Source organism: Bos indicus, chromosome 26, assembly GCF_029378745.1.
Source record: "Bos indicus isolate NIAB-ARS_2022 breed Sahiwal x Tharparkar chromosome 26, NIAB-ARS_B.indTharparkar_mat_pri_1.0, whole genome shotgun sequence".
NCBI lineage: Eukaryota > Metazoa > Chordata > Mammalia > Artiodactyla > Bovidae > Bos > Bos indicus.
Genome location: NC_091785.1, coordinates 43129597 through 43271210, shown reverse-complemented (window position 1 = coordinate 43271210; position 141614 = coordinate 43129597). Strand labels below are relative to the sequence as shown.

At 51.1% G+C, this 141614-nt stretch overlaps 1 protein-coding gene and 1 long non-coding RNA gene across 3 annotated transcripts; both read left to right on the top strand.

Annotated features, from left to right (window-relative positions):
- Nucleotides 1-15103: 15103 nt before the first annotated feature.
- LOC139179918 (uncharacterized) lies at nt 15104-17050 on the top strand. Its single transcript, XR_011564215.1, has 2 exons — nt 15104-16054; nt 16367-17050. It is a non-coding gene; the product is annotated as an uncharacterized lncRNA (long non-coding RNA).
- Nucleotides 17051-35380: 18330 nt separating this feature from the next.
- Nucleotides 35381-124594, top strand: CHST15 (carbohydrate sulfotransferase 15). Of its 2 annotated transcripts, none has more exons than XM_070781052.1 (8): nt 35381-35576; nt 79796-80842; nt 81449-81788; nt 83656-83802; nt 87050-87206; nt 104867-105023; nt 111476-111623; nt 113548-115954. In XM_070781052.1, exons 2-8 carry the CDS (start codon nt 80297-80299, stop codon nt 113736-113738), a joined length of 1686 nt encoding a protein of 561 aa, XP_070637153.1. In that variant the 5' UTR covers nt 35381-35576; nt 79796-80296; the 3' UTR covers nt 113739-115954. The 2 variants fall into 2 exon arrangements, with proteins under 2 accessions (XP_070637153.1, XP_070637154.1); XM_070781053.1 differs by lacking the exon at nt 35381-35576 and adding an exon at nt 36473-36686 and having other exon boundaries at nt 113548-124594.
- Nucleotides 124595-141614: the final 17020 nt, after the last annotated feature.

The window sequence follows — 141614 nt, the reverse complement described above, 5'->3', positions numbered from 1 at the left end:
TACCTACACCTTGTAAGGATGCGTTTCTAAGATGTAAAACTTGCTCATTTCTTCCAGATACGATTCGGTAAATATGATATTTTGAAAATAATAGAACTCTCCTCTGCTAAAACAAAGATAAAGGAAATCTTGTGTGGACACGCAGTGGGGTGGGCGAAGAGGGGTGGGATGAATTGGGAGGCTGGGATTGACATACTTACAGTGCTATGTGTAAAACAGATAGCTAGTGGGAAGTTGAGAGTCCCTTGGACAGCAGGGAGATCCAACTAGTCCATCCTAAAGAGATCAGTCCTGAATATTCATTGGAAGGACTGATGCTGAGCTGAAACTCCAATATTTTGGCCACCTGATGTGAAGAACTGACTCGTTGGAAAACACCCTGATGCTGGGAAAGATTGAAGATGGGAGGAGAAGGGGGCTGCAGAGGATGAGATGGTTGGATGGCATCACCGACTCAATGGGCATGAGTTTGAGCAAACTGCGGGAGTTGGTGATGGACAGGGAGGCTTGGCATGTTGCAGTCCATGGGACACGACTGAGAAATTGAACTGAACTGAACAATGGGAAGTTGCTGTACAGCACAGGGAGCTCAGCTCGGTGCTCTGAGATAACCTAGATGGGTTGGGGGGAGATCCAAGAGGGAGGGGATATATGTATACATACAGCTATTAATAATTCCCTTTGCTGTATAGCAGAAACTAACACAACATTGTTAAGCAACTATACCCCAGCTGCATTAAAAAAAAAAAAAAAAAAACGAATCTCCAACCACCATAAACAAAGAAAGTAATTGGCAATTTAGAATAGAAGCTAAGGAATTACAAATGTATAGGATCAAGCAGGTACCTTGACAAATACTCCAGTTATCAAGAGTCGCTGCTTAGTCAAAGCCGGTCTTTGTGCACAGTTTCTTTCAAGGGCTGCAGGAACCATCTGGGGCCACAGGGATGCTGGGATAAAAGCCTTTGTCAGTGCACCAATCCACTTGCATCCCTTGGGAGGAGGCATCTTCACTGCTTATCTTGTGGCGGGCGGGTCACTGTTCCTCTCCACCCTGGCTCTGGGGTGACCCCTGGGGCTCTCACCTCCCTGAGCTTGGCTGGTGAAGCAGCAGCTGAACAACAAATTCATAATAAGAGGCAGTTTTCCTGAAAAGTTACGGAAGAGAGCCTATGCCTTCCCTATTTCTTACTTTTTCTAAGTTTTTTCCTTGCAACCACTGTTAACTGATCTCTTTAGGAGGCTGGCAACCTGCCTTTTTTTTCTGCTTGCGTTTAGTCAGAGCTTTTGATTCCTTAAAGAGCTTTATAAAATAGGTTTTATGTGCAAGAGTCAAACATCAAAACTCCGTCCTTCTATGCAGAGTCAGGATTTACCTTCACACCCTCAAAGGGCTAGACATGCCTGTGTATCCATAGCTGATCACTTCCAAATCAGTTCTTATCTTTGACCTTCCCTGTCCTTCAGCTGGGTCTCCTGATCAGGAAGACACGGTTACTCCACAGCTCTGATGGGGAAACCAAGGCCCTGAGAATTTGGGGGTACATCTAGCCCTGCTCTCTCTTTTCCATACTCACTGCTCTGAGGTCAGACACCACCCTCTTATGCCACACTGGGAATCCACAGGGATCCTATAGCTGGCCTTAGCACGGTCAGCTTTATCTGTCTCAGTCTCTCTGTGGCCCAGGACAACCGAGGAGGGTGTTCGCAAGGCTGCTGACAGCACATGTGCCCTCCACAGCAGCAGAGAGAAGTCTGTGCTGTAACCAGCCTGGGGAGGCAGAAGGCAGAGGCTGGGTCTCAAGTTGCACCTGGAGCCTCAGTTGTCTGCACCAGCTACACATCGAGTAAAGGGCTCAGTAACTGGCACAAACTTACATGTAAGCAAATGCAAAAGAGAAATCTAAAAATGGAATGAGGTTCTTAAGGTTTCCCTGGCTGGTTGGGAGCAGAGCTGAGGGGAGAGGCCAGGTCCCCAGTTCCTCCCCCAGGACCCTTCCTGTCTCCTTGTGATGTGTCTTCAAATCCTGCCATCTTGCTTTTCTTTTCACAGAAGTTGTTGTTGTTCAGTCACCAAGTCACGTCCGACTGTTGGCAACCCCTTGGACTGCCGCACACCAGCTTCCCTGTCCTTCACCACCTCCCAGAATTTGCTCAAACTCGTGTCCATTGATTGGGTGATGCCATCCAACTGTCTCATTCTCTGTTGCGCCCTTTCATGGAAGAGTATTTGTCAAATATGTGCTTTCTTTATTTTGCTTTTAAAGCCCCGGGGGTAGGATCCAAATGCTTCTTTGCATTCATCAATTTACAATAGGGTATTAAAAAGTGATTGCAGGCAGACCTCTTTATATTGTGCTCCGCAGATATTGCTTTTTTTTTTTTTTTTTTTACAAATTGAAGGCTGTGGCAACCTTGGGTCAAGCAAGTCTATTGATGCCATTTTTCTAGCAGCATTTGCTCAGTTTGTGTCTCTTTGTCATATTTTTATAATTCTTGAAATATTTCAAATCCCCCACCAGCAAAAAGATGAGGATTTTCTGAAGGCTCAGATGATGGCTGGCAATCTTTAGCAATAAAGTATTTTTAAATTAAGATATGTATGTTGGGGGATTTTTTAGACATATGCTATTGCACACTTAATACCCTATAGTGTATTGCGAACATAACTTCTGTATGCAATAAGAAATCAAAAAAAATTTACACGACTTTCTTCTTTGTGGTATTTACTTTATCATGGTGGTCTGGAATCGAATGGGCAATGTCGAAATCTATCTATACTGCTGAGATGATGACGTTCCAGGGGAAGGGCCAAGGACCCACCTTAGAATTGTCTTTACCTGTGGCTGGGCCTAGGAAATGCCCAAGTTTGGGTTGAGGGAGTCTCTCCTCTCACAGAAAAGCTCCCCACTCGGCTACCTGGAAGGTAAATTATCCTGTAGCCAGACCCTCCCTGGGACCCCTGGACTTGGTCCCTGGGCCCTCGTGACTTCAACAGTCGTGGCAGGCCTGCAGTCCTACTGGCTGGGGGGTCACCAGTTTGCTCCCCACCTCCAACAACAGTCAGCTGCACTCCCTGCCTGGAGATCCAGCGCTGATACCTGCGGGTAATCATGGCTCTGTCATCTGTCTTCCCAGCCTGGCTCCATCCAGGTAATTCTTACTGGAACAATGCTTTTGTTCTTTCTTCTGAGATGACAAATGGTGGAATTAAACTGACTGATGGGGTGGGAAGTTTACAAATGTTGAAAATATGCAAAAATATTCCAGGAAGTTTAAATGGTGTCTCCTTTTCAAGACCAAGCCAGGGGAGTAGTGGCCATCAACATATGTACAGTGGATGAATGGAACCATCCGCCCCTTGAACCACGTGGGGCAGGAGAAAAGATCACACGGCTGGTGAATTTCAAATTCTCCATTTTAGCTTGTTCTTGCTGTAAGAAAAGGGCATGTGCCCATGTTAATGTTTCATATCTAGGAATTTCCAAGTTCCTGCCTGAGGCTAACTAGAAATATCAGTGACTCTGAAGAGATTTGGCAATGTAACAGCAGGAAAAAAAAAAAAAAAAAAAAGACTAGCTTCCGCCAGAGAGTCTGCAGGGAAGTCCCAAGATGCTGAGTGAAATGCCACCAATGATGTTATTTGAAAAGACGTTTTTCCTTATTTAATTTTTTAAGCTATTATATTTCCATCCATATGTTTTTCTTCCTTTGCTCCTGACTTCCAGGCTGCCCACTCTTCTCCTTATTTCCTAGTTTATGGGTTCGTTTCAGTCCTCCAGGGACTAAACAGCATAGAGGATTTTGGCTTGTGACCTGAAATCCAGGAAGCACAGGGAGGTTGGGAGAGGTGTGAAAGGGAAACCAGGAGGCCAAAGAAGGGAAAGAGAAGAGGGAGGGGTGCTCTCTCCCTGCCGGTCCCCAGTCCTCCTGATGCTGGTCCCCTGGGGTTTCTCCCTGCAGCTGTATCAGCCCCCCACCCCCAGACAGCATGGCAGCACTTGGGAGAGTGTTGCTGGCCTGCCTTGTAATGTGCTGGCTATGAGCCCTGGGTAACTGCTCACAGAGTCACACAGCCTCTCCCCGCCCTAAGGTGAAGGCGTGCTCTGCCCTCCTGGGCAGCGGGGGGCGTAGGGGGAGGGGTGGCCTCAGCTTCCCTGCTCAGCGCTCCAGGTTTTAGCCCCAGCCTGGAGCCTGCCTTGAGCTGCTGCCTTCTTGGCTGGAACCTGATCAATGTCTTGGCAACCCTTCGGTCTTCCCCACTGCCCCTGGCTAGCTTGGCCCCAGCCTGGGTTCCCACTTGCTGAGGCCAATCGGTCCCTTCTCAGCAGAGCTGTTTTCCCAAGTCCCTTAAATGTCCCTTTGACCCCAGTAGCCCAGTCTAGGATTCTGAGGTCCCTGGGCATCTCAAACACAATCTGTTGTAGGTGTGGAGTAAAGGGAGAGGGGTGGTGGGGGGCGGCTGTAAAGTCCTCTTTTGCTCCATCCTTCTACTTCAAGGGAAGAAGCTCCCCAGTGCCCCCAGCTTCCCCCCAGGATGTGAGGAGAGAGCAGACACCTCTCAAGAGTTCTGCAGAGAAGGGAGGAGCCCAGTGCATGGTGGGCTTGCTACCGACCTTGGCAGCTTTGGGGTGGGGGAATGGAACAGCATCAGAACTTGAGCCCAGGGCCTGCCACCCCTGTGTATGCATGTGACAGGTCCCTAACCTCTCTGGGCTCAGAGGGCACATCTGTAAACCGCAGGGGGCTGGCAACCTGCTTGTCAAGGCTGCTGGAAGGCCCCGATGGATGCTGCAGCCCTGGGTTAAGCTCCCAGACAGAGAGGACCAGCCCCACTTCCCCTCCAGGATCCTCAGAATCAGGCAGTCTAGTTACAAACAGGTCTCCCTTTGGAGAGCAAGGAAGATGGTTTAAAAGCAGAGAGCAGGGACCCAGAAATGTGGCCTGCCTGCCCCCCACCCCAACCCAAGAAAACAGAGGCAGGGCCCTTGAGTGCAGTCTGTTCCTCTATGATGGTTCTCTCCTTTACTCCGTGTTCCCCGGGCACAAAGGCGTCCCTGGGGTGCCCTGGGGTCCCCGGGCACAAAGGCCTGGACCCCAGTGGGATGCCCTTCTTTCTTTAGTGATGAAAGGCACAGATGAGAGCAGATGTAGCTCCTTCGAGGAAGCAGATATGAAAGGCCTGGGTGCTTCTGGAAACACCTCAGAAGCATTTGCAGCGGAAATCAAAGCTGCAGCAAAATTCATAATTGGAAACCCCTTTATTACATTAATTATCCCTCTTGGAGACCAGAGCAGGGCTTCCCAGGAAGCTTTTAACATCCTGCATTATGGCCGTGGGCGTCTCAGGGCTGCGTGCGGAGAGCATGGGCCTCGTCAATTATACATGGCCCCGCAGGCAGGCGGGGGGCATGCTCTGCTGGGAGCGGTGGGGCTGGACCACGATCTGCTCCGCTGGGAGAGCGAGCAGAATGTGGCTCATCTCCAGGCTGCCCTCCGGGCTGTGCCTCCTCTGTGGAGTGATGTGCAACTGAAGAGAAAAATCACTCCAGTGATGCAGGCTAACAGGGAAAATAATCGTTGGGAAATTTGTGCAAAATGGGACTTTTTCTTAAAGACTTTTTTTTTATGTGGACCATATTTAAAGTCTTCAATTTGTTACAATATCGTTTCTGTTTTATGTTCTGGTTTTTGGGGCATGAGGCATGTGAGATCTTAGCTCCCCATCCAGGGATTGAACCTGCACCCCTGCATTGGAAGGTTAAGTCTTAACCACTGGATCACCAAGTAGTTAGTTCAGTTGTTCAGTCGTGTCCTACTCTTTGCGACCCCATGGACTGCAGCATACCAGGCCTCCTTGTCCATCACCAACTCCCGCAGTTTACTCAAACTCATATCCATTGAGTTGGTGATGGCATCCAACCATCTCATTCTCTCTTGTCTCCTTCTCCTCCCACCTGCAATCTTTCCCAGCATCAGGGTCTTTTCAAATGAGTCAGTTCTTTGCATCAGGTAGCCAAAGTATTGGAGCTTCAGCTTCGGCATCTGTCCTTCCAATGAATATTCAGGACTGATCTCCATTAGGATGGACTGGTTAGATCTCCTTGCAGTCCAAGGGACTCTCAAGCTGCTGCTGCTAAGTCGCTTCAGTTGTGTCCGACTCTGTGCTACCCCATAGACGGCAGCCCACCAGGCTCCCCCGTCCCTGGGATTCTCCAGGCAAGAACACTGGAGTGGGTTGCCATTTCCTTCTCCAATGCATGAAAGTGAAAAGTGAAAGTGAAGTCGCTCAGTCATGTCTGACTCCTAGCGACCCCATGGACTGCAGCCCACCAGGCTCCTTCATCCATAGGATTTTCCAGGCAAGAGTACTCCAACAGCACAGTTCAAAGGCATCAATTCTTCAGCACTCAGCTTTCTTTATAGTCCAACTCTCACATCCATACATGACTACTAGAAAAACCATAGCTTTGACTAGATGGACCTTTTTGGCAAAATAATGTCTCTGCTTTTCAATATGCTGTCTAGGTTGGTCATAACTTTCCTTTCAAGGAGTAAGCATCTTTTAATTTCATGGCTGCAGTCACCATCTGCAGTGATTTTGGAGCCCCCCAAAATAAAGTCTCTCACTGTTTCCCCATCTATTTTCCATGAAGTGATGGGACCGGATACCATGATCTTAGTTTTCTGAAAGCTGAGTTTTAAGCCAACTTTTTCACTCTCCTCTTTCACTTTCATCAAGAGGCTCTTCAGTTCTTTGCTTTCTGCCATAAGGGTGGTGTCATCTGCATATCTGAGGTTATTGATATTTCTCCCAGGACCACCAGGGAAGTCCCCCAGATGGGGCTTGCTAACATGTGAAAGCGGAAGAGGAAGTGCCTGTTTCTCCCACGTGTGGGCCCCGCAGTTTGGATGTTTGGGAAGCTCATGCTGAAGAAGCCTAGGAGAGAGTCTAACCCACAAACTCAACTGACTGACGAGGATGCAGAGAAGGGCATGTGACTGAACCAGGGTCACACAACAGTGGGGGGAAGATGAAATGCGGTGAAACCCCTTGGGGGTGCCCAGAGCGGCTGCTTGGCAAACGTGGGGTGAGACCAGGGCCCCTTCTGGGTTTTGTGGCTTCACAGAGCTGGGAGCTGCTGCCCCCTCCCAGACAGACCTTTCATGGCAGCCAGGATCCCAGGGCTTGCCTCCTGCTTCCACCCCTCAGCTGTGGTGCTTAGGCTGGCCCTGTGGGGCCATTCTTCTCTGCCCTTGCTGGGGCCACTGGGGTCAGCGAGCCTAGGAGTGCCTCAAACTACTGCTGGTCAAATCCAGAGACACCAGAGCCCTGCCAGGTGAGGGGACAGGATGGTGGCTATAGCCAAACGGACAAGAGGACCACATGGCCTGGGAGGGCCGACAGCTTGTCAGGGCTGGGTGAGGAGATGCAGGGGGCAGGGTGGCTGGGAATCTCTCAGGGGTCCCACAGGGGCTGGGGGCCTTGAGGCAGATAGTCATTCCAGGGGTGGAGCAGTGTGGGGATGAGGTGGTGTTTGCCCAGGGAAGTGTCCTCTGTGGTCTGCTGAATTCACACCGTGCACACTGGAGAAGCCATTCAAAGCCTCAACATTATCTCTGCAGACGGCTGTGCTGCTGGATGGCTTCCTGGGATGAGGCTCTGGGGAAGGTGAGGGAGTTGGTCACTTACCTGAGAGAAAGCTCTGATAGCCTGTCCTGGCAGAGGAGAAAGAGTCCTGGGGCCAGGGTGCCCCAGATTTCTCTGTCAGGGCCCCAGGGAAGGCTGGTGAGCTTGTGACAGGGAGCGTGTGCCGCCTAGCAGAACAGTGGGGCAAGAACGTGCTTAGCTCCAAGGTGGGTGGCCGCTGGGACACCTGCAGCTCACCTCTGCTGAGGTGCCAGGTTCAAGGGCTCTGGCATACGAAGGCTCAAAGCCTTTAGAAAGGGAGCAAGATGGAAATTTCTAAAAATAGGAGCCCTGGAATATAGCAGCAGAGGGGCTTTGTGCTTGCTTGGATATGTTCTCTTGAGAGTGAGGGTTAGGGGACTCTTTGGCAACTTGTGGGGGGCAACTTTGGTCTCTCCCAGGACCACCAAGCTATAGCAGTGGGAAATGTAGGGGATGGGCTGGGTTCTGCCACTTGCCAGCTATTATGGACTGAAGGTTTGTGCCACCATCCCCGCCATGCTGAATTCCTATGCTGAAGTCTTATTCCCTAATGCAATATTTGGAGATAGGGCCTTTGGGAGGCACTTAGAGTCTGATGAGGGTGGGGCCCCCACAATGGGGTTAGTGCCCTTATAAGAAGGGACACCAGAGAGATGCTCGCTCTCTGTCATGTGAGGACGCAGAGAGAAGGTGGTCATCTGCAAGTCAGGAAGAGTTCTCACCAGAAGCCTAGCCTGTGAGCAGATGTTTGAGCCTGGCGGGTGTGGTATTTTGTTACAATAGCCTGAGCAGACAAACGCACAAGCCACATGGTGATCTCTGAACTGCTCTGAGTTGTAGAAAACATATTTTGGAGAGGAAGATACAGCATGTGTTTATGTTTGGGTCTGCTCAGAACACCACACCCTTTTCTCTGGGGGAATCTTCTCTCCAGTCATGGGGCTCTCAGGGTGTAGCTGAACAAATGCTGTTCTTATGAGAACTGATGGCATCTGAGAGCACTTGGCACAGTGTTGGCCATAGAGAAGGCATGGGGTGAACACCGTCTCTCCACTGTTCCCTCCCCGTCCACCACCACAAGGGATCTGGGGCCGGAGGCAGGGCTAGACCCTGTGCCCAGCGAGCACTGGGCAGATAAAACGTGGTGGAGGGGAAGAGCTTTGAAGTGCCTTCTGGGATTTGCATCCAGTTCACCCTCGCAGGCTGCCTCTGGGCCTTTGCCTGGCTCCTTATTCTTCACCAGAGGGGAGATGAGGAGGTCTCAGTCTTCTTCTGAGGCTCTGAGCCCCTGATGACTGGCATCCGGGGCACTGGCTGGCTGTGTGTGTGAGGATGGAGGCGGCATCCTCAGGGACCTCGGTGGAGGTCTGGGGTATGGGCACTGCCCAACTAGCTCCCTCTGGGGAAGAAGCTTTCTGTGAGGGCATGAAGCTCAGAGGCCAAAGGGAGACCAGGGCTCAGCAGCTAAGAGGCCACACAGCCAAACTCCAAGTGGGAATAGATTTAGCATCTGGCAAGAATACCATATTAAGAGGTAATTTTTCATCTGTTATAAATCCATTAGGAAATTAAAAATCTAGGCTGTGACTTTAAAATATGGAATGGGATTTTCTTCAGAGCCCCTGAAGGTAAGATTTTTTTTTCCCCTTAATAAATGCTGAAATCCAATGAATCTAAATCCCCTGGCCGAGGATAATGCTCCCAGAGGCGGCGGCCGCTCCGTAACCATTTGCTGACTTGGGGCCAGGACCATATTTTCAGAAATATTAACATAAACTCTGGCAGTTTGGCAGTCTTTGCCCTGGGCTGGACTTGGAGCGGTACTCACAAGTGTTAGGAGACAGTGACTAGTTGCCAGGACCCACCAGGCGCTGAGCTGGGGCCGTGGAGGCGGGAGGGGCCGACTTCCAGGTGGCTGAGGTCAGCTCAGACCCTGCAGCTCAGGGCTGGTTTTGGAGACAGGAGGGAAACAATGTGCAAAGGTGTGTGTCGACCAGGGCAAGTCAGAGTTCAACGGGGACTAGTTAGTCTTCAACTAGGGAAGTTACTGTCCAACCAGGTCAAGTTCTTGCAGAGTCAGGGAAATCAGTGTACAATTAGGTCGTCACTGTACAACCAGGTTAAGTTAGTTTTTGACAAGAGCTAGTTAGTATACTCCAAGGTCAAGCTAGTATATAACCAAGACTTCAGTGTACCATCAGAGAAAGTGAATGGACTGCATGGAAGTGTTTTTAATACTCCACCAATCTGGAAATCAGACTTGGAGGAAATCGGGGTCTAGAATCTGATGTCTGAGCTGGGAGTGCGGATGGGGGAGGCCTGCGGAGGAGGCTCTGGGTCTTCATGCCTATGGCTCATCCCTCACCTGGGCTTCCAGTAACACCCAGGTTGGAGCAGGAGTGAGTCTCCCAGCCGGAGCCGGCAGGTCGGACGGCAGCCAGAGGACCAGAGCAAGGACACCGCAGAGGTCCAAAGCCTGGGCCTGAGAGCCACAGACAGCCGCGGATGAAGCAGATCTCTCTGCTCACGTGATGATCTTAAATCACGACTGATGTCAGAATGCAAGAAGCACATAAAACTTTTATTGAGGTTTTTGACCAAAGTGGTTGAAATTTTAAAACTTCATGTCCTGAGGGTGAATCTTACTGACCTGGGATACTTGATTTAGTTTGGCGCACATCCTCCAGCCATGCTGGAAGAGTGTGAGAGAGTGTGTGTGTGTGTGTGTGTGTGTGTGTGTGTGTGTGTGTGTGTGTGTAGTATGTATGTATGTATGTAATTTGCGTGTACATGTCTGGTTTGTGTTTGGTGTTTGAGGGAGTGTAGCGTGCGTGTGTTTCTGTGTACTGAATAAGTGGAAAAGAGATGCCAGCAAGGGAGCTAGATACCCAGACAGTGCTCTAAAGAGAAGGGGAGCGTGGCTGGCTCAAGGTGGGCTAGGGCATTGGAGGTGGGAAACATACAGGCAAATGCACATACTGTTTTGACTGCAGATGAGGTAACACTTTTCTCAAAACATGTTTGTACAACTTGGTTGCAAGGTTTAAGCTGAGTCGTTTGGGTGTCACGTGACTTCTTACTGTAGCTGACTGGACCAGGATGATAGTGAACTAAGGCTACTGACTAATCAAATTATTTCCCCAAGGAAATGGAAAGACAGGGTCAGCCCTTGAGGGTCAGCCTTCCCTGCCCATCCCGTGTCCTGGCGCTTCACAGCTCTTGGCAACCAGTAGGGCTCCCCAGGTGGTATTAGTAGTAAAGAACCCACTGCCAATGCAGGGGATGTAAGAGACACAGTTTTGACCCCTGGGTCGGGAAGACCCCTGGAGGACATGGCAACCCACTCCAGTGTTCTTGCCTGGAGAATGCCATGGACAGATGAGCCTGGCGGGCTACCGTCCATAGGGCTGCAAAGAGTTGGACGTGACTGAGGTGCCTTAGCACGCACGCAGGCACCTGACATCTACTAACCGAAGGACTAGGCCAAGCAACCCAGAGGCTACTCAGTGTGTTGTGGCCATTAAAACTGCAAGGTCACAGGTACTCCGGCAGATGGCAAACGAGAAGAGAGAGACGTGGAGAGGAGCGAGACCATGGGGCTCAAGGAAGAGGGTCAGAGACAGAGATGGAGAGGAAAGAGATAGATGCATACAGAGACAGAGAGACTTTGAATTCCTGAATTCCGCAGCCCCTCAGCATAAACCTTTTCCAAGCTCTCTGTGCAGGTCCTGCTGTTAACCACGGCAATGGCAGGGCTAGGGATAGGGTTCAGGATCCCAGGACTTTCTCTCCTGATCAGCAGTTCTCGACTCTTGCATCTTTTTTCCAATCAGACCCCAGGCTCTGGACTTCCCTGGGGGTCCAGTGGCTAAGACTCTGACCTCCCCATGCAGGGGGCCAGGGTTCGATCCCCAGTCAAGGGACTAGATCCCATATGCCACAACTAAAGATCCCGTGTGTCGCAAGCTAAAACCTGGTGCAGACAAAATACCAAACAATACCCGAGTCTCCTCCAGGAGAGAAACGGAAACCAGCTTTCCCGAGAGAACATGCTGGAGTTCCTGAGTGTCTCGTGTCTTCTAACATCTTTCTAGCCTGGACTCTGTCTTCCCGTTCTGGCGGGGCCCCCTTTGCCTAGAGAACTCCCAGGCACCAGAAAGCACCCCAGGCTGCCACGACCTGGTTCCATCTGCATCCATGAATGGAGATCATTCCACAGGTAGTACACAAACACACATACACCGACACAGCCACACAAACCCACCCTCCCTGCCCCCCACCCCATTTCCTGTTTTGCTTCGCTGTCAAGCCTGCCTGCTCCTGAGCCACCTCCTCTTCACACCAGCAGCATCTTAAACACAAGGCTTCCGAACGATTGCGCACTTCTCCAGCAGAGTTCCAGTCCCCACTCATTTCCTCCTATTGTTCAAAGAGGATGCACTTGATGCTTGTGTGTGTGTGTGTGCGCACGCGCGTGCGTGTGTAACCATACGGCCTCGGTGTGTAGCCATAACCGAGGAAATGGCTGCAAAATGCTCTGTTGGTCAGGTTTATCAGTAAGGGGGAGATGGATGTGAATTCTAATTCCTGGGGCAGAAGCGAGGAGAGGAATCCCTCCTATAGGCTTGTCTTTTAGGTAATTTTGATGCACTGACCGCGTGTTTGCAGCATGCCCACCTCCCCAGCCCTTCACCAGCCACTGAGCAATGCTTGGGGAGTAAAAAAAAAAAAAGAAAAATAAGACCTGCATCCACGTCCTGGGGAAGCTGAAGATTGGCAGGTGGTGAGGGGTCTGCGGGAGCGGGGAAAGCAGCTGTCATCTGTGGAGCTCTCGCTGGGTTGTCTAGGACTGTGCCTACATAAGCTTTCTCTTCCCTGTCAGCCGGGAGGCAGCTTCCATTCTGTAGATGAGGAAGTCGAAGCTCAAAGAGGAAGTGACACAGCTATTAAGTGGGGAAGCCAAGATCTGGGCCCAGGTCTGCTGTGGCTGGGTCACCAGGCCAGGCTGCCTTTAGAAATAAACAAAACCAGCAAAAGAAATATTCGTAGGCCAGGAGCTGCATGTGCGCCTGCTGGTGGGCCTGTGGGTTTGCAGAAGGGGTCCGGGAGGAGCCAGTTGTGGAGGAGACAAGGCTCCCAGGCCAGGGAAGCCCTGCGGCAGACGGAGAAGTGGCTGGTCCCGTGCTCCAGAAGGGACCCTGGGTGCCCGAGCTGGCTACGATGCTCATCCCGACCAGGGCTCCGAGGAGACAGGCTCCATGCAGGCATCCGGGAGGCCGAGGAGGACCGGCCCTGCCCTGGGGACTGCGCTGCCGCTGGCACACGGCTTCTCCTCTCTCCCTGCCCCGCCTCCTCGCCCCCTCCCGCCCCCAGCTGCACCCGCCCCCTTCCCTTCAGGCAAAGTGGGTGGGGTGCCCTGTGAGGCTGCGTCCCTCTGTGTCTGGGACTAGCTGAGATGGGAATCTGTTTCCTCAGGAGCAGGAAATTGCTGATTTTACAATGCGGCATCGAGAAAGTCACCTTTCTCCATTTTGCAGGGCCCCGTCTTGATCATGCGCTCCCCTGGGGAAGGGAGATGGCTGTATGCTGCCCTTGGAGCAGCTGTACGCCAGGGTGGTCTCGCCCCACTGACGGGAAAGGATGAGGACAGAGGAGGACAGGACCCCCATCTTGAGCCGCAGCTCAGTCACCAGGAGGCAGGATGTCAACCCTCTCCGGGCACTGCACGCTGGTCCCTGCGTCTGAGGCCACCAGCCCGGCATCAAAGCCTGCCTGGTCCCGTGCAGCCTGGGGAGCTGTGCTTCAGCTCAGACTCTGAGATGAACCCTCAGTGTGCCCTGGACCAATTGCTCTGCTCCCTCCTCCTGACCTCGGTGTCTCTATCTGTTCAGCGGGGCTGGGGGACAAGACAGCAACCAAACATTACCCCTGACCTGGGATCAAGCCTACTCCCTTGGCGGAGAGCGCGCGGAGTCCTAACCACTGTCTGCCAGGGAATTCCCTACTAGATCAGATCAGTTCAGTCGCTCAGTAATGTCCAACTCTTTGCGACCCCATGAATCGCAGCACGCCAGGCCTCCCTGTCCATCACCAACTCCCGGAGTTCACTCAGACTCACGTCCATCGAGTCAGTGATGCCATCCAGCCATCTCATCCTCTGTCGTCCCCTTCTCCTCTTGCCCCCAATCCCTCCCAGCATCAGAGTCTTTTCCAATGAGTCAACTCTTCCCATGAGGTAGCCAAAGTACTGGAGTTTCAGCTTTAGCATCATTCCTTCCAAAGAAATCCCAGGGCTGATCTCCTTCAGAATGGACTGGTTGGATCTCCCTGCAGTCTAAGGGACTCTCAAGAGTCTTCTCCAACACCACAGTTCAAAAGCATCAATTCTTCGGCGCTCAGCCTTCTTCACAGTCCAACTCTCACATCCAAGGCCCAGCCCCAGGCCCTGAGATTCTGATGTAATTTGTTTGAATGACTCGATTATTCCTGCCTAAAAAATCTCTGCCAGCGAATCTGAAGTCACAAGCGAGCTGGATAACTGAGGCCTAGCTGAGTGCGGGGGTTCTCTTCTGGGTTTCCCCTGGGGGTCGGGGCTTGGCCTTAGGAAGGAGAAACAAGGTATTTGAAAGCCAGAACTGTTTTCACCTCAGATTCTCCTATTTATTTGTCCTTCAAATCAACGAATTTATAGGTAACTTTATTGAGATACCGGCTGAAGCTTTCATAAAATTACAGATGAGAGTAAGAGCAGTGAGAATTATGCTACCCCACACAGCAGCCCCTAGACACACGTGGTGATTTAAATGGTTAAAAATGAAATAAAATCAAAATTTCACTTCCTCAGTGTTCAATACCCCCGTGAGACCAGTGACAACGGGGGGTGGGGGGGGGGGGACGGCCCGGGTACAGGCCGCATCTCTCATCACAGAGAATTCTGCTGGATGGGCTGACCTAGCAGAGACTAGACCATAGTCGGGCCTTGCCATCCTACAGAGGGGGAAACTGAGGCCAGGGCCTGCTGCGGTGACGTGTCTTGCCGAGGGCCTCGGGGCCGAGTGAGGCTCAGGGCCTGGGATGCTAACATCCTGTCCCGTATCCTCCACTCGAGGAGGACTGAGGAAAGAGTTCAGACTTTGGAGACTGGAACTTTCCTGAGTCACAGGTTTTCTTTCTCACTATCTGCCTTTCCACCCCAGCCCCACCCTCTCCACCAACTCCCCGAAAATGCCATGCTGGTGTTGGGTCTCCTCTGCCAGTGCATGGCACACACCAGGTGCCCAGATAATTACTGTCTGCATAAAAGAAGATCAGGAAGGTGGCTGGAACCCTGCAGAGAGCAAAGAAGGGGCTGCAGGAGAAATCTTTTAAGAAGCAGGTTGGGGGCGGGCAGGATGATGGGGAAGGGCCGGGGCTGTTGGGGGAGGACCAGGCCAAGAGGGGGACAGCCGACCCCTCAGGAGGAAGGTGACCACAGGCTCCTAATGCCGCTGAAGGGCCAAAATAGGGACAAAGGGTAGGGGGATATCGGGGCACATGCAGTGGCCGGGAGCTGGTGGGGTCAAGGCTATTGGCTGCCTCCTTGCAGCCATGTTTGCTTGGACCTTGGTCAGCGCCTGGCTGCATCCTGTCTTCCAGGACCTTCTGTGTCCAGAGGACTTCCGAGTTCACAGATGCTGGCACAGGCCGGCTGCTGAAGGACCCTCATCCCCACCATGCCCGTTACTGGACGAGGTGCCTCCACTGCAGCCTCTTTCTCTGCAGGCCTGGGTCTGAGACAGGCGAGGGCGAGGCCTTGTTCCCAAGCCGGAGCCTCGCCAGTCAGTGCCCCCGGCTGATGTTACATCCCAGGGGTTCCTTCTGAAGCCGCCAGTGCAGAGCAGAGTGGAAAAATGGATCTTCCTCTTTCCCATCCCCCAGCTCTCAGTCCTGAAGCATCTTTACAGAAGAGTGTTGATTTTATCAAGCGTGGATGGGAACCAAGTCTGTTAACCGAAGGCAAGCCTGAACTGGGCTTTCAGGAACCAGAGGCCCCTCCATCCCGCTTCCCGAAGCCTCCACATCCTAGACTTCAGGCTGAAAGGAAATTCAAATGCAAGGTGTCTTTAGGATAACATCGAGCGGTTTTTAAAAAATGCTATTTCATTTTCTATTCTTTTTTCAAATTCTCTGTGGAACATATGACTAATAAGTTTTTTCTTTCTTTCTTTTTTTTTTTTAGCATTCAGGGGGCCGAGCTAAGGGCAATTAAAGCAGTCACTTAAAATACTCCACCCCAGTACTCTGAAAGTGATGTGCTAATGGTGATCAAATTAGCGATGGGAGCAGGGTTCCCACCAGAAGGAGAGAGAAAGGTGCAGCCTCTGCCTCGCTGTGCTCCAGTCTGTGAGCTGGGGTTCAAGGAACAATGTGGGCAGGAAGGTGCCCCTCCCTGCAACACGGCTGAGGTGTTGCAAAACATGCGGTATCTTTTACATCCCTAGGGTAGCTGGGGGAGAAGGAAATAGCAACCCACTCCAGTGTTCTTGCCTGGTGCATCCCAGGGACGGGGGAGCCTGGTGGGCTGCCGTCTCTGGGGTCGCACAGAGTCAGACACGACTGGAGCGACTTAGCAGCAGCAGCAGCAGCAGCAGCAGCAGGGTAGCTGGGAAGGGAGGCAGGATCGCTGTCTGAGAGGCACACCCTTTCCACCCCTAGGAAAATCACGGAGGTGCTCAGCGCATGGACTGGGGGACAGACCGCCACCCCATCGCCTGTCTCCGTGGACGGCCTTGCACCTGCTTCAAGCAGAGAATCGGAGCAACCCAGGAGGCTGTCCACAAGCTCCCCGCCCACCTGCCTGTTTGCTGTCACAGTCTTCATCTTCTCTCCTCGCACGCTGGACCGACCACCCACATCCAGCCCTTGGGTACCGGATCCCGTCTCATCTCCTGCTCTGAAGACTCTACTCTAGCAAGTTCCCATCCTCCTCGCCCACGTCAGGTCTTCCTTTCTCTATGGGTTCACCCCCATCCACATTCTTCCATGCTCTGCTTCTCTCTCCTCTTGTGACCCCACTTTCCCTCCACCTGCCACCCCCTTCTCCTCCTTCCTTTCGTAGCCTAGGTCCTGGAGAACACCGCCTACTCGCACTGTCTCTAACTTCTCTCTGCCAAACCCCTCCTTTTCCCCTCCCTGCCTTATTTTTTCTCCTTATACCTGTCTTGCTACAGAACCTTACTCGTTTCTCTGGTGCCGGCTTCCTCCCTGGAATTAATCTCCCTGAAGGTAGGGATTGGGTCTACTTTATTCATGGGTGACACCTGACCATCTAAAGCAGTGCTGGTCTAGAGCAGGGGCTAGATAAATATTTTTTAAAATAAATGAATGGAGGAATTCACAGATGACAAAGCATGTCCATGTACATTGGTGAGTTATCGCCATGGATTTTCATAAATCCCCTGAGGCTGGTCTCGGTCTGCCTCATTTTGCAGAAGAGGAGACAGAAACGTAAGGGTTGGCTAGCTATCCCCAGGATGTGGGGTCAGGACGGAGCTGAGTCCAGCTCAGGTCTCCAACACCTGGTTAAGTGCTCTCTGCTCTACCCCATGGGGTTTCCACAGTGGCTCAGTGGTAAAGAATCTACCTGCAGTGCACAGGAGTTGCAGGAGATGCAGGTTCGATCCCTGGGTTGGGAAGATCACCTAGAGGAGGGCATGGCAACTCACTCCAGGCAAGAGCCTGGAGAATCCCATGGACAGAGGAGCCTGGTGGGCTACAGCCCGTAGGGTTGCAAAGAATCGGACATGACTGAAGCAACTTAACACTCACACATGCGTGCTTTTCCCAACGGCTGCCTCTGGCAAAGGGCCCCCCTTCTGTGTCTCTAGGGCCCTGATGAGAGCCACAAGCTCTGCAGATGGAAGCCAAGCTGCAGAGGACCTGCATTAACCCCATTGCCTCCTGCCTCAGAGCTTCCCTCCCTTTGTCTAGGACTGACCTCCCACTGCCTCCCAAACCTCCTTAGTTAAGCAAAACATTGACTGCGTTATGCGTTCGTTAAGATATTACATTTGGGGGTGTAATTATTTCAAAGGCAATTAGGTACTCGATATTTCTTATTCTGGCTGCCAGGAGGAATTAATAGGAAACCTTTCAATCAGGAACAACTGCAAAATAATTTCTGGCCCCAAAGATAATCAATATTACCCAGCAGAACATTCTTCGAGCTTTAGGAGGCTATTCATTTCTGGTACTTTCAAAACCGGAGGGCAAAGTGTTATTTCCATCTTCATCAGAAGGCTCCTTCATGTAGAGTGTTTAAGAAGACACTGACATCTATATGGCTTTTTCTGACCATCCATCTCCACGTCACCCTCCAGAGTACAGGCATAAAACCCTCTGCGGCGGACGGTGAATGATGTTCACGTTATTAGGAACACGAGTTGCTGTCTTGCCCTGAGCCTTCCCACCAAACTTTCTAGGGTGTGTAATGGGATATGAGACTCTCAACCATCCGCCAGGTGGTATGTCCTAGAAGCCCCCCTGAGCCCATGGACCCGGCATCTTCCCAGAAGCGCCTCTGGAGGGGCCGGTGGCATCTTCCCTCCCCATGCTGCGATGCAGGCAATTCCAGGGCTGCCCTCTCTCTCAGTCTCCCTGCTGTCACAAGGGATGGTGTCCTGCCTGCTTGGCGAGGTCCCTGTCATTCTGTCCAGCTCAGGCCTGGCCTTCTCCAGGGTGGAGGGTCTATGCGTGTGGAGGAGGGGAGATGTGGAATAAAGGTTTATAGGTGGTTCTTGCTCTCTATTCCCCTGCTCCTTTTTCTGGATTCACTTCAAGTTCTGCTCTGAAGTCTGCAGGACTTCAGGTGGGAGGGAGGTCACCAACAGGGACGATCAATGGAATGGGAAGAGTTTTCCTACACTAACAGAAAAAGTGATCTCAGAGCACCATTCATGTGCAGTAGGGAAGGAAAACTATAGGGCAATCAAGTCAGAGGGAGAAAGGTAGAGAATGTTCTAGAACAAAGACATCTGTTGCATTGACTTCTTGGATAGGAGGATTCTGTTTCCACTGGAACCGATGTAATTTCTGCAGTTGTAGGCTTTCCCATCCATGAGCATGGGAAAGTCCTGTTCCTTGGATTCATCTATAGTCTGTAATGCTGGCCTCACAGGCTGAGGTCTTGAAGATGCTGTGGGAGATTTGAAAGATGATGGGAAAATGACCACATGGGGCCTTTTCTAGAAAGGAGAAGAGGGAACTATGAGCCTTAAAGGATTGAAGTCAGAGGTAAACCACCAGGCTGTCTCTGTGGCCAGCGGAGCATGACGATGCTGGAGATATCCAGGAAGCCTGGGTTCCACTGGAGCACTCCTGTTTCCCGGTGGTGATAATGTGGAATCAAGAGGGCCAACATGGAAAGCACCTTCCAGGCAATTGACTTAAGCTCAGCTCAAAGGTGTAAGAGTGAATATATGTGGGGTGCTGTGCTTAGTCGCTCAGTCATGTCCGACTCTTTGTGATCCCATGGACTGTAGCCCACCAGGCTCCTCTGTCCATGGGGATTCTCCAGGCCAGAATACTGAAGTGGGTTGCCATGCCCTCCTCCAGGGGATCTTCCCAACCCAGGGATCGAACCCAGGTCTCCGGCATTGCAGGCGGATTCTTTACCATCTGAGCTACCCATGGAAGAGAATAAAACTGTAGGTGGTTGAAGATGGGGAAAAGTTTACTTCTGATTAGAAGCCATAGAATCCCCTTCCTCCAGCCTTGCTCCTCCCCTTGTTCCCCCTCCCTCCACTCCCCCTTAATTCTCTGCCTTCAGTCCCCGCTGAAGAAGATCTAACACACACACACACACACACACACACACACACACACACACATATGAAGTTTGGGGAAACTGAGGCGCAGAGATGTGAAAGGGCAGCTCTGTGGCCACCCTGTCAAGAAATGGCAGAGTTGAGATGTTATCCCAGGCGTGTGTGATCGCACGTGCCTCCCAACCGAGACTCCTAGGAGAGATTGGGGGTGAACTCCGCGCAAACATCTGGTGAGTGCCTGAGCATCCTGTGGTCCACTTACCAAACACTGAATGAACACCAGGATCCAGCAGGTGACGGTCTCAGGCTACGTGACTCATGGGAGTAGCACATCATGCAAGATAAATATCCTAATCTGATCCCTTCTGCTCTCTGAAGACCATACACTGGCATTTCCTGGGCTTCTGACCTGAAATTTCTCCCACTGTTTACTGGTAAAGGGAATCAGGAGGTGACGGCAGGATTACATGGTTGTGTTTTCGATTGACAGTGCCCTCCAATGACCGTGGGTTGATAAGTCAGGCACAGAGCTGTCTCCGAGGGTGGAGAGGTGATGGGCACTGCCCCTCTGGTGGGCACCCTGTCACACTGGAGGTCTGATGTCCTTCTAGGCTGTAGCTTATTCCCAGTGGCGGGATGGGTGAACTCCCCTTGCCTGGTGATGGACCAGTGGCTCTCCTGCCCCTACCGGATGCCAATCTTTTCTGCTCTAAACTCCCAAAGACACCCTCTGGAAGATCTGGTCTTCTTTATGGCAGACTCATGCTTTTAGACCAGGCAGGGCTATCTGCCCATCTGTTAACACATCTGTCTACCCACCCACCCACCCATCCGTCCATCCACCACCACATTTTCCATCTGATCTCCATTGCCTCCAGGATAAGGCCCAGACTCTTGGTGCATCGATTTAGGATGATTTTGCTCTAAGGAATAAGAGGCCTTGATTCAAAGTGGTTTCGACTGTCACCCAGACATCTCATAACCGGAAGACCAGAGCAGGGCAGGCTCCAGATGGGGTGTCAAGGTTCTGACCTTGTTCTCACGATCTCATTGGTTCTGCAAGACGGCTTTGTCCTCCGGCTCAAGACCACACGGCCATGGCCGCTCTGGGCATCTACACGGTCCCGGGGAAGAAGAGAGACCCTCTCTTCTTCTGTCTCTCTTAATGGCCTTTCGTTATGGATTTTCTCATCTCCTGAAGAGGCCACAAACCAATCCGGAGAGTGAATTCACACTTGGTCTCAGACAAAAGGCCAAGAAGCGACTGGGGCAGGGAGGTAGTGAATTCAAACCCAACTGACTGTCTCAGTGGGTCTCAAATAAGGCCTAACTGGTGGAAAAAAATCAAACAATGACCTTCTGCTGGTCCCTGGAGGCCAAGAGACTGGGCAGCTGAGCAGAGTGGTTGCAAGGTGGCACGGCCCGCTGGGCAGCACTGAGTCTCTCTCTTGTCCTGGAGCCTGGCATCTCACAGCCAGCCGGGAAAACACAACATCCAGACTGTCTGCTCACCTGGCAACTCTCCTCCACGCCCCTTCCCGGAAGGGGTCTCCCCGAGGTCTTTCAAACAGTCTTCTCACTTGTTACCTTGGGTTCGGTTTTCTTTTTGCCCAGGAAGGAAGACAATCAGCATAATGGCTCTGTTGTGCTAAATGTGACACCAGAGACAAGCTCCTCTTGCTCCCTCCCCGCAGTGCTCATGGGCAGCGGGTCTCAGGGCCCAGCCCAGGGAGAGTCTTCTACCCGCCCCCCTGCCCCCTCCCACCCCAGAGCAGAGGCAACACGAGGCCGGGAGGTCACGTGACCTCTGATACCCAGAGGACCTGGGCTCACGCCACAGCCGCGCTTCTCGGGAGCTGGCTGAGTAGGGGTGACTGGCCACCATCTCTGGGCCTCAGTGTTCTCATCTAGGAAATGGGGGTAATAACTCCACAATTGAGAATCAAACAAGATAAGATGCTTAAAAAGTGCTCTGCACACAGCAGAGCGCTATGCAAATTTGGGGGCTATTCTAGAACTGGGGGGCCAAGGCCTCTGAATCTCAGTGTCAAGGTAGAAGCACATGACGAGGATCATGTCCATCCTGTTCCTTTCAGAGTTTCCTTTCAAAAACAAAACAAAACAAAACCCCAGGCTCCATCACACACACATGAGTCTCCTGCAAACTGAGTTGAGAGAAAATGTCTGGCGTGAGCTGCCCTGGAGAGAGGGCGTAATAGAGATTTTTCTGGGCAACACTCGCCACTTTGCCCCAGCACCCGGAGCAGCCCCACCTGCCCCTGAAAGGAGAGGAAAGGAAAGTGAAGTCGCTCAGTAGTGTCCGACTCTTTGAGACCCCATGGACTGTATTTTCCAAACAAGAGTACTGGAGTGGGTTACCATTTCCTTCTCCAGAGGATCTTCCCGACCCAGAGATCGAACCCAGGTCTCCCGCGTTGCAGGCAGACACTTTACTGTCTGAGCCACCAGGGAAGCTCCTGTCCCCTGAGGTCTCCTACAATAAAATGAAGGCCAGAAAGTCAGCATCATTTAGGGATTCAGTCGACAGACTTCACCGAGGATCCACTGTGTGCTGGGTGTGGGGATAGAGACGTGGATACGGAAGGGATCCAGCAGCGCTGGGGCACATCAGCTGTGGGCTTGGATGGACCACCCCTTGGAACCTGGGCAACTGAACAAGCCACATAACCTCTCAGAGCCTCAGTTTCCTGGTCTGAAAAATGGGAGGAAGAAACAGTATATACCTGATCATGAGGGTTGGATGAGATGGGGTATGTGTGTAAAGCATTCAGACAGTCAGCATGATGATAGCGACAGGGACCGCAAGGATGGTGATGACCAAGTTCCTTCCCTTCTAGACGGGTGGCTCTTCAATGGGTGGAAGAGAGAAGGGAGTTCCCCAGGCCATCAGTCTGGGTGGGTGCGGCCTCTGCTACAGTCACTGCAAGGCTCACATCTTAGGGGGTTGACACATGTGATTTTGTGTTCACACAGGCCATGTATGTTGAAAGACTGGCCATGAGGTGTCCGCCTTGCGGTGACTCAGTGCTGAAGTCTGCTTTGGCCTGGGGTTGGGGGGTCCACCCCTCCCCAGACAGCACAGGGAAAGCGCCCATCTCCTCTTCTGTGCTTCAGCCAGAAATGACACGCACCATCCTACTGGCAATCCCCTGACCAGTATCTGCCACATGGTCCCATCGAATCACAGAGAGGGCTGGGAAATGCAGAGGGCAGAGGTGGGGAGAGCCTCCCAGGTGAAGGGAGGGCCCAGGCGTGTTGAAACCTCAAGCAGATAACTGCTCTCCCTGCAGTTAGGAGAGCAAGGAAGGTGTGGGCTGGGGGCTGGGTGGTGGCGAGGCTGAGATTGTGGGTCACACTGGAGGGTTTTGGTTACTACAGATTGTGTGGCTGGTGGCAAAGAGACTCATTGGGAGGCAGGAATCTGGGCAACAGGAGTGGATGCCTGAGTTGGGGCCACAGCAATGGGGTGGGAGGAGAGGGCAAGCTGTCAACAAACAGAATCAAGAGACCATTTGGAAGTTGGAAAGAAGGGAGGAGAGCAAAGCAATTCCCAGACTCCTCACTGGGTCCTCTGGTCTGAGATGGGATCAGGGAGGTTGGGGTAGCTTTGAGGGAAAATGAACTTCCCTGCCTCTGCCTGGCCATGGAATGTAACAGGGCTTGGGGGAGAGGCCTGGGCCAAAGAGTCATCAGTCCACAGAGCCCAGACCTCCTGTCTGCCTCCCCTGTCCCACGCCGGGCACTGTTTGTCAGTCACCCTCCATATGCAGACCCCTGCTGGGCACACTTGGGGAAGACAAGGAAACCAGCCAGTCCTGGATGAACAAAGGGGAGGTTGATGGATTAAAAGCACAAGCACCCACTCCCCAACTCCGTCATCTCAGCTGCAGAAGTTCTGAAGTGTGAACGCGAAAGTGTTATTCACTCAGTCTCATCTGACTCTTTGTGACCCCATGGACTGTAGCCCACCAGGCTCCTCTGTCCAAGGGATTTCCAAGGGAAGAATACTGCAGTGGGTTGCCAGTCCCTTCTCCAGGAGATCTTCCCAACCCAGGGATCGAACCTGGGTCTCCCACATTGCAGGCAGATTCTTTACCATCTGAGCCACCAGTGAAGTTCTGAAGCTGGTGATCAATTCCCAGTCTGAACATATCCAAAGAGTCACCTCTTCGCATGAGGTGGCCAAAGTACTGGAGTTTCAGCTTTAGCATCGTTCCTTCCAAAGAAATCCCAGGACTGGTCTCCTTCAGAATGGACTGGTTGGATCTCCTTGCAGTCCAAGAGACTCTCAAGAGTCTTCTCCAACACCACAGTTCAAAAGCATCAATTCTTTGGTGCTCAGCCTTCTTCACAGTCCAACTCTCACATCCATACATGACCACAGGAAAAACCATAGCCTTGACTAGACGAACCTTTGTTGGCAAAGTAATGTCTCTGCTTTTGAATATGCTATCTAGGTTGGTCATAACTTTCCTTCCAAGGAGTAAGCGTCTTTTAATTTCATGGCTGCAGTTACCATCTGTAGTGATTTTGGAGCCCAGAAAAATAAAGTCTGACACTGTTTCCTCTGTTTCCCCATCTATTTCCCATGAAGTGATGAGACCAGATGCCATGATCTTTGTTTTCTGAATGTTGAGCTTTAAGCCAACCTTTTCACTCTCCACTTTCACTTTCATCAAGAGGCTTTTTAGTTCCTCTTCACTTTCTGCCATAAGGGTGGTGTCATCTGCATATCTGAGGTTATTGAGATTTCTCCCGGCAATCTTGATTCCAGCTTGTGTTTCTTCCAGTCCAGCGTTTCTCATGATGTACTCTGCATATAAGTTAAATAAACAGGGTGACAATATACAGCCTTGATGTACTCCTTTTCCTATTTGGAACTAGTCTGTGTTCCCTGTCCAGTTCTAACTGTTGCTTCCTGACCTGCATACAAATTTCTCAAGAGGCAGATCAGGTGGTCTGGTATTCCCATCTCTTTCAGAATTTTCCACAGTTTCTTGTGATCCACACAGTCAAAGGCTTTGGCATAGTCAATAAAGCAGAAATAGATGCTTTTCTGGAACTCTCTTGCTTTTTCCATGATCCAGCGGATGTTGGCAATTTGATCTCTGGTTCCTCTGCCTTTTCTAAAACCAGCTTGAATATCAGGAAGTTCACGGTTCACATATTGCTGAAGCCTGGCTTGGAGAATTTTGAGCATTACTTTACTAGCATGTGAAATGAGTGCAATTGTGCGGTAGTTTGAGCCTTCTTTGGCATTGCCTTTCTTTGGGATTGGAATGAAAGCTGACCTTTTCCAGTCCTGTGGCCACTGCTGAGTTTTCCAAATGTGCTGGCATATTGAGTGCAGCACTTTCACAGCATCATTTTCAGGATTTGAAATAGCTCAACTGGAATTCCATCACCTCCACTAGCATCATTAGTTGTTCCCATAAGCATCATCAAAAGTCTCGCACACAACTGAACAGGAGAGGTGGTCTTCATGAGCCCCAGAGTCCTTTGCCGTTTTTTCTGCTACGCTCAGGCATTTCAAAAGCTCTTTTCGAGTCTACAGAGAGCCACGGTTTGGCCTCCAGGGAGGAGCGCCCTGGTCCTGATCAGAGGCAGGCTCTTTACATGTCAGTCAACACCTGCATTGTATTCTAGCCATTTCACAGATGGGTACACAGAGGTGCCGAGGGGTCAAGACCTTGGCCAGGCTCATCAAGGAAAAGCGCCTCAGGGTGAAAACAGGAACCAGAAGTTCTGCTCCAGCCTTTGTAAATCGTGGCTGCACCCGGCCTCTGCAGAGAGAAGACGAAAGCCCTGCTAGACCCAGAGAGAAGGCGGCACTCCCCCCCAAATCATCCGGCATGAAAGGGACAGGCTTGGGATGACAGCCACACTTGTGGGATCTTCTCTGCCCAGCAGAGAGGTCTGAGCGCATTTTATTAAACAGAGGACCATTCAACAATAAATATTTCTCTCACACGGCCAGAGAAGTTACCACAGTTGGCCCTTTCCCAGCCTGGCTGAGTCAGCAGGAAGTTAGCCAAGGTGCAGAAGACCTTGTGTTCTGTGGTGCCGGTGTGTTGATATTTTTGAACTACGGAGCTGGAAAGCAATGAGGACTGGAAAACACCCTCGAACACCACGATCCTCGTGTGCCCCTGATCCTGGAGAAATGAGTCAGGGTCCTAGGGTGCCAGGAGCCTCCCGAGGGTAGAAGGATGGGTGGGTGAATGTTACAGGGCGTTTGGGAAGAAGGGGCCCAGCTGTAGCCCTCTCAGCTACAGTTCCCTTATCTGTAAAACGCGGGTAGGAATGCATTTCCTCAGGGCTGCAATAAGGCTGAGATCTTCTGCCGAGTGAAGAGGGTTTAGTAGGGAAAGCACTGGCCTTGGACTGGATCCTTCCTTTACAGTTAGGACTGCTTAGCTGAATCCTTGGGCAAGACCCTTTCTCTTTCTGAGTCTGTGTGTGCTCAGTCTTGTCTGACTCTTTGCGACCCCCTGGACTGCAGCCTGCTAGGCTCCTCTGTCCATGGAATTTTCCAGGCAAGAGTACTGAAGTGGGTTGTCATTCCCTCCTCTAGGGGATCTTCCTGACTCAGGGATCAAACTGGAGTCTTCTGTATTGGCAGACGAGTTCTTTACCACTGTGCCACCTGGGGAGCCCTTTGCTGAGCCTATTGCTTCTTCATATAAAGGTGTCTTAACACATCCAATATGGACCTTTAAGAGGTAGGTGTGGCAACCCACTCCAGCAGTATTCTTGCCTGGAAAACCCCATGGATAGAGGAGCCTGGCAGGCTGCAATCCATAGGGTCGCACAGAGTCGGACATGACTGAAGCGACTTAGCAACAACAATAGCAACAGCAGGGACCCAAGCGACTCATTGGAAAAGGCCCTGATACTGGGACACACTGAAAGCAGAAGACGACGGCAACGGAGGGTGCGATGGTTGGATGGAATCACCGATTCAAAGAACATGCACTTGGGCAAACTCTGGGCGATGGTGCGAGACAGGGAAGCCTGGTGTGCTGCAGTCCATGGGATTGCCAAGAGTCAGACACGACTTGGCGACCGAACAACAACAGGAACCCAAAGGACTGAATGAATGTGGAAGTGTCTGTGAACTGTAAAGCCCTAGAGAGACCAGGTATGACCTTTTCTTAGGTCCAGTTGTTATCGTGGCCTCTGCCTGGGGCACATCCTCACTGAGGTCAGGCAGCCGCATGTGGGATCTTGTTTATTTGTATTAGGCTTTTAGTAGAGTCTGGGGACAGCTCCTTCATCAGGGCTTAATAGAAACAACAACAACAACAACAACTGATTCTGTTGTTCCCTTCCCATAATTAATATTCCAAATAAGAATTATGTATTCACTTTATGAATATTTGATACCTCCACTCTTCAAATATCAACTCAGCTCTCAGGCTGAATTGAAAGAAGAAGTAATTGTTTTTGCAAGAACTCCAATGGACCCTGATCACACCCTGAGAAGGGATGACTTAGTTTGGTTGACAAGACGTGTCATACAAACGTCTGAGTCATGGTCCCTGAAGCACCACTCAGCCCCTTTGAGGTGAACATTGAAGGGATGGACTTCCTGGTCCCGGGCCCTGTGAGGCAGGAGGGAAGCCCTGCATGAGGCTGGTTTCAGAGGAACCCCACGGCAGGGCATCCGGGACTCACAGAGACCCAGTCTCTGGAGGATATCAGTGGCAGTGGGTGAAGTGGGCGACTCATCTCCAACTCAGCCCCCGGTGGGCACCTGGGGAAAAATAGGTCCTCCTTCACCTTGGCACAAAGGTAGTGGATCCCCCAGGCTGAGGAAAGAGAGGACAGAAGGCTCCTTCTCCAGGGGATCTTCCTGACCCAGGGACTGAACCCTGGTCTCTTGCATTGCAAGCAGAGTCTTTATTGTCTGAGGAACCAGGGAAGGCCCAAAGGAAACTGTTACGTCTTCTTAAACCCATCTCAGTGAGAAAGCCCCTCTGGGTACTAGTCCTTAAAACTCTGACACTTGCTAATTTTCCTAAGAGGGAGTATTAACAGGGAGAAAACACCTATCAGTAACCTTGCTGAAATATGACCACTTTGCTGTCTTTTAATTATATGTACTTTTGGACAAATTTTTATGGTGAATGATAGTGGTTTTCCCATCTACGATGAAACACATGATCTTTTATAAATACATTTTCCCAATCTCTTTTTGCTGTTCAGTTCAGTTGCTCAGTTGTGTCTGACTCTTTTCGACCCCATGGACTGCAGCATGCCAGCCTTCCCTATCCATCACCAATTCTGAGCCTACTCAAACTCATGTCCATCGAGTCAGTGATGCCATCCAGGCATCTCATCCTCTGTCGTCCTCTTCTCCTCCTGGCTTCAATCTTCCCTAGCATCAGACTCTTTTCAAATGAGTCAGTTCTTCGTATCAGGTGGCCAAAGTATTGGAGTTGCAGCTTCAGGATCAGTCCTTCCAATGAATATTCAGGACTGATTTCCTTTAGGATGGACTGGTTGGGTCTCCTTGCAGTCCAAGGGACTCTCAAGAGTCTTTCAATACCACAGTTCAAAAGCATCAGTTCTTCGGCACTCAGCTTTATTCTGTGGACACGTCCAAATGCAGCCCAGAAATAGAGATGGGTGCCTGACATCCCACTCTCTAGCTCCAACCATCATCAGCCCACTCTTCCCACACTCCATTATCGAAGCAACTTCCAGCCGCCTTACACTTTATCTGGATATATTTCAGTATGTAAATTGCTTCTATGTAAGCATAGTGAAAGAACGTGGCAAATGAATCACTGTACAGAAGGTTCCAGATAAAGCAAAACCTGCGAGCAGCCTGGATGACTGGGGATTGGGGACCCTTGTGCAGACCAGCTTCTTACTGAGTGCATGAAAAGCCTGCCCCCGCCAGGCCTCTGCTCTAGCCCTGGCATAGGCTTGGCACTTGGTTCTCCCTGTCCATGTCCTTTCAGATGGTGTGCCTCTAGAGGGCAAGGCTGCTGTTCTGAGAGCTCTTGCATGGTATCTCTGGACCTGCTCAGGAAATGTTCCCTGAAGAACTGATGCGGGCAAGAGGAGCTAACCTTTCAGATTTCCTAACAATGAAGTGTGGTAGGCTGAATTTTAAATGAACCCCATCACCTTTGTCCCTGGGGTCACGTCTATGAATGTGTAGGTTACATGGCAAAAGGAACCTTTGAGATGCAGTGAAGGTTACTAATCGGTCAACCTTATCAAGATAAGGAGATTATCCTGCATTATTAAAATCTTGGACTCTCCTTGGTGGGCTCTGTGTCATCACAGGAGCCCAGAAAGAAAAAGCACAGGGGTCCCAAGCATAAGGAGGACTTGACATGCTGTTGCTGCTTGGCAAATAGAAGGAGCCATGTGAGGAGAGGTGTCGGTGGCCTCTGAGAGTAGAGACCAAACCCAAACCAGCACCCAATGAGGATGTGGAGTCTCAGTAACCTCAAAGAAATGAATGCTGCCAACAACCTGAAAGGGGCTTGGGAGGGCTTTCACCCCAGGACCTGCAGGTAAGAGCCCAGCCCTGCTGTCCCCTTGGTTTTATTCTTGTGAGACCTAGAGCAGAGAATCTACCAGACTTCTGACCCACATTACCGTGTGGTAGTTAGAAGATGCTGTTTGAAGTCACTGGGCTTGTGGTCATTTGTTACGCAGCTGCAGGAGACTAATACAGATAGAGAGCGAACCACCTTCCATCACTCCTTGTGATGGGTAATCAAGATGCTGATGACACCTTGGCTCAGTCCCAAGAGAGAATCCAGTTCCACCCTCATGTCATGGGCAGGGATGTGAATCCTGGGGAAGGGAAGGGGCCATACTCACACTGGATTGTAACGTCAATGAAGAAAATTGTAAGGAAGCGACTTTTCTCTAGTTAACCCTTCATCCGAGAGCAGATAGTCCCTGGGAACGCCTGGTGATGCCACTGACCTAGAACTCATCTCAGCATGACCATGTCTGTTGTCCCTGGGCCACTTTGGGGGACAGTGTGAGCAGCGCTGATGGGCACGTTGGAGCTGGGAAGGGAGACAGCACAGAGAGGGGCCTTGGACCCTACCTGGCACTGTGGGCTGGACTCACCTTTGGGTGCAAGGGAGGCATTGTAGGTGTTTAACTGTGGGGCCGACATGCTCAGATTTGTGTGCTGGAAAAGATGCTGACTGTGTGTGTAGAAAGAACCAGTTAGTGGAAGGCAAGGAAAGGAGGCAGAGAGTGTAGATAGTTAGAAGCTGCTGAACGAGGCCCAAGGAAAGAGCGGGAAGAGGGTTGTTTAATATACAGATCCCCACACACCACTCCCAGAGTTTCAGATCCTCGAGTCTTACCCTAGACCTACTGAAGTGGAGTCTCTGGTTCTGGAGCCTAGGAATCTGCATTAAAAAAAAAAAAAAAAGCAACCAGGCTTCTAAAATCAGCAGGCTTGAGAAGAAGATGATGTCTAATGGGAGATGGCGGGGTGGGGAGGGTAGTGGTATAAGGGCCAAGAGTTAAGGATGACACTGGGGTGCCTGCCTCAGGCCTCTGGGCAGGGGTGTGTGGGGAATTCAGAGAACTGGGGTAGTGAGGGGTGAAGCAGGTCTGGTCTGGGTTGGACCCAGCAGCAAAGGTGGGCAGGGAAGGGGGTGCAAATTACCACGACCTGCTAGGAGCCTCTGAGCGTGGCTGTGTCACTCCCCTGCATTAAATGCTCAACCGGGAAAGTGGAATATATTTAGAAGGCTCAGGTATTTCACAACTAGGGCAGGCAGTGCTGCTTTAAATTTACCAAATCAACAGCTAATTTTTGTGTTGGGTGGGTTGGAGATCTTATGACAGAAACAAGTAAGTGAAAATGCTATCGGCTGTAAACTTTATTGGCTAAGTGTCTATTATGCAGCTAAAAACATCCAGTTAATAGGCGATGCCCGTCAACAGCTGGTAGCGACAGAGTCTTAGACGGTGATAACAATGACATTATGTCTCTCTCATCACCCGTAGGTTCTTCGTATCGCCAATTACTGGCCATACGCTGACTCGTGGAGGATAAAGAGGTGATGACATTGTCATCACTAAAACTGCTTGGAGTCCTCTTCCGATTTTCCTTCAGAGGTTTCTGCCTATGCTTGTAGGATTCCCAGGCTTCATTGGTGGGGAAAGCATTTGATTTTAGAAAATAGTTTGGTGGATAAGTTGCTAATCAAGCCAGGAAATTCCAACTGGGGCATTCACCGGAAATTGACTGAGCGTGTCCCCTGCCTCAGGCTCTGAGCTAGGGGTTGGGAGACTTACACGACCCTGTTCTCTCCCTCAAAGGGCTTACGGTCTCTCAGATTTCCCTGGAGGGATCTCCAAAGTAGAGTTCTAAAGCCTTCAGCTATGGGAGCATCTTGAGAGCAAGTGAACTGACCCCCTGGGCCACCCCGTTAGAATAGGCAGCTCTTATGTAAATACACCTGTTCTGGTGTTTGTTTAAAACTGGCCTGTTGCTTTCTTCACTGAAGTTTTGAAACAGAGTTCAAGTCCACAGCTTTAAGGTATTTGCTCTTATCCTAAATCTGGTTGAGGTTTTGGATCGAGTGTAGGAAATTTTCACAAGAACCTAAATTTCACGTCGATTTGTGATGGATTAGCATACCAAAATTGGCTTAAAGTGCACTTAATGGATGCATTACTGCAGAAGGGATCTGTCTAACCGGAGTATTTTTAAATTTATGAAATTGAAATGCACTTCAGGTTACCGAGCAGTCTAAATTCGTCAAAGTCAAAGGGCTGGAGGCAGGTCGTTGCCGGTGGCAGAAAGCTGAAGCCACGTCCACCGAAACAAATTTGAGAGCTGGTGCACTGAGGCCCAGGGACCCCCATCGTCCCCGGGTGGCCCTCCCCAGCGCAGGAACTCTGACTCCAGTAGCTTTCCGCCCCACCCCCACTCTCCCCCACTCCAGGCTGTCCCTGTGGAAAGAGCCTCACATTTGGGAATCAAGTATCCCAGGCTCTGCTAAAGCGTTAACTGAAAATTAAGGGGTTAGGTGATAAGTAAGTCCTCTGACATATAAAAGGGGACATTCCTGGGACTTCCCTGGTGGTCCAGTGGCTAAGACTCTGCGCTCCCAATGCAGGGGGCTGGGTTCGATCCCTGTTCAGGGAACCAGATCCCTTGTGCCAAGACTAAGATCCTCATGCTCCAACGAAGAGCAAAGATCCCACATGCCGCAACTAAGAGCCGCTGCAGCCAAATTTAAAATTGAATAAATATTTAAAAATAAAAGGAGCATTCCATTCTGATAGGAGGATCTGGGGAGACCCCAAACGCTCTGGTCTCAATGCTCCTATAGTGCAGTGACCGAAAGCAACGTTGTGGCTGTTGAGTTGGGGCTTGTAATGAGCAGTGCCCATGGCCTGACCTTGTCTCCTTTCCCCCCAGGTGGTCTGTTCTTTCCGTTTTCAAGTTGTTGGGCCAGTTCCTGGAACTGTGATTCCCATCTCTTCATTCCTTTAAAATGAACTTCCAACAGCCATGCGTCTTGTATCAGCAGCGTTATAAGATCCCAGAGCTGCAGCTTTCAAGGTCCTTCCTCCCTCCAGGTGGGGAAAGTGAGTGAGAGAGGGGCTCAAGGTCTTACAGACAGCTGATGGCAGAAGTAGAACCTGGGTCTCCGAGCCTCAATATTTCCTGAGCAACTCACACGCACGAGGCCAGGAGACTGACACAGCTGTGTCCACCTCTTTCCTCTACTCTCACTGCGCTTACATGATGGGTGTGCCCGCCGTGAGCTTGAATTCACTGACACTAGTGCACACTGAAGGTATAGAGAGGCCTTTGGTCTTTGCCTGTGTGGCTTTGTTTCTGAGCCCCGGTCTCCTCACCTGAAAAATGGGGATTCAATAATAGTGGCTCACGAGGCTGTTGTGAAGGTCAAATGATACAGCACAGGGTGAGTGCTTCGTGGGGTATGTCACATGGTAGGGTGCTGTAGGTCCGCATTCTTAGGAGGGCGTGGAGACTTAACCGTCTTAGTAGCTCCCACCTTCACGCTAGTGTGTGGCCCACAGCAAGGGTTCAGGGAAGGTCTGCCAGATGAATGAATGAATGAGTGAATGAATGTAACTTGGGGATCATGGCAGGTCCTCGGTCTTCCAGTTTTCTGATGTGCGTGCACTGTCTCATAGAATCTTTACTCAACTAATATTTGTTCATGAATTCAATTAACCAATTGAATAACAGTTCTCATGTGACTGTTACATGCAAAGCCACTTTCCATAGCACTGATTACTGATAATAGCTAACGTCCCTGAGCTCTAACTAGGGTCTAAGAATTGTGTTTGGTGTTTCTCAGTCACTGAGTCATGAATCTTCACACCAGCCCACTGAGGGCATGCATCAGTCAGCTACTGCCACGATAAGGCTGTGTAACAAAACTCCAGCATACACCTTGCAACACGCGTTTCCCCCTTGTTCATGTGTTTATAGGTCAGCTGAGGCAGTGCAAATTCCAGCTGTGTGGGGGAAATCACTTGGCTCCAGGCTGCAAGTTGAGTTGGGTCTGCTCCACGTGTGTTTAGTTTAGAGCCTTGCTGGAAGCAGCAGCGGCTTCTCAGGATGTGTTGGTGTTGTTCTTATTAAGGATTCAAAGCACAAGAGAGCCAGCCCAGGCCTGCAACACACGTCGAGCCTCTGATTCAGCCACATTCTTCACAATCTCATTGTCTAAAGCAAATCATGTGGCTAAGTCCAAGCTCAAGGGATAGGGAAGCATGTTCCATGAACTATGACGCTGTGACAGGATATCGAAGTGTAAGAACCTGCATGCGGTCAATAATTCAACTTACTGCATGTAGTGGCTGTCATAGGCCCCAGACGGAGGTGAAGAAAGAGGTGACTTGTCCAGTGTCCCTCAGCTAGTCAGTATCAGCAGTAGGGGTTGAACTCAGACAATTTAATTCCAGAATTATGGAGGCCTAAGTGTGCATCTGGGGAAGAGACATTTGTTTTCTTAAATTACATTTTTTTTTCACTCACTAGTTGCCAGTGTGATGCACCAGCCTCTCGCACAGACATGTATCCGTCTGTCCATCCGTCCACTCATGCACACACGTCTGGTATTTGGGTGTTCTCTCAGCTCTCCAGAGTAACAGACTCAAGGGCAATTCTTGATTGATTTTTTTTTTTTTTTTTGAAATTAAAGTTGAGAGGAAAAACTGCCCTCCAGTTAATCTCAGGCACGTGTATAAATACCTTTAGAAAGTCCCTGGTGGAATCTGTATCAAAGCAGCAGCATGACTATACTTAGAAACAATTTGCTCCATGTCAACCGTGATTTCTGACACCTGAATTTGAAAGTGACCTGGGTGGGCCCTGAGCCATCTACGCAACAGAGAGATGTGTTTACTTGGAAGGAGGAGAGGACAGACGGAGGTATGTGTGGCCGTGGAATAATGTTCCACACACCCTTACAGGAGGGGATTTCCTTCTGGGTGTTTCCACAGAACCTTCCCTGTGTTTGTTTAAACCCATTGCACACTCTGGTCTGACAGCTGCCTGGCCCAGGGCCTTCCTTGCAGACGCATGCACAACCAACCTTCTTTAACAGCACCCTGCTCTGTGCCCCTCCCCCCCCCCACACAATTACTTGAGTATATAAACCTCACTGAAAGGCAGGCTTTTCTTGGGAGCTAATAAATAAGCCCCAAAGCCACAACGTGTGTAAGACCTTGAAAAATGGCATCATCATCTATTGGGAATTGTGAACCCTGCAAAAAGCAGCTCATTGTATTTTCAGAAAAAGCTTTTTGTTAAAAAAAATAATAATAATGAACAAAACCCACCAAGTGGAGTGTATATGGAAAAAGCAATCTAGTCTGAGATTCTAAGGCTGGTCTCTTTGCTGCATTAATCTCTCCGTAGATTTTATGTAAGAGGCATTATTTGCAGGAAAACAAGATACCGTTTTGAAGAATTCCCCTCTCATCCCAGCTTCACATCTGCAGTTATAATCCTCTGATTGTGACCCCCGCGTTAGTTGCCATGGATGCTGAGCAGAAGTTTATGACCTCAGGGTGGGCTACAGTTTCTGGGGGTGAGAGGAGCCTCAGGCAATAAAAATCATGTTTTTCCAGAAAGAGAGGAAAGGGTTGGGGTGGGGGGAGATACCCTCAGGACGCATCCCTTAGCGGTGTGTCAGCACTTGACACGGAGAATTTTCAGCCCCACTTCTGGTCGCTCCTAGGACAAGATGCTGGACTGTGGTCAAGGGGACTCGGCCGGCAAAAGGCTATGTGACCGAAGACAAGGATTTTTTTTTTTTTTCCTGCCCCTTAGACCTGTTTTCTGAGAGGCTGGGCTTGAGTCTTTCCGAATTCAAAGTGTTTTCTTCAACTGGTTTATCTTCGGTGGAGAGTCTCCAGGTCGGCCACGGGTGCGGCACTTCCTTGACCTCAGGCAGCCCGGTGGTTTCCTGGAGCAGCCGCGCCCGGGGCCACTGCTCGGTGCGGGGCGGGGGCGGGGGGCTGGGGGGCGGGCTCCGGTCCCGCTGAACCTTCCTTCTCCGTGAAAGCAAGCAGGCTGGGCCGAAGAGCCTGAGAGAGCGGTCTCCAGATGCAAAACCACAACAGAGGGCTTAGAACCCACCAGCGCCGTGGCCTTGAATATCAATGCACGGGCTGCCTCCAGACCACCAAGTTCGTTAAAAAAATGTCTCTGGCAGGGTGTCACTGGCAGACTTGAGGGGTTTCGGTTTGCTCTCTATTCGGAATCACCGCCGCGCACATGCCGTGTTGACTTGGAACGGGAGGGGGCGGGAACCAAACCCACCGCTCGGCGCGCACGCCTTGGTCTCACATTCCAGACCCAAGCTGATGTGTGTCCGCGCGACATGGGGCGGGGGGGCGGGTTCTCTTCGGATGTTTCATTCGCCATCTGCACGTCACTCCCAAAACTTTTCCTCCCTGCGCTCGGGGAGTCAGGTTGACGCGCCCCGCATGCCGGGCTCCGGGCGCGGGGCTAGGCGCGCTCCCGCGGAGCCGGAGCCGCAGAGGCTGGGCTGCCCCCGCCGCCCCCAGGCTGGACTCCTGCTTCTCAGGTACAAGTTGGGTGCCAGGCGCGGCGCGAGGGCGGCCACAGGCGGCGGGTGGGTGTCTGGCCCCGAGCTCCGGCGCCCCTCCGCGTTCCGGCCGGGCAGCGCCGGGGTCGGCCCGGGCTGGGCGTAGGGAGTCCGGGCCGGCCGAGGCTGCGCGCAGCCTCACTCCCCACGGCGCTCTCCGCGCGGTGGCGGCGGCGGCGGCGGAGGCGACGACGGCCCAGGCAGACAATGAACTTGCGAGCGCGCGCAGAGCCCAGGCAGGTTTGGGCCCCGCGACCCTCGGCCCAGCCTCACCGAGGCAATCGGCGTCTCCAGCGGAGGGCGTCCCCTCGCCGCCGATCCCGGCCGCGCTCTGGGCGCCCCGCGCGCCGGGGACCCCGCGGGAAGGGATGCTCGGCGGCGGCGGCGGCGCCAATGGCTCGCACGCCCCCCTCTCCCGCTAGGGAGAATGCGATCGGAGCTCCGGGACCGGGGACTCGGCGGCGGGGTGGTGGCGCTGCGGACAGCTGCCTCTGGGCACGCACAGGCCGGCTGTCCAAGAGAACGGCCCCAGGAGTCGGAATGGGGGTGCGGGGGGCGCGCTCTGCAGGCGGAGGACCGACTGACCGACCGATTGGTGCTTTCTCCCTAGGAGCGCGCGTGGGGTGAAGGTGGGGGTAGGGATTCCCCAGCCAGGCGCTCCGCTCCGCGGCGCACTTCGGGGAAGTTTCCAGGCGCGGCCCGGGGCAGGTTGGTGTGTTTGCTATCCGCCACTCTCTCCCTGACACGGGTTCGGGGCCACCTTCCTGCCCAGGCTCCAATCCCGCGGCCGCCCCGGGCGGGGAGGCGTGGGGTGGGGGATCCCAGGCGCGGAAGCCCGTGGGACCGGGTTCCGGGAGGGGGACCGCGTGGGCGGGCCTGGGAGGAGACCCGGGCGCGGCGAGGCCCGGAGCGGCCTGAACTTTTGCTCCCCGCCTTCTTCCTCCGGGCCCTCCGCCCCCTGTCCCCTCCCAGCGCCCCGCCGCAGCTCCGGAGGCGGTGTGACTCGGGAGGAGCCGGCGCTTCCCGGCGGTGGCGGAGGCGGCGGCGGCGTCCCCAGCCGGCCTGGGCGCGGCGAGCCGAACGCTGCAGGTCTGAGCCGAGCGGCGCTGAGGGGCGGCGGGGGCTGCGGGGCGACGGAGCTGCGGGGAGCCGGGGTGGCATCAGCCCCTGAGAGGGGGCGACGCCGCCGATTGGGATGGAGCGCGAGTCTGTTGGGCTATAGGTGCGGGTGTAGAGGACTCGGCGGCCGTGGGCTGATGGGGGACGGGTCGTGGCGCAGGTGGCCCCCTTGGAGTCCTCCTAAGATCACGGGATGGAGGCGCCCGGGAGAAGCGAACCTCGCCTTTGGGAGAATGAATGAAGCGCTGTGAAAGCGCCTTCCGACTCCCCCGGGCGAACGGATTGGCCGGCGTGCGCGCGCGTGTGTGCGTGTGTGTTTAGGATTCGGAGCCGCCAGGGTCCTGGGCGCGGCTGCTTGACCGCCCCGTCGCGGTCCTGGCCCCACGTTGCCCGTCCGCCCCGCAGCCCGGGTCGGCCCGCGGGGGCTGGAGCGGCGGGTACAGACTGAAGGCTGGGGCTCCGGGGCTGGCTGTTGGCAGCTGAAGTCCGCGCCTGGAGTAGGGAGGTTCGAGAAGGAGGCGATAAAGCCTGGGGCTGAGCCCAGCTTCCCCGCCCCCGGTCCGTTTTCCCATTCCCCGAGGCCCTTGCTACATTCATGTTGGGTGAGTTGATGGCACGGAGTTTGGGGGAATGAAGTTACATCTCTAGGAAGCCCCAGGACGCCCCGCGAAGGGATGTGGCGCGCCGTCTTGTGAGGCTGAGCCAAGGGGTTTGCAGGGCCCCAGATCTTATCAGCTGCGGTTCTAGAAGGACATCACCAGGTGACGGAGCAGAAAAGCAGTGGGGGGGCGCACCTCCTGAGGCGCCTGGGGGGAAACTGAGGCCTGGAGATTTGCCCCAATTTCCTCTAGAACTGCCCCCCTCCCGTTCCTCCCCCACACAGCATTTTCCATGTCCAGCTTTCCTTCTCCCCTTCCCCCAGTGGCAAAATCAGGAGCCCTCCCTTCCAGAACATGGTTCTTGTTAATTTTACCAACAGCATGTTGAATCCGGATGTCTTAGCATACAAATCATATATGATTTTGTTTAGAATAGCATGGGAATAAAATGCCTTTTAACTGCTGCTGCTAGGTAGTTTTTAATCAAATAGGTTTTTCAAATGGGTTTAATCAAATAGGTTTTTCTCTCTAACGCTCCTGAAAGATTTCCAGGAGAATGTCCTGCCTCCTGCTGGCTGGGGGAACTGAGCCAGCAGGTGAAGCAGCTTGCCAGGCTCTCTCAGTGCATAGGTGCGCAAGTGAGCCAGAAGTGGAGCTGCAGGGGGCTCTTCTCCCCCTTCCAGGTCCAGCTCCCTGGCCCTCCGAAGGGAATTCAGCAGTGTTTTTGTGTTCTTTCTCGGGTGTTGCATGACTGCAGTGAGCAGCATTAATTCATCCAGGACCTTGTGTTTGGAGGCAGGATGGAGAGGCTGATTTGTCCAGAGTGGATCCCCTGCCTGCCTTGCTGTTCTTTGATGATCAGATGGCCAGAGGTCCCAGCACTGTCACGGTGGTTGCTGTGAGGCCTCTGTGTCTGCACCTTTCTTCTTTTCTGTTGCTGTTGCCTGTGGCCAGGAGAAGGGAGGTGTTTGGTTTTCCCACTGGCCCGAAGAAGAGAAGATTAATCCCAGTGTGTGGAAGAGGCAGTGTTTGCAGGAAAGTTTGGGAGAGGTTGGGAAGTGGACTTTGCTTATTTGGTGTCTGGAGAAGGCGCAGAAGAGAAGCCCCAAGTTAACCATCTAGTCCACAGGAATCTCAGGCTCTTGGAACCTGCTCTAGTGGGTGCTTCAGGTTAGAGCTGGGCTGTGATTAGACCGTGGGTGTCCAAGGCCGCCTATGACCTGGCTGGAGGTTGCCTGGCGCACTGGCTTCCAGTTGAATCCCTGCTAGCTCCAGGGGATGGGGAGAGGTGAGGAGACTCCGGGGCTGCCCTGAGCAGGTGAGCACATGCCCTACCCAAGAGGGCAGCTTTGATTCAGCTTTACCCAGCTGGGAGAAAAATTGACTTGACAAGTCTTGTTAATTTTCAAGGAAATTCTCAAGCCTGAACATTTAAGTGTGGGCTCAAATTCTACAGGGAAAGGAGACGGTTGGGAGTGGGTGCTCTGCCAAGAAGTCTGAAGCTTGACATCTGGTCCTGAGTTTGCATATTGGGAAGGATGTCCCACCATCAGAGAGGTGTAACACATGATAAGGATATGGAGACCACAGCCCCAGGCCAAGGGACTAGAATGACGGACGCCTCTGTGCCTGTGGCCAAGTGCCAGCCTTCATGTGCTGTGTGTCACGCATCCATTCAGTAGCTGTCTGATGAACTCCTGTCTCAGTTGGTAAAGAATTTGCCTGCAATGTAGGAGACCCGGGTTTGATCCATGGGTCAGGAAGATGCCTTGGAAAATGAAATGGCAACCCACTCCAGTATTCTTGTGTAGAGAATTCCATGGACAGAGGAGCTTGGTGGACTACAGACCATGGGGTCACAAAGAGTTAGACACGACTGAGGGACTAACACTCTCACTTGCCATATGGAAAGAGGCACTCTGCATAAAACTTTTCATATTGTTTCATTATTCAATAGTATACACCGATACCGGGAGAAGACAGAGTTCCTGCCTTTCTAGGAAGGGCGCAGGCAAAAATGTCTGTGCCAGGTAGATAGTTGAGCAGTGAGCTGCATTAACAGCTGGGAGAGTAAGGCCAGGAAAAAGGCCAGTGAGGGATGGGTGGCCTGGGAGGAGTCTTTTCTTACCATTGTGAGAATTGAGGCTTGGAGCAGTGAGTCTCAAGTCACAGAGCCCAGAAGTGAAACATCAGCCCAGATCTCCAATGCTCTGGCTCCTGGGCCGGCTCTTACATCCCACCCTGCCAGGCTGGAGCCTCTTGGAATCTCCCAGATGAGTGGACATCCCCTTTGCTGGGCAGCTCTTGCTTCCTGCCCCCCAGATCCAGACCCTGTCCTGATCCCCAGGCATCAGCAGTTCCAGGATTACAGAGGTACTGTTTGGAACCTGTTCATATGAGAGACGAGTTTCCTTGATCTATGAGTAAAAGCAGAAAGTACTTAGAAACGTAGCTGGCCTGGGAGCGTCGTTGTGTGAGCATTCCCTCACCAGGCGTCTCTTGAGCGCAAGTGATGTGGAAGTGATGCTTTCAGTCATCAGCTGGTGGGGATGGTGCACCACCCGAAAGCCGGGCTGCTCGGGACGGTGGCTGACTTCCGCCCTAACCGTGCCGCTTCGCTGTGATTCAGAGCCTGTCTTCTCACTTAGCTGACAGCATATCGGGGGACTGTTCTGACTTGCACAGGGTGTTTCTTTATTGTTCTCAGGTGCTGGGGTCTGATTTCCTTCCTGAGAGGCTCCTCCGTTAAAACGAAGTGCTAGGATGGGAAGATTTGTGTGTAGACCTGGGTCTTCACGGCGTGAAATGAAGCGCAGAGGTGGTTGTTATCTAGTGTGTGTATCCAGTGTCCACATCTAGGAAGAAAAGTAAAGGGTCTGTGTTCATTCGGGCCAATACATAATATTTTTAAGTACGGGCATTGGGGAGGAAGACATTTGGTCCTAACAGCTGTCCTTTGCTGGGTCCCTACGGGTTCCCAGCTTGCCCTATGCCAGCCTGGTCAGACAGGTCTCCCTTTGTCTCAATCAGAGGGCGGGGAGGCTGTTGGAGACCACAGGGCCCAATCATTTAGCCCTCCGGATGTGCAAGAGGTCGGATCACAGAATGGCAGTGGAGGAAGGAGGGACTCGGGGTGGGGGTGGGGAAAAGCAGTCATGGCTCTCAAAGGGGAAGGCGGTGATGAATCAGCAAGTGGGGTGGGGGGGTGGCAAAGGAAAGCAGGTTTTCGGTCTCTGTTGATTTCGAAAGGGATGTGGAGGAAATGCGAGCAGCCTGTTTCATCAGCACCAGCCAAACGCGGCATTTATGTCTTCCTCCAGGTGCAAGCCCAGGGCCAGGTGCAAGGGGGCCACGAGGCAGAGCTTAGAGTAGTGGGCCAGGCAGAACTTGCACGAGTCAGACTACGTAACACTGCCCAGAGCGTAGCAGTTGCTAGGTTAGCGCGGCTCTGAGATTGGAGTGGCCTGAGAGCTGGGGCCTGAGAGCTGAGCCAGGTGTTATTCGCTCTGTTGTGTCCTGCTCTTTGCAACCCCATGGACTGTAGCCCGCCAGGCTCCCCTGTCCAAGAGATTCTCCGGGCGAGAATCTGGAGTGGGTTGCCATTCCCTTCTCCAGGGGATCCTCCCCACCCAGGGATCGAACCCAGGTCTCCTGAGTCTTCTGCATTGCAGGTGGATTCTTTACCATCTGAGCTGCCAGGGAAGTCCTACACAGGACACTTAATACCTGCTTGGAGTGGTGCCTAGCATACAGTAAGTGCTTAATATACATCAGCTCTAGAGCTCATTACTGGGGATGGGAGAATGTTTCTGAGCTCCCTGAAATTGCTTGCCCAGCTTTCTTTTTTTTAAAATGTAGCTGTGTATATTTCATGGTGGAGGAGGGGAGCATGACTTTTAGCATATTCTACCTCAGAGAGCTTCTCTGACACCCCAGGACGCCTTAGCTTCTAGTCAGGCTGATTGCTTCATCTCTCCCAGCAAAGAGAGGGCTACATCCACAGCTGCCCTCTGAGATGTTTCCAGCGGACGCCGTGGACAGGTGGCCGGGCGGTTTGGCTGTGCTCCTGTGTAGTGGTGATTAAGCCGGGGGCAGATCAGGGGATGTTCTGGGGAGGCCAGCTTTCTAATGTTGCATTCCTGAGCCCCACTCCAAGCTTCAAAGAGTTCTGAGTGGGTGTGCCGGGGCCTTCTTGCCCAGGCAGGCTCATCCTGACACCTATGCTATGTTTCTAGAATTTGTCCGGGTCCAGGCCTTCTGGGTCTCTGAAGCAAGAAAGGCTGGCAGATCCTCAAAAGCAGAGAGTGTCATTATAATGGAAACCTGGACCCTTTCCAGAACTGTGCTTGTGATAAAAATATTGAGACAGGCCGCCTCATCATCCAGGTGCCTGGAAAATACCCCAACATGGGCACATAATTAGATTACAGGGCTGTGCTATGCTCAATCACCTCGGTTGTGTCTGACTCTTTGCGACCCCACGGACTGTAGCCCATCAGGCTCCTCTGTCCACGGGGTTCTCCAGGCAAGAGTACTGGAGTGGGTTGCCATGCCCTCCTCCAGCGGATCTTCCTGACCCAGGGATTGAACCCACGTCTCTTACATCTCCTGTGTTGGCAGGCTGGTTCTTTACCCACTAGCACCACCTTTCTGTTCAGATGCTCAGTCGTGTCCCACTCTTTTCAACCCCATGGACTGCAGCACGCCAGGCTTCCCCGTCCTTCACCACCTGGGCAGGCACAGTTGTTTTTTCCTATGACGGGTGGTTTCACATCTTCTCTTGAAATGGAATATGTGCCTGCTGACCCTTTTTGCTCCCTGTGATCGAGATGATATTGGTGTGACCTCAGAGGGGGAGAGGCCTCGGGAGATGGTGGGTCCCTTCCTCCAGGGTAGCCCTGGATCTCGGGGAAGTTCTGACCTGCTCTGCTTGCCCTTGTAGGGAGCTGCCCTGAGGGGGCCGGGGGCCCATAGCGCATTTGCTGTGAGGTTGGAAGGTGCATTTCAGAGTCTGAGAGGCCTGTAAAGCTGTGTTATTGTCTCACTCCTTGTTGAAAGGGGTCTGGACTGCTGTGTCTCCCCTTTGTGACATGCGTTAGCTGATTCGGGCTGAATGAGGCGAGTTTGACTAGCACCTTCATTTTCCAATCAACCAAAGGTTTGATGCCCATCACACGGATGTGGATTTAGCCTGAGTGTGGAATCCCTTGTCCCCTTGGAGAGGCAGCCTAGGTGGTGGGGTGAGCCTGGACGCCACGTGGACCTGGGCTTGAGTCGCTCCTGTGCTTCTGTGTTCCATTATCGTGACCCTGGGCCAGTGGTTACATCTGCTTGGTCATCAGTTTCCTTATCTGTAAAGTGGGGTTGATAATCTCTATCTTGTTTTTGTAGCATAGTTTGGGTACCAGGAGTACAAATGGGCTTCCCTGATAGCTCAATTGGTAAAGAATCCGCCTGCATTGTGGGAGACCCCGATCGATTCCTGGGTCGGGAAGATCTGCTAGAGAAGGGATAGGCTACCCACTCCAGTATTCTTGGGTTTCCCTTGTGGCTCAGCTGGTAAAGAATCCACCTGCAATGCGGGAGACCTGGGTTTGATTCCTGGGTTGGGAAGATCCCCTGGAGAAGGGAAAGGCTACCCACTCCCATATTCTGGTCTGGAGACTTCTCCATGGGGTCCCAAAGAGTGGGATACGACTGAGGGACTTTCACTTTCTTTTCACAGTACAAACTAGGGTCCAAGGGAGCCCCCCAAATTAAACCCCTCTTTCCTGGCCAAGTTCTGAACCAATGGAGAGAGGGGAGGAGAAAGATGCATAAAGAGAAATGCAGTATTTGGTCCCAACTGAAGTGGATCTTGGAGAATGTGATTGAACCAGTGGGCATGTGGGCATCGCATACCTGAAGTGAGAAGCGGGCAGTGAGGCCCACTGACCTCTCCTGAGTCGCAGGCCAGTGGGAAAGCAGCAGCCTCTTCCGGGGCGGCTGCCACTGCCCCCCTCAACCTGGTGCAGCCAGCAGGGGGCAGTGCCTACTCTGTGTGGGAAGAGATGAGGCCAGGCTCTTCCTTGCACGCTCCTGGGATGGTGTGGACCTCACCAGGTGGAGACACAGTGGTGGTACACAGGCAGCTCTGTCTCCATGAGGCAGGAAACATCAGGAGTGGGCAAGAAGAGTCCCCCGCGGCCCCCCACCTCCCCTGACCCCTCCATCCACCCAGAGCAAATGATAGGTGCTGAGCCCGGGGCCTGACCCATGGAGGGGTCTCACACATGGCACCTGTTAGGTGCAGAGTTGATAAGGACAGCATTAGATATGCAGTCGGTAAGGACATCAAGGTTAGGAGGTAAGCCTGTCGACTGTGTTGCTACCTGCAGAGCATGGCAGTGATGAGTTAGATTGAGGTAATGATCAGCCTTTGACCTCAAGGCTGCATTCTAACTGTAACACAAGGGTAATTTACAAGGAGGGGCAGAACCACTGGCAGACTGACCGCCTGGTAGCCTGAGTGTGAGAGCCTTTCTGCCTTCTCTCGGTCCCCCACTCTTGATTCCCCCTCTCGGCCTGAATCTTCATCCAGCCCCCTGCCCCCATCTCCTCATTGCCTTCTGGAAGTTTTGCGAGTAATTCTTAACAGTCTTTCCACATCCTTCCATCCAGATGTCACTGTTCTCCTCTGAGTGTCTGCAGGGATCCTCTACTGACCTTGACCTTGACCCCATCCTCCTTTTTACTATGATCTTTCTAGTATTCCTGGGTGTGGTCCACTCACCCCAGCCTGGTGAGCCTCTCAAGGGTGAGAGGCTGTCTGGGGGTCCGGTCAGTCGCTAGAGACTGTCGTTTGTTGAATTAACACATCAAGAACCAGCTTGTCCTGGAGAAAGGGCTGTGATGGATTTCGTGTGGGCCTCTGAATGTACACCCAAAGAAGACAGAAAAGTAACCCCAGTTTGGTAGCGTGGTGCAGGAGAGTTAGTGCTTATCAGTAAATTTCAGAAGGAGTCAAGAGCCTAATGTGCTAAACTTGGCTTTCCTGACATTAGGTTTTGGGCTATTACACAGTTTTTTTTGTGTGGCTGGAGAGTCTTGGGGAAAAATACTATGGAAATTTGTATTTCAGGAATAGAAGCAGGAGCCATTAACTCAGGCAAGAAATGTGGGAGCTGTTAGTGTTTCTTATAGCCGGTATAAATAGCTTGTCATTAAGTTCCATGCTCCTTTGTTTGGAATGTAAATATTTGCATTAAAAATATAAAGTATGTCCTGGAGTGTATTTATAGAGACCATAATTTCCAAACCGAAAATCAGACTATTGGTCTACAGAGGATTGTTCCCTCTGATTCGTGAACCTGTTTATATAAAGAGCCTTCCAAATGTACACACGCAAGCTGCATTTGCTTTGTGCACGTCAGGGATCTCCAGGATTACAAGAAAGCGGTGGCCCCGGGGAACTGGGCCAACCAGTGGGGTTTCCCAGTAGACACTTGTGATCATGCCATCTGTTAAGCTGCAGCCACCCTGGGCAGGGCGAAGTTTTGGCCCAAGTCCCGTGGGACCGGCCGGCTTCCCTGCCTTCAGTTTCCTGGACATCCAGGTGGGAGTTGGCTGCAGCTGGCTAGTCTCTGGGTCGTGTAACCAGACACTCGATTTCAGAATCGCTGTTGCTTTAAGAAGATGTGGAGAAGAATTCAGGATCGGTGGTGCTCTTTCCATGGTCTCGTTTCTGGTTCAAGGTTGAGGGCCTCCGTTGGATGTCATCCTCCGGCAGATTCTTGGGGCCGTTTAGCTTTTTCATTTTCCATGATGAACAGCGCAGACTTGTCAGACGTTTGCCGGAGACAGGATGTCAGCACGTATTTGCTCTTCTTTGGAATGAGAGACTGGGGGCTACAGTCCGGCTGGGCCGGGGCCTCTGCTCCTGGCATTGTGTGTGTGTGTGTGTGTGTGTGTCTGTGTTGGGACGGAGCGGGTTTATTCTCGAGGGGGCAGCCCTTGCTGGAAAGCCTCTCTCCAGTGTCTCAACAAATACAGAGTGAAGGTCGTCTGGTCGGTGGGAGCGGGCCGACCTGGTCCACAAGTGAGCTCTGAATCCAGGCTGTCCCCCACCTGGAAACCCCCTATCATCACAAGGTGATGAAGGACAAATGAGAGGGGATCCAGGGGGATCTTGGCAGGACTGGGGGTCCCCCCACTGCAGCCTCTGGTTGGCTGGTAGCAGCACCTCCTTTGCCTGGCATCCCAGGCAGCCCAGGACCCTTCTGTGGGGTGGGGGCCAACTCCATCTCTCCCCCCATGCGCTGTTGCTTTAGGACCAGGACTCGGTTGAAATGGCAGGAATCCTTCTCGGTCTCGTACGGGGCATCGTGTCCTGGCTGTAGAAGCTTCAGGCATCTCTCTGCTCGGGATCCCAGGATGCCAAGCCACACTCAGGGGAGCAAGTAAAACAGGGTGGTGATCTGAGGGGAGGGGCGAGGCGAGCCGAGTCATCAACCTGACCATGCCCCGTGCACCATCCAGGGTTAAGCACTCAACTTCCCCTGGTTGCCTCTTACTTTGACCCATCAGTATTTCTTATCTGAAAGAAATACCCTCTGGGCTTAGAAATGGTGAGTCCTTAGAGAGGACCATCTTCCTGTTTACCTGGATGTTCTTGAACTGTGGGACACTCAGAATTTCCCTTTCTGTGGTCATCTGTAGCCGGACCCACATGTTGTGACCTTCCCTTATTCTCTCACAATTCTCGATCAAGGTAATAGTTCCAGGAGGCCCCAGCCAACCCCATATCAGACCAGTAATCCAGCCGCGCTGTTTTGAAAGTCAGAGGAAATAGCTGCTTTTAGGACATGTTGAATTTGCTGAAGAAAGTTGTCAGGAGCGCTAAATGAGAGGATGAAAGAACGCTCAGAATAATGGAATTGGGATCAGCCTGACATCTGTGTCGCCCTAACTTTGAAAGCTATTTATACTTGTTCCGTAGCAGTTTCTGTGAGAAATTAGAAAGATACACAAAAGGGAAGAGGGAGCTTAGCAAATGTGGCCTCTTCATTGGAAATAGCTTCCAGGCAAAAAGAAAGAAAATCCTTTGCTCACCGGCTGGCTGTTGAAAATCCACGCATCTTTTGCATTCTTCACAATTTGTTTCTGAGAATAAAAATGATGTATTAAAGAGTAGATGAAACCTCAGTTGCCATTTCGATGGTAGAAAATAAATTTGCTTTTGGCTGTTAAAACTGAAATAAATCAATAGAAAAATGCAAGCCTGCCCACTTTGAAGTCAGCAGTTTTGTTTTTTTTTTTTTTTGTGGTTTATGTACCTTTGGATCAGTTATGAAGCTGTGGAACTGTTTAGGGAGAATGTGTGTGTGTGTATGTGTATTTATGTTATGTATATTTACTTTACAGTGTTCTCATCTGATTTATTTTTAAAAATCATGCAACAGTTTTTTTTTTTTTTATTCAACCTATCCTTTTTATAAAACAGCTTTCAGTTCAGTTCAGTCGCCCAGTCATGTCTGACTCTTTGCGACCCCATGAATTGCAGCACGCCAGGCCTCTCTGTCCATTACCAACTCCCGGAGTTCACTCAGACTCATGTCCATCGAGTCGGTGATGCCATCCAGCCATCTCATCCTCTGTCGTCCCCTTCTCCTCCTGCCCCCAATCCCTCCCAGCATCAGAGTCTTTTCCAATGAGTCAAGTCTTCGCATGAGGTGGCCAAAGTACTGGAGTTTCAGCTTTAGCATCATTCCTTCCAAATAAATCCCAGGGCTGACCTCCTTCAGAATGGACTGGCTGGATAATGAGATGTAATTCACATGACATAAAATTCACCATTTAAAGCATACAGTTCAGTAGTTTTTAGTAGGTTCACAGATGTGCGCAACCAGAACCATGTTTTCTTTTAGAGCATGTCCTCATATTAAAAGGAAACCATACAGCTCTTAGCTGTTAGCCCCTATCTCCCCATTCACCACCCCCACCCTAAGCAACCAAGAATCTACTTTATCTCTATTGATTTCTTTATTCTGGACCTAAGATGAATGGAATCACATAGGATATGTTTTTTGTGTGTGTCTGGTTTCTTTCACTTAACACCATGTTTCATGGTTCATCTATATGGTAGCTTATATCAGTACTTCATTCCTTTATATGGCCACATGATATCCCATTGTATGAATAGGCTGCGTTACATTTATCCATTCATCTGTTGATAGGGTGGTTCCACTTTTTGGCTCTTAGGGATAATGCTGCTATAAACATTCATTTATGAGTCTTTGTGTGGACATGTTTCCATTTCTAGGATTAATTTTTTTGAGCTATCTTTACTTGCTTTCCATAATTCATTTACTTTTTTGTATGCTTTTCTCCTGGCCCTAAAGGAGGACTGATTCTCAGATGAGGTTCTGATTCCCTTGGCTTGTCTGAATGATAGAGCTTGCAAAGGCCTTCAGGGGAACATAGTCCTGCCCCATTTTGCAGATGGAGAAACTGAGGCCCAGAGAGGCCACACAGAGTCAGGATTGAATCTGGGTTTTCAGAGTCGACTCAGTTACACTCAACACTCTCCCTGAGCCCTTTTACTAAGCGGCAGGTCACCCTCTTGATTGGCTGGGGATGGTAAACGCAGGCTGGTTGGGCGGACAGGCGGTGACCGCCTGGCCCTCGCCTGCTGTCCTAACACCCTCTGACCTGCAGAGGCCCCGCAACAGCTCATCCTCCACCAGCTGCCAAGCGAGAGCTGCAGCTCGTGGCTTGTGGCGCCAGTGCCTCCCGAGTTCTTTCCCTGCAGCAGTGGGAGGCCAGCGCTTATCCGGGGAGTAATTAAATTAGGAACCAATTCAGAGAATGAAATTTTATCTGATCTGGCTGAGCCCATAAACACGGGGCTGTGCTTGTGACTCCAGGGTACATTATGAAGTTGATTTTTAAAGAGGCTGGGCCATAACAAGGAAGGAAATGCACAGGGCCAGCCGGCAGCTCTCCCGGGCAGGGGTGCTGCAGTGGCTGGGGGTGCATTCCCGGGTGTTGAGCCGAGTCCCCAGGCCAGCTTCTGTATTGTTACTGGAATGTTCTCGGCGCTTAGGAAGGCTCACCTGTTGAGATCCTCCTGGATGCATTTCACGCTCTTATTGTTGACACTGCAAGGCACCTCTATAACTACAATCAGAGGGAACTTTGCCGGAAGCTTGTTGGTTCTAAATGCAGGTTCTAAATCTAAAGCCCTCTGGGGCTTTTTGAAAGAAAACGCATATTCCACTTCTGTGTGAGCTCTTCAGGGGTGGGCCCCTGGCGTCTGTGTACCTGTGCGCTCCCGTGTGCACGCGTGTGGTCATGTTTGTACGTGGGTGCGAGCGTTAAGCTCTTTAAGATGGGACGTAGCAGTGATCACAGCTGTTCTTCTGAGAAGGATTTCCAGTTCTTCCATGGCAAAGATGGGGGCCGGTAATCTGCAGACATCTCAGGAGTGAGCCTCTTTTGTCCTCAGTCTGTCCTTGACTGTGACTTTCTTTGGGTTTTTTGGTCAGATTCCCTGGATGTAACTAGCATACGTGTTCCTCACTGCAGCTTCCGTGGGATTTTAGCTCTAGTTTTCTTTTCTGCATGAATGGCCCTCATCTCCACAGGGGCCCAGCCAGAGGCCCAGGAGTCGCCTTTGGCCTTTAGCATGTCACTGCAGGAATTACCTCCATTCCGTCTCTGCCTTCAGAAGGTTATTTGTCCCTTTAGGATAGGAGGTGTGTCTTATTCAAGGTTACATCCCCAGGACGCGGGCCATGGGAAAGAATGGTTGGCTGGACGGACAAGTGGCTGAAAGGAGGAAAGGCAAGAATACATTGAATTGCCCCTTGATCCTGAAACTTCACTCATGAAAACCATTTGGGAGCCTGATCCTTCATCTTCAACTCTTCTGACTCAGGCTCTACACCCCCTTTAAGAATCACCCTTCAGTGATGGAGGACCTACTGTGTGCCCAGCGCTAAGAGCTGAGACTGTAGCAGTGACTTGACGAACAGGGTCCATCTTAGACAAGTTCATAAATATCAGAGAACAGACAATAATAAGTGCTATATGTTAGGGGGTGACTGTCTGGGTGATTGGAGAAGGCCTTTCCAGAAAGGTGACATTTAAGCTGATTCTCGAACGACAGGAAGGCACCACGGAATGTAGCTCAGAAAGAGCATCCCAGAAGGAGGAAACAGCCATTGCCAAGATCCCAGGAGGGGACCAGTTGATGGGATGGGATCGAGTCGCTCTGGGAGAGCAGGTCAGAGAACTTGGTTTATAGTACACTTGGGTTGAATGAACCCAAGTGTACTATTTGAAAGTACATTTTTCCTTTGAAAGTGATAGTCGTTCAGTCGTGTCTGACTCTTTACAACCCTATGGACTGTAGCTCCCCAGGATCTTTGAAAGTGTTAGTTGTTCAGTCATGTCTGACTCTTTACAACCCTATGGACTGTAGCTCCCCAGGATCTTCTGTCCATGGGATTTTCCGGGCAAGAACTGGAGTGGGTAGCCATTCCCTTCTCCAGGGGATCTTTCCGACTCAGGAATCAAACACGAGTCTCCCACGTTGCAGGCAGATTCTTTACCGTTTGAGTCACCAGGGAAGCCCACCAGGGAAGCTCCTTTACAGCTTCGCTTTCTCACTGTCTCATCTCTGGGTAAAGAACCCTTGCCCCGTGCTGGGCTGGCCTGCAGCTGCTGTGGTTTCAAAAGGTAGGGCTAGTGAGAAGCAAAACCCCCATCCTTTTTGTCTTCTCACTGAGGGTTTGGCTTGTGAGCAAGTTATTTTTATATAAGCACATGCTTGATGGGAGAAGTCTTGGGTGGGCAGCTGAAACCACACTCATGAAAACAGGACTGAAATAGTCCGTGAAATCCCAAAGGTGAGCATGTGGCTGTTCACTTGAGTTTGGTGTTGACTCCAGACAGCCTGGTTCAGGGAGAGGGCACCCTTTGGAGAGGGACCGGGGCATAACAGTCTCCCCAGCTGGTGCGGCCCCTGCCTTGAGCCTTGCTTTCTAACCCTGACCTTGACCAAGTCCTATCTGTACCTCAGGACTTGACGTCCTCTGTGCCCTCATGGGGAGGTTCTTCCCCCACCCCACCCATGGCTCCCCACACCTGGCCCTGATGTCTTGACATGTTGACAACTTGCCAGGAGTCCCCTTAATCTTTTGGCACTCCTGGATTCTGCCCATAATTTTATTTTAGTTTTTTAATTTGAAGTAATTTTAGACTCATAAGAAGTTGCAAAAATAGCACAGAGTTCCTGTGTACTCTTCAACCAGCTTCCCACAATGATAACATCTTACATAACCACAGAACATTATCAAAACCAGGAAACTGACACAGATACAATTCCATCACTATGCTACAGGCCTTGTCTTGCTGCCATCTAATTTCATTAAACCTAGGGAGCCTCAGCGCTTTGGAAGCACCTTAGAGTTTCATGAACTTCAGTGTTGTCATTTATCTTTTAGATTGTTTTTGGATCCCTCCCAATTGGCCATCAATTAAATTAGTTTTTATCAGATTAACAAATTCTGAAAGACCCATGGTTTATGCATTTCATGCCTCTGTGTGCCCACTGGGAGCTTTGTAGGTGCCTCATCCCTGGGTATGCGCACAGCCTTCTTCTCTAGATCTGAAAAATTCTCAGAGACAGTTCAGTTCAGTTCAGTCGCTCAGTCATGTCCGACCCTTTGCGACCCCATGAATCGCAGCACACCAGGCCTCCCTGTCCATCACCAACTCCCGGAGTTCACCCAGACTCACATCCATCGAGTTGGTGATGCCATCCAGCCATCTCATCCTCTGTCGTCCCCTTCTCCTCCTGCCCCCAATCCCTCCCAGCATCAGAGTCTTTTCCAATGAGTCAACTCTTCGCATGAGGTGGCCAAAGTACTGGAGTTTCAGCTTTAGCATCATTCCTTCCAAAGAAATCCCAGGGCTGATCTCCTTCAGAATGGACTGGTTGGATCTCCTTGCAGTCCAAGGGACTCTCAAGAGTCTTCTCCAACACCACAGTTCAAAAGCATCAATTCTTCGGCGCTCAGCCTTCTTCACAGTCCAACTCTCACATCCATACATTACCACAGGAAAAACCATAGCCTTGACTAGACGGACCTTTGTTGGCAAGGAACCTATAGTATATAGAGAATAGTTTGGTGAGATGGAGAAGGCAATGGCACCCTACTCCAGTACTCTTGCCTGGAAAATCCCATGGACGGAGGAGCCTGGTGGGCTGCCGTCTGTGTGGTCGCACAGAGTCCGACACGACTGAAGCGACTTAGCAGCAGCAGCAGTTTGGTGACATGGGCTTCACTGGTAGCACAGTTGGTAAAGAATCCACCTGCAATATGGGGGACCTGGGTTCAATCCCTGGGTCAGGAAGATCTGCTAGAGAAGGGATAGGCTACCCACTCCAGTATTCTTGGGCTTCCCTTGTGGTTCAGCTGGTAAAGAATCCGCCTGCAATGTGAGGGACCTGGGTTTGATCCCTGGGTTGGGAAGATCTCCTGGATAAGGGAAAGGCTACCCACTCCAGTATTCTGGCCTGGAGATTTCCATGGACTGTGTAGTCTATGGGGTTGCAAACAGTCAGACATTACTGAGCAACTTTCACTTCACTTTGGTGAAATAGAACCCAGGACAGGGAATTGAGAAACTTGAGTTCTGATAATAGTAACCTACATTTGGGTACTTAGTATGTGCTCGATTTTGCATTATTCCATTTACTCTCAGCAACCTTGCGACAGACATGATTAACATCCCCATTTTACAGATGTGAAAACTGAGGTTAGAGAGGGTCACCTTACCTAAATTTTGGTAACTTATGAATGATAAGAGTTGGGGCTTGAACCCAGGCAGTCTGACTTCAGAGGTTGCTGACTCTTACCTTGTGGGGCTGCCCTCACTTTTTCAGGCCTTTACACATCTAGTTCCTGTTCTCACTGACTGCTCTGTGTCCTCAGGCTGCTTCCTTGATTTCTTTGAGCCTCTTTCCTTATCTGCAACATGAGGGACTTGACTGAGAAGATGTTGTGTCCCTTCCATCTTTGAATGGTGAAAACAGGTATATCAGGAGAGGAGGAAACACTCCAAAGATCTGAAGGAAATTTCTACCCTGCCCCTCGTAGGTCATTTGAAGGTTGGGAAGATCTCTGCAGCCTCATGTGGTTTGATGGGGAAACTCCATTCCAATTGAATTATGCTCTAGTGCCTTATATTTTATTGTTTTTCACTGCACTGCATGGCATGCAGGATCTCAGTTCCCCAATGAGGGATTAAGCCTAAGCCCCTTGCAGTGGAAGTACAGAGTCCTAACCACTGGACTGCTGGGGAAGTCCCTTGCCCTGGTGTATTTTAATTACACCGCATACAAATGGATTTCTTCAAGATGCAAAATCCCCATGCAGCCTGCTATGTCTGAAGCCCCTATATTCAGCTCTGGGTCAGAGTGATGCTTGTAATAACCAGAAGGTGCTGTGTGAAGCTGCTCCCGGTCAGCCTCACAGGCAGCATTAGTTACCAGATGCCACCAGCACGAGATGTGCAGACGTTATCAGCTGATACGTAATTGATTCGGCATCCTCTGTAAAGGCAGGTTAAAATTAAACTTGTTGGTAAATGGTGTTTAAACCTTGGTGTCTGGGGACGAGTGGCAAAAACTAACGGAGCAGGGCACTTGTGGAAGGGCTTGATTTTTTTTTTTTTTTTCCCCCAGATTGTGGAATGAGCTCATCCCTCAACTACGGTAAAGATTTTCCTATTTAAAGGGGCTGGAAGCGTGTAAGCTTCCGATCATAAATTTCATAGGAGGGGCCTCCACTTGAGTGCCTATGAGATGGCTAGACTGTGGGATGGCTGTGTAATCACATTAGCTTGATAAATTAAAGGTCCCCGTATTGTTTAAATCATCAGGCCCAGCTGTGTTAGAGAAGATACTGCGATGATTCAGAGCTATGATAAATGGGCTTGTGGAAACTCCTGGTATAGAATGGAAGGTACTAAGTCTGCAGTGATCCTGGAAAGGTCCCTGCTGAAACCAATGATGGGATTAAACCCCAGGCATCTTGCCATTTTCTAAGTATCCATTTGTATTGATATTTAATACTTTGGACTTCCCTGGTGGTTCAGCTGGTAAAGAATTCACCTGCAATGTGGGAGACCTGGGTTCGATCCCTGGGTTGGGAAGATCCCCTGGAGATGGGAATGCAAACCTACTCCAATATTCTTGCCTGGAGAATTCCATGGACAGGAGTCTGGCAGGTTACAGTCCACGGGGTTGCAGAGTCTTAGCTGTTACGTGTACCAGGAATCAGAGAAGCTCTTTGGATGTGATTTCTTTCCCTGTTGTATTACTCTTTCATTAACTCCAGAACTGGCGCTATAATTTGTAGACCTCAGTACAACATAAAAATGCAAGCCCCTAAAGGATCTGCCTGCAATGCAGAAGACCTAGGTTCAATCCCTGGTCAGGAAGATCCCCTGGAGAAGGGAATGGCTACCCAACTCCAGTATTCTTGCCTGGAGAATTCCATAGACAGAGGAGCTTCAGTTCAGTTCAGTTCAGTTGCTCAGTTGTGTCTGACTCTTTGCAACCCCATGAACTGCAGCAGGCCAGGCCTCTCTGTCCATCACCAACTCCCGGAGTTCACTCAAACTCATGTCCATCAAGTCAGTGATGCCATCTAGCCATCTCATCCTCTGTCGTCCCCTTCTCCTCCTGCCCCCAATCCCTCCCAGCATCAGAGTCTTTTCCAATGAGTCAACTCTTCGCATGAGGTGGCCAAAGTACTGGAGTTTCAGCTTTAGCATCATTCCTTCCAAAGAAATCCCAGGGCTGATCGCCTTCAGAATGGACTGGTTGGATCTCCTTGCAGTCCAAGGGACTCTCAAGAGTCTTCTCCAACACCACAGTTCCAAAGCATCAATTCTTCGGCGCTCAGCTTTCTTCACAGTCCAACTCTCACATCCATACATGACCACTGGAAAAACCATAGCCTTGACTAGACGGACCTTTGTTGGCAAAGTAATGTCTCTGCTTTTTAATATGCTATCTAGGTTGGTCATAACTTTCCTTCCAAGAAGTAAGCATCTTTTAATTTCATGGCTGCAATCACCATCTGCAGTGATTTTGAAGCCCCCCAAAATAAGTCTGACAGTTTCCACTGTTTCCCCATCTATCTGCCATGAACTGATGGGACCAGATGCCATGATCTTAGTTTTCTGAATGTTGAGCTTTAAGCCAACTTTTTCACTCTCCTCTTTCACTTTCATCAAGAGGCTTTTTAGTTCCTCTTCACTTTCTGCCATAAGGGTGGTGTCATCTGCATATCTGAAGTTATTGATATTTCTCCTGCCAATCTTGATTCCAGCTTGTGCTTCATCCAGTCCAGCGTTTCTCATGATGTACTCCGCATATAAGTTAAATAAGCAGGGTGACAATATACAGCCTTGATGTACTCCTTTTCCTATTTGGAACCAGTCTGTTGTTCCATGTCCAGTTCTAACTGTTGCTTCCTGACCTGCATATAGGTTTCTCAAGAGGCAGGTCAGGTGGTCTGGTATTCCCATCTCTTTCAGAATTTCCCACAGGAGCCTAGCTGGCTATAAATCAATGGGGTCACAAAGAGTCGGACATGACTGAGCAACTAACACTTTATGAAAAAATTATTAAGAACTTCAAACTGGGCTTCCTTTGTGGCTCAGCTGGTAAACAATCTGCCTGCAATGCGGGAGACCTGGGTTAAACCCCTGGGTTGGGAAGATCCCCTGGAGAAAAGAAAGGCTACCCACTCCAGTATTCTGGCCTGGAGAATTCCATGGACTATAGAGTCCATGGGGTCGCAAAGAGTTGGACATAACTGAACGACTTTCACTTTCTCAAACCAGGGAGAGCAGAGCATTAACCAAGTGCCCCTCTGGGCAGCAGGCCCCGTGTGACTGCACAGGTGGTGGCCCATGGAGCTGGCGTGAGACCACCCACGTGTGTCATGCCCTAGGGTGTGTCATGCCCACCCTAGGCCACCTTGACCTACAGCAGCTTGTGTGCACCGTAGCTTGTGAGCACCAGGAGGGCTGGGCTGCGGCTGCATCACCTTGGTTTGCTCTGCGGGCTCTGGCGGGGTTCCTGACCCCCGTTCATGCTGAGGAAAGACTTGCTGAGATGAATCAGGACACAGAAGGATTGTCCTCATCTGCTAGTGGGATTACATGTGGCTTTCTCAGATTCCGTGCATCAGAAATCTGGAAAAATCCACCTTTGGGCTCTTCAGAGTGGATGGCATGAGGACCAAAACTCCTACCATCTGCAGCTCAACTTGGAGGAGAATGCAAAGCGCTACTGGACATCTCACAGTGGTTTATGTGTGTTTCTATTTGCAGCCCCGGGGCCTCGGTCCTTAGAGAACCAGCCCCATCCCTCTGGACTTTCATCTCTGGTTGTCCCTGACTTGGGCTCTGCCCTGCCAGCTGAGTGGAAGACCCCTGGAGAGAGTCCAGGATTCCAAGGCCTCCATAGGTCAGCCTCGTCATTTCCCAGCCCTGGAGTGAAGCCGTGGAGATGGGAGGGGGTGGACGGGGCATCTGGGCGAGGAAGCGGACCCCGGCTGCCGAAGCATCTCTCTTCAGGAGCCAGTGGCTGCAGGGCTTGGAAAAGCCCACTTCTTCTTTGTGTGAAATCTTTGTTCTCTCCGGCATGTTGAGCTGGGGCTTGTACGGGCTCAGTGGGTGCCTGTTTCCTCTTAGAAGCCAGTGGAGAAGCGGAAGGTAGCATCCCTGGGCTGGCTGCCAAAGGGAGGGGAGGTTCCAGCGGAGGAGAGCTGGGACTTGCTGGGTTTACATTGGAACCGGAGATCTTGAATGAGGATTAAAGTTATTTTATATTGAGGGAGGAGGCTGGGGGTTGCTCCACTCAGAATCCCTAAGGACAGCTCTTTAGAGCTGTGTCTCGGGGCGGGAGTTGGGGGAGGGTGTGTGGGGAGCTACTGTGGATTCCCCCCTCTTTTGTTCTCAGTTTGTACAGAGGTCACCAGGGGTGTGAGCTCAAAGGGAGCCAGGATGCCGTGCTCGCCTTTCATTGTCACAAGCCGCTGGGTCTGAATGGGGCTGCGACGCTCCAAGAAAGAAGCCGTCTTTACTGCCCATCCTGGCTGGGGTTTCAGAAAGAGCTGCTCAGCAGTCAGAGTGGTTCTGGAGGCCACATCTACTCTTGCTGAGCCCGAGACAGTCTGCGGTACCTGGGTGTCCGGAATCACATCCTCCCATTCAAGGTTGTGCTCAGCCAGGACTTAACTCACTCAGGAAATGACACGTTATCGCACCTTGGTCTGCAAACAAAAGCTGGCTTTACTTATTTTCCTTGTGAAGACATCCGCAGTCATTGTTTTTACTTTGAAAAGAAAAATAACAGGAAGAAAAGCCCACAATATTTTTATTAGCTGGTGTGGGAGATTTAGATACCTTTAATGATAATGTTGGGTTTAAAACTATTGGGGGAAAAAACCTTGATGCATAAACCAAAAAAGAGAGAGAGAGAGAGAAACACGAAAGATGAACATGCAAAACCTCACAAATACCTCTTACCTCTGCAAAACCTCACAAACACTGAAGTGGCCAGGATCTTGTCTGTGGGGTCCACCTACTGTGTCCATGCCTCACCCAGCCACACTGCATGGGTCCTGCTGACGAATGAATGAATCGCAGTCCAGATCCCTGTTTTGGGCTGTGAATTGGCTTTCTTGGGCAATGACCTCAAATGGAAGGAAACTGTAAAGATTGTGGTCAGTGCTTAACATAAGTCAGTCTCCCCTCCAGCCCTGAGAGGTAGATGACCGATCCTTGTTTATAGAGAGGCTGATAAAACTCAGACAGGTTTGGGCAACTTGCCCAGGGTCAACCAGCTGGCTGTGGCTGGGCTGAGATTTGGTTCTAGGACTTGCCCCATGGCTGCACGCCACTCTTTCTACAGAAGATGTCAGGGAGAGGAGGAAATGACACTGACGGACAGCCAGGTGTTGGAAATGCCTCGGTGTCCCCATTCTGAGCCTTAACCCACAGATGGACACAGACAAGGAAATAGACAATTGGCTACTGGGGAGCTGGTGGTGGCTAAGACATTCCTGGTTCCTGCCTGCATGGAGCTCAGTTTCTAGTGGGTGGACGAGATACAAACACTGAGTCAAGTGACTTATTTCAACAGTGATGAGTGCCCAAAGGGAGATGAAGGGCAGGGGTGGTGTGTGCATGCGCCCGTCAGTACGCTGAGCAAGCGTGGCCAAGGGTCCATGGAGGTGTCAGAGAGTTCCAGGGAGTGATGGAGGAAGCTGGGAGAAGAGTAAGGCACAGGAAGCTCTGAGCCCAGAGAGGAGGGAGGGATGGCCTAGCAGGCCTCCTGGACGGGCAGAGTCTGTGATGTTGGGACAGTGACAGGGGTGGTCATGGTGACCTTGAGTGACATACCAGGACCTGGGGTCTCTCTCTTTAAGGTTCAGAATGTGGTGGGCTTCTTGTCCCCTGGGCACCAGATGGGATTCCATAGTGACCAACCCTCTCTAGGATCAAAGAGCATGTTCCCTGCTCACTTTAAAACTCAAGGGCTTCCCTGGTGGCTCTCTCCACCTGCAATGCGGGAGACCTGGGTTTGATCCCTGGGTCGGAAAGATCCTCTTGGAGAAGAGAATGGCCACCCACTCCAGTGTTCTTGCCTGAAGAATTCCATGGACAATGGAGCCTGGTGGACTAAAGTCCGTGGGGTCGCAAAGAGTCAGACACGACTGAGCAACTAACAGACACTTAGACCTCATGGCTGCCTGGCCTGCAGGTGGCTGCAGGGCCCCACGAACAGCCCAAGAGGACTGGGGCTTGCAGCCTCCTTGCCTCCCCGAGAAGAACCCTTTAAGACCTTGGAAACCCTTAGAATCTGGGAACTGGAGGTCATTAGCCTCCAGACTGAGACATGGGTTGTAAAACCAGCCCTGAGTGGTTATGAGCAGAGGTGACTTTGGTTTGGTGCCTCTGAAAGGAAGTGGGCATCTCTCTGAGAACATTGTCTTTCAGGGTCAAAGCAAGAGAGCTGAATTGTATGGGCACATTCATGCCCGAGTCAAATTCCTGTGTGCCCTCTGCTTCTCTCTTAGTTTCTTAGGGGACAGAAGACCTACCACCACCCATTCTTTCTTCTTTTTATGAACTTTTCCCTCCCGTGGAGGATAGCAGACCTAGCTGGTGAGCATCTGCAAAGGCTTACAGCTTGATGGACTTGCATAAACAGAACTCACCTGTGTACCCAGCATCTCGGTCAAGTGTGGAAACCATACCCCAGAATTGCCCAGTTCCATTCTACTCACTGACCACCCGCACCAGCCCCCAGTCAGGCAAGATCACCATCCTCATCGCCACTGCCTCAGCCTGTTCTTTATACTTAATATAAATGGAACTATGCGGAATGTTCTCTTTTGTGTCTACTTTCTTGCGCTCAGTACTGCATTTGTGAGAGTCTTCCCTGGTGTTGCAGTGTTACTTTGACCTTACAGCTGGGGCTCTGAGCATCCTAATTCTAGTACATGGCCTTGAGCAGCGTGAGGATGCGTTTCTGCTGGGCATGGACCTGCGAGTAGAATCGCTGGTCTTTGGGAAATAATGTGCTCAGTATCCGTACGTGTGGCTAGTCTTCCAAGCTTTTGTCCTGAGTATGGTTCCCACCAGCAGCATATGAGTCTCCTGAAAGATGAAATAAGAGCCTGGAACAAACATACTGTGAGACTGACGCCCCTTTGGTCCTCTCCCCACAAAGGACCCTGAGGGATAACTGCTGACTGTCCTGCAGGTTTGCGTTGAATGAATAAACTGTGATCTGCATAGAGAGAGTCCCTGTGATGCCCCAGAGAGTTGTCCCAACCTCCTGGGATTCTGCACCCCATGGTCACATTTCACTGGGAGCCAATCTTTGTGCCTGAACTTGGGAATGGGGAAGAGCCCAGCATTTAGTCACTGCCCTTTGGGGCGTCTTCACTGTAGTAGAGCCTCTAGGCTGATCCTTGAGATGGAAGTGGCTGGCCTGGGGTTCCTTCCTCCTGGAGCAGGGACAAGAAGGGAGAGCTGCCACCACTTAGATTTTATTTGCAAATGGGTTCAGTCCCAGAACCAACCGGTTCTGCCCACTCTCTCCTTTTGTGTAGCCTGACCAGCCAGACTTTCCCCCACTGTGTTCAAGGCAGAGAAGGAACTTTTTCTTCCCCCAAGGCTGATGTTCAGGGTGACTGGGGGGTCTAAAGCAGTGAGAAGAGGCAGCTGGCATTTCCTAGGCCATGTTGACACCATGGACATGTTGTTGTCCTGTGTTGACACCATGGGCATGTTGTTGTCCATGGTATGGACAGGAAACAAGGAGAAAGGATTCTAGAAGTCCTTGAATGCAGAGTCCTATGGGGCCAGCCCAGGCTGAGTGCCAAGGTGTGAGTGCTGCCCTCATTCCATCAAATTCCTAATTCACAGCAGTGGCCGTGGCTGCATAAGGGAGGCTTGGAAGGAAGGAATATCCGTGGCCATTGGCTTGAGGCTTGAAAGTGAGTAGGAGAGAGTGCCTACCTGCCTTGCCCTGCCTGCAGTGGATTCTGCAGATCTAGGGCTGGGGTGAAAGCTGTTTTATCTTGTGCCCTACAGAGTCTTACATCCATTTTGGGAAACAGTGATTTCCCAGTGCTTTTTGTTGGGAGGCCAGGTAGGGAGAGGAATGAAGGAGGTAAGAAACAGACCTCCCCTCGGAGGTCCCTGGTTAGGCAGGGATGAGCTGGTGGGCTCAGGAGGGGCTAAGCTGGGCTCTGTGCTCAGGTATCCCTTGGCAGGAGCTCCTGAGGGGACACTGGTGTAATTGGTGGTCTTCTCTGCCTTGCCTGTTCAAAGTCGGTCACCCAGATTTCTACAATCTGAAACCATACACTCAGGAGTCCTGCGGTCTTGGTGGTCTCTGGGGAAACACCTGGCTCCCCCGCCCTCTGAACCCAGGCCTCAGCCCTGTGCTATGCTTGTCAGGGTTTCCCCTTCTGTCACGGGGTGTGGAGGAGGCACCCTTCAGCCCCCCAGAACCGCTGGGCTCCCCCGCCCAACCCCGTGGGACCAGCCCTCCTGACTCCTGTAGGGTCACACCCTTCACACCCACAGATGGTGTCTGAAAACTGCAAGGGTGAAGCTGAACTTCACAAGACTCTTGCGTCTCCTGGCTGTCTGTATGGTCTGTGGGGCCTTGACTGGTGCTAGAGCTAAACTTGCAGAATTCAGATGAGCCCGATTCTCTCTGTGTTTGGGAGTCTTACGGGATGTGGGGAAGCAAGCGAGATGTTGGTTTGGGAGTGTGCACCTTTGCCTGGTGGAGCCCAAATTTCAGATCACTGCCTCCGAGGCAGGGGCCTGTGGGGTGCGATACACAGCTGAATGTCTGTGTAGTGACGTGGGACGTTTCGGCTCTGAGAGGCAGAGTCCCCACCCTGACTGGTCGTTTCCCACTCATGTCTGCTGGTGGCTTAGCCCAGAGAGGGGCGTGCTCAGACCTGTGCATACACTTTCTTCCCAGCTTGCATTTCTCCTTGCTCTGCCATCTTTGTGGGCTTGGGGCCCCAAATACCATCAGATCTAAGGCTTAAAATAAAAAAATGATCCTTTTTTTATCGTTTGAATTTATGTTTCTTATTACAATGGAATGCTCTGCAGTTATTTGCAAGATAAGGTCTCTTTAAAAGAATAATTATTTCCTCTGCCTCTCTGATTTTTTTTTTGTAAGAGTAGGGCTATCAAGACAGGAGATATGAAAGCAGAATTTTTAATAAGAGCATAGTGATTCTTTTTCAACCAGCTTAGAAGACATTAAAATAAATGTAGGTGCTTTGATCTTCTCTTTCTGTACTAGAATATGAAGGATCAGTTGTTGCAACAGACAGCGAAGTAATTCATTTCTGATGCATTTCAGAGAGCTGGCTTTCCAGAAGAGGCCAGAATGAAACATGGAATGCCATGACACAGACCAGACCAGAGACATACCGACATGTTTACTAAACACAAGTCCTAAGAGCAAGTGGTAATAGGAATAATAGTAATGATGATGATAAATATAATAAAGGTAGTGACCAACCAGTCAAGCACCTGGGGATACCAGGCTTCTTGCTCAGAGCGTTCGATGGGCCATCTCAGTCCTTTGTGCAATTCTTAGACTAGACGTCATGATCATCACCCTCTCTTTTCAGCTGGGGAACTGGAGTGGGCTTGGGGTCAGGCTGTGGGGCCAGGACAAGGACCCTCGTCGACTGGTTGCCCTCTGCCGGTAGCCACCACCCTGCTCCCCAGGAACTGCTCCTAAGTGGTGACTAGTCTCCACCACTGTTGGCTCTGCCTCTGACCCCCCCCTCCCCGCCACCGGTGGGGTGAACACTGGAGGCAGCTATTCCTGGAATGAGCCATATGCTCATTTTTTGCCTCAGTTATTTTAGTAATTGAGGCAAAGGTTCTGGGAGTTTGGACATTAAGTATCTGGATAATTGCCTCAGTACATCATTTTCATTTTACATGTTTAGACCCAACCTTTAATGAAATTTGAAAACCCAGCTGTACCTGAAGCAGTATTACTTTCTATTTCTAACTTTGTTTGCCCAAAGTAGCTGATGGCTTTGGCTTCTAGTTATCAGCTTCATTGCCAACATATGACCTCCTCCAAATGCCCTGTTTGTCAGACTTAAAAATCAACCTAGATTTGGGGGCAGATTCCCTGACTTTTCCTTTCCTGGGAAATGAAGACTCTGAAAAGAAGGTCTCTCGGGTGCCTGGGGTTGGTTCTGGGGCTCTGTTCTGGTGACTTCTGTCCCTAACTGGATCACGGACGTGTCTCAGGAGGGCGGGATGGAAGTCTGCCTTTTCCTTCATCCCTCCTCAAGGCTCAGCACTGATGATTGAACAGATGGGTCAGTACCAGCGTGAAAGTGCCCCTGGTTTCCCTGAATGATGTGAATGCAAATTACCGGCCAGAAAATATCCAAGGAAGATAAATGTCTAAGAGCTTCCTGCTACCTTTGAACATTTTTTCCCCTAATTTCTTCTTTGAGATCTCAAAGAGAATTTTAAAGAGACTTCAAATATGCTGCTTGTGAGTCCTGGCACATTATCGTAGTGTCGTCATATCACTAGGGGTCAGGGTCTGCATGCCCGGTGATATTTGGAGAAGCCCAGCTAGTGACTCTGGGGCATGCAAACAACTCCTCTGCTCCTGCTGCAAAGCCCCTTTTGGGTCAGATCTCAGTGGGAGTGGGGGTGACCGGGGCAAGAGGAGGAGGTCAAAGCTCTGGGAGGTGCTCACACAATCCTACCCGAAGGCTCTGCCTGTTCTCAGCAAGCTGTGAGGGGACCAGGAGGGGGCCTCGGCACTGGACCCCACCCCTCTGGGAGCGAGGTGACTGGCAGTCCAGGTAGGGGTCTCCGTCCTCCCCAAGCTGAAACGCCTCCATCTCTTTTTTCCATTGTAAAGTGAATGCTATTGGCCATTCATAGGGAGAAGCTTCTTTGGGGTTTGTTCACGATCATTCGTTTCTGCTCAGGGTTTTTCCAACTGCAGAAAAGGGTGTGAAAACCTCAGAAACACTGAGTTAACTAACCAAAGACGGCCCAGCAATGTTGTAAACTGTGTTTTGTCATCTGAAAGTGAAAAATAATCCCAGGGTATGAACAGTCAGGAAAAAAAAAAAGTCAACCCATATTGCTTTGTGACAACGTCAGCTTTTCTTGTGGCCAATTTTAGAGGAGGAGGTGTGGGTGCGGCTGGAGAAAGGGAGAAGTAGTGACAGGCCTGCAGAGGGGTCATTAAAGAGGCTCCAGGCTCCCCCCGGTCCCAACCTGCTGGCACAGACTGGTTGGAACTTAAACCCATCCAGCCCTGGCACTCTGGAATGCCATGAAGAATTACTTTAACCTAAAAATCTGGTTTCTCCCGCCCATAAAAACCAGTAAATCCTTCAAACTGATTGAATGAAGGAGCTCATTTATTTACATAGTAATTGGTATTTTGTCTCTTTTAAGTATAGAAGAAGGGAAAGTGTCTGAGGAGAACACACTCCCCCCCTTCAAAAAAAAAGAAGAAAGAAAGAAAGAAAGGAAAAGAGAAAGACAGAAAGGAGAAAGCTAATTTGGATTTTCAGTTGACTCTGAATACTTGATGTTTTTGAAACATTTCCAGATTTCCTTTACAGGAAAGGAATGAAAAGGATCCAACAGGAGGAAGAATTTTCTTTTTTCCCTCTTTTGTCCTGAACTCAGTCCTGGGGTTTTGTGGCTTGTGCTGAGAAACCGGGTAGGCTGAGTGCATTCAGAAAAATTTGCCTGAAGGGGTTGTAAGAACTGAAAATGAGTGAAAAGCGAAACAAAATGGAAAAAACAAAACTTCCGGCCACAGCTAAGAATCATGTAATTTGCTAAGACATATCATTTGGTGTTTTCTTGAGGACGAAAGCTAATTTGGAGCAGCGGGGAGGTACACTGGAGGTTAGGGGAGTAAGATACAGCCTCGGCCCCTGGAGACCCTTGTATCTGCTCCAGCAGAACTGAGGACGGGTGGGGCAGCCCCCTGGGTGCCCAAGCCTGGGGCCAGCCCACTGGACAGTCTCGCCCTTGAAACCAGCGTCAGCTGCAGGCCAGAGAGATACCAAGAAATGGCTTTTCAGTGCCATAGGGTCTAACCCTAGAGAAGCAGATTCTGAAAACCTGCAGAATTTAAAATCCTATGTTAAACATCAGCTCTCTCCCCTTCCCATCGTTGGGAATTCTCTGTTTGTGACTGTACTCTATTTCTGTATATGTTGACTGCTTCCTGCCTGCCTTTCCAATGTCCTTCTTGAGGAAATATTTTAAAAGTGAGCAGAAGAGACTCTTCTGCCTTGGAGCTCATAGTCCACTGGTCAAGGAAAATGCCAGCCCAGCAAGCATATAGGGGCTGACTTGGTCTGGGGGCTGGGTTGAGGGAGCTTGGCTGATACTGGAAGGGGGAGCAGGAGCCCATGGGTCAATGTAGAAGGAGATCGTAGCCATCCAGGGAGGCTGGGGGAGTCAGATGGAGACAGAAACAGAGGTGGCCCCCGCCTGGGGCAGAGTCCTGCCCTTTCCTTGACTGGAGACTGTCCCCATTCACAGTGTGGCTGCTGACCACGGCTCGGAGGTTAGGGGGCCTGCCCAAGGTCACCTAGTCAGGGGGTTGTTTCAGGGCCTTGTGGTATAAGAGCCATCGAATCGGGCATGCTCCTGGTTAGCTCACCATGTGTCCCCGGGGACACCAAGTCCAGTGCCCGTTTGGTGCTCCAAGGCCTCTGCTGGGCCTTGCATGGGTGGACAAATCATCGCATAGGCCGTTGGATTGTGTCAGGAGAAGTTGTTACTGACTTTGAGCTGATTCAAGGTCTGAATATCTATGTGCTTTGACCAGATATTTTTCTGAACCGACCCAGAACAGTTCTTGATAGAAAGTCAGCAACAAGGGTTTTTTTTGGTCAACTTTTTAAACGTTTGAGATTTTTTTAAGCTCAGGAAGAAGTCTGCTGTCTGCAAACAAGTGCCAACCTTCATCATGACGCCTGAACACTTTCCAGATCTTTATGGAAAAATTCCAGTCTTCCACGGTTAATTCCAAGATGTTACATGTTTACGTAGAACTGAGTTCCCAGGGTGGCTCTTGCTGCACAGCTGTCTGCTTTTATACCCCTATCACTTCCTCTCCTATCCCCTCTCTGCTTTGTGTACATGTTCAGTCCCTGAGTTGTGCCCAACTCTTTGCAACCCCATGGACTGTAGCTCCCCAGGCTCCTCTGTCCATGGGATTCTCCAGGCAAGAATACTGGAGTGGGTTGTCATTTCCTTCTCCAAGGATCTTCCTGAATCAGGGATCGAACCCATGTCTCCTGCATTGGCAGGCAGGGCCTTTACCACTGAGCCACCAGAGAAGCTCCCCTCTCTGCTTTAACTCGTTGCAAAAGGAGACTAGTCCTCTCCATCAGCAGGGTGGGCGTGGAGGATCCCACTGAAACAGCATCTTCCCAAGCTGTGGTCGGAGGACACGTCTTTGTTGTGATGGTTATTGAAGGTCTACCTCTCCAGCGTCAAGAATCAAACCTTGGAAAGATTTTTTTCAAAAGAAGTCATACCCCACCAAACACTTTCAGAATGTCTTTACTTAATGGAGAAGAGAAAAGAATTCTTTTCCTTTTCGATAGGCTGATCTGTGTTCAGCGTCTGGGGTCATATGTCTATAAATAAATACTTACTTGACCTATTTATCTTACAGAGGTTGGGAATCTAGATTTCAGATTTGAGTGGGTATTAGAAACTGGGTCTCTTTTCTAAAAGTGTCAAGGATGTTAGAAGGAGAGTTTGAGACTACCACTTAAAATTATGTATTTATTGAATACTAAGGAATTTTGTTTTGCGATTATTTTAACTGGTACAACTACATGTATTTTGGTTGCCATTTACTTTTTTTTTTAAAGGTTATATTCCATTTATAGTTATAAAATATTGGCTTAAACTACCATGTTTAAAATTAGTTTCTTCTCTGGGTCTCTCCTTCCATCCAAAATCTAGGTCTTGGCTCCACGTGCCCTGGTGGGACCAGCATCTCTGTTGCCGTGTCAGCGAAGGAGAGGGCCTGTGTCAGTCAGTTTTGTTCAGATGTTGCTGACACGCAGCCTTCGCGACTTTCTTTCTTCCTGTCTTGCATCCAGGCCTGGCTGGGTCTTCATACCCTAGGCGAGAGTCCATCCTGCTCAGCTGAGATCCTGTCTGCAGAGGTGGGAGGGAGAGAAGGACATGGGGGAGGTGGTGGGGATCTGGTTGCTGTTTGCAGAGCACTTGGAGTTGGCGGCCCTGTGGAGGCATTGTGCACGAGTCGTCTTGATCCTCAGCATTTTCTGGTGGGTGCGTAGCGCCACTGTCTCCCTTTGATAGATGAGCAAACTGAGGCACAGAAATGTAAAGCGGTCTGCCCAACGGCACACGGAGCTTCGCAGGTGGCACTGGTGGTAAAGAACCTGCCTGCCAGTGCAGGAAATGTAAGACATGCGGGTTCGATCCCTGGGTTGGGACGCTCCCCTGAAGAAGGAAACGGCAACCCACTCCAGTATTCTTGCCTGGAGAATCCCATGGACAGAAGAGCCTGGTGGGGTATAGTCCATGGGGTCACACAGAGTCGGACACAACTGAAGCAACTTAGCATGCCAAGGGCACATAGTAACCTGATGGGTATGCGTGCACGTGTGTGTGTGTGTGTGTGTGTGTGTTCACATACTTCTAGGGCGTGGACTTCATCTTTAGTCCCAGCCACCATGCTTTGCCTTCCACGGGGGCAATGTGCCTGTTCCCATGCCATGCAGCTGTGTGAAGCAGGATCGGGGTCAAAGGAGTCAGAGGCTGATTTGGCCTCTGCACACCGTCAGTCACGCGACATCATCCTCTGGGGTCTCACTGCCCTTTCTGCTTGTGGTCCCTTGGCACTCTTCTGGATTGTGCATGTGGATGCCCACTCTAGGGACTTCTGTGGTCGGCTCAGGGATTCCCATGGCTGTGGCAGGGAGGGCAAGGGACATGTCCCTCCCAGGCTCACTCCCAGGCATGTCATTCTTGCTTAAATGGCAATCGGATTTGTTTTTTGTTTTTCGTTTTTCTTTTTTCTTTTTTTTAAAGCAGTTATACCATGTCTGTTGGAGAGAAAAGATAACTTGAAAAGTGAGGGGATAAAGTGGAGCTTGACTGTAACTTCCCACTTGGCACTTTGCGTAAACCCCTTCTGTGCCGTGACACCTTGCCTCGTACAGCCCTGAAGTCTCTTTGCTGTTGCACCTGATCTGGGGAGGACAAGAGTGACCCATTTTCAACAGATGAGGAAACTGAGGCTCAGAGATGGGACCTCATGTCCCAGGGACCTTGGCCCAGCCCACTTTCTATTTGCCACTCCCGTTTCCTCAACATGAATTGTCATTGTTGTTTCATCTTCCCCATCTTTGTGATTGTAAAAGTAATACTCTATGTGAGTAAAATTGCAAGCTGTTGATTGGAATCCATAATGTATGTGTGGGTCCTGCCCCCACGCCCCCTGTGAGAGGGGCAGTTTGGACTTCAGCTCATGTTTAATTCCAGCTCTACCACTTACCTGCTGTGTGATTTAGGACAAGCCACTTCACTGCCCAGAGCCTCGGTTTTCTTACCTGCAAAATGGAGCGATTGCATCTATTGCTATCGTTTCAAAGGCAGGGTGCGTGAGAAGCACCTCGGTGCCTTCCATAATAGGTGTTCAGCTCCCGCTACTTCTCCTCTCAGGCCCTGTATCAGTGCTCCTCAAGCTCGCCTCTAGGGGACCCTGAAGGCAGAAGATAATAAATTCTCACTGGAGTGCCAGGGGCTGTCCCCAGGCAGCTTGCAGAAGGCAAGACAAGCTGCAACTCTGCAGATTTGGTATCACTTAGTGATGTATCTGAGTATAACTTAATTTATAAACAATGTTTTCAGTGTTTAAACATGTAAAACCCAGAAGCTTCCAGTTGTGGCTTCCTGCAGCTCCTGGCATACCTTAGCACACTCCTGGGAGGTTGGCCCACACATCCCCACGGCTCTGGGGTCTACACATCCCACCTGGGAGCAGTGCAGGAGTTGCTCTCCTTGTCTCTTGCCACCCCTAGTAAGGGCTAGACCTGTCTTCGAGCAGACAGTGGATGTTCTGAAGAAATCCCATTTCACCCTCATCTTGTTCCAGAACCCACCAGAGGATATTGCATTTCAGTCTGATTGCTCACTCTTTCCATCCAAAAGAAATCCCAAGAACTGTTGTCAGGCAGTTCTTGTTCAAGGGTTAACCAGATTCTTATTTCGCTTATCTTTGGAAATAAAACAATGTTTAAAACTATTCAGATCAGCAAGGCCATCTGGTGGGGAGTACGCAGCTGCTCCACATTCAATGGTTGCCACCTCTAATGTATTCATTGCAGAGCGCTGCCACGCATCTGCAGGGTCATTATTCGCCGTTGGTTTTGAATATGTGAGCTCTGTCTGGGCAAGACCTCTTTCCTCCACCCTTCCTGAAGGACATCTGAGTTGGGTATCTCCTGACGCTTGGCAGTCTTTTTACTCTTCCTGAAACTGCTTCAAAGCAGGTGAGAGGGTTCCAGACACCCAAGTGAGGGGGGACAGAGCCACCCTGCTCCTTGGGGCCCGAATACCTAGTCTCTACATTATACTTGGGGCCACTTCTCTTTTTCATTCCTTTTCCTCTTTGTGGTAAAGAAACATTGTTGGAAGCTAGAATCTACCTGTCATCTTTGTGGTCTAGGTGATTAAGAGCCAAAAGGATCCCCTTCCTGAAAACGTGCACTCCCCGCTCTGCACTCACCCCCCCGGTAGTTAAGGTTTGTTGTTAAAGATGTTTGAATCCTTGAAAGCATGCAAAAACATACCTCAGTTATCAGGTACCTGTGTTCCTGAAATCACGATGCATCATACTTTAAGAAGAAGAGACTGAGGGTCTAAGTGGTGCTGGGGTTTGCTTACAGTCCCGTGGCTGGTTGAGAGGGGTCCCAGGTCTTTGGATCCCTAAGCCCTCTCTCTCCTGTTTTCTAAGTCATGTGGAGGGTGGAGTGTATAGCATTAAATTTGTCTATAAATTGGACAACCACATGATGTTTTCCTCTTAGATCACCATGACGTGTAAACAGGATTATCCATATAAATCTCAGCCTGCTGTCTGGACACCAGAAAGCCTTCGCTAGATGTTAGCTCGTGTCACTTTTATTATTGTCACTAAGTGGCCAGAGCCTTGCTCTGGATTTCTGCCAAAAGCTTGCTCCTTCACTCATTCATTTAAAAACTCTTCAGAAGATGCCCGCCCCTGTGCCAGGCATGGTTGATGTACAAGGAACTCCACTACCTAAGCTGATTTGATTTCAGGATTGAGCATCGCTGACAGTACAATGGCTCAGACAGTCACTGGACCGTAGCCACGCCTCTTTGCCTGGGAGCCAGGGTGGCTGGTGCGGCTGGGTGAAAGCTGACCTTGCCACTCCTTGAGCCTCGAGTTCTGGGCAGGTTTCCCCTAGCGTTACTCCCTTATGTGATGGTGAGGTGCAGAGAGAGGTCATAGGCTTTGCAGCCAACACACCTATGGTTGGATTGTGGTCCTGCCAGTGGCTACACGTGGGGCTCTGGGAATGTTTTTAACCCCGCTGTGCCTCAGTTTCTTGTATATAACTTGGGGGTCACAGTGCAGACCTCAGAGAGTTGCCATTAGGAAGCGAGCTTGCAGGCTTCGCTGGTGGCTCAGTGGTAAAGAATGTGCCTGCCAATGCAGGCAGTGTGGGTTCAATCCCTGACCTGGGAAGATCCCACATGCCTTGGGGCAACTAAGCTGGTGCACTGCAGCTACTGAGCCTGAGCTCTAGAGCCTGGGAGCTGCAGCTCCTGAGCCTGAGCACCACAGCTGGAGAGTACTCCCCACTCACCACAACTAGAGAAAAGCCCACGCAGCAACAGAGACCCAGCACAGTCAACAAGAAATAAATAAAATTAAAAAAAAAAAAGAAAGGACCTTGCGTGGCAGGGGTTGGACCAATGTTTGTTACCTTCTCTTTTCATCATCCCTGGAGCCACTTAAAACCCTAAACTGGGCCGATGCTTTGAAGCATGCATCTCAGTCTGCACAAGGAGTGGTATTTCATTTCTAACGTCGAGTGTCTACAAACAGACTCCACTCGGCTTCCTTGACATGCTGTGCGTTGTAGGATTGTCCTTGCTTTCTCGCCAAGAACCGTGGAGGTGGGTGGGTCCCACAGCACCCTGCTAAGCTTGTCTCCAGTAGGTTCTGCCCTAATAGAAGACCGTCGCCATAGATGTGCAGCGTTGAGTGGAAAATCAAGCACCTAAATCTAGCACTGATTTGGATTACTACTGGAAATAATAAATTGAGCATTTAGGAACAGTTTCTCCCCAAGTTTGGTTTCAGAACAAGAAAATCGTGGGTTGTGTCACGAAGACCTTTAGCATCTCAAGCCTGTTGAGAGTCTCAGGCGATGGTGCAGTGTGAACATCTCACAGCCTCTTATCCACCCTGCCCCTGGCTGTCCTGTGCTTTGCAGAGAGACGGGGCCATCTGGCCAGTATCGTCCGTACATCTGGCTGTTGCATGAAGGAGCCGGAGCAGGTTACCCTCTGGGAGAGTGAGCGGTCGTGGAGGATGTTAGAAAGATCTCGTTTGATCTCCTGCCTTCAGCTGTTGGAGATCCCATGGGTCAGCGGGGCAGCCCTGTTGTTGGGGTGCTTTTTCAGCCCCCTGAAGTAATGCTGGTTCTCCCGGCTCTGCAGACACTCAGGGGCTGGTGAGCTTTGCGGCTGCCCTCGAAAGGGGATCTGTCATTCTGAGTGTGGGAGTTTTTCTGGAACCTCTGTCCTGGGGTTCATTGGGATGTTCCAGAGGGGTGGACTGGCCATTTTTCATACTTGTAGCCTCAACAAACAGCGGTCTGCACACCATAGATGCTTGATAAACATGTGCTGCCCAGTGGGAACTACTAATAAGGAGAGAATACTTCGTGTGTTTGGGAATTAATTGTCCAGCTTTTTTGCCTGGCGTAAGGCAAGTATTGCACCAGGTTTTCAGTCGTTGCTGCAAAATGGTTGGCTTCTTAGTGGCCTGAAAACATAATAGATGATTATGATATGAGTATAATGATAATGGGCTTTTACTAGGGAGAAGTTCATTGCAAATCATCCATTCAGGAGTGTCAGGGCTGAAAGAGGTATTCCTGACTCCATATTTTCTGTACAAGATACAGGCTCAGAGATGCGGGGACTTGTCCAGGGTTATTGGCCAGGTGAGTGTCAGGTCTGAATGGTGACCCCTTGGGAAATCTCAGCTTTCAGGGGCCACACCCTGTGGCTCGCTGCCTTATTGGAGACAGATGCTCACTCCAAGGGGCCTCATCTTTCCCCAGGGCGGACGTCCAGTCATCCCAGGCTCTCCAGGGCTCCTCACCCAGGTTATGGAAGCATCTGAATGATCCCAGTCAGCTCTGCTTTTTAATATCCTGTTTTGGCTGTAAAACTTGGCTGTTATTCTGTCGTCTGTGTGCCTGCCTCTAGCTGCCACCTGCCTCTTCTCACTCATTACTTCATATTAGTTGCAGATGGGAAAATGGGACACCTGTACCTAGAACTATATATACACTGGAAGCAAGTAGCCTGGAATGACGAAGGCCTAAGGGTTTCTCCTGTAGTAACTCAAAGAATGCGTATCACTTATTGAGGCTTGCTGTGTGCCAGTTGCTAGGCTAAGCATTTTATATAGATTGTCTCATTTCCTCTTCACATCCATGCTGGGTGGAGATCGTTTTATTCCCATTTTACAGATGAGGAAATAAAGTCACAGGACAGTGAAGTTAGTTACCCGAGATCATTAAGCTGGCTCAGACTTGAGTCAGATTGAAACACAAGTCTGCCTCACTCCAAAGCCTGTGAAGCTTTGTTCTGACTTCTCAGAAAACATTTTTGCTCCCTCCCAACTTTCTACCAAGTTGCACATCATTTGGTTCCCTGGGCAGAGGAGGAGCTGGCTGTGTATTTGCAGAAATTTGATCTCAGAGAAAATGTCTCTTTCGTATAGATAAATTTTATGTAATGAAAGAATAGTTTAGAATGTGTTTTCTATACTGTAAAGCATGTGCAGTGGTCATTATTAACAAATAAAATTTTGATGATGAGCTTAATACAGAGTCAAGTACGCTTTAAAAATAACTTTTAAAAAACTACCTGTGTGGATGTGACATACATTTTGAGTGAGCCAGGGAGATTCTGCAGGTCAGTTAGAGAATCCTGTCTCAAACAAAACACAGATGAGATTTCTCGGTCACCGGGAAAGGTGAAATCTGGCAAGGAAACCAGAAGAACAGGATGCAGGAAGAGCTTGCTCAAGGAGAGAAGCAAGGAAGAAGTTATAGTGACTGTAAAATAGGCAAGGGGGAAGTTTCTTCATCAGGGAGTAGGGAGAATGGGGTCAGTTGTTTGATTACCAGAACATAGTAGCTGTGGTTGTCATAAATACACATTTTGCCAGAAAATAACCTGGTGTGTGACATTTGGGTAGTTTTGTCTTGATTTGGGACCAACTGCCATCTGGGTTTTCAGCATTATTTTGGCATATCTACTTTTGGTGTTAGCCGAAGAATTCTCCAGGGCAAAAGCATTGATTCAGTTGATTCACTGGGTCTTCTTTGGATGAATTCAGTTCAGTTCTGTTCAGTAGCTCAGTCATGTCTGACTCTTTGCGACCCCATGAACCGTAGCACGCCAGGCCTCCCTGTCCATCACCAATTCCCGGAGTTTACCCAAACTCATGTCCATTGAGTCGGTGATTGATTACTTTGGCCTGAATTGCTCACTGAGATAAACATACTTTTTGAAACTCTTCAATGCAGAATCATATCAGCTTAACTTAGTAAAGTCTATTGTTTGTAACCTGTAGAGGGGTGTATTGGATAGCTTTTATCACACAGCAAGATACCCTTAAACTCAGTGACTTAAAACAGCAGCCACTTATTATTTCTCATGTGTCTGTAGACATTGGCTGGGGGTCAGCAGGGTATTGGCTACTCCAGGTGGGACTCAGCCAGGTGGCTCTGCTCCATGTGTCTCTTGCCCTCCTCTTGGCCACGCTGCTGTGTTCTTCCCACAGCGCCCGTAAAGGCAGAAAGGGCAGGTGGACACACTCGGCCCGTCTGAGGCCTGGGCTTGGGACTGGCCTGCTGTCACTGTGGCCACATTCTGTTGGCCAAAGCAGTTTCCAAACCCAAGTCAAAGGGTGGAGAAAGGTATTACACTAATTTGATTAGAAGAACTGCAGAGTCCTTTATGTGGTGAAGGGGGTGAACAGAGAGAGGAATAATAAGCTGGAACCAAAGGTCAAACTGCCATAACCAGTAGTAAACTGCTACTTTCCAATTACTTCCTGTGGGCCAGGGCTGTGTGTGTTTAATAATAGCTAAGATTTATTTGGCACTTACTGTGCGCCAGAAATTCTTCTACACGCTGGACACACATGGGTTCTATGAGTGTTACGAGATTATCTCCAATTCACACCCAAGGAAACAGGAGAGAGGTTCAGTGGCTTGCTCAAGGTCAAGGTAGGGGAACCCCGCTCCAGCACCCAGTCTTCAGGGGACTATGTGATCTATGTGTCAAGGACTGCTGAGAATACAGAGGCCCAGGTCACTTAAGGGACCTGTCCGAGGTCACCAGGTGGACACAGCTAAAGCCTGCTGGCCCACATGACTGCTGACCGTATTCTTCCCACTGTGCTATTGACCAACGACGTGAATTGAGGAATGTAGCTTTCTTTATTCTATTTACTGATTGTGATGTGGCCAAAGGCATGAGATCCAGGTATGAGACTGAGACTGAGCATCTGTTGTTTGTACAGAATTCTCCCCTCTCCTTGAGCTAAATGTGAAAAATATTCCTTTTGCCACTTGTTGATTAATATTCCTTGGGGAAAAAAATGTATTTTCATATACATAGCCCAAAGAGAAATGTCAGCAGTTAGACAAAGTAGTCAGCAGAAGGCTTTGTGTTTTAGTAAAGGTTAATTAAGACCCATCAATTTTTTTTCTTTAAAACCTTGAAGTAAAAGAATGTAATTAGCTATTTTTTTCCCCTCTCTATTCCCAGAGGGCAGATGTAAATGTTCTACCAAAATGAAGCCATTTATTTAAATTCATCCCGATTTCTTTGGAAGTTTTGTACATCTTTCTTCTGCTATATCAGCTTATAGCTACAATTATTTAATAAGGTTTTCCTAGGGTGAAATTGGATGCCCTTTATCGATCTTAACGCTGAGGGGGCATTCAATTACTTAATCTGAAGTGCTATATCTGGGTCTCTCGATTACAATTTTGTTATAAATGGCTTGCTAATGATGCTTGGGGTGCATAGGTTAATAGGGGCCATCTTAGCCAAGGCTGGGTAATTGAACGCTTTCTATTTTGGGACCGGTTATCTGATCTCTTACAGTGGTACTGGGTTCCCACAATTCCAGCCTGCACCCACAGGGCACAGCATTGAGCCCTGGCTGGAGGGCGATCTCACTGAAATGCATGCCTGCGGACTCTGGTTTAATACCCGAATGGGAGAGCCAGGGGTCCTGGCTAATCGGAGTCCACTGGCACCAAAACGGGGACATTCCAGACAGGTGAAGTGGATATCCATTGCTTATTTCTTAAGAAAGAATAACCTGAGTGTTAGGTTTCGGAATGACTGTTCTTGGTGTATAGAAAATCTCAACACAGGAAAAAAAACAGCAATCCATTTTCCTTTCAGTCTAGCTGCATGAGTTCCCAGCTATATGTATTTTAAAGATCCTTTTGAAAGAATCCACAGTGTGCCTCCCTCTTTGTGTGTGGACGGATCCCAGCCTTCCAGGCCTTCCAGAGTCTGGTCCCTGCCTTTTCTCCCATCTGTTTCCCACCCGCTTCCTGCCCCATAATCCAGAGATCTGCTCTCCTGATGGTCCCCATGGTTTTGCTCTTCAGCTTCCCTTCTTTGCGGGATCTTTACTTCCCTGGTCCCTACATGACTGGCTTCCTTCTCATCAGTCAGATGAATCCACCTGAAATAGGTCTTCCCTGGCCATCCTCTCCACTTTACTTCCCCTTCTTCTAAGGCAGCAGTTCTCCCCGGGGATGAAAGTCAGGGATGCTGCTAAACATCTACAGTGCATGGAACAGGCCCCCACAACAAACCATCATCTGGCCCTGGTGCGGCACGGGGAGCCCCTGTTCTAAGGGTGTCATTGTTTTCTCCCTTTGTGTTTTCTTCCAGCATCTGAGACGATGTTACTCATTTGTGACTTTTTAAATTGTCTATTGTCCTGCTATTCCCCTAACTCCAGGTGGAATATAAGTTCCAGGTGAGGCAAAGGTCTCCCTATTATGGTTACTGCTGTACCAGTCCCATCCACTTGGACGAGGGTGGTCTGGAAACCTCAGAGCTCCAGGCCCTGTTCACAGCAATGCACTCACTACTCATATGGTCGTTGTTTTTAATCAAGTATTTTACATACTATATGCTGGTCAGATGTTTCGATAAAACATGTAAATGTAACAAACATTTTTTTTTTCTCAAACAGAGTCTCCCGGGGGGATTTTGCCACACTGGCAAAATCTCCAACTCTCTAGATACCAGCTGGGTGTCCTGCAATTCAGTTGAATTCTTCTAGTAACTCCCTGGAATTAGCACAACTTTCACGGGTTAAGGGCTCAGTCCTCTGAGACTGGAGCTTCCCTGGTGGCTCAGCGGTAAAGAATCCTCTTGCACTGCTGGAGACTCGGGTTCGATCTCTGGGTCGGGAAGATTCCCTGGGGAAGGAAATGGCAAGCCACTCCAGTATTCTTGCCTGGGAAATCCCATGGACAGAGGAGGCTGGTGGGCCACAGTTTGTGGAGTCGCAAGAATCGGATGCAACCTAGTGACTAAACCACCACTACCACCTCTGAGACAGCCCCTGCTTCAGACCTGAGTCACAAGTCTCGGGTCCCCAGGCTACCCACACTTCTGTTTTAACGGCTGCAGGGTCAGAGGTTCCTACAGTCCTTTCTCAAGTTCCTTAAGTTGAATGATGCACGGTACTCAGAAAAGCACCTTCCTTACTATTATGGGTTCGTTACAAAGGAGACAATACAAGAACAGCCAAATGGAGGAGATGCACAGAGTGAGCCTCGGGGAGGGTCATGGACCTTCCAGGCCCTCTCTGCATACACCACCCTCCCAGCACCTCCACGGGCTCTCCAACCAGAAAGCTCTTGGAATCCTGTCATTTAGAGGGTTTTTATGGAGGGCCTGCAGCTCATGGGGTCGCAAAGAGATCCCCTGGAGAAAGAAATGGCAGCCCACTCCGTATTCTTGCCTGGAGAATCCCATGGACAGAGGAGCCTGGCGGGCTAGTCCACGGGGTCGCAAGGAGCCAAACACAACCGGGCGACTGACACTTTCAGACCTGGACGTGCACCTCGGGCGGCGCCCAGTGCAGGGTCCTCCTTCAGGAGGGATCTGGAGAATTAAAGGGGGAAGGGATGAAGGAGTGAATTATAGGAGATAACATTGGATCTGAGTGTTTAGGCTCTGCAGGCCTCTGGAATTGTGTCACCAGTTTTCTGCTCCCATTTTACAAAGTGAGACTTGGAGTGGGAGGTCTGGCTGGAGGATGCAGCCGGCCCAGGGGACAAATCCTCTGGGCTACTGTGTCCCAGGCCTCTCTGTTGAGACTGTCAGCTTCTCTGACTACTCAGGTCTATTTATTTATTGTGCTTGTCTTAGAAAACCTTTGTTCTTGTTGAGGAATGTTTTGCCCATTCTGGTGGGTCCAGATTTTGTACATTTTTGTCTTGGAGCTTCAGAGACCATGTTTTGGAAAAGATCTAATTAGGCCTCCTACAGCCAGAGAGACGGAAGGGTGCAAACTGACTCCCCCCTGCGATGCTGGCTGGAATCTCATTTTAACCCCATTTGGCCTTGTCTTCGCTGTGTGAAAAATGTTTTCTTGGCTTAGTGACGGGGTTTCTGAGTAGGGGAGCTTGCCCTTTTGTTTCTTTGGTTTGGGAGAATTGTTTGTAGCAAGTGATGGTTCAGGGCTGGTTGAGCAAGTTGGAGGCAGAGGCCTGAGCCTTGAGGTTTCTGCCGAGTCCCTCCAAAAACTCTCAGGGATGAGGGGGTGGTGGAGCTTGAGATGTTGGCCTGGTTCCGGGCTGTTTGCTCCCACGACTCCCTCTCCTCTGTGCTTCTCAGAACTGCTCTGACCCCTATCTCAGCCTTTACTCACTAGCATTCCTCAAACTGCTTCCTTGAGACATCAGTTAGAATTCCATGGTCAATTATGTTTTGGAAATGTTGTGTATTATAGTCCTCTCTTATGGCTTCACAGTGAAAAGGTGAAGTCTGCTCTAAAGAAGTCTGTGTCACCTGGGCCATTCTACCATTCCTCCAGGTAATTCAAGCCCTGAAGACCTATCGAACATGCAGAACATTTTGTGGAGGACGTTTTAGGAATACTGCATGGTTATTTCATGGTTATCATGTTTTGATAAAACATAGGCCTTTCTGTCCAAGGGAAGGGGATGTTGCTGCTGCCAAGTTGATTGCTTGGCCTCTCCGCCAAAACGAGGGGGGCTTTATGCAGGGTTAGTTAACACCACCTTCCCTGGGGACAGTAAGGATTGTTGGAGGGTGTGTGTGTGTGTAGAAGTGAGTCTACCACCTGTAGCTGATTCTCAGGTGCTAAGGAAAGACACTGTGATGGGATTGCCCATCTTTGATTCCACTTCAGACGTTCTTGGTATTTACTGACAATGAAAAACATAATAGTAAGAGTCATCGATGATGCTATCATTATTCATGTTATCTCTCCTTTATGGGATCTTAAACACCTGACCTGCCTCTTGAGAAATCTGTACGCAGGTCAGGAAGCAACAGTTAGAACTGGACATGAAACAACAGACTTGTTCCAAATAGGAAAAGGAGTACGTCAAGGCTGTATGTTGTCACCCTGCTTATTTAACTTCTATGCAGAGTACATCATGAGAAACGCTGGGCTGGAAGAAGCACAAGCTGGAATCAAGATTGCCGGGAGAAATATCAGTAACCTCAGATATGCAGATGACACCACCCTTACGGCAGAAAGTGAAGAAGAACTAAAAAGCCTCTTGATGAAGGTGAAAGAGGAGAGTGAAAAAGTTGGCTTAAAACTCAACATTCAGAAAACTAGGATCATGGCATCTGGTCCCATAACTTCATGGGAAATAGATGGGGGAACAGTGGAAACAGTGTCAGACTTTATTTTTTGGGCTCCAAAATCACTGCAGATGGTGACTGCAGCCATGAAATTGAAATACGCTTACTCCTTGGAAGGAAAGTTATGACCAACCTAGATAGCATATTGAAAAGCAGAGACATTACTTTGCCAACAAATGTCCGTCTAGTCAAGGCTATGGTTTTTCCAGTGGTCATGTATGGATGTGAGAGTTGGACTGTGAAGAAAGCTGAGTGCCGAAGAATTGATGCCTTTGAACTGTGGTGTTGGAGAAGACTCTTGAGAGTCCCTTGGATTGCAAGGAGATCCAACCAGTCCATTCTGAAGGCGATCAGCCCTGGGATTTCTTTGGAAGGAATGATGCTAAAGCTGAAACTCCAGTACTTTGGCCACCTCATGCAAAGAGTTGACTCATTGGAAAGGACTCTGATGCTGGAAGGGATTGGGGGCAGGAGGAGAAGGGGACGACAGGGGATGAGATGGCTGGATGGCATCACTGACTCGATGGACGTGGGTCTGAGTGAACTCCGGGAGTTGGTGATGGACAGGGAGGCCTGGCATGCTATTCATGGGGTCGCAAACTGAGCGACTGAACTGAACTGAACTGAAACATGTTTAGGCATTCTGCAAAGTTTTCACATGCATTAGCTGACTTAGTACTGTTACACACTTGAAAGGGACATACTTTCATCCTAATTTTACTGGTGAGGAAACCAGAGCTTAGAAAGGTTATGCTGCTGGCTCGAGGTCACACGGTTAGCTCATTAGCAATGTTCTACCACTGCTAAAAACCATATAGTTCTCTCTTTTTTTGCTGTTTTTACAATGTCTACAAAGAAGTGTCACTTGGGCAACAATACATTTTATAACTGCAGACTTCTATTAATGGATTTTTAAGAATCATGTTTTCCCAAGCATGATGAAAGTGAAAAATTGTTTCAGGGTCTGAAGTTTTCTGTTACTTGGGGGAGTACTACATGTTGGATTTAATTGCTTAATAACTTAAAGTCAAATTTTTTTTAATATGATACATTCTACTGAAGGAGAGAATCATTTCAGTGTTTCTAAATTTTCATTAACTTTTGCATCCTACACTGATAATGTTAGCTCTAGGTTAAAAGACTATTAGTGCTGTTGGGAGGGGACAAAATATTTTCTCTGCCTGCTCCCATCTTAACTATTCTCTTTAGATTTTTTTTGTTGATTTAAAAGAGTTGTTATTTCAATTCATCCCTCAAATTTAGAATGACTAACTGTGCATGAATCTAAGAATGATTCCAAGTTGGGAGCAAGGGTTCTAGTCACTTAGCTATGTCCAGGCACAGACATTATGGAATATGTGGGTTGTGTGAAATAAGAGGTGTTTAATAAGGTGCTGGTGGAGCTGGTGTTGGGGTCACATTTGGTGGCAGAGACTGAACTCCAAAGCCAAACACCAAGGACCCGACACTTCTCCCTTCATCCTATATGATTTTCGGTAACTTGCTTGTGACCTAGCCAACGTGGCTGAAACTTAGAAGTGGAAAAGAAGCGGGAACTTCTCTCCTTGGAAGATGTTCCCAGGGTGATTGCTGTCATCATCTAATGTAATAAAACCTCTTTTCTTTGTTGTTTAGGTAATCTGACATCTTGAGGATTTTGTTCCCCATGAAGAGGAAACATTTCAAAGGAACTTTAGGATGTGAAAGAAGAAATCTCCATGGACTCTGCGTGGATGGTGCGTCTGTCCATCTCTCATTGAGGCCATGAGATCTTCTAATCCCTTGGGTGTTTCCATGTTCTCCAGCAAGAACACTTCCACTTCATTTGGTGCCATGGGAAAAACCTGAAGGTCAGGAAGAATTGCTCCTGATCTTGTGGCTTTTTCCAGGATTACAGAACATGACAGTTGGACATCATTCGTGTTATCTTTCAGAGGCAAACCAAAGAACGTGATCCCTCATTCTCTGGTGTTTTGGCACCTGCTCATTTTTACTCTTGTTTCTGTTGCTTGTGCCTTCTGATCATCTTATGTGATCACTGAGCCATCCTTCAAGTTTCACAGCACGACTTGCAGGCATCTGGACTCCTCAGAGGCTTGCTCATGGCTCAGTGGGCCAGCATCCAGGGGCATTATCATGAGGCACTGCATTAATTGCTGCATCCAACTGTCACCTGACGACGTACAGACACAGCAGGTCAGCTGCCGAGGAGGCTCACATCACGGTCGCCAGGAGTGCCCAGTGTGCAAAGCAGAAAACAAAATTGTGTTTCGAGTGGACGGTAAGCAAATGAACTTGCTGGCTGTTCTCGAAGTGAGGGCTGAAGGGAATGAGAGCTGGGGTGGGTTTTTGCGCTTCAAGAAGGGGAAGCGATGCAGCCTCATTTTTGGATTGATAATAATGACATTGGTGATGGCTTCTTACATCCTTTCTGGGGTCCACCAAGAACTTCTGATCTCATCGCCTTTCCATTATGGAGCCTTCCCCAGCAATCCCAGCTTGATGGAGGGCGAAAATCCGAGTGACGCAAAAGAGCATCATCACCAATCCTCTGTAAATAATATTTCATACGTGAAGGACTATCCAAGCATTAAGTTAATTATCAACAGCATCACATCCAGGATTGAGTTCACCACCAGACAGCTCCCAGACGTAGAAGATCTCAAGAAGCAGGAATTGCACGTGAGTAGCCCGATGCGCATCTCCGTTGACTGATTTTCCTATCATCACCTTTGGCAGGAAAGTGACCAAAAATTTCCCAAGTGTAATAGTGGTAATTTGACAGCCTTATGGATGAGGGTTCACTGAGAGGGCTGTGTCCATGCTGTTAATGCCAACAAGGGAACTCTGTATTAAATGGCACAGCTAAAACGGTTGAAGGAACCCCCCTTTCTAATAATTCCTTTCTAGGATGTTTTGCTTGAAAGGTGGTCCTGGCAGTTAAAATTACTTTTGTAGATCACTCTCTAGTCTGTCCTAAATCACAGTGTTTGTCTCTAACGGCCACTTAAATATACAACTATATAGTCGTGTGTGTGAGTAAAATAAATCATGGTAGAATGGATTTTGATGGAACTTGTATTTTCATTCTCTTCATATTTTATTTTTATTGGGGTTTTGGGAAAAGCATGGTCATTGTTTACCAAGTTTACTTTTAGTATTTAGTCATCATCCAATAATACTTCCCATGCGAACGTTGTAATAAGCCTCAGTGTAGGATCATATTGAGGACAGAGTGTGTTTTCCCCTCTCAGTGTGTCTCTCCGTTTTGGTCTCTTTCTGTTGCAGATGTTTTCCGTCATCCCACACAAATTTCTTCCCAACAGTAAGAGCCCCTGTTGGTACGAGGAATTCACAGGCAGGAACACCACCGACCCCTACCTGACCAACTCCTACGTACTCTACTCCAAGCGTTTCCGCTCCACCTTTGACACGCTGCGCAAGGCTTTCTGGGGCCACCTGTCCCACGCACACGGCAAGCACTTCCGCCTCCGCTGCCTGCCGCACTTCTACATCATTGGGCAGCCCAAGTGCGGCACCACCGACCTCTACGACCGCCTGCGGCTGCACCCGGAAGTCAAGTTCTCTGCCATCAAGGAACCGCATTGGTGGACCCGGAAGCGCTTTGGTGCGTGCCGCCATGTCCCCACGGCAAGGGTGCTTCAGGCGCCTTCACTCTGTCACTCCTTCCGGGGTCAGGGGAGTGGGAGCCCTGAGACTGACCTGAGCGGGGCATTCTGGGAGGTTCCAGGAGGAAGGCAGGTGGGGAAATGAGAAAACACGCTGAGAGGCGGAGATCAGAGAGTTCTGTGGTTTAGAGATCCCCAGGCAGACACCCAGCAGGACTGAGTACCCAGCTTCTGATCACCTGGTGAGCATTTATACAGTGCCGGCAGTGTGCAAGGCCAGTGAAAGGGTGCCGGATGGGCACTCTTCTTGTCCTGAAGGGCCTTGGGACATGCATCATCCAGGTGGACGTTTGTTGGGGCCTGTCCGCTCCCAGCTCCCAGCTCAGTGCTGTTCCTGCTGGAGCCTCCGCACCCACACCCCTGCACTAGGAGGAGGCAGGAGAAAGAAAGGCGGCTGTGTCTGGCCAGGTTTCAGCTTCCTGCTGGAGCATCCCAGGACCTGAGCCTGTCACTGAGCTGCTTCCCGCCTCTTCTCTGACGTGCCTGCCCCTTGGGCCTCAGAGGGTCAGAATGAAAGCCCCATGAAGGTAATTCTGGCCCCCCCCCCCCCCCCCCCCCGCTCACAGCACCCCTTTCCCAGGAGGTTGACAGTAGCCACCACCCCATGACTACTGCAGGCTGGTTTCTGCTCCACCCAGCCCTGAGCCAGCCTGAGCCACCCCCTCAGCCCCCAGGGTCACTGTTTCCTCTCCTCAGCCTTTTCCCTTCTTCCAGGAGACGTTTGGTCACTGGAGCTAAGGGATGACAAATGCAAAAGTCTGGGTGAGCCTGGAGGGCGGTTTCCATGGAAAGGACCTAGGTTGCTTGGAAAGAAATTTTGAAAGCTTTTCTTAGTACAACCTAAGTTGAGATCAACCCTTAGTGTGTTTCTGACAGACGTTTGACTTAATCCTTTTGATGTTCGTCCCAAAGTGAACAGAAGTGTAAATATGTCTTTTGTGGTTTGGCAGCGGCAGCTGTGGAAGCCAGAGTTTCTGTGCTCATCTTTAGGGGGCCCTCCCCTGCAGAACTCACTGTCTTTCCCTGTGAAAACCAGGTTCCCGCTGGTCAAGGGGAGAGTCATGGGGGCATGCAGCCTCTGGAGTCTGGTGTCTGGTATCACCTTGAACCTCTTGCTATTTTGCCTGTGGATACTCTCTCTCCACTTTCCATTAGCCTTGGTGGCTGTGGTTTGGGGCAGTGTGTTGTCAATACATTTTCAAGGAAAATTTACCCACCTCTCAGGCAAGGGACAATTTAGGCTGCTTGTGGCTGATGCCAGAATCACTCAGGTGTCCATCTAGGGACCATCAGTTCTCCTTATTGTTTGGAGAAATGGATAGACTTCCTGATGGAAAAGAACCTCTGGAAGGTGCTGGGGAGCCCTGACAAAAAAAAGACGAATCTGAGCTTCAGAGGTTATGGCTCCTCTGATAGAAGGTGTTTTCTTGTGATTCGTCGTGTGTATTCTGATGCCATTGCTGCCCCGCCCCTGGGAGACCTCACGTGGTGCCCGTGTTAACCAGCCCCGACCTCTCTGGCCCTCTAAGTAGACCCGATTATAGTTCTTTGAACAGGTGTGCCATCCTTTCAGGGGCTACTGTGCACCCGAGTGGTGGTGTGTTCCATCCCTCAAAGCACATACGGCTCAAAAGAGGGTGGCCGGTTTGCAGACATTCCTCCATCTCTTGTAGCTCATGGGGTCAAGCCTTGGCTACTGCAGTGGGGCCCTCAGACCTTTCCATCCGTCTGTGGTCACTCCCTGGAGGCCACCAGCCCAGCGTGGTAGCTTTGTCCTCAGTAACCCCTGCTTCCTGGTTCTTGTAGGAATCGTCCGCCTGAGGGATGGGCTGCGGGACCGCTATCCTGTGGAAGACTACCTGGACCTCTTTGACCTGGCCGCACACCAGATTCATCAAGGACTGCAGGCCAGCGCTGCGAAGGAGCCGAGCAAGATGAATAGAATCATTATCGGTATGGCTTCCGTGGAGCTCCTGCCATGGGCCAGGCCGGGCTTCACTGCACCTGCAAGCATTTGCATGACATTTGCCCTCAGCTGCTGAGTGCCTATTTCCCCAGTGACTCCCCCCACGTCTCTCCCCCTGTGTAAAATGTTCATATTGTTTGTGCAATTTTCCATAAAGCAAAAGCGTTTAGTAGACTCTCTAGTTCGTGGAGACTCAAGTGCACCTGAAATGGCTTTTTAAAAACGTTGCCGTTTCTTGCTTTTATTAAAGTTAAGCTTGCATGCTGGATTTCTTTTCGTGATACGCCCATCTGAGTAAGTTTGGACAGGGGATCATGAATGCAAAATGAACCAATTAGTCATCGGTTTAATTCTTGTGGCCTCTTCTGGCCTCTGGGACCCTGTGAAGATGGAGGTGGCCTCTCCTGAAATAGACACATCTCTCGTGCATCATGGGTGACTGATTGCTGTTGGAAAAGCTTCAGTCTTGTCAGCCTAATGCCTTTAGACATTCAAAATGAGGTGGTTTGATTAGCAATCATTTTTTTTTTTAATTCACAAGGATGTTTTATAAAAAACACATCTGTTCACGCTCTCTATTGGCTTCAGCTTAAAAGACATTTATCCACTTACACCTCTGAGAGAGAGAAATCAAATCACATATTTTTCTTAAATTGGTTACCTGAGGCAGCGATCTATTTTTTCGTTTTAAATCTATTATATTTTGATTCTCTGAATTCGGTTACACTATCAGTGACTAAGAAGAATTGTAATCTACCATCTGAAAGACGGCTGTTTACTTATATGTCCCATGTCCAAGGGGACAGACTTACATGCTGAAGCTCTGATTTATTTATTTTTAACTCGAAGAACTCGAGTCCTAGAAGCCAGATGAGAGCATACCCTCTTACTCAGTCCGAACTGGGTACTAGCTGTTTTCTTGCAGCCATGAGTTAACACCCAAATTACAAATCGTAACTAATATTTGACTGCGGCTCAAATACACTGTGGGCTTCGCTGGTGGCTCAGTTGGTAAAGAATCTGCGCAGTGCGGGAGACCCTGGTTTGATCCCTGGGTCAGGAAGATCCCCTGGAGAAGGAAATGGCAACCCACTTCAGTATGCTTGCCTGGAAAATCCTATGGACAGAGGAGTCTGGCAGGCTACAGTCCATGGGGTCACAAGAGTTGGACACGACTTAGTGACTAAGCCACCACCACCCTTACCATATACCTCTGGGAAAATCTCATGTTCTTGTGAAAGAGCTAAAAGTCTATACCTCCTAAGGTTGGGAAATAGAGCCTAAGCTAATGAATAAAAAAAGGAAGGCTTTAGTTTGGTTTTCTCATTTTATTTACTTCTAGATTTAGAAATGAAAACTAAAGAATATATCCATGCTCTGATGTTTACCTGAAGCAGAGTTTGTTGAGTTTTATGGTAGATGGAAAGCTGGCATCTAGCCCGGGCTGTGCCACCAGCGAGCTCTGTGCCATGAGACAAGTTGGTCTTTGTGTTCCTGAACTCAGTCTACTCATCTGTAAAATGGGTTTGTTGGACCAGATCAGTTCTGGGTTCCTCCAAACCCTAAAACTCTGCTTCAGCTTCTTCTGGTTAGATCCCTGGAAGAAGCTTACTGGTCTTTCTTCATCTTGGCCAATGGATCATAGAGAGCCCTTTCTCGGTCGTCTGGGCTAATGGCTGGAGTCAGGAAGGACTCCAGTGGCTGGGTTCTCTGGGCTGGGGATCAATACATGTGGAAAGGCTGCTGCCCTCTCTCAGGGCTCTCAAGGTCCCCTGCTCTGCCCTGTCAAAGTGCTCAAGTGAAGCTCTGATGGTTTATTGAATTATTGATCTTCTCCTAGGTTGTAAGGTTTGAGATTAAAGGGGATTGTCTGTCTTGTTTCTGTCATCTATCTATAGTGCCAAGCACAGTGCTGGGCACATTTTAGACACCAAATCAGAGCTTTCTGCATGGATGGATGAAGGATGGGTGAATGATGGATGGAGGATGAATGAAAGATGGATGGGTAGATGGACAGACAGATAAATGGACAAGCATAGAACCAGTTCATTTATGAAATTGACAAAATTTGTGCCAACTTAGTTCTAGGTACTTTCCTTGGCCTAATATTCTCTTATTCATTGTGAGTAGAATTTTCAAAGGACTTCAGATTGGCTTGTTTTTTTCTGTGTTCTACGGTATTACCTCTTAAAAAAAATAGAAAGAAAGATCAGAATAGAAATACTCACCTGGACATGATTGCACATCCAACAGAATAAATAGGAGCCTGCTAACTCTCCGCATAACTGTGATGTGCTCATCAGTGATCAAAGAGACTCAGTCTTCAAGCTCAGATTTTCCCTGAATAAATGACTTTGAGACGTGTCATATAGTCCCGTGTACGATGTCGGGAAATCAAATGTATAATGAATTGATTGATTTGCCTTTCTTTCTGAATCTCTGAAGACTATTCCTAAAAAAAAAAAAAAAAAAAAAGGAACCAGTTCAAGTCTATGAGATAGAAATGCTGAAAGGTCTGTGTGTTGGCCTCACCCCTGGCCTAGAATGTGCTTAACTGACCTCATCATGCTTCAGTCATGCAGACCGTGATCAAACAGGCTAGAACCAGCTTCCCGTTCACCCAGCCAGCACCGAGTGAATCCCAGCTGTGTGCCAGGCCATGGGGTGGATGGGCACGGAGGACCAAGGTCCCATGAGCCTTCCCGCAAAGCCTCCCTCTTCAAGTGTGCTTGGGGACTGACCCTTGTGATTTCAAGGGAAGATTGATGTGGATTGCCTGCAGTTTCCTAATGAGAGTCAGCTTGCCCGAACTCCTCCTTCACCCCTGATGCCTTTTGAAGGAAACCATCTAATATATTCCCAGCGGGCCCTTAAAATGCCATGGAGCTGTGCGCCGTAGGCAAAGTTAAACATCGTGAAATTGGGAGGCCAGATGCTCATAGAGGTTTTTCTGTCACATCCTGGAGAGAGGAGCTGGGAGGAAGAGGGATGCTCAGTGTGGCTCAGATCGCCTTCATCTCCAGATGGAGGTCCTTGCAGGGAGGGGGTGACGGTGTGGCAGAGGGCGGTCATCAGCCTCCTCTTCCCAGAGTCTGGTCTGCCCGCTTCCTGGACCAGCTCACCCGTGCACAGCTGTTTTAGACGGCATCACAGCCAGGTGTGGCCCCTAGTTCAGGCCACTCTGTGGGAGCCCGTAATTCAGCCCCACTCACTTGCAGCGTTTTCTGTTTCTAGGTGAGGCCAGCGCCTCCACCATGTGGGACAACAACGCCTGGACGCTCTTCTATGACAACGGCACAGACGGCGAGCCCCCCTTTCTGACCCAGGACTTCATCCACGCCTTCCAGCCAGACGCAAAGCTGATTGTCATGCTCAGGGACCCTGTGGAGAGGTGAGCAGTGTATTCGTGGGTTTTTTTGTTTTGGGAAAAGAAAAGGCAGTTTTGAAGGCCAGTCTTCCTTCTCATCGCAGGCAAGATTTTGCTGCTTCTTCTTTAAATAAACAGGCTTAACATGTGATGTTACTGCTATTTCTTATGTAAACGTTATTCTTGGGGCAATCTTCACTGCTTCTAAACAAACTGTGGATTGTTTCCTTAGCCATTCTGACCCTAGCCTGCGGGCCTTCAGCCTCTGCCGGTCTGGCCTGGGGATGTGGGACTGCCCCTTGAGTGATGTCCAGGCGTGAGGAATGCCCTTGGAATCAGGGGTGTCGGATTTCTCTGTAGGGTTTAACTCCTATAGTTCTTTGTCCTCTGCCTTGATTGATGCCTTTATCCTGTCGGCTCTGAAAGTGCCAGCTGCACCTTTCCGAGAGGAAGAACACGACAGAGCTGCTCTGTTGTGCAGTGTGGCAGCTGCTCAGTGTGGATGAGGCCAGGCTAGCGTGGTCCCGAACAGACTGGGTGAGGCTGGCGGGCCAGCGCTAGGCCATGCTGATGTCATTGACAATGGCTGTGTGCGTGGCAGAATCTTAGGGCTGCCAGGACTTAAAATCATTTAGTCCATCACGTCCCCTCTGGCCTGACCAGTACCCCTGCCCCAGAGACAAGAGGCTCCATTCTGGTCCAGGAGTTCCCATCCAGGACAACCCAGTTCCGCTTAGACAGCCCAGTGAGAGCATCCTTCCTACATTGACCCCAAGGCTATCTTTTGGGAGTGTCTACACTTTGGACCCATTTTTTTCCCCATAGAGCTACATAGATCAGGTCTAATCCTTCAAATGGGAAAGCCTGCAAGATATAGAAGATGTTGTCAGGGCCCTGTGTCTTCTTTCCTTTGGACTAAATGCCTCTTGTTATGGGTTATTATAGGGGCTTCCCAGCTGGCACTAGTGGTAAAGAACACGCCTGCCAATGCAGGAGACATGAGATGTGGGTTTGATCCCTGGGTCAGGAAGATCTCCTGGAGGAGGGCATGGCAACCCACTCCAGTATTCTTGTCTGGAGAATCTCATGGACAGAGGAGCCTGGAGGGCTGTATTCCATGGGGTCACAAATAGTTGGACAGGACTGAAGTGACTTAGCACACAGCACAAGGGTTATTATGCCCCACGCCCCCACACACGCCAAAGATGTGTGTGAACTTGACCCTGTTGGGAAATAGAATCTTTGCTGATGGACTCAGGTTAAGATGAGGTCACACTGGAGGAGGGTGGGCCCTAACCCAGGAGCTGGTGTCCTTTTGGGGAGAGGAACTGTGGGGCCCGGGATCCACAGACACAGGGAGAAAGTTGCGTGAGAATGAGGCAGAAGTGTGATGCTCCCAAACCCCCGAGGACCGCCAGGGATGGCCGGGACTGAGGCCCGGAACAGACTCTCCTCGGAAGCCCCAGAGTGAACCAGCCCTGCTGACACCTGGACTTCAGACTTCGGGCTTTCAGAAGCGTGAGAGAATAAATTCCTGCTGGAATAAGCACCAAGTCGGTGGTAATTCATTATTAGCAGTCCTAGGACACTAACCGGAGAAGGCAATGGCACCCCACTCCAGTACTCTTGCCTGGAAAATCCCACGGATGGAGGAGCCTGGTGGGCTGCAGTCCATGGGGTCTCGAAGAGTCGGACACGACTGAGCGACTTCACTTTCACTTTTCACTTGCATGCATTGGAGAAGGAAATGGCAACCCACTCCAGTGTTCTTGCCTGGAGAATCCCAGGGACAGGGGAGCCAGGTGGGCTGCTGTCTATGGGGTCGCGCAGAATCGGACACGACTGAAGCGACTTAGCAGCAGCAGCAGGACACTAACACACCCCTGGTTCCTTCCTCAGATGGCAGACATTGCTGGCCCTGTAGCCTTGTGAATGATAATCGTTTTAAAAACACCCATAATCTCCCACCCAAATAATCGATATTTTTATTTTGGTTTGTTTTCTTCCAAGCTAATACTTATCTATGCAGAGAAGTGTTGTGTGTGTGTGTGTGTGTGTGTGTGTACAGCTGTGTGAATATACAGTCTCACATCTTGCTTCTTTCGTTTCGAACTCTTGGCTTACCTCTGCGGGCCCCATGTGGGTCTTGGAGTGAACGCTGTGCCCTGCAGTGATCTGGTCAGAGAGCTGGATGGCCCCTGCCCCGTCCCCACCCCTGCAGACCCCCTGTGGCGGCCATCTGGATGCTGCAGATGGTTCCACTCTGCCTGCTGCACCTCCTCCAGCCTCGGGAGTCCCTCCATGCTGGTCCCGAGGCTGCCCTGACCTCGGGGCAGCTCGCCATGTCCTGCCTGCCGCTTCCCACACATCGGGAGACAGGAATTCGGCCCTTCTGCTCAGGGAGTGGGCTGGCGCACCGCCCCCCACCCAGCTTGAGAACAGTTGACCCAAACCAGCGGTGCTCTCGTGTGTACGTGATTACATAACCGTCAGCCTTGAAAGGCCCGGTGACTAAGTGACCCTGCACTGCCCGCAGAGGTGTTTCCACAGCTGCTCCCCCAGGCCACCCCCGCTGCGGCTCACGAGCCTGGAACATTCTCTCAGAAAGAGGGGGGTAGCACACTGCTTGGCCAGTGTCTTCCCGTCACATCTCCCTGTTCCTCATTCTGAAGAAGGTCACCTGCCTCGACTACAGAGGGCCGAGAAGGTGAGACTCGGCTCTGTCGCCCCCTGGGCACAGAAACGGGAGCCTGGGGGACAGGCTGCTCATGCCAGCTGCAGGCAGACAGGTGTGGGTGTTGCGGTCTGCAGTTCAGCCAGGGCTAAGGGGTAAGTGTGGCACCCAAGAGGGAAGGAGCAGCTAGTGGAGAGTGCAGAGAAAGGCCTTTCTGGAAGAGCTGAGGCCAGGCGGGGTTTTGAGGGCTGAGTAGAAGTTTGCCAAGGAAGGAGCGAGGGACATAGTCAAGGGGAAGGGGCAGGGAGGATGGAGAGCGCAAAGGAAAGGACTGCGTGTTCTCTCAGAGAGCGGAGCCAGCTTCTGTGGGCGCGTCCGTCTCCCCACAGTTCTCATTCCACCTCTGGGGACATGGGAACCGTGAAGACAATCTTTGGACAGCAAGGGCCATCATGCTGCCCAGGTTCAGACATGGAACCAGGGGCCAGACCTGCCCGACTCACCTCTCAGACCCCAGCCCATAGTTCCTCTTTTAGTAGGTGGCCATCCCAAGGAGTCTTGTCTCCTTTTTTTTTTTTTAAAGAACAAATGCTCTGTTTATACTGGAAACTGAAAGTTCTTGCCTTCCTGCCACTCACTCAACAGAAGGAGTTCATCAGTTACAATGTTCACTGATTCCCAGTCACATGCTGGGCACTCCTCTTGGTGCTGAGCAGGCGCATATAGACGCCTGCCCTCCAGGAGCTGCACTTTGTCAGGAGAGGCACTGATCCTCACGCACCTGTGATGGTGCGGAGGAGGGCAGGATGCCATGGCAACACACAGCCTCCTCAGGAAGCTGACCCTGCCGAGGGACTGCTGACTGTATTTCTCATCAACTGCGGTGTCACAGATCACCCAGCAACCTGGCAGCTGAAGACAGCACACTTAACTATCTCACACTGTCTTCCATGGGGCAGAACCCAGCACAGCTTTGCTCTCCCAACGCTGTCATCAAGGTGTCACCAGGGCAGGGTCTCATCCGAAGGCTCGGTAGGGGAAGGATCTGCTGTCGAGCTCATGAAGTTGTTGGCAGAATTCAGTTCCCCAAGAAGTGTGGGAAGAGGGCCACAGTTCTTTGCTGGCCATTGGCTAGAGGCTGCCCTCAGTACCTTGCCACTGGGCCACCCCGTCATCAGAAGCTGCTTGCCCCATCAGAGCCTGCAAAGGAACAAGCTGCTGCCAAGTTGGGAGCCTCCATGTTTTGTCATCTGAGCACAAGAGTGACAGCCCATCTCCTTTGCCACATTCTCAATGAGAAACAAGTCACGTGGTCCAGGACACAGGCAAGGGGAGGGGACTGCAGGGAAGAATCCCAGGGTGAGGAGAGGATCTTCGGGACCATCTTAGAAGTTACCTACTTCTCTGTGCGGCTCTCTCGCTCCTCTGGGAAACCACGCCCTTACAGCCGGAAAGAGAGGCGGCGCCGGCACAGCGCCGTGTGTGGGGGCGGCGAGCCACGTGCGCAGGGCAGTGTGTGCGCGTGTCCATCTTCTGTGGGGGTTACTGACAGCAGCAGCTGTTCCATTGCTTATTAAACGTTGATAAAGGATGGAACAATAGGAATTTCTTCTCTTTTGAGCCCCGTGACTCACGGCCTGTCTGAAATGGCTGGCTCGTTTCCCATCGCCACCAGAAAGGATGATAAATACTGGGTGTTTAGGTCACTCTTGAAGAAACAAATAGTTGGAGCCATGAGTCTTAACTGGGTCCCGGGCTATCAGCCACTTAAGCCGTTCTGTGACCTTGTACTTCTGCAAGTGGGAGATTCCCTGAGTTTCTCCCTGCCCGTGGGATTGGACCGAATTTTCTTTCCTTGTACAAATAGGCTCGGAGAGGAGTGGGGAAAACCTTCATTTCTAGTTTAAATTCACATTTAGTCTTTATGTCTATAATTGATCAAAGGCAGAGAGTTTGAAAATGTTGGAATTGTAAGCAAAATCAAATCAACCACTTTAAAGCTTCCGGAGAAGCAAGCCCATTTATCTTTCTGGCGAGGAAGAGAGAATAGTGGAATGTGGATGGGATGGTTCTTTAGGGCCAAAGGGCCAGCCAAGAATTCCTGTTGCAAGTTTCTCTATGTAAGAGATAATGACAATTTAAAATTCAAGTTTCTCGGCTAAATCGTCCCAGTTAATTAAAAAGAAGCCAACAATTACAAGCAGGGTTTTCCTTCATTTAGTTCAATTCTTAAGTAAGACTTCTTTTCAACACTGCCCACATTGGCCGCCTGCCTGTTCATTTGTGAGACAGTTGATGGAGTTTGACTCAGTGCAGAGGTGGTTACAGTCCGCAAGAAATGCAGAAAATGGCTGGGAGGTGCCCACCCCTTCAACATACTTTGTTCCAGGGATGCTTGGAGAGTGGTCCTGCACCATTATTCATGGACTTTACCATCCCTGTATCTTGGGCTTGACTTTTCGGGTGCTCTTCCCACAGTGCATGGTAACAACCACCTCAGGAGTCTTTGGTTTTCACGTTTTATGGAGAGAGGTCAAGGCAGAAGGAGAAGTCAGCTCCATAAAGGGTAGAACTTGATTTTGACCCCAGTGCCTTGAGACCCAATGTCTTGTCCCCAGAGCCGTGGAACCTGGGGAGTTATTTTCTTCATCTGCTTTTATGAACTGATTTTCTTAACAACCCACTGGGCTGGTTAAATAAATTACTCTCTTCATGGCGATCAGCTAGGAATGGAAGGAATGAGGCTGCTAATGAAATGAATCCATTTATGTGCAGTTTTTCATTCGGACAGAGAGTGATGAGCAGGAGGGAACCTTTCGACTGGAACCTTGAACCTTTCATGAATGTCATTCCATCTCCAGAGTGGCCGTTGGGGTGTGTGGGTGGTGAACAGGGATCCAGGATCTTTGTGATAGGGATGCAGCCTCAGGGACCAGAGGGTCTGTATTTGAACCCCATCTCTGCGGCTCTCTGGCTATGTGACCTTCAGCAGGTTATTCAACCTCTCTATGTCTTCTTTCTTCCTCATTGATGGAGTGAGGGGAAATAGTCCTATATCTGGGGCTTCTAGGGTGGCTCAGACGGTAAAGAATCTGCCTGCAATGCAGGAGACCCAGGTTCCGTCCCTGGGTCGAGAAGATGCCCTGGAGAAGGAAATGGCTACCAAGTCTGGTATTCCTGCCTGGAGAATTACATGGACTAGAGGAGTCGGGTGGATTACAGTCCGTGGGTTTGCCTAGAGTCGCACATGACTGAGCAAGTAACACTTTCACTTTCAGTCACGGGTCTTGGGTTGTGAGGATGAAGTGACTTAATATGTGTAGTGTGTTTAAAAGTGCTGGGCAAATGGTCACTATTATATACTTATTAGTTACTATTATCAAGCCACAATAGTAGCAGGTAATAATAACAATATCCAGACCAAGCGCTCAAATACTCAAGGAAATGTTTATCCAGCCCTCTTGATATGCTAGATGCACTGCATACACTGGAGAGCCAAGTCCTTCCCGTCTGCCCTCCTGGAGTCTTCTCCAGTGGGGAGGTGGCAACCTAGCACTCACTGATCACTTTCTTTAGCCTGGTTCAGTGCTAAGTCCTTTTCAGTCTTTGCCTCCTGTGAACTTTGCAAGCAGGTGAGAGGGCTGTCTTGACATGTCACAGCTAATGTGTGTGGGCTCAGTGGGGTTAAGTCACCTATCAGCTGTCACCTGGTTAATAAGTGGCCGGACTGGGATTTGATCCCATGTCACTTGGCCTGAGGGGCCAAGCTTTTCATCTCTGTCATAGGTCAGTTATTGGGAGGCCGACTGTACGGCAGAGGGTACAGGAGGTTTATCAGTTTATCAGACACGCTCAGTTGTGTGTGACTCTTTGTGACCCCATGGACTGCAGCACACCAGGCTGCCCTGTCCTTAACTATCTCCCAGAGCTTGCTTAAACTCATGTCTCATCCTCTGTCGTCCTCTTCTCCTCCCGCCTTCAGTCTTTCCCAGCATCAGGTTCTTTTCAAATGAGCCAGTTCTTGGCATCAGATGGCCAAAGTATTGGAGTTTCAGCTTCAGCATCAGTCCTTCCAATGAATATTCGGGACTGATTTCCTTTAGGATGGACTGGTTGGATCTTCTTGCAGTCCAAGGGACTCTCAAGAGTCTTATCCAACACCATAGTTCAAAAGCATCAATTCTTCGGTGCTCAGCTCTCTTTAGAGTCCAACTCTGACATCCATACATGACCACTGAAAAAACTATTGCCTTGACTAGACAGAACTTTGTTGGCAAAGTAATGTCTCTGCTTTTTAATATGCTGTCTATCTGGGTCATAACTTTTCTTCCAAGGAACAAGTGTCTTTTTATTTCATGGCTGCAGTCACCATCTGCAGTGATTTTGGAGCACCCCCCCTCCCCCCGGCAAAATGAAGTTTACAGGGCTTGCTTTTGGGCCAGCCCCTGTGAGGGGCGACAGGGCAGGACCGACAGAGGGAGAGGTCACAACAGGGGTCTCAGCCAACCACTTCCTTGAAGCATCTCCCATCCACCGGCCATTGGCTGTGTCTGCCCTGGGGAGGTGTAACCTTGGGTGGGGCAGGTCTTTCGGTGAAGGGACTGAACCTGTGAGCCATGAGCAGGATGGAGGCTCCCCACTTGGGCAGAGTTCTGTGATCAGTAAGGATGCCAGTCTGCGTAGATGCCTAAGCCTGGACTCAGCTCCTTCACTTGTGTCCACACGGGTGAGAGCAGGATCCTGACCCAGGGCGTGGACCAGCTTGTGGAGCAGGGAGATGAGCCGGATTGACGCTTCTGAAATTGTCGTGCGCCCATACTACTGATGAGCGTCTCTCTGGCAACTCAGCCGCTGCTGAAAACCTCGCACCAGCCCAGCTTCTCCAGGTCACTGGAAGCATTGACTGGTGTGCGGTAGACGTGTTCTCAGGCAGAACAGGAGCTCTAGCATTCCAAGGCTGAGGGATGTTTTCTCTATAGCAGATTTTGCATGAAGACTGAAAAGCAGGCCGTTCCCTAGCACTGACAGATTAATTTTTAATGTAAACGAGCTCAAAGGGAAATTAGGAGAACTCCCTTGTGGGCAAGAGATGGAATCCGGTGGAGGTGGGCGTGGCGCTGAAATGTACAGGTCATGACACCCGCAGCATCACGCACCCCCGCCACCTAAGGCCTCGCCCTCCTCCCTTTTCCCTCTTTAAGACCTTGGAGGTTTTGGAATCCCAGGCAGCAGTCTTCAGAAAGACTGTAGCGGAGTGTCCTAAGCCGCGGGTTAATTTCCTGGTGAATTTGGGCGTTCTGCTTCTCAGAAGCTGCCTGTCTGGGTGTCACCGACATACCTTGGTATGGGCCCTAACGGTGACACCAGGTCCCTTTGATCAGGCTGCACTGTGAGCTGCCAGGGAAGGGAGAGGGAGCTGGCCCGCTCTGGGTCAGGGCCACAGGCCCCATCCTCTGAAGGCCGTTTGGGAGTGTCCGTCCGGGGAGGGATCTCATCTTGTTACTGGTGGGAGAAAAGCCATCGTGCTGAAAACCCCCATGTGTTTAACACTGTTTATTTTTTTGGGAAGTTTTTACAAAGTCATTGGCAGTCCTCAGTATTCCCACATGGACTGTTTGCAGAAGGAGGCTCTGTGTGCCGGGGAGCATGGGGAAGAAGAGCCTGCTGTGTGTCTGTCTGCAGAGATTGGAAGCTGGTGGGGGCGTGGGGTGCCGACGCTAGGCTGCCAGGAGGAGTTGGGGGCCTCTCCCACCCAGGGTGTGGGGGCTGACGAGTGAGGGTGGCCCATGTCCCGGACCGGCCAGCCTGGGTGGGGATGGTGGCCATTGCTCCGCGGTGGGGTCTCCCACCTGGGGGTCCCGGCCTGGCCTTGCTGCTGCTGTAACCTGGGGTAGCCCAACCATTCTTGGCGCCTGCCTTTTCTCTTTTCCCCTGGTCTCAGGGTCTCGGGCACATTTCCTGTGAAAGTGCTTTGTGAGCCACATGGGACTCGTGGGTGGAGGGCTGCTGGCATGGCCTCCACCCACAGAGGTTCACCGAGGCCCCGCGACTGGATGCACAGAGAGAATCAGAGCTGGGTCCAGAACGCTGCTCATGTTCAAGGGGAAGAGAAGGCCCAGCCCGGGCAGCCCTGCTTCCCTGTGGACCCTTTTTAGGCCCCAACCTAGTATGTTTTTCTCTGGCAGAAAGTGAGCTTCACCAGCATCGCACAACCTGGGTGACTCAGAGGTTTTCTCCGAATAAGCTGGTCTGGCCAGTCCCGCTTCACCGTTCCTCACGATGAGGTGTTCATGGTGCGTGAGTCAGCGGACAAAGGGCCTCCGTCCCAGCGATATTAAATGGCTGTTTTTTTCCTCATAGGAAAAGTACATATTATCGTTATTGATGACACTGTGTCAAAGGTCGGGAAGTTATCGATCAGGAATTTGGGTCTGGGTGCCAGCAAATGGACAGTAATGACGGGCTGCTCTGGCTGGCACTGTGGTTACCACGTGCACGAGACCCTCCAGGAGCCGCGGAACCCTGTGCTCTTATGGGGGCGGATTGGAAGACATGAGTGTGCCCACTCTTGGGGGCTGCCGGGGATGAACTGTGACCCTTCACATGTGTGTTGCTGGCTGGCACGCACTTCAGGGGCACAGAAGGGCTGGGGAGTGCTTGGCCCAAGGTAGGCCTGTCCAGGAGCTGTTGGTCAGCTGTCTGCAGCTTTGGCATCTGCCTGGGGTCTTTCCACCAAGCATGGCTCTCTGTGATGGCTGAGGGGTGAGCAGTAGTAAGCTGGAAAGAAGAGGAGCTCCAGGCCTCTGACGGTCTGCACTTGGCTGGATGGACCTGACACCGAGGCTCCAGCTTCTGTGGGCCTTTCAGGCTTGGGGATCTGAGTGATTTGGGACCTGGGTCCCTCTGAGGACTGACCGGTGAAAACCAGCTCTCCCTTTGGGTGATGAAAATGTAGAATTAGATGGTGCTGGTGTTTGCACAAATTTGTGCGTTTACCAAAAACTACTACATTGTTTGCTTGTTTAAAAGGGTGCATTTTATGGGGTGTGGATCATCTCTCAATTTAAAACATAGTATGAAAAAATTCACAAAAGGAGGAGAAGCCAGCCACAGGGGGTGGTCTCACCGTAGTAGCGACGTTTGAGCTGGAACCTGCGGAGTCTGCACCTAGAGGAAGGCCATGTCATGGTCTCGGAGCTAAGTGGTAAACTGAAATGAGCTGTTTGCCGTGGCCAGTGAGTATCAGCTCATCCACGGGATGAGAGATCGGGAAGTAGGGACGGGAGCCGTGAGGTACCTGGGCCTCTGCTGTGCTGGGATTTCCAGTTGCCGAGCACGTTTTCTCTTCCTGGTCATCAGGTTTCACCCTGGGTGTCTGCTGCTGTGTTACAGGTGTGATTGCGTTTCAGTCTCCTGTAACTTATTAAGTAGTTCTGTGACAGAACTGACTTTTGCTTGCAAATCACTCTGCACCTAAAACAGCAGACTTCAAAACCAAAACCCCCAAACCATCAGATGGCTAGTCCCCAACTCGGGCCAGCTGCCGATTTGCAGCTCCGTCCCTAAAGTATGAGCCTGGGGCCAGGTCCTGTCGGGTCACTGGGCTTTGGAGTTGAGCAGGTCTGGGTTGTTTTGGACCCAGCCCTGGGGCCTCCTGGGCCCCGTGACCTTGGGACACTTTGCACGATTGGAGAGGACAGAACACATCCCAACGGCTGGTTGTGAACAGGGAGGGAGATTGCACGTGTAGTGCTGAGCACAGGGCAGGCCTCAGTAGCCAGGTGCAGCCACGTAGCAGGTGGACACCAAGAGGATTCTGGGAGGCCAACCTATACAGCTCTGGAGTGAGCCTGGCTGGAGGAGAGGCCCAAGAGGTAGTGGCCACCCTTGTTTTCCTGACTATCAATACACCCAACTCTGCTCACCTGGGCTCAGAGGAGTGCCCTGCCGTTGTTGGATGAATTCAGCTGTGACCTTGGGGTAACCATCCAGATTTTGCATGGTGAGACCTGTGAGCTCACTGCTGGCCACTCTTTTGTCCCCCCTGGAAAGAGACGTGGTTCTTTCCAGAGGTACCAGGTTCAGGGAGCCCCTGCCACCTCCACTCCTATGCCCCTCTCCAGGAGTGCTGGGGTCCCAGGACCCCTGTCCTGCCCAGGAAAGACACCTCACACCCATGAGCAAGCCTGTTGTCCCAGGGCCGCCCCAGCAGCCTTCTAAAATAACCGCAGCACAGAAGGCACGGAATGTCTTATATTTGGAATAGCTGTTGGAAACAGTTCTGGCCAAATGTAACACCCATCTGTTTGGGAGGGTCTAGAGTCAGAAAATGAGGTGGTTCAGCAGGAGGGGGCTTGGCAGCACCAAAACTCAGGGCTGAGGGCAGGGATCAGGGTCAGCTGGCCCTCACTCGGCCTGGGAAGCCCTTACCCCTGCAGCCTGGACCACACCCGTTGTGCCAGACGGCCCCAGATGGAGAAAGGTTCCCCCGTATCAAACCCGGCTTTCTTCCTGAACCTTCTACCCAGGGGTCAGTCCTTCAGGAGTCTGGGACCTGTCCCCTCCCAGCTCTGAATAGCCTTTTAGCCGTTGAAGCTGGCGTCCTTCCTGCTGAGTCTCGCTTCTCCAGATGAAGTGACTCCTTCCCCTTCGCTGTCTGGCACCCGGCCCTGAAGGCGAGTGGCCTCTGGGGCTCTCACCTGGCCGGGTGGCACAGAGCAACACCCTCCCAACGTTCTCAGTGCCATGCCTTTATTAAAGCAGCCTGAGGTGCTTGCGTCCCTGCCGTTCTGTGATGATTCATTATGCACTTACGTCAGCTAAACCCCTCGTGCAGTTTCCAGGCTGGCCTCTTTCCCCTACATCATCATTGCACAGTTGGTTTTTAAAGAGTAAAATATGAATATTTAGGTTTATTTTGTTATGCTTCCACTTGTTATTTGAGTGTGCCTGTAACCCAAAGAGGGCTCTGGCTGCTCGCTGCTCAAAAGCCAATAAAGAGGCAAGATTAGTGGAAAGGAAAGTTTATTTTGGATGCCGGCATCTGGGGTGGGGGGAGTGGGTGCTTCTCCAAAGGCTCACTCCCCACCCCCTACTCCCTCCAATCAAGGGGTAAGAGCTTTTATAGACGGAGGGAGGGAGGTACGAGCAGAAACAGCACAGTCATCTCTGACAGTCATCTTGAAGTTGGCCATCAGTGATCTCACCAGCGTCATCTTGAATGTTTTAGGTACAGTTAATCTTCAGTTCCAGGGTCAGTTTGTCTCCATTTTCTTGAGGCCAGTGTTCAGAATTCCAGCAGCTTACGTCATGGTGATGGTCTGGTCATCATGTAGTTAAATTCTTCCACCTGGTGGGGGTTTCAGTATCTACATGACAGCTAACAGGGTACGGCTCAGAATATTATCTACAGCCCTTGAGGAGGAACTGAAGGTCCTTGACTTAACGATTACATTACTATTATCTAGTCTTGTTGAACTAGTTTCCTTTGTCTCTGCATTTTCTCACTTCTCTGATTAAACTTATTCTTTGGCTAACGTTGTCCCACAGACAAAGGCAGGTGGAGGACATGATCCATAGTGTCCTGCTCCGGTGTTTTGAGGTGTGTTTGGAGCCTTATTCTTGATATATCGGCTCTCCTCCTCAACGTTTTTTGAATGGTCTTAATGCATCCAAGTGACTGGCACTCTTCCAAAATCATTATCTGACTTTCTCCCCAGAGAGTAATTGTGGGGAATCACACACTCGTGTAAGTCGCTTCAGTCGTGCCCGACTCTGTGCGAACCCGTGGACTGCAGCCCGCCAGGCTCTTCTGTCAGTGGGATTCTCCCGGCAACTGGAGTGGGTTGCCACACCCTCCTCCAGGAGATCTTCCGACCCAAGGATGGATGCAAGGTCTGACTCCTGTGTCCCCTGCATTGGCAGGCAGATTCTTGACCCACTAGCACCACCTAGGAAGCCCACCTGGGAAAATCATAGTATTGTTTATCCAAGACAGTCTTACCCCTGATTCTTCATGGGTACTCAGATAGTGCCCTCTGGGGAAGTAAGGGTCTTGTGTTGCTCGTCCTCCTTCTTATTTCTTTGTGGAGGAGCTGGCCACATGGCCATCATCCTCCTGCACACGCAGGTTACTCTTCGAGGGTCGCAGGGTGAGAGAGGTCCTGGCAGAAATGACTCCTCAGGAATTTGGTTTCGGGACTGTGTTAGTTTCTTGGGGGGCTCTCGTAACGAATCATCACAAATGCGCTGGCTTGAAAAAACAGACATTTATTCTCATTGTTCTGGAGGCTAGAGGTCGAAGTTAAGGTGGTGGTGGCGAGTTTAGCTCCTCCTGGAGGTTCTGAGGGAGGGTTCATTCCACTGGTCTTCCAGCTTCCAGTGTCTTCCGCAGTCCTGGCATCCTTATCTTGTAGGTAACACTTCGGTTTCTGCCTCTGTCTTCATGTGGCCTTCTCCCCATGTGTCTGTGTCCTTGCCCCTTACAGGGATGCCAGTCCTTGGATTTCGGGCCCACCATAAGGCCAAGGCATTCTCACCTGGAGGTCTTCACCATAATGACATCTGCAGAGACCTTATTCCTGAAATAAGATCCCATTCGCAGATACTGGTGGTCAGGAGTTGGGCATCTTTCAGGACATCTGTAGACTCCAAACGGGCGCAGGGAGGTTCTCGGCTCAAATAGCGTGTGAAGGACTTGGTACAGACATGCATCTCGGCACGTGTGTGGGCTCCAGGGAAGCCCGCTGCCCACCCTGTGAGCAGATCCAGGGTCCCTGGGGGACTGAGGGGAAGGAGAAGTCTCCCCTCACCCTGCCGAGGAAGTGGGCCTGGCCTGGTGCTCAGGGCCATGAACCCACCTGATTCACAGCAGGTGGGGCCCTGAGCTCATTTCACTGCACCCCAGGCAGATGGAAATCAGTCTTCTCACTTGGGCGGGGCTGGACTGGCGCGGCTGGACCTGAGGACATGTCCCAGTTTGTCCGCTGGAGTTACTTCTGGATCTCTAAAGAATTGTATGGAGTCAGCAGATTTTTCATGAAGTTACTTTGTGTTTAAAACTAAGCCAGGTTTTAGAGACTCTTGTTTTATTTATGAGCCACCCGTCTACAAGAAATGTCATCACCACAAAATAAACTCACTGTGGAAAGCCTGAGCCCAGGGTTGGGATTTTAGGTGGCAGTCGATGTGATAGCATTCCAGCTCTACCAGCCGATTTAGATGGTTGTGTGGGAGGCCTTGCTAACGACTCTAAACTTGAGCTCCCTATTAGAGTCCAGATTCTGATGACAGTCTCAGAGGCATCGGTCACTTCCCCCCCGGCATCTTTCCTGGGCAAAGCTGTAAATTGGCAGCACTCACAGGAAACGGCATGAGCCTGGAGGGGCCTCCAACAGACTCGCTGCTACAAGGTGCCCAGGTGTGTGCCGCCCAACTGCACTTTGAGCTGCACGCAAATCTGATTTCGGGCATTTATCCATCAGCTCTTATGCTGTGACTGAGCCTGCGGTGACAGGTGCCATGTCTCAGTCTTGATGGAGGTCCCGTGTTTGAAGAGGGAAAGCTGCACAGCTGATGTGGGGGCCGCTTGTAATCGACAAGCACAGTGTCATGGGGTCATGTACGTGGCTGGACATGGATCTGGGGGAAGATCTACTTGCCAGTGCTTGAGCATCTCTCAGGACTAGTCTTGAAGCAAGTCCTTTTGGAGGCGTGGCTGACCAGGCTGAGACGTACGAGCACTCTCCTTCCAGTGTGTGTGCATGGATTCTAGGCAATCTGTGGGCAGATTCCAGACACCTCACTACTTCTCCAAGGTGTTCTCTCTGGACACTGGCAGTGGGTGATTTCTAAAGGGCCATGCAGAAGGCACTGTACCAAATGCCAGAGGAGAAGACGATCAGTCCCTGAGAAACTGCTCTAGTTGTCAGGAAATCTTTGGATTCCCTGGTGGCTCAGATGGTAAAGCATCTGCCTACAATGTGGGAGACCCGGGTTTGATCCCTGGGTTGGGAAGATCCCCTGGGGAAGGAGATGGCTACCCACTCCAGCAGACGGAGGAACCTGGTGGGCTACAGACTCCAGCGGACGGAGGAACTTGGTGGGCTACAGTCCATGGGGTCGCAGAGTTGGACATGGCTGAACGACTTCACTTTCTTTTCTTTTCACTAGTGAGTGGGGAGGGGTGCTGGAGAAGGGGTGTGTGCAGCCCACCTGTGCCCCCAGGGCACTGCTGTCTCTGTAGGGGGGTGAGGGTGGCCAACAGCCAGAAGGAAGCCCTGGGTGCAATCAGCGGTGCACAGCTACAGTCCCCAGACCTGTGAGACCCTAGTAAGATCTGCTGTTTCCTTCACTGGAAAGAGGGAAGCCGGGTTGGAGATGCTGGGAGGATAGAAAGTATGGAGCCGAGAGGGACAGAGGCATGCCACTGCCTAGCAGGGAGCCAGTCTGCATCTGCTTGGTTTCCAGGCAGCCCCGGGCTGAGTGTGTGTGAAGGGTGTTGGGCATGGGGCGGGGGCGGGGAGGGGGGCAGGAGGTGTGTGTTGAAAAAGGCATGAGACAGAAACAAAAGGGGAAGTGTTGAAAAACTCAAAAAAAAAAGGGGGGGGGGAGGGGGGGAAGACTTAAGCTCTCTGCCAGCAGAAAAAGGAGAAGAGGTGAAAAGAGGTGTAGAAAACTCTCAACTTGGAAATTCTATTAAAGTAAAAAATTGCTGGGTCATTTCCCAGTGACCTAGTGGTTAGGTTTCTGGGCTTTCACTGTCGTGGCCCAGGCTCAAACCCTGGGTGAGGAACTGAGCTGCATGGAACTGCAAAAAAAGAAAAAAGAAAAAAGAAAAAAAAATTACAACAGTGGAATCTGTTTGTGTTTGGCTGCAGTGTATATATTATCTTACCTACTTTTATGAATGTCCAAAATTCTCCCTAATTAAATAATTAGAGAAGTGCCATAAGAACAGATATATTATCTGATCCCATCCAATATAGCCTGATACGTCTGTGTTTTTAAAAAATATAAGATATGCAGATATATATTTGAGGGTGCACTGAAAATTTCTGGACAGATGTATGAGAAACTGATAACAAGGCTCACCCTTGAGGTTTATATGGATTACCTTGTCGTGAGGAAAGCACAAGGAGTTTTCCTGTTTTACAGATGAATTTAATGCTATACCCATCCTTCCCACCATGACTTAGAGTATAGGAGCTGGGGATCAAAAGTTAAGGCCACAAGGGAAATTGGGGCTGAGGACTTTAAAACAAAGGTGTGCTCATTATAGTGTTATAATTTGTTTTGTTTTACTTTTATTTTATTATTTATTTTTGGCTGTGCTGGGTCTTCATTGCCGCTCAGACTTTTCTCTGATCACGGCGGGTGGGGGTTACTCTCCAGCTGGGGTGTGCGGGCTTCTCACTGCAGTGGCTTCTCTCCCTGTGGAGCTCGGGCTCCAGGGTGTGCAGGCTTCTCTAGCTGCAACACGTGGGCTCAGTAGATGCGGCTCCCAGGCTCTGGAGCACAGGCTCAGTAGCTGTGGCGCATGGTCCAGTTGCTCCGGGGCATGTTGGGATCTTCCCGAACCAGGAATTGAACCTGTGTCTCCTGCATTGGCAGGCGGATTCTTTACCACTGAGCCATCAGGGAAGCCCATTCTTTTGTTTATTTGATAGAAGAAAAGAATTATCCCATCATCAAAGGAAATATCTATCTGTAGTGTTAAAGTACAATACAATATATTTGGAGAAAGTGAAAGCATAGTCACTCAGTCATGTCCGACTCTCTGCGACCCCATGGACTGTAGCCTGCCAGACTTCCTTGTTCATGGGATTCTCCAGGCAAGAATACTGGAGTTGGTTGCCGTGTCCTCCTCCAGGGGATCTTCCCAACCCAGAGATCGAACCCAGATCTCCCACACTGCAAGCAGATTCTTTACCATCTGAGCCACCAGAGGACTCCCTGGTGCAAAGGATTTGTGGGAAAAGAAAGAATCGTTATTCTGACTCCTGTTAAAGAATGATAAGGTGACTATTGAGGGCTATAGGTGTAGGGACCACTGAGGTGGGATCTTGCAGTAGGGGAAGGAGACCGGGGTCAACTCCAGATACAGCAAGAAAAGGTGGGAATTTGTAGCCCAGGAGGATGTGGGTTGGCGGATGGGAAGCTAACTAAGAGGAAACAGCAGGGTTAAGGGGAGAGTCTGGCTAAATGGCTAAATCGAGCTGGCAGGATTCTTGTTAAAACTGGGGGATGCAGAGACAGACAAGGAAAGTCTAAGAGTCAAGGCTGAGCTGGGAAGAAGGCCCAGAGGAACCTGAGAACAGTTTGGTTACACAGAGACACTGTCAGGTCCTGTGTGCATGCTGTGGGATCTGGGTGAACAGCTCCCATGTGCGTGGACACGTGTGGAGGTCTACTGGTGTCTGCATGCCGTTAGACCTGGGGTGGAGATGTTTCTACATTGTGTTAAAAATAGATTCCTATCAACCTAGAAGGATGCATTTCATAATTTTGCTTTAACTTTCCGAGTCTGGAATGGGCTAGGAATCTCACACAGAATTGTAATACTGGCAGAGCGACAGCTGTTCTGTTATTGTTGCCACGAACAGGGGAGATAGGAACCGGAAGGGGCATAAAATTTTCATGGCCTCTCTGCTCTTGTACAGTCTTTGTAATCTGGTGTTGTTTCAAAGTTCACTCATTGTGAAAACCGCCTTGGCCCAAGGTGCCTAGAAAGGACCAAAAGAGAGGAAAGCACAGAAAAAATGAATGGGGCTTGCCTGGGGCCGTGTAGACCGTGCCTGCGTCCAGGAGAGCGTGGGTGGACCTGTGAAGGGTGGGGAGATTGGCCGGGGCAGGGGCGGTTGGAAGCAGCTCGTGGGCTAGGGAAGAAGAGAGCTGTGGTGTCTCAATGAACTGAACGAAGTAACATAATTGCTTGCTGATTTCCATTGTCACGCAGATAGCGCGATTTCACATTCCTGGGGGTAAAAAGATCCATCTGTTTTATTCACAGGTTGTACTCCGACTATCTCTACTTTGCAAGTTCGAATAAATCTGCAGATGACTTCCATGAAAAAGTGACAGAAGCTCTGCAGCTGTTTGAAAATTGCATGCTGGATTATTCATTGCGTGCCTGCGTCTACAACAACACCCTCAACAACGCCATGCCTGTGCGTATGCGGAAGGGCTGCTCCGCGGTTATTGTGCCAGGGCATTGTGGATGGGGATTTTAGCATTTAAACAGAGAAGCGTTTTAATGTGCAAATGCCTCTCCCCATGCCTTTGAGCGGTGGCTAATGCCAAAGAAATATTCATGGATGTAAAATCTATAAAAGCTGATGGGCCCTTTCAGCTGGCACCCTGCTTTCTTCCTCGCTGATGGCTCAGTTGCAATGCTCACTCCTCCCCCTCTGCAAAAGAAAGAGGGTGCATTTAGGAAGATTATTATTTAGCAAGGCTCGGAAACACACCCTGCAATTAGGACTGGCAGACGTGAGGACCCAACTCTCTGATTGTCTTAAGAGTGTTCTCTCTAATGCTGGATTGTTTTGTTGGTTTAAAAAATTACCCACCAGTGACTTTCAGTGCTTCTCCGACTGAGTCTTAATGCAAAATTTTTTTCCATCGATCCCTCTTTTTTTGCTCTCCTTTGCCTTCAGGAATATAGCTGTATGTTTCTTGTGGTTGCTGCTGTTGTTCAGTCGCCCAGTCGTGTCCAACTCTGCTACCCCATGGACAGCAGCACATCAGGCCTCCCTATCCTTCACCATCTCCTGAAGTTTGTCCAAGTTCATGTCCATTGCATCAGTGATGCCATCCAACCATCTCATCCTCTGATGCCCTCTTCTCTTCCTGCCTTCAGTCTTTCCCAGCATCAGGGTCTTTTCCAATGAGTCAGCTCGCTGCATCAGGTGGCCAAAGTATTGGCACCTCAGTTTCAGCATCAGTTCTTCTAATGAGTATTCAGGGTTGATTTCCCTCCAGGTTGACTGGTTTGATCTCCTTATCCCCTCTTTTTTTCCCCATGTAAAAGAAGCTGTTACTGGTGACTTCAGCATGGTGTAGCTAAGGGATGGTTTCGCACTGCACAGCACCCTGGGTTGTCCCAAGTGCCTTCTCAGCAGGCTTGCCACAGTGGTAAGTCTCCTTCAGCCCCCGAGTGTGGTCCACAGGCTTGCTCCACGTGGTAGATCTGCTTGAGGTGGGGGCCGGGGAACCCCCAGGTGTGATGGGGTTCGAAGTCAAGAGGGTTCCCTCCCTTTTCTTTGTTGTCTAGACTATTTTATCTGACAGCGTTGCAGGAAGGGGGCTCTTGTCTAACTTGGAAATGAATTGTCCAAGGAGACACACATGCAGATAAAGCAAGAGACTTTATTGGGAAGGGGTGCCCCTGTGGACGGAGAAGGCAATGGCACCCCACTCCAGCACTCTTGCCTGGAAAGTCCCATGGATGGAGGAGCCTGGTGGGCTGCAGTCCATGGGGTCGCTAGGAGTCTGACATGACTGATCGACTTCACTTTCACTTTTCACTTTCATGCATTGGAGAAGGAAATGGCAACCCACTCCAGTGTTCTTGCCTAGAGAATCCCAGGGACGGGGAAGCCTGGTGGGCTGCCATCTCTAGGGTCGCACAGAGTCGGACAGGACTGAAGCGACTTAGCAGCAGCAGCAGCAGCCCCTGTGGAGAGCAGCAGGGTAAGGGAACCCAGGAGAACCGCTCCACCAGGCGGCTCAAAGTTTTAGGTTTCGTGGTAAAGGGGTTAGTTTCCAAGTTGTCTCTGGCCAATCACTCTGACTCCATCCTAGCTGGTGGTGGGTGCATGGCTCAGCCAAGATGGATTTCAGCGAGGAGGATTCTGGCAGGTTGGTAGAACATATGGATTGGCATCTCCTCTTTTCTTGACCCTTCCTGAATTATTCTGGTTTGTGGTAGCTTGTTAGTTCCATATTCCTCACCACGTGTTCCTGACCTGTTGTTAAGATAGCTCATGCAAGTGGCTCCTACCTTGCATGGCCGGGGTAGGCGGTTCAGTCAGTGTCTCCCCTAAGAGCAGGCTGCACAGAGGAGCAGGTAGGATCCCAGGCCGCCCTGCTGGCGTGTATAGTTTTGCAGGGAAGACGCACACAAAGGATCAACACAGAATCTGGCCCCTGAGCCCGGGAGCCGGTCCCGCCTGCCTGCCCTCCTGCTCCCCACGTCCCATCTCCCTCTCCATCACTGCTCTACAGCCGCACCCTCCCCTGCTGGGTCCTCTTGCCTCAGAGCAGGGATTCACAGGTGTGGTCCGAGACCAAGAGTATCGGCATCCCTGGGGACTTGTCGGGAACGCATACTCTCAGGTTGAGTCCCAGACTCCAGAATCAGGAGCTTTGGGAGGGGTGGGGGGCGGTCCATCTGCCTGTGCAGCAGCCCTCCAGGGGTTGTTTTGGGCACTCGTCTTGGGGACACCTGGTTCCAGAGCCTACCCCACGCCCCTGCCTGATACGTGCTCCTCATCCTTCGGGTCCTGCTTTAATCCTGACTTCAGTTCACTTTCTTTCCACACCTTTCATTTCCCCACAGCCTGGATCACAGTTGGCCATTACAGATAATTGTTCTTCACCAGTTTAGCTCCACCTCCACCAGATTGCAAACTCCACGTGGCCAGGGGCCATGTCTGTTACATAGCAGCACATCCCCGTTGCTTAGCATGTAACCTGGCATGCAGGATGCACTAGAATATTTGCAGAATGAATGAGTGAATGGGTAGTCTGTGAAACTAGTGGAGAAGCCGGGTGGAGAGTTCCAACTGATTCCCTAATGAGGAGCAGAGGGGTTCGTGTGCTCTTGTCAGGGGAGACCCTGCACCGCACTCCTCAGCTCTTTCCCGGCCTGGGATGGGGGCACAGGTCCCCAGGGCGAGGGCCCAGCTTCGGGACTAGGCTCTGGTGGGTGTTCTCCAACCGACCCTGGCAGGCTCCTTGCCTTCCCTGGGCCTCTTGTGTTTCCACCCAGAGCCGGCTGAAGCAGATAAACTCAAAGGCCTCTCTCAGCTCTAATGTTTTTAAATTTTAAACATACTGGGCACTTCTCCTAAAGACTCTTTTTTATCCCCATTCCACTTTGATTCTCTGATCGGTACTGGGGAAAGATGAGGGGAGGGGTGGTGTGAGCCTATCTTGGGTTGTTAGCAGTGATGCTCCGTGAACCAGAAACTGTCATTCGAGGTGAGCAGCACTTCCTTTGACTGGTAAGGGGGTGGGGGTGGGGGCTGAGGGGTTGGAGTGAGACAGGAGTGTCCAGGATACCGGGAGGGCTTGCCCACCCCTCTGCCCCTGCAGAGCCCTCTCAGGTTTGTTTCCTGCTTGCCCCAGACGGTCCCTCTGCTGCTGACCAGCCCTCCTGGGAAGACAGACTCAGTTGCAGGAGGCCTGCCTGGCCAGTGCGGGGGGGTTCTGTCCATGAAGGCACAGACGCACTTCCAGGGAAATGCTGTCCCCTGTGGCCGGGTCTAGGGACCACTGCAGCTACTTTAAAACACCCCCGTCCTGCCACAAAGGCAGGAGCTTCTAGAACCTTCTAGAAGGTTCTCAGGAGCGAAGGCAGGTTCTCTGGAAGAGATAAACTTGGTCAGGCTGGTCCTCCTTGGAGGGACAGACAGGCTGAGAACAGAAAGCTCTCAATGATTTAGCAAGAAGCCGTGCTCACAGTGGTTGTCTGTGTTGGAGGCGACACATGTGTTTATTTCTGAGGCTGGCACGTTCCTGTTTTCTCTTTATTTCTGGCCCAGCTTGAGGTCTTTTTACGAGCTGGTGTCTGAGGTAGCTGCAACCTGAGGGCTGCAGGCAGCTAATGAATTCTGAAGACAGCTTTCCTCCCTCCAGTTGTTTTTCTTCCTCCACCACCTCCCACACAATTAGAAGAACAATGAAATGGAAAAAAAGAATAGCGAGAGATGAAGCCACTTAGCGTCTGTACGTAGCGTCTGTACGTATTTTGTCAAGGTTTCACCGTCTTATGGTCGTCAAGGTGTTCAGCGTGGGAGTGCCAGGGGGCTTGGCCTCATGCGGGATGAGGAGATGACGACTGGGATCCTGGTCCCCACCCTGGAGGAAGGAGGTCAAGGTCGAGCTGGGAGGGAGCGGAAGTAGGAGGTGAAAGTCTGCGTCAGGAACCAGGATTGCGCACTGAGAGGTGCTCCACGTGGGAGGGGGTGGGTTGGGGGTCTAGCCAGGCCAAGGACTTTGCACACAAGGAGAGCCAGGTGAGGCCAGGCATCAGTGTGGGGAGCTTACCCTCAGAGACTCGAGGTGGGAGCACCAGGCAGGGGGCTGGGACCGTGCCTGAACAAAGAGACGAGGCACAACCAGAGGCCGGACACAGAGCGGGGTCCCTGAGTGGGGGGCACGGATGGGAGTGCTGGAGAAAGGGGGGGGCCTCAGCAGAAGGGGAAGGGTTCACTGTTTTTCCGGAGCTTTGTAAAGCCAACTGTGAAGTCAGAGGGAGCAGTCCCCAAGACCACTCTCCCTTCTGACACTGTTTGCAAACTGGGGGACGTCCCCCAAAGTACCATCATGTTCAGTAATTCACTGGAAGCAATCCCAGAGCACACGGTTGGCTGTTACACTCGTGGTTACGGTTTACAGCAGGGAAGGGACACGGATTAAAGTCAGCCAGGAGAAGCATGTGTGATGGTACACGCAGCATACTGCCGGCCGGGGACGGCCACCCAAGCCTTTGGCGTCTGCAGCGTTTCTCGAGGCTCCATCACGTACTGCCCACCTGGCTGACCTTTACCCGTCCAGTCCCTCTTGGAGGTCAGACTGGTCCTTCGAGGCCCAAAGCCCCCATCCTAAGTCATGCTGTTAGACTGTCCAGTGGCCAGACCCACCCCCCCGCCCCCCTGGCAAGCGAGATACTCTCATCAGGCAGGACTTCCCAGGTGGCTTTAGGTGGCCTCCCAGGAGTCAAGGACCAAGGCCAGACATCTCTGTGGGTCAGGTTAATGCTTCACCACAAACGCTTGCAGTTTGGCATGGGAGAAGGCACAGGAGAAGGACAAGGACCCCGAAGTGCAGGTGGACAGGAAGGGCTTCACACAACGCTGCTCAGACTGGGATGTGCACACACATTGAAGGTCATAGACCTCCATGTGGTGCCCGGCATTTGGCGGCTCCTCTTGTGGCTGGTTGCTGGGCATTTGCAGGTGTTTCTCACGGCTGTTGTGTGCTGGGTATAGAAGCAAAGGCAGCTGGGTCCTGTGTATAGGAATTCCATGCCACTGGTGGGCGTAACCTTGGCCTCTCCCTTCACTCAGGTCCTCTCTATGTCGTGAAGATACCTACAGGGTGGTTCTAAGGATGAAACGAGACCCTGAGTGTGGGAATCCTTTGTGCATGGAACACAAAGGCCTGCACAGGGCAGCAAGCGCGAGTGGTGTTGAAAATCCGGCTTCTGGGGACGTCCCTGGTGGTCCGGTGGTTGAGACTTCGCCTTCCAATGCAGAGGGTGGAGGTTCAGTCCCTGGTCACAGAGCTAAGATCCCACATGTCTCTTGGCCAAAATGTAAAAACAGAAGCGGTATTGTAACAAATTCAATAAAGACTTAAAAAAAACACTTCAGTTCAGTCACTCAGTCATGTCCGACTCTTTGCAATCCCATGGTCTTCAACACGCCAGGCTTCCCTGTCCATCGCCAACTCCTGGAGCTTACTCAAACTCACGTCCACTGAGTCGGTGATGCCATCCAACCTCTTGTCCTCTGTCGTCCCCTTCTCCTCTTGCTTTCAATCTTTCCCAGAAGCAGGGTCTTTTCAAATGAGTCAGTTCTTTACATCAGATGTCCAAAGTATTGGAGTTTTAGCTTCAGCATCAGTTCTTCCAATGAACACTCAGGACTGATGTTTAGGATGGACTGGTTGGATCTCTTTGCAGTCCAAGGGACTCTCAAGAGTCTTCTCCAACACCACAGTTCAAAAGCATCAATTCTTCGACACTCAGCTTTCTTTATAGTCCAACTCTCACATCCATACATGACCACTGGAAAAACCATAGCCTTGACTAGACGGACCTTTGTTGGTAAAGTAATGTCTCTGCTTTTTAATATGCTGTCTAGATTGGTCATAGCTTTTTTCCAAGGAGTAAGCATCTTTTAATTTCATGGCTGCAGTCACCATCGGCAGTGATTTTGGAGCCCCCAAAAATAAAGTCTCTCACTGTTTCCATTGTTTCCCCATCTATTTGCCATGAAGTGATGTTTCCATTGTTTCCCCATCTATTTGCCATGAAGTGATGGGACCAGATGCCATGATCTTAGTTTTCTGAATGTTGAGCTTTAATCCAACTTTTTCACTCTCCTCTTTCACTTTCATCAAGAGGCTCTTTAGTTCTTCACTTTCTGCCATAAGGGTGGTGTCATCTGCATATCTGAGGTTATTGATATTTCTCCCAACAATCTTGATTCCAGCTATGCTTCATCCAGTCCAGCATTTCGGTCCACATAAAATTTCCAGCTTCTGAAGGTACTTGTTTGCTGGGATTCCTCCCGCTGTTGGTTTATAATGTGTAGTGCATATAGAAAAGCATCTACGGTTTTGGAGGAATTACCCCTGAACTAACGCCCGCCTTCTTGCTCGGTCCTAGGTGAGGCTCCAGGTTGGGCTGTACGCCGTGTACCTTCTAGACTGGCTCACCGTCTTTAACAAGGAGCAGTTCCTCATCCTCCGCCTGGAAGACCACGCCTCCAACGTCAAGGACACCATGCACAGGGTCTTCCAGTTCCTCAGCCTTGGTATGAATCTTGAGCCGGACACCCACAGAGCAGGGCGGGAGTTCCATGGACACCGACCTGCCGGGTCCCAGGCAGACTCCGTGAGCCTGGGCAGGGTGGGCCTGGGCGGGGAGAGCCACAGATTAGCGCCTGTTGGTGAAGCACCAGCTCCAGATGGGGCCTTGTACGCAGTGTGGGGAGGGGGTCTCCGGGGAGGAAGAGACAGCCACTCATCTGGGAGCTTATGGTCCAGTGGAAGGAGAGGAGGAAGCAAGGCTTGAATCACCGAGTGACTGATGGTGACATGGGCGAGGAGTGATTTAGTGTCCTCATACACGTGAAATCCTTACATGTGACTTGGGGGTCCCAGCTGCTGAAGGGATCTTGGAAGGAGTGGTGTGAGCTGCGCCATGAGAATGGACAGGGTGTCCTGACTGCTGGAACTGTCTTTCAGGGGCCACAGGGCCTGGAGGAGGGGATGGGCAGGTCATCGGTTGTCCCTGCTTTGCTGGGACCCCTGGAGGCAGAGCCACGTGGCCAGGTTTGGGCTCCTGGGCCTCCAGGGTGAAGGACCCTGTCCCCACCCAGAGGAGACCGTCCCCTCGAGTCCCTGGTGGCACTTTGTGGTGGCAGGCTAATTCACTGGCCCCAGTGACGGCTGGTAGAGGCGTGTACACGGGTGCAGAGGGTCCCCGGTGGGCAGCACCCAGGACCCCTCGAGAAGCTGGGCCGGCCTGCACGTTCCTCCCCCACAGCCACCCAGACGCCCCCGCAGCCCTGTCTGATGAGCTTGCCTGGGAGTTTTGTCAGTTGAATATTTCCTGAGATCCATTTGCCCGCCGCTGGGACTCAGGGCCCTTTTGTCATTTGATTCCTGTCTCCTTCTCGCGGAGACCTGGTAATGCAGTCGAGTGCGATTACCTTTTCCTTTTAAGGCCTGGAACCGTTTTTCCTTTGACTGGGCCACCTGCAGACTCTGGCACATTTCAGTGACTCGTCTTTGGTCCCTAAGATGGACGCTGGCAAAGGCCAGTCCGTTCCTTCCCTGTCACGTAACCCAGGGACACTGGGGTGTAGTTTCTGTGCATGGACTCAGGACTTCAGCCTGACCCTGAGAGCCCTGGGGCGCAGAGGCCGAGTGGGGATCCTGGAGGTTGAGCCAGTGAGAGGCTTCAGGTCCTGCGGGCTGGGGGTGGAGGCTGCACTCTTGGGAGGCAGCACCTGCTGGTTTGTTCTTGGGCCTCCCCCCACGGACACCCCTGCTGCAGGTGGAGGTTCAGCCAGTGGGGGGTCCCTGGGCACGGGTGGCCCCCACCCCTCCCCCCGTGGTGACTGCACAGCAGGACACACGGGGAGAAATACGGCTCCACCACGAGGCCCTCTGCAGCGGCCTGGAGTGGAAATGGTGGAGGCAGAATTCGAGTGGCCGGTTGCAGAGCATCTCCGTGCGGAGGCCGCGTGTGGCAGGCCACAGCTCTCCAGGCACAGGCCGGCTCCTCTTTACGGGGCTTTGGAAGTGAAACCAGGAGGCGAGGCTGCACCCAGAGACCCAGCTGTGCTTCCAGGGTGGCAAACACACCAGACCACGTAGAAGGCATCTGCTTACAACGCAGGAGACTTGGGTTCGATCCCTGGGTCAGGAAGATCCCCTGGAGAAGGCAATGGCAACCCACTCCAGTACCCTTGCCTGGAAAATCCAATGGACAGACGAGCCTGGTAGGCTACAGTCCACGGGGTCACAAAGAGTCGGACACGACTGAGCGACTTCACTTTCACTTTTCACTTTCCCTCAGCAACTCCGAAATGAATCCAGCCAAAGAATCTGAATCTCCATACACATTCTTACAGGAACCTCCTGTCTTCCCAGGAAGCATGGCCTGGATTCTCTCATTAGGGTTTCTTATGCCCCTCACTGGCCTCACAGGCTCTTTCCTTTGCGTTCTAGGACCCTTAAGTGAGAAGCAAGAGGCCTTGATGACCAAGAGCCCAGCATCCAACACACGGCGTCCTGAGGACCGGGATCTGGGGCCCATGTGGCCGGTCACCCAGAGGCTTCTGCGGGACTTCTACGGGCCTTTCAACGCCCGGCTGGCGCAGGTCCTCGCCGACGAGGCCTTCCTGTGGAGGAAGACGTGAAACCGGCTTCCCGGCGCCGGCAGGGCCGCGGTTTCTGTGACTTCCATGGTCTGAAGGTCTCTCTTGGGGAACCCTTGCACTCAGAGCTTGGAGGAGACCCCCCTCCCTGGGCCCGTGTTTGTGGAACCCGGTTTCGAATCCTTTGTGACGTCACGCAGCCCAGCAAGGACCCATCGCCAAGCCTTGGATGGAGGCTGTTGGAGATTCCACTTGGAAAGGGGTCCCCTTCTGCTCTGAGAGTGTCCAGGCTCCGGGACGAGGCAGGCGGGCGCTGGGTGGGGTGCAGGAGGGTGCTGGGTGTGGAGTCTGGGTTTTGACGATTCCGAGATCCACTGGAGGCCCCACCCCAGGGAGGGCCAGGATACACACTACACATTCAGTTTCACAATCCTCTGTTCAGGTCACTAAACCTCAGGATGGCGGAGAATGGAGGCTCTTTCATTTTTTTTTTTCACCTTTTACCCCAAAGTCAGCCCTTCTGTCTCTTCAGATATAAACCCCATCAATTTCACTATTTACGAGAGAAAAGACACAAGTCAATTTTGGGTAGCATGTTCCTGTCTCGGACCTCCTCCCCTTCTGTCCTCGTGGACTTTACTTATGTTTAAAAAGAAAGCGAATGTATTTAAAACAAACCACTTTCTGCATTCACTGGCTGGAGCTCTCTTTTTCTGTCCACGTAGATGTTTTCTCAAGAGTTTTTTTTTTTTTTTTTCAATTTCTAACTGGAGATATAAATTCAGTTTAAAATCAGAAGGGAAATGGTCACTGTTAATGCCAGACTGAACACCTTGAAGGAATCGATGGAAAAATCTGTGCACCTTGGCCCCGGCTGTGCCCCCGAGGGCCTCAGAGAGCTGCCTGCGCTGGGAGGTTTTAGTTCTGGGGGCAACAGGCTCCACTGCTCTGCCTTCCTCTGTGGTGAGCTTGTTACCACCTTCTCCTCCGTACGTGGCCAGAGGGCCTTCCTCACCCAGCGAACTGCAGAATGCCCGTTTTGGATCCAGAAATAGACATGTGAGCTCTGCCTGGGCCGGACGAGCTGTGCTGGGATTCCATACAAGAAAGCCAGGAGCAGATCCTTGACAGAACTTTCTGGGCCACTTGGCAGAACTTTCTGGGCCACTTGGCAGCTCGGTTTGCTGTCAGATGCGCTGACGGTCTTGCTGTTTCTTGGAGGTGATGGGAAAGATTGAACACCGTTCTTGCACACAAGCCCCCAGGCAGGACCCCCAGCTAAACTCTGCACACGGTTGTCAGTGGAAGGTTCTGCGAGTCAGAGGTCTCCAGGTCGAGGTGCCAGGCACACCACCAGTCAGAAAGTGCAAACGCCTCCACGGGCAGCCGCCACTCATGGGGCTGAGGATTCACTCAGCTGTCCCATCCCTACTGCCGTTGGAGGTGGGATGCTCTGTCCACTCGAAGGTGCGCGGCAGGCTCGCCCGGGCACGGCCAGGCTGTTTCTGCTGTGGAGCAGCCCGGGTCCCGAGCACCCACTTTCAGGGACAGGCCCCCTCTTCCTCTCTCCCCGTGGCACTTGGAGCAGCAGCGCACAGGAGACCTGTCCTGAGCGCGAGGTTCTGTAGGAAGATATCACTGGCGCATACGTGTGTATTTCTTTGCAGTACAGGGGTGCGTGTGTGGGTGTGTGCGTGTGTTTCTCAGCGGGTTCCCTTCAGTTCTGTTGCCTGTCAGCCCCCTCTGCTCTGGACTCAACCCCCATTCATGGGTTCATTTCTCTGCCAGTTCTTCAACAGCTCATCAGTTTCAGCCCACGTTTTGCTCCTCGGCCCCAACCGTGGTCACGAGGACTTTGCTCACGCACCCCCTGCATGTGAGCAACATGCAGCGTAATTCTACTTCTTACAGAAGTGTTAACCGAAAGTCTGAGTTCCAATATTATTTGGTTTATTATACAAATCTTTCTACAGACGCAGGCCCATCCGTGGGTGCCAGTCAGCACCGTCTGCACGGACACGGTTTCTCCAGGGGCCTTTCTCCAAAGGGCTGGCTGGCTGTCGCCTTTGCTTTCCTCTGCTCTCTTGTGTGCGAGGCCCCTCTCCTGGTGACAGCAGAGCTGCCATTTCGAGCGGTGGTCCTTGAGCCCATCATCCCAAACCAAAGCGAATCAGAGCCTCTCTCACTACCCAGGTTACTGTGTGTCCCCAAAGCTGTGCATCCGATTGTATTAAACTATGCCCCCTTCGTTGCGTTAAGGTGTGTTTATGAACCATCATTGTGCTGTCCTTTTGTTAATACTGATCGTAATTAAACGTGGACCCCAGAGGGCACGCCCTTCCTCCTTAGCCGTCACAGCACCCATGGAAGTGTGTCCGCTGAGTGCAGGCGTGTGAAGGAGCCACAGGAGGAGCTCAGCGTCTCGCCTGCTGCACTATGAACCCTGTACCCAGGGGACCTGCCACGCGTGGTGACGGTGAGAGAGAGGACGTGGACGTCCCCAGGGACTCCGGCGGATGGTGTGAGTAAGGGCGGTGAGGTGCAGCCCTGTCCAAGACGGGCCTAATGTCATCTTCAGACATTCAGGTTTCAAGCTTGGGTGATCAAAGGTCCTGCTGCTCCCAACAGGCTGCTTTCCTCATGTCTCAGGCCTGCCTGGCCCCTGGGGGCTGCGACTTTGAGGTTCCTGGTGTCACTGTGTGCATGTCATTGTCCCTGGACACTATAAGGCCCCCAGGTGCAGCCAGGGCAAGCCTGAGGGAGATGAGGTAACCTCAGGTCTGGGGCTGCGGGAGCCTGGGTCATCCTGGAGGCAGTGGGAAGCCGAGTCAGTTCCTGAATTCTGGAAGGACCCACTCTGGGTTCTCCTCTCCCCAGCACAGCCCCCAGTACTGGTGTGTCGGAGGCGAGAGGTGGTAGCAAGGCCGGGCCTGCCAACGAGGAAATCCCCAGCTCTTGATGGCAAAGCCAGGAACAGTTTCACTCAGCAAGGAAGGTGCTGGGCCTGTGAGAAGAAGGGGCGGTGGGAGACGGGGATGGGGGCAGATGGGTGTGTCTGGAAGGTGGATCCCAGGACCCCCTCCCCCGGGGCCTGTCCAAAACCCCCGCTGCTGTGAGGCCACTCCCACCCCCACTCGGGACCCAGCTCTCAGGGAACATTCTGATGAGGACCATCTATATCTGAGTGTAAACTTTCGCTCAGATTGAGTGCTCAGTCTCTTCAGTCGTGTCCAACTCTTTGTGACCCCGTGGACTGTAGCCCACCAGGTTTCTCTATCCATGTGGACTCTCCAGGCAAGAATACTGGAGTGGGTCACCATGCCCTCCTCCAGGGGATCTTCCCCACCTAGGGATCGAACCGGGATCTCTTAAGTCTCCTGCATTGGCATGCTGGTTCTTTACCACTAGCGCCACCTGGACTCTGGGCTACAGGATGCTAAAGCTGGATCAGCTTTCCTTCCCGTCTACAGGTCACACCTGCAAAGCCCATTTCCCAGGTAAGACATATCTCTCGGTTCCAGGAATTAGGATGTAGGCATCTTTGGGAACCTTTATCCAGTCAGCAACAGGGGGTGGTCCCCTGAGCAGATTGGCAGTCAGAGGATGCAGGGGGTGCCCACTGGCCTGCCCCTTTCGGACAAGCAGGTCTGAGTGGGCAGCGTCTGCCTAGCAGAGGGAGGCCCAGCTTCCCAATGTTCTGTTCTGAGACGGCGCCTGTGAGAGGAGGGAGGAGACAGGGCGAATGGCGAGTGGTTCCTTCATATGTTTCTTCCAAGTGAGCCTTGCTGTGGTCCCAGGGGGACCTGCAGAAGCCACACGGGCACTTCTGAGTTTCTGAAGTTCAGTTGCTCTGAAGTGAGTCATGCTTCCACGGGAGTCGCTTTTGAAAACCACACAAACGGTTAGAATGTTTTCTGGCCCCCGAGGGGCTCTTGGGGACCCACCGGCCTCCAAGAGGGAAGCCTTTGGAAAGCAACCACCAACCTCGCTGTCAGCGCCTGGGCCTCGTGGCCCCAGGCTGACCTCCACTCCGTGACCTTGGCTCCGTCCTTGCTGCTGAAGCCCTGCCCTGTCAGCATGGCCTCGCCCCCCTCGTGTTGCCTGCCCCTGCCCCTCATGGTGCCTGGCCCCACCCCCTCGTGGTGCCCATCCTTTGCAGAACGGCTCTTGCAGGTCCCAGTGGGCAGGGCGGAGGCTGGGCAGTCCTGGGCCTCTTTGACCTGCAGGTGGCTGTCCCTGAGAGCCTGCAGGTGACGAGGACACCACAGAGACGGAAGTGGTGGCACCTCAGCATCTGCAGAGGCCCCACCGGAGGAATAGTAGTCGTTCCCCCTTGTCTGCCACTTGGAGCAGCTGGGTCCTCCCGCCAGGGGTCGGGACCAATCGGTTGCACCTACGTTCATCACCCGCGCACTTGGGCAGAGCAAGAAGTAGGGCTGTCCATCCTGTGTGAGTACCCTGCTCTGTGGGTGCCCGGCTTCGAATTTGGGGCACAGAGGAGAGTAGAAGGGGGCCTCAGCCCCCACAGTGGAGAACCCCAGCTGGGGGTAGCAGGGCAGTGAGCATGGGGGGCTGCCAGGGCTCCCAGGGCTTTCTGTCCACCTCCAGCTCTGAGCGGGCCCTTTAAGGTCAGGCCCAGGTCAGATCTAGAAGCAGGTTGTCTGGACCCTGGGCCTCCCGAGTCTCAGGACTTTCCCAAGACCTCTGTGAGGTAGTGGGGGACCCCGCCCTTCATTTCCCTGAGAAATTCCCTTCTCCCAGAGCAGAGAAAGCCCGGGTCCTGGGAATAAGGCTGGAAGGTTTCCAGCCTCTTCTCTTGGAGTCATGGGCCATCTTTCTTCACCATTCTTCCCCTGAAAGGCACAGTCTGACTTGCACCCACCAAATTTGGCCCCCGAAGAGGACAGTGTGGGGAGGGGGTGTGGGGCCAGCCCTGGGCCTGGAGCCAGATGAGCTGGGTTCAAGGCCGGGGCTGTGTCCACCCCGTCTCCTTGCGGACACCACAGGCCCCGGTAATGGTACATGAAAGTATAGAGGATCCGAGAGCTACCCGTCTACCTGAGGTCCCACAGTTCCGATCTCTGGAAAGAACGAGCAGAATGTCAATTCAGAAGTTTTCCTTTATATCTTCCAAGTCAGAGCTCTTAACCATGCTGTAGCGTACATTCCCCACTCCTCATCAGCCTCCCCCTCCCCAGCTGCCTGTCTGCATTTCACATGTCAGCCCCATCTCTGATACCCTTAGGCATAGGGCAGCAGTTTCTGGGTCTTCTGGGCAGAGGTTTCTGCAGACCTGCCCACCTAGGGGTCTAGGTGGTGACCAGAGCTTCTAGGGGAAAACAAAGGGAAGCAGACACGGCTTTGTTTGGCCAGAAGGGTTTTGCCGCTGAGACTCGGGCCGGCAGAGGAATCCTCCAAGTCCTGGGTCGGCCAAGCCTCCCACTCACAGGACCAAGAAGACTTTAGGGGGCTGGCTGTGGGGGCTTTGGAGTCACAACATAAACGGACAGGCTGTCCCTGGACTCAGCCCTGCCCAGTGGCCTCAAAGGCACCAAGGGGACACCCAGCTAGAAAGTCTGCAGAGTCTGCATTTAACTTCTTAGCAAGGGTTTTCTGAGCATCTACTTTGCACAAGGCTCTGGGCCGGGCATTAGGGTAGAGGGGAGGCTGCTCGTCTGTTCATTCAGTGACTGCTTCACTGGTTCTTTCACCACGTATTTATGGGGCCCTGACTGTGTGAAGTGGGGGTGGGGGAGGGCAAAGGTCAGAGGTCAGAGGCCCGGATGAGGCCCGGAGCTGTGTCCACGGTAGGCGGGATGGGCTGGGTGAGGTCAGAATTCTCGGAGCATCCGTAAATCCTTCTTAACCACATACACGTTCTTAAACATTTGATTTTTACTTAAAATATTTAAAGTACATTCATGTATCTGTCTTCTGATATAAGGGCCAAAGCCTTTTGCCCAAACATGAGTCTGCAGATTGGAGTTTCGGTCGTCTTTGCGGCTGAAACCACATCGTTCTGAATCAGCACTGGTTTCTGGTTTTTGTTCTCTAAAGGCGTACGAGAACTGAAAGGCCCTTGTGAAGCGTCAGAAGGCAGAGTCCTTCGTCATACGTGTAGTTACTCCCCTCGTGTGTGCTGGGACTTACCAACCCTTCCGACCTGGTTTTCAGAAAGTGACTCATATTTTCCACTCGTATTTCATTTGTTTACATCAGCGGTTCTCAAGCTGTGGTCCGAGGATGCTGGCGACCCTCAAGACCCTTTCAAGAGACCCACCAGGCAAAACTAAGACTCATGACCATACCAACGTCGTTCACTCTTTACCTTCTCATTTCCTCTCGAAAGTACAAATGATGAATTCTAGAGGCTGAAGCCTGCTCTGATAGCTGATGGACTCACGCTTGTGCATTCATGGGCTTTGAAAGTCTTTCAACCTTAATTTCTCCTGTAGGGAAGCCTGGTGTTCTGCAGGCCATGGGCTCGCAGAGTTGGACACAACTGAGCGACTGAACAACAACAAATACTGATAGATGTGAACCATATAAACAAAAGCTCTTTGGGAATATTCAATAATTTTTAAGAGTGCAAAGGAGTCTGGCTACAAACAGTTTGAGAACTGCTAGTTTCTATATTTATTAAATCACACATTTCTGATATCAAGCACAATTGGCATAAGAAAGACTTGGGAATAAGCGTAACTGACTTGCAATAAACACAGAGTTGACTGGAGGGCATTTTGCAGAAAGGCCAAGAGCACTAAGCCTGCCCTGAGCATCGGCTAGGATGCTGCGGAATGAGGAGATGGGCATCTGTCTGCGCGGAGGCAGACGAGAGGCATCCACGGTACCCGAGGCGACGGAGTGACAGCGACGTTGCTGTTACGGAACACGTGCTGCGCGCCAGGGCCTGTGCTCAGTGTCTCCGTGGAGCCTCACCACCACCCTGAGAGAGGGCTTCTGCTTATACAGGTGGGGCAGCTGAGGCTGAGAGGGGCCGACACTAATAAGCCCGAGACCACCCCCCTGCCGCCCAGCTCCTGAGGAGCAGAGTTAGGCCTGGATCTCAGGTCTGCTGATCTCCAGGACCTGCCTCTTAACCAGCTGTCCTCACCCCTGAGTCCCTGAAGTCTCCCCAGTTTCTAAGGAGGCAGGTGGGGCGGGCAGTGAAGTCAGGTGGGTACCCGTACCTTCCGCACAGTCTGGGCCGGGAGGCCGACACAGGCAGTGGGGACTGAGGTCAGGACCAGGTGGCCTCTTCAAGTCATTTCCTTGTGGAAGCAGCAGAACGGACATGAACGGTGCCCCACCCCCTCTTCCGTGCACCCCATCAGTTGGTGCCAGCCTTGTAGGGGCCTTTGGGCAGAGCCTTGATCCTGGCCTCTGCCCCCTCTTTCTGCCTCCCCTCTGTGTCCCGCACCCATCTGGAAGGGAGGAAGCTGAGCTCTGTGTGTGTTGAGCCCCTGACTTTTTAGGGGATCGAACAGGAGGGACCGGCTGCTCCAGGGGCCCTTCCATCTCATGGTCTGAAGCTTCCTCAGAGCCCAGGAATCCTGGGTTGCCCCCATCCTGCCAGTTCTGAGGTTAGTGAGGGGCCCTCTGTGTTCCCTGTGGGCAACAGCTCCTGCGGCCCTGTGGGTTGGAGTCACGGGTGAGGAATGGGGAGTGGCCGCTTCCCTCCTCGGGGCTGGCCTCCCCACGGTCACCATGGAGATCGTTCGTTTACTCCCACCTCCACATGAGATAATCTGGAGAAACTGCCATTTTTCTACACTTTCAACATGATGTGGAATTCAGGCAAATTCCAAAGCCAGGCCAGCCTCCAGTTCCAAAGGCAGCCTACACGGACCTTAGGGTGCCGGCCAACTTCCCCTAAGAGGGCACACACCTCACCTCTGCTCCACATTGTCTGTCTCCCTGCCTTTGCTCAAGCCATTGTGCCATCAGGAGTGCCCACCCTCCCCATTGTTCAACTGAGTCAACTTCATCCCCCCTTCACCCCAAGGCCAAGTGCAAACATTACCTCCTCCTCCATGACGGCCTCCTGGGTTCCACCCTGTCTCCCACCTCCTGACCTGCTTGAGGACTCTTCCTTCCTTGTCTCACCTCTGTCTAGCTTGGCCCTGATTGCTTTCTACGTGACTCAGTAGTCACTCATGTGTTTTTGTCTCCCCTCCAGACAGTGGATCCTGGGGACACACAGGCTGTTCCTTCCTCCACCCTTAGATACCAGCCGTGGAGTGATGTTCCCGAGAGGGAGGCCGAGAGTGCCTGAACTGGGAGTTTGGTGATCTGGACGAATCTGAGCAAGTGGTTTGACTTCTCCGAACCCCGTTTTCCCCAACTTCTGAACAGTGTGAGGTACCTGGAGGATTGCAAGGGGCCTTTTCAGATCTGCGTTTCTCTTTGTTGCCTTTTGAGAACTCGCCACATTCCCCAAGCTGCTTCCATGCCCAATGTGTTTTGCAGACAAAGTGTCTGGAGAAGGGATTGGGGCGGGTGTGGCAACCCCCTCCCCATTCTTCAGGGATTCCAGGAAGCCGGACCTGGGAGTAGGAGGCTGTCACTGACATGCAGCCCTGTGCTGCCCCCGTGTGACCTATGTGGGCACTGCACCAGGAAAGCCTTTCTCACCAACCTCTCTGAGGGCTACCCTGACAGATGCCCATCACCAACCTGGCTGGCCCGCTCAACCTCCCGCTGTCTTCCTGCTCACCTCTCACCTGGGCCAGGGAGCTCCTGGCGACCAAGGATCATCTTAGGATGAGGACGCCCCAGGGTGGAAGGACTAAGATCTCCGATCAGCCAACCAGGCGAGTTGTTCTGTGTGGCAGAGAAGGGATTACAGGGGCCTCCAGAGGTGCTCACACGTGCTTCTTGGTCTCCAGGCCCTTCCCAACCCCTGTCTCAGCTAAGAGGCCTGCAGGCCATGTAGGATCCTGCCTGTCATGCCTTTAGAGAAAGGGAGGCTGGGAAAGGGCCAGACTGACTCCCAGTCCAGTGGTCCATCCGCTCCATCTGGGGCCACCAGGACACAGTGCCTGATACACTGAGCTGAGACCCTTCTGTCCTTTGGGACTGGTGGTGGTCAGACACACACACTCCCCCACCAGCCCCTCCCCATCTCAATCCTTCCCACGTGGATGCCTCCCCTTCTCAACCTTGACCGCCCACCTACCCTTCCAAGTACCCTGTCCTAAGCGGATCTGAACTTGGGTCTCATGCACCCTCCCAGGCTCAGGAGAGCCTGGGGGAGCCCTGACCCCCCAGGGGGCCTTCAGGGGGGAGCCCTGACCCCCCCAGGGGGCCCTCAGAGGTGGGAGTGTAGGTGATGAGGACCAGGCTAGAGCTCCTTCCTCACCCATCGTTGTTCTGCCGTCTCCACTCCCCACAGCATCCTTCCTGGGCTCTCCTGTCTCCTTGCAAAATGGACCTTGAGGCCCCCGGCTCCAGGGCCATCTCCATAAGCCAGGCTCTGTGGCCTCTAGCCCCACCCAGGCAGGCTCTGCTGCCCTTGTCCTTCCTAGATGTGAGGGGACAGAGCTCGGGGGTCCAGGGGGAGCCCCTTTCCCCAGGGCGTCCTTTGCTGACACTTGTCCTGCCTTAGTGTAGGCACACTGAGGTGTTGGGCTTCCACGTGGCAGCGGGTACTCCTCCTGCTTGACCTGACCTTCCTTCCCTGCTGCTTGCTCTCTCTCCTGCAGTGAGGCATGTGCTGAATGGAGCAAAGCTGGCTGGGCTGGACTTGGGTTCCAATAGGCAGGTCTGGAGACATGGCCACAAGGCAGCTCTGGGAGTGTCTAGGGTGTCAATGACAAGCCAAGCTTGGCACAATCCAGAAGAATCGCTGTGCCCACGCTGCCAGGACATTCAAAGACACACTGCCTAACGAGCAAAGAAAATGACCGCGCTTTACCAGCAGCTGCTGCAAGACACGTTTGAAGGGTCCAGTTTGTTATCTTCCCTCCACTTCCTCACAGCTGTCACCCTCAGGCTTCTTAAGCTCCTGCTCATCTGTCCCAGTTGCTTCAGGAGGCTTCTCCCCCGCCACCTGGAGACTGCCCCTTCCAGAGCCCATCAGCTGAGAGGTGATCTGGTCCAGGCTGCTCGCATTTCAGTGGCCAGAACTCATCATGTGCCCCCTCCAGCCATGGGACAGGCAGTCTGCCAGGAGCTGGAAGGAGAATTGATGTCAAGGGTCATCTCCAGTGCCCCCAGCTCCCTCAGAACCCCCACGGGTTCCAGTCTGGCCCTTCTTAGTCATTTTCCCACCTCTCAGTCACTTTTGGATTTTCTGCCTCTTTGTACCTGCACTGCATTCTGTGAAATTCCCTCCCATTTATGTCTCAGTTCACCAAATCTTTCTACTTCTCTATATCACCAACCCTGGTCTCGAAATTATTTTCATTTTTAAATGACATTTTTGGGTCATTTTCAATTGTAGAATTTCAATTTGGTTCATTTTCAAGTCTGTATTTTTTTTTCACAAAACTTTGTTTTTTAAATATGGGTTTTGTTCCTTCTTTATGTCTTTAATCATTCTAAACATGATTTATCATTTCATTTGAACTGCTCTGTTGTTATAAGTGCTTGGAGGATTAATCATTCTGTTTTTTTTTTTTTTAATCTGCTGGCTTCCCTTGTGAATTGTTTCCATGTGTAGTTTGTTATTTTAAAAAATCATTATGAGTTTTCTTGGGGTATGTCACCATTTTTTTTCTCCTAGGAGATTCCCATGTGCCCTTGGATTGGAGATACTTGCAGAAAGGGCTTTCATTTTTGCTTTGGTCTGAAACCAAAGGTCACTTCTCTGGAAACAAAGTTTGCAATCACTTTTGGACTTGGGATGCCCTTGCTTTATAGGAGGTATAAATTAAAGCTGTCTATGTGATTGGGAAGGGTTTCTTTTTGTTGTCATTGTTTGTTTTTTTGCTGTTCGTTTTCTGTTTTATTCTCAAAAAAAAAAAAAAAGTTTTTTTCTGGAAAAATCCGACACAATTTATCCTGCTTCCTAGGCTAGGAATTAGGGGACATTTATTTAAATATTTTTAATAGCACCCAAGCAGTTTGATGTCCTTTGCAGCAGAAAACATGAAGCAGCGCTTGGGCGGCCAAGCTGGTCGCCCTTCCGCAGAGAATGGACCGCAGGGGCCTGGGAAGCGACCGCGAGGAGGGAGCCGGCGGCCGCGCGTCCTCCAGGGGGCGCTCCTGCCGCGAGCCCAGACCCGTGGGCGCTGTTCTCCCTGGTTAGCTGTGACTACGGGACGCTGAAATTCAGAACGAAAGGAAAAATCCTTACCACCCGTCACTCCCCAAATACATCTACGTACATTTGCATCTATTGGACTGTGTTTTTCAGCATTTGCAGTGTTTTCCTGACTATTTGAGAGATTTGCTGGACTGGCTGGGGAACCAGGACGGGACACACGTCCCACAAGCCCAGCTTGTGTCTTCTGCTGTGACCCTGCTCGGTGGTTCCACCGCTTAAAGCAGTGTCAGTGTCACTCTCCATCAGACTCATGACCAATACTTCGTATATTGCCTCGTGTTTAAAAAATGCACACAGTCAGGCAGAGCTGGGTTTTCAGGCTTTCCAGTCTCCTGGTCTAAAACCCTCGGGCCAGGACTGAGAAAGGGAAGAGGAGGAGCAAAAAATGGTGAAAATCTTGTGAGTATGTGTGTGTGAGTGTCTATGTGTGTGAGAGTGTGTGCGTGTGAGAGAGTGTGTGTGAGTGTGTGAGTGTATATGAGTGCATAAGCGAGTGTGTATGAGTGTGTATGAGTGCGTATGTGAGTGCACGTGTGTGTGTGAGTGTATGCATGTGTGTGTGAGTGTAAATGAGTGCATGAGTGAGTGTGTATGCGTGAGTGCATGTGTGTGTGTGTGTGTGTGTGTGAGTGTGTATGTGAGTGAGTGCATGCTTGTGTGAATGTGTGTGTGTATGTGTGAGTATGTGGTGATATCTTCTACCCTCAAGGCTCCTGGGCAGAGCATGCAGCCTTCAGGAAGGAGGCTCCTTTCTGTTAGGGTCCCCAAGAGCAGCAGTGACCACCTGGGTCCCTGGGCCCTGCAGTGGGACCTGCGTTCACCTCCGGGACACTCTGGCCGAGGAGTAGCACCTAGGGGAACAGGGCAGAGAGAGGCCTGTGGGCTGCGTTCAGCCACCGCAGGCCCACCAGGGCTGGGGATGTGGCGAGACCTGCCGTAGAGGAGGGGATGCTGTCCTTGGGACGGGACACCACTGTGTAAGCGGCAGCGATCATGTCTAGGGCTGCTGGGCGCTACGGAAGCCGGGAGACGGGTGGCTCGGGGGAGGAGAGCTGGAGTAGGGGTGTTACCTGGACATTTGTGTTGATGAAGGAGGTGTGGGGGGCCAGACTGCGGGGGAGAGAGGACAGGATGGCACCTGGGCTGACTTTTAACCTCAGTTCACGTGTCCAGCACAGACTTCTCTGCAGAACCCATCTGCCTCCTGACCGTCACCACAACCCAGCACCACAAACCGGCCTCAGGGGCCGACACCCCCATCCTCCCCACAGCCAGGGCCCCAGGCCAGGAGCTGTCCTCAGCTCTCTCCCACCCCATTCTCCTCTGGCCTGGGACCCCTCCGGCCCAACCCCTAACTAAGACCAGACTTAGTTAAGACCCCTTCTCATCATCTCCACGCTGCCCCCCAGTGGCTGGGCAGTGGTCTGCCTGCCCTCAGCATCCACGCTGGGTCTCTTTACAATCAATCAGCCAGAAGGAGGCTTGCAGGTGTGAGCTGGGGGCTGTCACTCTGCTGGAACCCTGTCAAGACACCCCCTCACCCGGACAACCACTGAGTCCTTCCTCTGGTCCCGCAGGCCCTGCGTGACCTGCTCTCATCCTCTGCGACCTCAGTTCCTGCCATATCCCCTCCCTCCTTCCTCCAGGCCCATGAGCCCCTGGCCGGTCCTCGGTGCCCAGGGTCTCTGCACCGTTTATCACCCTGCCTGGCGCTCTCCGGTCACCTGGCAACAAGGCCACCCTGGAGGCTACATTCCAGTCCCTCTGCCTCTGTGTCATGCACTTTTCATCTTCCGTGTGATCATCTCTCACTGATGAACTTGGCTTACTGTTTTCCCGTTTCCCACAGGGCTTCCCTGGTGGCTCAGACAGTAAAGAATCGGCCTGTAATGCAGGAGGCCCGGGTTTGATCCCTGCGTCAGGAAGATCCCCTGGAGAAGGAAATGGCAACCCACTCCAGTATTCTTGCCAAGATAATTGCATGGACAGAGGAGCCTGGCAGATAGCAGTCCATGGTATCTCAAAGAACCGGATGAGACTGAGCAAATAACACTTTCGCTAAGTAGCACCATAGGAGGAGGAGTTTTGACTGTAACTCCCTGCTATTTCCTGTCCCAAACTCCCAGGTCAGTGCCCGGCACAGGCTGGGACCCAGTAGATGCTGTGAATGTTGGATGAACAGGGAGGCTGGCTGGTCACTAAAGGAACTGGAATTTTTTTCTGGTTACCAGAATAGATGACGAATGAATTTAAGCTAAGATGTGATGTGAGCTGGGAGGGATCAGGGGCCACAGAAGAAGAAACATCTCCAGAACTGGGACATGGCTCCTCCCTGACCTAAGCTTGAGGTGATGGATTTCTGCTTGCTGTTTTTAGGTAAATAGGGACTTGACTCTCCAGGTAAGTCCAGGTTTAGAAAACTAATAACCAGGGTGCTGGCCGAGGGGACGCCAAGCTAGACTTTCTTCCACAGCTACTCAGATAGTAGCAGCTGATTGGAAACCAGTCTGAGAGGCTGAGGTTTCATTGGTGATTAAGTCTGGGTCATGAAAAGATGCGAATGAGAGGCACTTCTGATCCTCTGTAACTGTCCTGTGAGATCAGAGAGGGTTTGTAGAGCTTGGGGAAGATGGAGCCAGACTTAAAGCATGAAATTACCAGAGGGGGAAAAACATCTCTCCACCAGCAATGTGATGTTTCCTTAACAGACTGTCACCCCTGTTGGCTAAGCCCTGAGTCAAGAGTCTAGGCTCTCAGGTCTCGAGTGCCAATGGCCTTGGAACCTGGGCCACGTCTTGCATCACAAAGTCTCTTACTAAGAATCTGCCAGCAGGGGGTCAGGTGGCTCTAACTTTGAAACCAGAGCAATACTCTTCTTTCCATGGAAGCTTGAATGGACCCCGACACACTGGTGGCGGGGGTTACCTGGAGCTCAGATCTCTATCCCCTGCTCCTCAGCCCTCCCCTGCCCACCCCCAGCTGTGCCACTCACACATTGTATACAACTCAAGCAATGGTTTCGTTGACAATGGCAATCAACTGAAACTTCCAGCCCAAACAAGTGGTTAGTTAGAATGACGATGGACGCGTGAGCCGCACTGCTCTGCGCTTTTGTGCATCGTCGCTCAGTTTCCGAACCAGGGCCGAGGCCGGGGCTCTGAGAAGGCTCCCGAGGATGCAGACTGCTTCCTGGTCCCCCGACAGGCCCAGCAGAGGGCAGGCTGCAACTGGAGATGCGCTGGAGCCGCTGGGAGTGAGTGGCTGTGGCTTGCTTCTGGGCAAAGTCCATGGATGCAGGAATCTGACTCCCTCCAAAGGCCCGCTCCCAGCCCGCTGGCCCCTGCCTGGGCCCGGTTTGCTCTTCATCAAGGAGATAGTCTCTGAGGGTTCTCAGCCAGGTTCCCTCCCGTGTCCTACAGTGCCTGCCCAAGTCCACCCACTGGTCCGGGCTGGCTTGGCCCTTGGGGGCTGGGGTACTGGGCTGGGGGCTGGTGAGAGGGCTGTCCCCCTCCTCCCTGCTGTCCTTCTAGGCCAGCTCACCTAGTCACCACCGTGTCTGCGGCTCTTAGCCAGCTCCAGGCACTGAGTCCACTTGGCAGCCCTGAGCCAGCCCTGTTGCCCACCTCAGCTCCAGCCCCGGGCTACATAGACAGCCAGGCACAAAGGGCAGAGGCTGGGCTCACCACCTGGCTCCACCAGTAGCCGAGGGACCTCAGCTCCCCACACCTTGATTTTCTCATCTGTAAAGCAGGACTAAATCAGTTAATATTTGAGAGACATTCAGGAGAGTACCTGTTATGTCATGCGTGAGAGATGGACAGATAGTGTCAACCGAAAAGAAAACACACAGCCTAAAAGCTGGGAATTATGTTTCATTTGGCAGGACAAAACTGGGGACTTAATTGATGCAGCTTCTCAGATTGCTCAGATGGACTGCTTCAAAGAGGCGAGGGAGGAGCCGGGTTATACAGGGGCTTTTGCACGAGAGACCGAGTAGTCGGAACATCAGAAGATTACTGTTAATTAAAAGAAAACCAAACATCTCAAGCTAATGAATTTAACACTTTTCTGTGTATGTGAAGATGCAAGAGGCTGGGCTCGTTGACGTCATTCCTTGCATATGCGCTGTGGCCATCTGGGGCCACTATCCGGGGCTTTCTCATCCCGAGTCCTCTCGGGGCTCCTTGTTGGCGGGGGTGGCTTACTGTGGCTTGATGGCAGCAGTAATCCTTTGTTTACTGATGAGGGAGGCAACACTTTTCATTCACAATAGATATAAAATTTTCTTAAGCTGTAGAACACTGTCTTTCCACTTGACACTGTGAGCCAGGGCTGACCCACTCACCAACCAGCACCCTGCTTTGCCTGGGCTTTGCCAGCCCACGGCCAGAGCAGGTGACCCATGGCCCCTCCTGGATCTCTGGGCTTCTCGGTCCAGGGCAGCTGATGTGTTTCCTTTGAGGAGATTTTAAACTGCAAAGCTCTTGTCCTGGTATGCTGTGGAAGGAAAGGGGATGGAGCTTTCCTCTTATTGCTTTTCAGAGCTCAGAGGTTGAGTTTCCCTCCCAGATGCTGGAGAAGTAAGGAGACCCTGAAACTGTATACAGGTCTGGATCATTCCAGAAGGCCCCAGAGGTTTGCAAAGTTGCTTAGCGCTACCGGGAGCTGCCAGGCCTCCCCTCTGACCTCCCTGACATCCCGGGCACCCACAGAGGTGGTCTTCCGGGCTTGGTTGTGGCCAGAGGTGGGCAGGGCATGGATGAGGCAAAGGAGGCTGTGATATGGGCACCACCGCCCTCCATTTGGGTCATAGTACAGGAAACTGGACCCTGCATGAGGCCCCTTTAATCGCCTGGGCTGGTATTAATTCCTGGGACCCCGACCCACCCCATCTTGTCCTGGGCAGGCCAGTCTTTCCAACAAAGTTCCCTGGAAGCAGCTCCTGTTCCCTCTCTGCTTAAACAACAAAGACTGGCCTCTGCTCTGTCTGACCACGTTTCAACACGTTTTTATTGTGGAATAATCCCAGGATGTGTGCACCATGTGAGTTTCAGGACCAAACCTTTCTGGTTTCATCATCTTCATTCCGTTTGGTTTCCTCTGACTCATATAATCAGGTGAAATATTAATTACAAGGGGAAGGCTAGATGCAGAGAGGTGGACATGATTTGGCCTGGCTGTTCCATTTAACAAGGAGGAAACCCGCCTGGGGTAGGGGGGGGGAGTGACTTGGTTCATCCGGGGCCTCCTGGGCCCCATCTTGGTCCCTGGGGCTTCCTTCTTTTTCTCAGCTGACTTGGTCCGATCTGTGATACTGGTTTCCCAGCAAGTGGCAAAGCACCAAGATGACCTATGCCCGCAGGAAGCGTCTGGTTAATCTGGAAGCCTCGGCGGAGGCGGGGGGCGGGGGGAGCTGGACCCTCTTGGAGAGGAAGTCTGGGGTGGAGAGAGGCCACTGTTTGAAATGGCTGTGGGACAAGGGGGAGGCACAGATTCCCACCTTCCCTGCTTGAGTCATTCATTGCAGGGACACCCTGGGCTCATGGGTGACGTGGATGAGGTTCCCACGTCATGGGTGATGTGGGGATGTTAAAATGGCAGTTCTGCCCTCAGATTCCATAAGGGAACCCACGCTGGCGGCTGGGGCACATGATTGGGAGGCCGGCACGTACGCAGGGCCAATCACAGCATTCACAGCATGTAGGGGCAGGGGGTGGTGGTCCTTGGGCCAATTAGGACCCGCGTTTCCCATCCACAAACAGAAGAGGGGGGTCATGTTGCAACTTGTTTCACCCTGTTGTAAGGATAAGATCGCTGAGGTTTCTTCCCAGTTGTTTTAGCACAGCATCCACCCACAGGTCCAGCCCATTTGGGTGGTTAGAGTGAGAAATTAAAGGATTATGTCACTGATGTAAAAGTAATTAAACCAGGAGGCCATGGACTGAGTGGCTCTGATGCCTGGTAGCCCAGGTAAGCTGGCTGAAACCTCAGCCAGGTCAACGCACTGGAATCCAGGAAGATACACACATAGGAGCAAACAGCCAACTAACTGGTCCCCAGTAGCGCAACGGCCTAGGCCCCGATGTTTCTTTGTTTTGTGTCGACATCTTTTGTATGAAAACCTTTCCCCTTATTCCTGTTGGTGGCCGGCTCCTAACCATCTTTGATTTTAATCAATGTATACTCATATGGGGGCTTCTCAGCAGTGAAGAGTCTGCCTGCAGTGCAGGAGTTTCAGGAGACAGGGGTTGGATGCCTGGGTTGGGACGATCCCCTGGAGGAGGGCATGGCAACCCACTCCAGTAATCTTGCCTGGAGAATCCCATGGACAGAGGAGCCTGGTGGGCTACAGTCAATGTCACAAAGAGTTGGACATGACTTAACAATTAAAAAACAACGGCAACAATGCTCAAATAATCTTTTGAAATTTCTAAAGTGCCTCCATTTATCTCTTACCACTGAGCACCTTTGGGCACAACAAGACTCCCTGGGGAGACGAGGAGGGTCTGCCCAGGCTCAGAGCCCTAGAGGTTCTCAGCCCTGGACACACACTTCCAGGAAATTCTGTTGGTGCCTCGGAGTAGCCGCAGGTAAAGCTTCGTGGGTGCTTCCCACGCTAGGGTCCCTCAGGGCAGGAGGATCTGTGGTTAAATGTCAGCATAGTGAAGGCTGGGAGATTGGCTGGCTGGTCCCTTCCTTCTGAAATCTGAGGATCAGGCAATGTTTTGTTATAGAGTTCTCCAGGGCTGTCCAGGAAGTGGACTCCAAGTATCTGAGGGTGGAAGTTTCCAGGGTCGGGACAGGCTAGGAGCCATTTCTAAAATGCAGGGAGAATAGACCCAGAATTGGACTGAGGTTTCGTGTGGCGAGGACTTGAGTGCCAGGTGGGAGCATGCTGGCCTGCTCAGTTGCTCGGTCATGTCTGACTCTTTGTGACCCCATGGGCTGTAGCCTGCACCTCTGTCCATGGAATTTTCCAGGCAAGAATATTGGAGTGGGTTGCCATTTGCTTCTCCTGGGGATCTTCCCAAGCCAGAGATAAACCCCCTCATCTCCTGGGTCTCCTGCATTGGCAGGTGAATTCTTTATCACTGAGCCACTTGGGAAGAAGGCAGATACACAGAAGAGCATGGACACCCAGCAGAGACCCAAGAACCTCACCACGTGCACTGAGCATTCTTCCATCTGATCAAACCAAGCCACGGACAGTCAGCATCCTGAGCAGTGGGGCTGGCCTCCCTTAAATAGCCATGGCTCGAGTAGTGTGTGTGTGAGGGTTTTGGGGGGTGGTATCTCGGAGGTGGGGTTTGGAGCACATGGATTATTCCAGATTTAGAAAGCAGGTGTGTGGGAGGATGTCCAGAGCACTGAGAGAGGGCGTGGGCTGGTTCATCTCAGGGCCTCTTTTGAAGGAGAACGAGTTCTTCGTCTGAGCCCCACTGTCTCCAACCATGTGACCTTGGGAAAGTGTTCTCTCTTGAGGGTTTGGTTTCTCATCTGTGTTGTTAACCAACGTCGCTGCAGAATCTCTCCCAGGGCTGGGGTTTGGGGTGAGAGGGGCCTGCCGGGCTTCTTGGGGGCCAGGTGGTGGGTGGATGACATCAGAGGAGCCCTAGGGTCCCAGCTGGTCCTTAGTCTCCCAGGGCTGCAGAGTGGAGGCGAAGCGAGGTACAGGCTCCCATCCTCTGTCCAGTGGAGGTGCCCAGCCTCTCTCCTCAGTGTTCTTTTTGTAAGCTTTCATTTGTATAAGGACCTTGCACTTTTCTCTATCCTTTGGAAACCCTTGGAGCTCAGAAGGCTCTCCTGACTCTAACATTTGATGATTCTGCGACAAGCCTTTGTTCTAGGACACCAGATCTTCCTTGCTTTCTTCGTGACCCAGAGTTTCCTGGACGAGACTCTCAGTGCTGAGACTCGGGGTGTCCCAGGCAAGTAAGACGAGCCAGCCATCCTGTCACGTTCCCACGGTGCTGCTTATCTTTCGAGCCACGCTTGCTTTGGAAAGCCTCTTTGATGCCTGCATGCCAAGAAAAATGGGATTGGGAATCCGATCCAGTAGTAACACTGGATGAGAGGAGAGGGAGGCCCACCCCATCTCTGTCCGGAAAAAAGCAGCATTTACTTTAATTTGCAAATCACAGAGCGGAAGCCAACAGGGACCTTAGACTGGTGTGACTGATGGGAGCCCAGGGGAAGGGGAAACTTTAAAAGGGAGAAGAATTTCACACTGAATCTCTTAATGTGTTTTTACAAAGAGGCTCATAAAATCTTCAAATATAGACCTGGGGTCGTCATATTTATAGACACGGCATCAGCAGCAATGGCAGTGCTGGAGTGTGACCAGAGACTCTGCAGAAACACAGCAGGAACGACGTGGATTAAAGTGACAGAACCACCTCCAAGCAGGGGAGGCGGGTCAACCAGAGCGTCTCAGTCTGGCCCCCTACTGTACGGAGGAGGCTGAGCGACAACCTAGTCTGAGGTTCAAGGTCACTGACTCTTTTAAGAGCTCGGTCATGACCATCTCTGCCAAGTTCACCTGGGGAGGGGAAGCAGCGTAGGTCTGAGTAAGGTCCTGCCCCCTGAGTGTTTATCCTCTAGAGGAAGATGAGTGATGTTGACATTTGCTCTAGACCAGCAGACACTCGTGTGATGGATGTGCGCTGGGATGAAGAGGCAGGGGAGGCTGGCTGTGTGGAGGGAGGTCCCTGAGGCTCCCTGGGGGGAGGACCTGAGCAGCGCCCCAAAACATCCGGGAAGGTGCAAAGGGGGGCATCGCAAGCAGGGGACAAGAAGAGCTTTTCGACCAGACCCGTCTGGGAGAGAGGAACTTGGGAAAGAAGATGCAGGAGCGGTGCCTGCCCGGATCAGGGAGTGACCTAAGCCCACGGAGGCTGAGCAATCAACACACTCAAACAGAATTGGAACGAGTCAAGTCCAAGGGCAGACCTTTCAGACCTAGTTCTCCTCCACTCTTTCTATGTGTTCCCACCACTGCCCGAGGAATCTGGGCCTTGGCATGACTCTGTTAACATAGCGGCTTTTTAATTTTTTCCTGTTATGTGCATTAAAGAAGTGATTTCCAAACATTGAACTATGTGGAAAAAATGAAGAACCAAGTGTTCCCTGCTCTAAGGCGAAATGTGAAAAATAAAGAAAACATAATGAGTTTTTCATAAAGGTAAGCCGATTCAGCTTAAAGGGATCCCCTCCGCACTGAAAGAGCGCTGTTCCTCTTTTGTCGTTTGGCTGACACCCTTTGTTCTTTAATGGGGTCGCGGTGACGGGTGAAGGGTGAAGGGCTCTGTGGTTGTTGTTGCTCTGTTTTGTTTTTTGCTTGTTTTATGCTGTCAACCCAATGTCAGTCCCCAACTTAACTTTAAATGAAAAGTACTGGTTCTGGAAATCCTAAAGGCTGGGAATGATTTATTAGACTGCCAGCTGTCTCCCTGGCTGGAGTATATGTTGATATAACGTGGGATTTTGACATACAGGCTGTAGGCATCAAGGAAACAGCAGAGTCTGGATATGGGAGACCAGGATTAAGTAGCTGTGCTGAAGAACATGGGATGTTCAAATAGAAGGTGGGTCCCTAAAAGGCGAACCCCACAGCTTCCCTCCTGCCTCCTTGGTCCTGCCCCCTGGAAGGTGTGCGTTATCACGGTGATGGCAGATGGGGATGCATTGTGAGGGGTTTAGAGATACCATAAGATGGTTGTTGTTGGAGCCATTCGTTGGACTGGCTGGGAAATCAGGTCAGGACACGCTCCACATGAGCCCAGCTTGTGTCCTCTGCTGTGTCCCTGCTTAAAGACGTGTGAGTGTCACACCTCATCACACATCAGACTTGTGATCAGCACGTAACATGCTGCCTTGTTATTGTTCCGTCGCTCAGTCGTGTCCTGCTCTGTCAGCCCATGGACTGCAGCACGCCAGGCTTCCCTGGCCTTCATTATTTCCCAGAGTTTGCTCAAACTCATGTCCATTGAGTCAGTGATGCCATCCAATCATTTCATTCTCTGTCATCCCCTTCTCCCCCTGCCTTCAATCTTCCCCAGCATCAGGGTCTTTTCCAATGAGTTCACTCTTTGCGTGAAGTAGCCAAAGTATTGGAGCTTCAGCTCCAGCATCAGTCCTTCCAATGAAGATTCAGAACTTTAGGATTGGCTGGTTGGATCTCCTTGCAGTCCAAGGGACTCTCAAGAGTCTTCTCCAACACCACAGTTCAAAAGCATCAGTTCTTCGGAGCTCAGCTTTCTTTATGGCCCAACTCTCACATCTGGACTTGACTACTGGGAAAACCATAGCTTTGACTAGACGGACCTTTGTTGGCAAAGTAATCTCTCTCTCTGCTTTTTAATATGCTGTCTAGGTTTGTCATAGCTTTGACAAACTGTGAGATTGGAACCAACAAAATCTTTGTGAAAGTTGGTTTATTCGAGCTGGGGATGGGGAAGAGTTTTCTCTCCCTTGTCCCAGACACAAGGCAGGTCAGACAGTGTCCTGAGAGGCTGAGAGCTGGTCTGCTCTGAGTCTTCTGTGTTACCCCTCCCTAGCCTTCCTCTGGCCATGTCCATTCCCAGAGGGCCAAAGAGTCCAAAAACCAAGTTGACATGCCCATCTGGAGCTTGTGTCCCCTTCCCTCTGGGTGAGACTCTATTTCTCAGAACCCTGGAATTCTCTGTCTAAATGGCTCACTTCCAGGGCTTGTACTGGCCTCCTTCCTGAGTCCATCTCCCCCAAGTGGGCCTTTGGTTGGATGAGCATTTCTAGATGCACAACATGGCCAAGGAAGGCTTTTTGCAGGATGGGGGACTGCTTAGAAGATGAAGAACTTAGTGGTGATCATGTGATGAGAGGTGGTCCAGGGTAAGCCAGGTGTGGGGAGTGAGAGAGAGATGAGAGTCTGGGGCAGCTGTGACCACACTGCACATCCCAAGGAGGACTCTTGGGGATTAAAAACATGCTAGAATACCTATGGCTGATTCATGTTGACATTTGACAGAAAACAACAAAGTTCTGTAAAGCAATTATCCATCAATTAAAAAAAATAGATTTAAAAAAATGGGAAAAATACAGGTACACAATCCATAGAAGAGTCCAAAGAAATTAGAAAAATGAAGGAAGAAAGGAAAATGGGGAAACAAAGGAAAAAAGAAAAGGAAATTAGCAGGTCAAATTAGAAAGTCTAATGTCTACAGAAGAAAACCAGAAAGAGAAAAGCAAAGAAAGTGGAGAGAAGAAAAGTGTCAAAGAAATAATTCTCAGATTTAGCTGTTAGTATGATGCCTGCATTTGGGTGAGAGGAAGCATGTCAAGACAGCAGCCAAAGCAGGGCTCTGAACCGCCCCCATCCTGCTCCCATCGGTAATTCCCTCCAGCCCAGTGTGCGCCCCCTCTGATGTCTTGAGGCAAGATGGGCAGGCCCAGGAGATGGAGAAGGAAGGGGAAGCCACGCCTTCTTACCGTTTTTTGGTCCTTGACCACCTTCCCAACTCAGAGAAGTGCTGCAGGTGGGCGGAGTGGACAGCCACTCTTCTCTGGCATGAGTCATCGGTAGAGTCACGGCTCCAGGAAAAGGCTGGACTTGATTAGATGCTTTTATGCCTTTTTTCCTACTCAAATCTATTTTTTCAGGAGATAGCTGAGCCCATCAAGCTGAGTGACAATCAGAAAGGAATCCACATAAAACTTATGCACAGATTCAGCAAGAATGCAAACAGGAGGAAAAGGATATGAGAAAAAGTAGGGTGAATAATATGCTTCTAAAGAGGGGTTTTTCTTCTCTTTCTTGGAAGGAAAGCTATGATAAAGCTAGATAGCACATTAAAAAACAGAGACATCACTTTGCCAACAAAGATCCATGTAGTCCACTACGGTTTCTCCAGTGTCATGTTGGGATGTAAAGTTGGGCCATAAAGAAACCTGAGCGCTGAAGACTCGATGCCTTCAAATTGTAATTGTGGTGCTGGAGAAGAGGAGATCCAACCAGTCAATCGTACAGGAAATCAATCCTAAATATTCATTGGAAGGACTGATGCTGAAGGTGAAACTCCAATACTTTGGCCTCCTAATGCGGAGAGCTGACTCATTTGAAAAGACCCTGATCCTAGGAAAAGTTTGGGGCAGAAGGAGAAGGGGATGACAGAGGATGAGACGGTTGGATGGCATCACCGACTCACTGGACATGAGTTTGAGCAAACTGCAGGAGACAGTGAAGGATGGGGAAGCCTTCAGTTCGCAGGGTCTGCAGTTCATAGGGTCGCAAAGAATCAGACACAACTTAGGGGCTGAACAACAACAAAGAGCAGTTGCTCAAAAAAGGATGGGGAGAGATCAAATGAATCCCACACAATCCAAAGCAACTACAGATACGATGAACTGAAAAACTGAGCTCCAAGGACATCTGTGAGCGTTTCAAGGAAGAGATTCTATAATGACAGAAAGAGATGAGAGGCAAGTTGATGAAGCTTAGGAAACAAGTGGGGAAAAAAAAATAATAAAACACTACAGAGAAGGAAACTGCATTCGGGGCAACAAAAACCTGAAACACGTTTGACAAAATCATGCAAAACAAACCTGTGCAAAGATGCAAAAATAATAGTGGCAGTGATTTACATGGAAGGGAAAGGATTGTGGTACTTCCAAAGAAGAGAACGAAATGAAAGGAAAATGAGACATAAACTCACCAGAAGGACTCGAATCTTCTATTCAACAAAGTCATTATATGGCAGTAAAAAATGCACAGTGATCAATTCTGAATCATAACCTTGTTTAGCTACTGAACACCACGACAAAGGCAGAATCCTATAAACAAAAAAGCCAAATGAGACAAAACAATACAAAAATCCCCCCACAGCATCCGGTGCCTGAGAACGGTGGCCGGGATCTAGGGTTTGGCAAGGAAAGGAAATGTGACCCAGGGCTCCCTGGGTTGTAAAGACAAAGGACATTTTAAAGTATGAGCACAGTGTTCCTAAAAGCCTTTTTTTCTTTTTGAGAGAACCCTGAGGAATCACCTGGTGGCTCATAGGTAAAAAAGTGCCTGCAATGCAGGAGATGTGGGTTTGATTCCTGGGTCAGAAAGATCTCCTGGAGTAGGAAATGTAACCAACTCTGGATTTCTTGCCTGAAAGTGTTAGTTACTCAGTTGTGTCTGACTTTTTGTGAGCCCATGGTCTGTAGCCTGCCTGGCTCCTCTGTTCATGAATTCTCCAAGCAAGAATACTGGGGGGATTCCCATGGACAGAGGATCCTGGTGGGTTACAGTCCATGGGGTTGCAAAGAGTTGGACACAACTGAAGCGACTAAATGGGAACAACGACTGAGGAGTCAAGCTCCAGATCTCAGAAACAAGGCACCATCCTCAAAAGATTGGTGGCGAGCATAGGATTCATTCTACTCTGGAATTAAGACTCAACAATTCTTGGAATGATGTTGTAAAACAGAATGAAGGTGTTAGAGACCTGATCCATGTAAACAATGATGCATGGAAACATACTATCATATCAAAATATAAGAACCTCAAGCTCTTACCCATTTATACTCCTTCCTCTCTTAGAGATCTTTTCTTCTTTTATATATTGCTTAGATTTTGAAAAAATGATCATGTTTTAACAGCAGTAACAAAAAAGTCATTATTCCTAAAACATTTCAAGTTTTCTCTTTTCCGTCTGGTTTGCTTCATTCAAGGAAAAAGAAGAAAGAATTTCCATGCCTTTGGAAGGCTCTGGGCCTAATTCAACATCCCCAGGGCAAGGGAGGAGCTGAGGGCTGCAGATCAGAGCCGGTGAAGGGTGGATGGGGGTCTCCTTGCTTCCTTCTGGCTGGGGCTCAGGGGCTGGGAGGCTCCGTGAGCACCTGGTCTGAAAAAGAGTCGATGGCCTGGGGGGCAGATTCCTGAGCTGGGATGGGGCCTGTTTAGTGGGGCAGGACCTGGGGAGGTGGGCAAGGAGAGGGCCGCCTGCAGGCCTTCTGGGGGAAGTTCTGGGCCCCTCCTCCTGCTCCTCCCTGATTTCTGTATCAGTGGGCCCTCTGCCTCTCTGGACCAGGTGTGTGGCTTGGGCCTCAGACTTGCCCTGAGCAGCCATCCTGCCTGCTGGCCCCCTTTCCTTCCATTTCAACTGTGCCCCCCTTCACCTGCAAACTGGAGCTTGTGCAGAGAGAAGCTGGGGGTGTGTGGGAGGGAAGGGAAGAACCTTTCCTTTCTTCTTTCCTTCATTCCTGCGCTGAGCAGCCTCGTGTACAGCCCTTGCAGTCTCTGGGGACTGAGATGGCTCTGACACTCTCAGGCCTAATGGCACCCCTGCCCAGCATGAAGAGACCCTCAGGGAAGCCTTCCCGTGGGACTCAGGGCCCCGAGGGAGTTGGTGGGGGGTGGTGGTGGTGGTGGTGGTGTGCCGGGCACTGTTCTAAAAGTGAGCAAGATGGTGGCTCCAAGCTGGTGGAGGGTGGCTTCCCTGGAGGACGGATTTCTCTGCTGGATCCCAGAGGGTGACAGTGGAGTGTGTCACATTGGGTTTTTTCCTGGCTCTTCCCTGGCAGAAGTGCCCCTAGGGCCACTTCCAGCTTCCTGTGTCTCCCCACCTCCAGGCCATCCTGACTGGCCCAGTGCTGGGAGCACCTGACCTGCTTGGCCCAATCAGACTGGAATGGCACCAGACTCTGGTTCAGATTCCAGCTCCCTGACGGATTGGTTGGTGAGCTTGGGTAGCTAGAACCTGCTCTGTGCCTCAGTTTCCCAGTATGAACATTGGCTTTCAGGAGGATTAGGTAAGATAAAGCATGTGGCACCACACTTGGCGCCTGGTAAATGATGGCACAGGTGCATTCGGAGAATTGGAGGTGTCCTGGGTCCCTAAGGGCGCACCTGGCCCTGGTTCTGATTCTTCCAGAAGCTCAACTTGTCTCTAGTTCCTGAAGTTCATAATCCAACCTGTATTTTTATGATCAGTTCCTCTCTTTGGCGATGGTGATGGTGGAGTTCTGTCACTTGCAGTGATGTCCTAGATCGGAGGGTGGGGGTGTGCAGGGGGTGTGGGCTGTGGGATGCTTTTTAGGGTTCAATGGGCAGGAACAAAGCTGAGCAAGTTTGGGCTCACACCATTTACCTGGAGCGCAGAGTACTGGAAAGGGCAGCGACATCAGGACCAGATTCTGAGTGTCGGGCTTGACACGCGGTAAATGCTCAGTAAGAACTGGCTTCCAGCCAGCTGCGGTCTGCGTTCTAGTGAGCCTCCACATCCCCAGATCAATCTCAAAGACAGATGATCTCCAGGACCATTTCCAGCCAAGAAACTGAGTTCTCTGGGGCAAGTGATATATTTAGTGTATGTGCTGTGCTACATTGGTTCAGTCGTGTCTGACTCTGCAGCCTCATAGACTGCAGCCCGCCAGGCTCCTCTGTCCATGGGATTCTCTAGGCAAGAACACTGGAGTGGGTTGCCATTTCCTTCCCCAATATTTAGTGTATACAAACTATAAAGATATAAGAGTGTATGAGCTGCTTATCTAGACATTCCTGCACAAGCATCATTGAGTTTCATCCTCATATTCTTATGCCCATTTTGTAGATGAGAAAACTGAAGCTCGAGAAGTGAAGTCACTTGCCCAGTAGTAGGTGGCAGAGACATTTGTACCTGGGCTTTCTAACTCCACATCCCTTGGATTTAATCAATATATTCATTTGCTCCTTTGTGACTTGTTTAAATAACAATTATTTTTTCCTTCCAACTGGTGAATAACAAGGTATCAAAGGGGAAGAACTGCTTCCCAGGTGGCTCAATGGTGAAGAATCTGCCTGCCAATGCGGGAGACACTTGTTCCATCCCTCGATTGGGGAAGATCCCCTGGAGAAGGAAATGGCAACCCACTCCAGTTTTCTTGCCTGGGCAATCCCACGGACAGAGAGGCCTGGTGGGCTGCAGTCCACGGTGCTGCAAAGAGTCAGACAGGACTGAGCACAGCACGGCACAGCAAAGCAAAGGGGAAGAACTAGTCAATTCATGCAGAAAGGAGAGCCGGCAGGGAGGAAAGGAGCTCGTAATGAAGGGCTGTGTCAGAGGGGAGCTCTGCCAGGGCCATTTCCCCTTAATTGAGAGCGTGTTTGGAAAATACTCCCCTCTCTGCATAATGAAAGACTGGAGAAACTGGCTTATTTTAAGGGACCATGAGCTAATGCATATGCATGCAAACCCTGCTTGTACAAGCTTGTGTTATGTCTCCTTTCCTTTTGTTTTCTCTGGATGTGCCTGCATTTAATATACATAACAAAATGCCTCCATTGTAATCTGTTTCTCATTTAAAGGAAAAAATGAAAAAAACAAGTTAGAAACCCAGTATAGAACCAAAAGCTTTTAACCCAGCAATTCCATAAAAAAAAATAAAATCAAAGTATTAAATAAGGCGGCTGGTCCCCTAAAGAAGAGGGTGTTATGACGGTCCTGGCCAGCTCCCTCTGTGTGCCGCCTTCCCCATACCTCCCCCCCACCGCCCCCGGCTGTTATTACTTGTCGCACAGAGCCTTCTTGGCCTGAGCTCTCAAGTGGGTATTTGCTGTGTGGATACAGAAGAAACGAGCTCTCTCCTTAGAGAGATGCCAACGATCTGACCTTTTGTACCAGAGACCCATCTGGAGAACCGTAATCATT

What these genes read in the sequence shown, in the direction of transcription:
- CHST15 (XM_070781053.1), top strand. Translation starts at nt 80,297, where the DNA reads ATGAGGCACTGCATTAATTGCTGCATCCAACTGTCACCTGACGACGTA. An exon ending in TCAAGAAGCAGGAATTGCAC is followed by an intron (nt 80,843 to 81,448) that starts GTGAGTAGCCCG and finishes TTTCTGTTGCAG; the next exon opens with ATGTTTTCCGTCATCCCACA. An exon ending in CCCTCAACAACGCCATGCCT is followed by an intron (nt 105,024 to 111,475) that starts GTGCGTATGCGG and finishes GCTCGGTCCTAG; the next exon opens with GTGAGGCTCCAGGTTGGGCT.